At 47.6% G+C, this 115382-nt stretch overlaps 3 protein-coding genes and 1 long non-coding RNA gene across 9 annotated transcripts; 2 read left to right on the top strand and 2 right to left on the bottom strand.

Moving 5' to 3' along the window:
• The first annotated feature begins 261 nt into the window (after positions 1–261).
• On the top strand, positions 262–2760 carry COPS9 (COP9 signalosome subunit 9). The gene is made up of 3 exons (XM_065672703.1): positions 262–406; positions 530–602; positions 2456–2760. The coding sequence occupies exons 1-3, from the start codon at positions 344–346 to the stop codon at positions 2491–2493; spliced, it is 174 nt and encodes a 57-aa protein (XP_065528775.1). The 5' UTR covers positions 262–343; the 3' UTR covers positions 2494–2760.
• A 5206-nt stretch (positions 2761–7966) lies between these two features.
• ADIPOQ (adiponectin, C1Q and collagen domain containing) lies at positions 7967–13754 on the bottom strand. The gene is made up of 3 exons (XM_065672702.1): positions 13632–13754; positions 10352–10562; positions 7967–9950 (listed from the first exon to the last, which is right to left on the bottom strand). Exons 2-3 carry the CDS (start codon positions 10554–10556, stop codon positions 9424–9426), a joined length of 732 nt encoding a protein of 243 aa, XP_065528774.1. The 5' UTR covers positions 10557–10562; positions 13632–13754; the 3' UTR covers positions 7967–9423.
• A 12061-nt stretch (positions 13755–25815) lies between these two features.
• Positions 25816–37424, bottom strand: LOC136012331 (uncharacterized). Of its 2 annotated transcripts, none has more exons than XR_010611677.1 (3): positions 36635–37424; positions 35926–36090; positions 25816–26535 (listed from the first exon to the last, which is right to left on the bottom strand). It is a non-coding gene; the product is annotated as an uncharacterized LOC136012331 (long non-coding RNA). The 2 variants fall into 2 exon arrangements; XR_010611678.1 differs by lacking the exon at positions 25816–26535 and adding an exon at positions 32507–32596.
• Positions 35275–80685, top strand: ST6GAL1 (ST6 beta-galactoside alpha-2,6-sialyltransferase 1). Of its 5 annotated transcripts, none has more exons than XM_065675461.1 (8): positions 35275–35400; positions 48393–48558; positions 65946–66073; positions 67325–67997; positions 72039–72136; positions 75356–75457; positions 76684–76858; positions 79187–80685. In XM_065675461.1, the coding sequence occupies exons 4-8, from the start codon at positions 67376–67378 to the stop codon at positions 79426–79428; spliced, it is 1239 nt and encodes a 412-aa protein (XP_065531533.1). In that variant the 5' UTR covers positions 35275–35400; positions 48393–48558; positions 65946–66073; positions 67325–67375; the 3' UTR covers positions 79429–80685. The 5 variants fall into 5 exon arrangements, with proteins under 5 accessions (XP_065531533.1, XP_065531536.1, XP_065531537.1 ...); XM_065675464.1 differs by having other exon boundaries at positions 35279–35378; XM_065675465.1 differs by lacking the exon at positions 35275–35400 and adding an exon at positions 35803–36034.
• Positions 80686–115382: the final 34697 nt, after the last annotated feature.

Below are 115382 nucleotides of genomic sequence, written 5' to 3'. Positions count from 1 at the left end.
TTCAAGGCCAGGTTGGACACAGGGGCTTGGAGCAACCTGCTCTAGTGGAAGGTGTCCCTGCCCGTGGCAGGGGTTGGAACTGGATGAGCTTTAAGGTCCCTTCCAGCCTGGGATTCTATGATTCTCCTCACCTCACGCGTGGGTGCCTCGACAGGCTCCGCCATTTTTCTCCCCCCCCGCGCCCTCCTCGCCATGGCAACGGCGGGGCCCGCCCCCCGGGTTACCAAAGAGAGGCGAAACCTCCAGCTGCGTAGAGCGGCGCTTCGCTGGCCGCCTTAAAGCGGAAGTGGGGTGCGCGCAGCCGGAAGCGGTAGTGTGGTAGTGAGTGGGTTGAGGTGTTGTCATGAAGCCGGCGGTGGATGAGATGTTCCCTGAGGGGGCCGGTCCTTATGTGGACCTCGATGAGGTGAGGGGACGGGACGGGACGGGAGCTGCGGCGGCGGCGGTTGTTTGCGAGGGGGCGAGTGGCGGGGCCGCCCGTTAGGAGCGGGTGTTGGTGAGGCCCTACTCCTCAGCGCCTGTTTCCCAGGCAGGGGGAAGCACCGGGCTGCTGATGGACCTGGCCGCTAACGAGAAAGCCGTGCACGCCGACTTCTTTAACGGTAAGCGCCGCCGCGCTCCGGCGTGGGGAATAGCGGGGCACCGCGGGGCCTCCCCCGTTGGTAACGCTTTGGGCCTGCCTGGTAGCGGGTGCGGAAAGTAAAGATGATCACAACAAACCTTGCTGGGTGTCTCCCTAATGCTGTGTCATTCGTAGTCGCTGAAGGTCTCTAACCACGCTTCTAGTGAGTGCTATCATCAGTTTCAGTGTTAGATGATGTGGGTGGGGGAGATACAATGTGGGTTTCTCCTCTCCTGCAGGCTTTAGGCGATTTAGCATGTTACTTACTACAAGGAGCAGCGCCTTGTTCTGTTTGCATAGACTGGTTTGGGTTGGAAGGGACCTTAAAGCTCATCCAGTTCCAACCCCTGCCACAGGCAGGGGCACCTTTCTCTAGAGCAGGTTGCTCCAAGCCCTGTCTAACCTGGCCTTGGACACTGCCAGGGATGGGGCAGCCACAGCTTCTCTGGGCACCCTGTGCCAGCTCTTCAGCATCCTCACCGAGAAGAGCTTCTGCCTAATGTCTAATAGTTTCTATTAAACAGTGTAAATGCATGTTAAAATGTGTGCTGAGCTTTGCAAATTGTCTCTGGGTGTTACTACTTTATAGAAAATTCTCAGATTGCTGAAGGTATGCATGCCTATGTATCCAAAGCAGACTAAAACTTTGGGGTTTATGTGGTTTCTGCATTTGTAAATGAACTGTAAGTATATAACCATATACAGCCGCTTTTAGAGAGAAGGGCGATGTATCTGGCCATGTAGGGATAGGATATACAGCATCTTACACTTAGTTACTAAAGTGTTTTCTTAATACATCTGAAGAAGTATGTTTAAGCATTTCAACAGTGTATTTCAGGCATGTTAGAAAATCTGATGGCTGTGATGGTGTTGATGCCAGAAACATATTCTGAAATCAGTTAGGTTCCTCATGTTGCTCAATACTTAGAATACAGGTGAAAAAGGAAGTTCAGCATTAATATACCCTTGAATAGTTTTAAGTGACTTAGCTCTGTGTTGGAGACAGCATATTCAGGAGTAGGTATTTCCATGAAGTTCTGCCATCAAGCTGTGGCATTACATTCTTATGGTAGCTTAGGGCTCTTCTAAATGAGGTTTGATCCTCGGTTTATTGTATGGCATTGTTTGCTGCCTTCTATAAGAAAAAATACTTTATTTCAGTTATGTTGTTAGTTGGTGCTCGATATACAAAGAAGATATAAAGCAGAGTAGTTAATGAGTACTTCCCAAAGATGACTACAACAGTTGTGCCTAGCCGGCCACATGTCACCAGTCTGAGATGAGTTCTGAGAGACAAATGTTATTCAAACCTTCACAGCAATGAGATGCTTCTTAAGGAAAGGACTTTTACAGCAAATCACAAATTGAGTGTTAATCTTAAAACAACTCCTAGGGAGTTGGATATTGTGATCTAAAGCCATAATTCTGCAGGAGTGTTTCATCTCAGACTTGCTGCATGCATGAAGTTCTGGAGTAAGGGAATCATGGGTGATCCACTCTGAATGTGATGAATGCATGATGTGTTTATGAAAGCTCCTCTTTTGAAGCTTTATGTTGCTTCTATGGATTTAATCGTAATGCTTGTATTGTACAAGTGAAGCTATTTAATTTGTGTGTGATAGCATATTTATGTGTATGCCTGTCTTTCTTCTCTGTTTCTTCCCACCCTCATGTTACATTTATAATAACTGATGGTGCAGTAAGTCTCATTTACCTAATTCACCTTTTAAATTTCTCTCTTTAAACCAAATAATGAACTAAACTTGAGTGTGTGTATATGTAACAATTGAGACTTCTAAGGTTAATTTTACCTCATCTTATTTTTCTGACTAGATTTTGAAGATCTCTTTGATGATGATGACATCCAGTGAACTTAGTTGTCCAGCTATGCAATGTTGAGACGTGGATATTTCCCTAGGATCGCCTGTGGTGTCCATTATTTATTAAAATAATCAGAATGGGAAAGTCACAGAGGGGGGGTGAAAATCCTGGCTAAGCTGCTTGAGAAATATGAAAACCAGATGGTTAAAGATAACTAAGGGGGGATTTGTAGGCTGTTATTTCTAGGAAGCTGTGTAGATATTTCTTAACCTTTTACTTGCTGATGTGCTTATTCAATAAAATACTAAAAAACCTCACCCCTCTCTCTGGCCTATACTTTGAAAGTAGTTATTGCTGTGTTCTGAGCTCCCTTCGAGAATGTTTGTTTTGTTTTATTTAATCATTCACTGTTGCTTTTGCAAATTGTTTAAAGGTACACAGCAGGGGATATTGCTGCCTTGAGTTTTGTTTGTCCCATGATATAGGATTATCTAGGGCTAAGACAGTTGCTTGTTCTCAGTAGTCCGATTCCCCTCTTTAAGTCACGTTAAGTGTGCATTGCCTTCTGTTTGGAGGTGGGTGCTCGGCTACCCTTGATACTTAAATTTGGGAAGCACATAAATGAAATTACTGGGTTTTACATTGATATTTTAAGCAGAGAAATATTCTGGCCCTTGGCCGTGAAAATGCTTGGGTTTAAAAATATAATTTAATTCTTGGAATTCTGTTCTATAGAAGGAAAATCATGTCAGGATTCTTGGGCAGCAGGTAATGTATTCATACTTAGAGGTAAAGTGTATATGAGTCAGTCTGTAAGGTACCAGCTCAGATTTTGACACAAGTTTTCAGAGCACTTCTAGAAATGTTTGATTTTGCACCCTGCAGTGACCAAATTGAATCTCGTATAGAAAGGAAGAGGTGAGTTTTTAGTATATTATTTCAGAGTCAAGAGTTTTTAATCCTGTTTAATCTTGAGTGTGGTTTGTGTTCCAGAAGTTGATAACAAAAAGAATACTGAGACTGATCTTTCTTTAAAGACTTAACACTATTTAAATTTCACCTGGAATGAGACCCTTTCCTCTCATATTTGCTCCACATGTTTGGCTGGTTTTTTTTGATGAGTTTACCTTACAAAAAAGAAATCTTAAATGTAGCAGCAAGTGAGCTTAACAGCCAGTATGCCCCTGAGCTTAAAAATGGAAGCACGATAAAAACAGTAGGACTTAGGAACACTTACTGTGTTCCTGTGGTTTCTCAACATCCCATTTCATCATGCAGTGTACATTAAGTCAGCATCCTGACATTTACTCTGCGGAGTGTCTGACATCAAAACCTGTTCCTGCAGGAGCAGTCTTGCTGAGCCTGTCCCGTTTTTCTTTTCAGGCCTTGCTTTGTTTAAAGAAGTTTCAAGCTTTCCTCATTGAGACCAATGTAAACAGTTTGCCTGAGTGGTACCAACTGCCTTTGAACTGTTTGTAACTTTGGTGCTGTGCTTTCTCCAAACTGGATTTTGAGCAATGAGCTGCTGGCTGTAAATGAAGGCTGTATTCTGGGCAGGTGCAAAAGGTGAAATAGATTTAAGAAGCAACTCTTCCCCCTTTACTCTTTTAGCTACTTTTTGTTTGCTGATTCCTCAAGATGGGCATCTTGGTTTTTGAATGCTTCCTGCTCATGTTTTGTACAAACTTCTTTTTCATTTGCCTCCCTTAAGTTGTAAGAAACATGAGCCTTAAGTTTGCTGACAGCAGGAGGTATATTCTGTGATACAAATCCATCTTGAACAAGTTGCTCTTTGGCATGAATGGTGTTCTCTTTTTAGAGATACCCAAAACCTGTGAAGCTTTGGTTTGAAGGTGCTAATGGCGAGTAGTTAGAGTTTTGTAATGTCACCTTGCTTGATCAAAACATGAAACCTATCTTGATGAAACTGGGTACAGAGCAAATAATGTGCATGGTTCAATACAGCCTAAAACTCTTTGAGTTTTCATCCTGACCTACCCATTCAGGGTAGGTACAACTAACACCTTTTTTGTGAAGCTTCCATGTTTCATGTTTAAAAGCAGCACAACTAGTGCTGTTGGCGCCTGAGAAGTATGGTGTGCCTTCCTATAAGGAAGGAATTTCCTCTGTGTGGTATGTGAAAGTGTTTTGCTCTATATGAAGAGGCTGAATTTCATGAACTGCCTTGGTGTGCAGCCAATGCCAATCTGGCTTGTAGCTGCTATGAGTCCTAGGTAGTTCTTTGGTGTTAGTTCCCAGCTGTTAACTTGCTAATTAAGCTTGCACTTGAATCTGATACCTGGTGTAGGTTAGTTTTGTCAGGATGAAGTGAAATGAAAGGAGCATTCTTCAGGGCTGGATGGTACCAAATGCTTGTTGTAGCTGTCTGAAGTATAAAGCTCTATCCTTTGCAATGCAACTAGATGAGGAGTGTGTGTATAACTTCATCTTTGTAAGGAGAGTTATAGATGTCCAGGAACTTCTTCAGGAACTGTAATTTGTTTGGGTCCCTTTTGGGATAGTGCTAATATAGAAATGCTTCTACAAAGAACCAAGTGACCTTCAGCTTCACCTTGCTTGTGTGTTATTTGTCAAGCCTTTCAGTCTAATCAATCTGTGGGCAATCAGCCTGTTGTCAGAAAACAGTCACAAGATGTAAACATCTCTGATAGGAATTGATTTAAAGGACATTTGCCTGCCTTGGCCATTTCATTTATTGAGCTTTGATTCCAGTACCTTCTGTGTAGCTTGAGTCATAATAGGTGTTCCTGAGTGAAAGAAAGAGCCTGTTCTAGTAGCATTTTGCACCCACTTGGACTTGTGTATGTTACTTCATATGCTGCTGGGTACTGTTCACTATTTCAATGTCGAAATAAAGATTCTAGTCTGAATAGGTTATGGAGGTTCTAAGCTTAGTGTCATGAATGTATAAAGCCCACCACCTGCCTGAGTCTTAGCAGGATGAGGGTCCAAGTACTACAGTGCTTCAGAAGGGATGCAGCCAGTTGTGCAGCACAGATGAAAAGGAATAGCTTCAAAACACTAAAAATGTCAGCCTGTTCTCTTCAGTACTCATGAGGCCCATTCTCTGCAGGAAGCTGCTAGCTGTCATGGTATATTCTTAGAAATTAAGAGTGTGCAGGCTATTTTGAGCTGAGAATAATCAAGCCGTTGTGAAGGAGAGAAAGCTGCCATGCTAAAGGAAGCTGGCTGTCATCTGTACAGTATTTCTGCAGTGCCTCTTCTGAGCTGGTTGCTCCACTGCTCTTCATGTGAGCCAGAACAGGCAAGCTCAGGCCTAGTGTGGCAGTAGTGGGGTTTGCTTGCTTGGTTGGGGTTTGGGTTTTTAATTCATTAACTCCCAGGGAATTAAAAGGTTTTTGCTTTTAATATTTAACTTCAATAATTGATGTGGAAGGTCTTTTTCTCAAGAAAGAAGGAATTTATTTTGGTTACTAAATCGAGTTCTTCCTGCTTCCCCAGGGTGTTGGGAAGCTGGCAGGCATCTTCCTGCTCTCAATGTGCAGTTGTTCAGCACATGGAAACACGCTGGGCAGATGACAGTGCAGCCCTGTTCTGTGCAAGTCCCCCTGTCAGTGATGGAATGTGAGCATCACATCAGGGTTCTTGGGAAAGCACTTGCACAATGCAAGTCAGTCCTTAGCAGCAGGGGTGGCTTTGGCACAAGAGTTTGCTTTCATGTTTTTATTTCTAGATTGATTTATTTAGTCTTTTCTAGCTGCTCCAGGTGGTCTTTGCCAAGCAGTGGGGTCAGAATCCTGACCCAAATTATAACCTTTCCCTCAAGCTACTACAGGAGTTCAGAGCAAGAGAGAGGAGCAGTGTCTTATAAAGCTGGTAAATAGGGGCTTCTGGTGAATACTTGTTATTTATGGGAAAATCAATTTGTGTGTAGGAAATCTCCAATCAGCTCTAATTCCTGACCTTCCCTGAAAGGGATTTAGAGGAGGGCTTCAACTGGGTCTCCTGCTTGTGCCTCCCTGATGCCTTTCCATAAAGCTGTCCTGCTTTGTGGGTGGGATCCCACAGATTGTTTTGGGTGGAAATTCTGCCACACAGTAAGAGATAGGTGCTGATGTTTAGTGCTTTCATTTCAGTGGAATAAACCTTTCCTTCCCCTTGGATTGGCTGGAGAGTAACAAACTGCACCTGCATGTAAGGAACACAACTGTCATCAAAGAGCAATGGCGTTACACTGGGCTGGCCTCCTGGCGTGATTAAGGAGGATCTGTGGGTGGGTTTGCTGATCTAAAATCCCATAGCAGACTGAGTGTTTTCATCATGTACCCGTACTTAGTACAAACATCCTAAAAACAAGTGGCAGCCTTGCTCCCATCCTTGCTCAGTGTTAGTTTCCTCCAGAGTATTTCAAAGGGTGAACTTTCAATCTGATTGTGTTTCCACTATGGAAGTACAGTGGCTGATGAGCTACATACAGGACTTTATCCTAACTCTTTTGCCTCCTTCCATGCTGACAAGCCTCTAGTGAGGTTTTTATACTTCACAAATAAGTACAAGTCTTGTGAGCAATTATCTTGTTCTTGTAGTTCTTCATGGTTTAGTGCACTGCTATTAGTGCAGCTGCTATTTGTATTCCAATTAATTACTGGCACAAGTGATTACCTGGTGTTGAGGCATAATTAGGATCAGCCTATCAATTAGGATATGTCCTGTTTGGCCATGTTTTCCCATCCCACACCTTTATGGAGCAGGAAGGGAGGGTAAAAACACAGCCACTTGGTAATGGAAAAAGGCTGGATTCATTAGGAGCTCCCCTGAGCTCATCCTCCAGGACCTCATTACCCTCCCAAACCGTTACTTGCAGCTCCCCCTGAAAGCAGCACAAGGTAAGTGTGGTGCCCTGCAGTTCCCCTGCTCTTGGGGATGTGGAGGTTGGAAACCCATACTACACACAGGTATCTGGGTTATTCCTGGGCTATGAGCACTCCCTGGGGGCTTGCAGCCTCAGTAGGGCCCTGGCTTCAGTGGGGCAGAGGTGTGTGCTGAGACAGGGGGGATGCTTTTCTGCCAGCCCTGCCCTGTGTCTGTGCTTGCTTTGCTAATGGGATGAGCCTCTGCTGGGAGCATTTGCCCTAGGGGAGATCTGGGAGGGGGCTGATGGTAGCTCTTGGGGTGTGCAAAGTGGTTTTCTGGGTGGGTGGTGACTTAAACCAGGATTTTGTGCTGGGGAGGTGACTGCCTCTTTAGCTCTTGGGCCAGTGGAGTCCCCCTCTCTGCCTGGTCAGTCGGGGTAGATTTAGGCGCAGTGGTTCTGGGGAAACAGTCTGGATACAAGAGCTGATGTTATCCAAAAAGGAGGCAATACAGTGTGAGATGTTGAAGCCTCGATGAAAGCTAGAGGGTGGGGGCTTTGGGAAAGCAAAATCATCTGTCCCTCTGTGTGTGCTAACCCAGGCTGACCCCACCTTGCTGCAAAATATGAGGCAAGGAGAACATCCCTTTCTTCAAATCCTTCCCAATAACACACAATAAAACATGGGATTGTTCTCATTGAGTTTTTTATTGTTGTTGTTATGTGTAATGTAGTAATTCACTGAAGTGTGAAGTGCTGCTCTTGGAAGTAATTTCAGTTGAAGCGTTTAATGCTGTTTTGTGCTTGTAATAACACATTAGTGCTGATCTGTGTTAGCTTGTTCTGAAGCTTAATGGGACTCTTCTTTGGATGTATCTGAGAAACTACCAAATCCTTTTTTAGCTAATAGTCAGGCAAGCTCCTTGGAGAGCAGTTTGATGGGATTGCTGCTAGTTCCAGCCTTAATACTCTTCCCCCATTAAGGTAACCTTGCTGAGAGCTGGGGCATGTCCTGGAGGTGTTCATCCCAGGAGCGCACTAGAGCACACCATGCAAAGCTCTCCTCAGCTGGTGTGCAAAACACTGCTTATGCCGCACTTATGCCGTAAGAAGAGTAGAAAACCTGGTTGCTAGATCTCAACTTCTGACTGCATTTCGGAGCTATTCAGAGGGAGATGCACCAGGATCTTGCTGGCTTGCAAATGGAAACTGTGAGATGCTGCTCATGTGCTCCATGCTGGTGGCCTCTGGGATGATCAAGTACTTGTGCTATCACTTACAGCATGTGGTGGGTGATTTGGGAAGGGTCACTTCCACCCTGAGGTTCCCCCTGCCCAAGATCCTTGAGGCACCTTCTGCTCCCCCATCAGACATCAGGGTGTTTGCAGGGGAGCTGCTGGCATTTCTGAGCATCACAACTGTGCAGGCAATGTGTCTGTCGTCACCTCAGGACCCCCAGAGCCATGTGGTCAATGGGCTGCTTTTGTTATGTGGCCCCACCAGCATTCATAAGGCTTTTCAGATAAATCAAAAGAGAAGATCCTGCCCTGAACAAGCTTGCTGTCTACATTAGAGGTAAGAATAGAAGTTAGACATAGAAGGAAAATCAAAGGATTAAAATTAATGCAAGTTAATAACCTGAATATATTCAAGGATCTGGGCTAAAGAAGGGAGACAACAAACCATGGGTGGAAACCACAGGCCCTAACAGGACAGCAAGTTACAATGGTAAAAAAGGAGCCATCTCTTCCAGCTGAAAACAAGACCAGAGATGGCTTTTGTGAATAGTCTTCTACATCTTCTACTCAAATTTACAATGTGTACCATTGGTTTAAGTGGATTTCAAGGGAAATTTAAAATGGGATATCTAAATGTAATTGTTTTATTTTTAAATGCAAAAGAGGTTAGGCCATCTTGAGAGTTACTCTTGGCCCAGCTTTTCACAAGGAGAGCAAGACCCAAGGCAGAAGTAAATCTTGGTCCCACAGAAGTGACTCAGTAACCTCAACTATTGGTCCACCCTTGGCAATTGTTGCCCCCACGAAAGGCGGTTATTGGGTAAATACAGTATAGCTGTAGCACCAGTGCCCCAGGGCACCGTCTGAGGTTAAGCCACCTCTTCCTATCCCAAGCAGGACCACTGCCTTTAGCGGCCATCCATATCTGGGTACAGGAGGAAGCCCATGAAAGTGGAATCGTTGACGTTGTCGGCGTAGATGCCGTTGTTGTCCCCTTCCCCGTACACCTGAAGCCAGACCTCATCCCCAGAGCTGAGGTGAAGCAAGATGGAGCCGCTCGCTTGGTCAACGTTGTTCTTCTGGAACTGGTCGTAGGTGAACATCACCGCCCTGTCCTTCTTGTAGAGGCTGACCTTGACATCCGTCAGGTAGACTGTCAGGTGGTAGGTGAAGTAGTACGTGCCAGGGATGGTGCAGAAGAACTTGCCGGTGGAGGCATCATAGTGCTTCTGCTCATTGTAGTAGATCTTGGTGAAGCGGATGGGGACATTGGGGTGGGGGGCTCGGTCCGTCAGCCCCACGCTGAAGGCAGAGCGGTAGATGAAGGCACCTTCTCCCTTGTCCCCCTTCTGCCCTGGGTACCCAGGGAATCCTCGTGGCCCTTCCTTCCCTGGGATTCCTGCTTCACCTGGGTCACCTTTGGGACCTTGCATACCTGGGAGGCAGAGTGGAAACGGGGAGTTCTGTTAGCACAGTGCCAGCAGCTGCTACCCACCAGCCCAAAACACAGAGGGAGGTGTAGCATGAGGATCGGCACAGCACCAGTGACTTCAACATCTGTGTGAGCTGAGTCAGCAAGTGGAAAGCCCACTCAACACCCCCCCCCCCCCGCCCCAGGCTGTGTGCAGAGCATGTCTGATTTCCAGCGTGTAATGATTTCCATCATTAGCTGGAAAAACAACCACCAGCCAAATTCTTTGTCTTGGGTTGTAGAATCTCCACCCCTGCAGATCTTCAAAAGCCGTCAGAGATCAGGCATGGACCCAGTGTGAGATCTGCCGGAGCTAGGCCTGCCCCCTGGCTCCAGCACGGATGTACCCCATGTTTCTTACCAACCTTCCTCTCCTTTCTCTCCCTTTAACCCGTCTTTTCCGTCTTTCCCGTCCCGGCCGGGGAGCCCGTTGTGGCCAGGGTAGCCAGGTGCTCCTCCCATCCAGTTGGCACATGGAGTTTTGGGTTCTGGCTCACTTTCCTGGGCAGCCACCTCTGTGTAATGTGGGGCCAGCAGCAGCAGTGAGCAAAGGAGGAAGCCCCTCATCATTGGTTCCTGATGTGGACATGCACTGCATTAGCTTTAAAGGTTAACAGGGATAAAAACAGCAAACAAAACCCTACCCTGATAACTGAGAGGCACGAAGACTAAAGTTTAAATCAACATGTCCAAAGGAAAGCAATTCTGCTTGCCCCAGGGACTTCTCTGTGTCCAGCATAGCACTGGGGTGAGCTCACGAGCCAAGCCAGGATGGGGCACCTGAGAGCACATCCAGTGTGGAGAGGAGCATACGCCAGAGTTGCCCTCAGTAACTCGTGGGCTTTTTGCATGGACACAGCTATATCTTGGGATCAAGTACAGCAGATGCCAGAGTACCACAGATTATGTTGTTTAATTATGGGAAGAGGATTACACATCCAGGGATTACACATCTTGGAAGTGTTCAAGTCCAGGTTGGATGGGGCTTTGAGCAACCTGGTTTAGTGGAAGGTGTCCCTGCCCATGGCAGGGGTTGGAATTGGATGAGCTTTAAGATCCCTTCCAAACCTAACCAGTCTGGGATTCTTGAAGACAAGTTGAGCAGTGTCTAAGCACTGTAGGGTCAGGTTTTTCTTTAGTTGAGTTGCTAATCACAGCAATCAGTGCGACTCCCTATAACCGTGTCAGTGGTGGTTCCCTACAGCCAGCCTGGGGCTTTTGCTCCCAGGAATCAATGGGACCTTGGTGGGCTTTGGGTCTGGCTTTTAGGAAACAGATGTTTTAAAACGAGTATTGTGTGATACTGCTCCAGCACAGAGATTATACCCTGGAACTGCCTGTTATGAGGATTTGAAGTGGCATGATAGGCACTGAAATGTGAGTAACAGCATGGCCATTAGAGTCCCTTAGCTCTGTAATTTCCAAGAAAAATAGTATTTCAGAGCAATTCCTTTGCAGAGTTGATTTTCCTGGGTGAGCTATTTAAATGTCATACTTTAAATAATGCCTCATTAGCTCTTGCATGATTTCATCAAAGGAAGCTAAAGAAATGTGCTGGTTTTGGCTGGGATAGAGTTAATTTTCTTCATAGCAGCTGGTATGGGACTATGTTTTGGCTTTGTGCTGGAAACAGTGTTGACCACGCAGGAATGGTTTAGTTACTGCTGAGCAGTGATTACACAGAGCCAAGCCCTTTTCTACTCCTCACCCCATCAGTGAGCAGGCTGGGGGTGCAAAAGGAGCTGGGGGGTACACAGCTGGGACAGCTGGACACTGGACCCAAGGGACATTCCATATGATGTCTCATGCTCAGCATATAAAGCCAGGGGGAGGCTGGCCAGGGGCTGCTGCTGTGCCTCGGTCAGTTGAAGTGAGCAGTTGTTTTAATTTGAATCACCTGTCTTTCTTGGGATTTAAATCTCTCTCTTGGTTATTTTTCCATTCATTACCTCTGCGCTTTGGGAAGTGAAATGCTCCTTTGCAATGAGCGATGTAGCAATTGTCCACGAACCAGGGTGGACAAGTGAAACGGATGTCTACAATCCTGAAAGTGGCTTGGTTTGGCAAGTGAGGGTGTGCATATTTGGGCACACACTGATATGGCCACTTTGCCATGACATGAAGCAGAGGTGTCCCTGTCCCCCCATGTGAGTCCCCTCCTGCTCAGCTACACTCATGCCCTATCCGTAATCAGCAAAGGCTGCCTGGGAATCTCTTAACTGTAAACACATGCTGGTGTTCAATATAAATCTGTGTGTCTTGGTGGCTTTGTTTGTTCTAGTTCCACTTTGTCATACGCTGCCTAGAAAGCAAATATCAAAACCTTAGCAATGTGTGCCCCAGAGCCAGCTCCTTTGCTGGTGCAAATTAAAACCGTTCTTTATGGCCAGATGCAGTGCAGATTTGAGTCAGCCGGAAGCAGGGCTGCGAGGAGTTTTACTGGCAGATGCCTTTCCAGCTTGCTCTGAAGGGCTCAAAGTGATGCCCGTCCCAGAGCATCCCTGGATGACTCTTCCCTGCACCTAGCTTTCTCGTTTCCCGTAAGAAAACTGTATTGAAATGCAAGTAGAAATCTTCTTCTATTTGCTACAGCTTGACTTAAATGCCAGTGGCTTGCTTCTTTGAGAAATGGAGTAATTCTCTGGCATATGGGTGTATTGCAAAGGGGAAGTTTTAACCTGTGACTGTTAGCTCTGAGTTTAATCTCCAGTTGATCTTCCCTTACTTTATCTTTCCCATTTCTTTCTGTCTGATGCTCAGCAGTGTAACATAAAATAATCTACTATATTTGAATGTCAATTATACCTGTCGGACAAGTAAAGTTGAACTAAGTAGTCTTGGTGGCTTTCTGTCATTCCCTTGGCAGACACTATATGAAAAGCTCATATATGTTCATATATATTCATAAAGTTCATATGTATTATATGAAGCTTATTCATATATAAGGAGAGATCAGCGTGTCATCCATAAGAACAATGCAATATAGGGATTTAGACCATAATTCAGAATTTAAATTTCACATAACACTGTATTAATAATTATGCTATTACATATATTAATAATTAGTATTAGTTGTAATTATATATTTAAAAACCCCACAAACTCACACCTCTCTGCACAAAACACAGAACAGAAAATGCACCTGTTTTCTAGCTCCACTATTTTCTTCAACCAGGAGTCTGGCTTATGCTGATCTTTCTTTTGCCTTTGTAATTCCTTGTAGCACAGTTTTTGCTGGCATTCCAGGGGGCTTGCACCTTAAATCTGGGTAGTGCAGGTTTCTGGCAAGGAGCTGATAGGACTCGGGGAGATTTGGGGTAAGCCCAGTCTTCCCAGGAGTCTTTGAGGAAAGAGTGGAATCATAAGGTGCCAGTGCAGTGCTCACATTGCTGTATGGTTTTTCACCGTTGTTCCTGTCTGCTTTTGATTTAGGAGGTTTGATCTCTAAATAGTGTTTCCAAAACCAGGAGTACGAATCTAAGGGAGAAGGGCTATTCTTGGTTTAAAGTACTCTTTAGCTATTCTGGGAATAACTCTAAGAAAGGAAACTTACTGCAACAGAGGTGTGTGTCTGTCTGATTCAATCCCAAAAGAAGAGAAAATCTGAATTTAGTAAGAAGGGGTTAAAAGAAAAGTCATGCTTACCAGCTGCTTTGAGTCCTAGTTGGCTTGTTGCAGTCTCTTTGGAAATGAAGCCTGGCTACTACAACGCTATCCCTAAGGGCACAGGGAGCTGTCAGCTCAGACAGTGCGTTTTCCATTTGCTATTGCGCATGCTGACATAAAAGTTGGGTTTTCCCATTAATTTTTCTTGGCCATCACTTAAGTTTTGGACCATTTATATAATCCAGTCACACTGGGGTAGCTTGCAAAGATAGCCTTAATGGGGAAAAGATGGGTTTGGGAATTTGATGGGACCTGAAGGAGCAATGGTTTGCTGGAGAAGCCCATGTGAAGACTTGCTCATCCCAGGCTGGGCTTCTACAGCACAAGCTGCTGCTTTGTGTGAACTGGGAAATGTTGTTAGCAGCTGACGGAGAAAGTGTCTCTTCAGCCTTGTATTCACACACTCATAGGGGCTTTTTATCAGTGTGTTAGTAGATTAATTACTGTGTGTGAAGCCTCGGCTTCTCCCTTTAATGGCAAGAGCTGTTCCTGCCTGGAGGCTGCTGCTGCACCAAAGAAGGGCAAAGCTGCCTGAGAGAAAGGGCAGTGCTGGGGGAGAGGGTTTTGTCTTAAGCCAGCCAAGCATGTGCCAGCACTATAGTAAATCATTGGAATCATTTCAGCTCTACAGATGCCATCCAACCCACCACATTTTGGCTTTAGATCAGGACAAAGTCTTTCTCAAGGTTAGCTAAGCAGGACCTTGGCAAACCTAGGCTCACAAAAAGGACTAGGAAAATGTAGTGTGGTGCATGTTGTTGCAGCAGCGTATGGGGAGCCGGTGATGGGAAGCTGGTGTCCTTGGGAGAGGGGAAACAGGACTGTATCCTGAATACTGAGTCATTGTTAAGAGCTGGCTATCTGAAAGGACTAAAAGGATGTCTGTATGGACACCTTGAAGTCCTAAGGAGTAGGGTGCAGAAGGGAGGAGACCCAGGATGTCTGCTTGCTACCTGCCTTAGTTTGGTCAAGCAGTCCAGCATTTAATTATTTGCTTTGGATGATGGCTTTTCCATACAATGCTGAGACTTAAAATATGACAGAGATCAAGTTGTACCTGCTGTTTTCTTATAAATATGGTTTGCTAAAGCCAAGTGTGTGCCTATGTGCATGTGATGCCGATGTTTCTATTGAAGCCTTGTCTCCTGAGCAATGAATGGAGGAGCAGGATCTTGGAACTGAGATAGGAACTCTTTTTGCAGTGGAGATGAGATGTTTTCATCTGTCTGTTCCCTGTATCAGCAAGACAAGGCTGCTATCCCTGCCAGCTCTTGGCTTGAACCCCAAAATGCAGGATTGGGGTATTCATGAGGCTGACAGGATTTAGAGCTGGACCTGATGTGTTTAATAGGTAGTGCTGCAATTGCATCATGGCCTTTCAATTCAGTTGTTAGGAAAATACCACGGTTACCAATCTTTCAGTGGTCCATCAAACAGCTGGCCAGATGTTATCCCTGCCTCTCCAAAGAGGGGTGGAAGTTTATATCTAGGGGTACAACCAGCTGATACACCCCCAATGTACTTGCTTGTGGTTACGTTGTCTTACACACTTGGTTTGTATGTTGGTTCTGGCTCCTGTTCCCTCTTGCAGAGGAGGATATTGTACAATCCAGTGAGTTACTTCTGGTGTGTGAGAAGAAACCAGTTAAGATGTCCTTTGCTCTGCCTGGTGACAAGCAAAACCTGCCACTAAATGCGATCTGGACCACCAGTGCCTGGAGGCAGCAGCTCTGATTAGGACTGTGGGGGGTCTTTTTGGCATAGAGAAAGCTGCTGTCCATAGGTCCTGCAGCACCTTCTCCTCTTTGTACTGCAGTGACCATATCCGTGGTGTGGGACATGCTGCCTGTACCTAACTAACTCAGCTACAAACCTTGTGCTGAGCCTGATGCAAGCCTGCAAATATGAAAAACACAAGCCCGACGTGATGGATTGTGGATCAGAGCTTTCACAAAGAATTCAAAATAAGCAGAAAGTTATATTTAGCCATCTATAAACAGGAACAAAACAGAGCAGGAGGCTTGCTATCAGCTGTGCTCCACCAGAAGAGTCACGATCCCTGCTGGTGAGACTTGAGGGGTCAAAAGCTTCTTTGGCCATGGGGAGGTTGGAATGGCTGCCTCAGGAGGTCGGTGGCTGCTCTGGATCCATGCCATAGGGGCCAGGGAAGGAGCACCCCGCTGCCTACCGATGTCCTCCCGCAGCAGGGTCAGCACCACCATGGAGCCCAGCCCATGGGAACCCTTGTCCCCTGGTTGTCCCATCCTTTCCTAAGGCTGCTGTGCCCCCTCCGCCGGGAGCTGCCCCCTGCCCTGCCCTGGCTCACTGTCCCTCTGGGATGCCTGGCCCTTCCCTTGTCTTTCCTCTGGCCGTGGATACTGCACGTCCCAGAAACAACACGCATTCCCTGCTTTGCTAAAAACAGCAAAAACTATGCATGCCATTTAGCGAGCTGGCTGATAGGCTGTTATGTGCTGCTCTGGAGCTGCCCAGGGCTGCGTGCAGTGGAGGAACTGTGGTCACCATGCCAGGGGTGCTGCTGGCTCTATATCTGGGCATTGCCAGCAGCCCCAGTGAAGTCAGCTCACTCCCCAGTGCAGCAGAGCTGAGTCCCCGCTGATAGTCAGACAGAGCCCATGCCTGTCTGTGCTACTTCCACATGGGCACCTGCATGGGAGGGCAAGATAGTGGTGAGTGATGAGGAGCCAACTCTGACGGAAAAGCAGCAAAATGGCCTTTAGCAAGGACCTTATCACAAAGTCATGATAGGTTTGTCAGCATCAGCATCAGGAAGGACCCTAGCCACAAATTGTGATTCTCTGTAGTCCCATGCATTATTGTTCATCTAAACCCTTCCCCGTACAGCATTGTACTTCCCTCTAGTGGCTAATTATTAATGGTGAAGAGGAGCTCTCTTCCTGTGGACAGCATGGAGAGCATCAGCCTGGTCCTGCATGCTCAGCCCCTTCTCTGGTAGGGAGATGCGATGGCAGCACAAGATGAATGGTGGAGGGCATAGGAGCCCCATCAGTACGTGTGACAACGGGGTTACTGGGGCAGCATTTGGGGGGCACCAGAACCCAGCAGCAGGGATGAGGGGACCCATCATCAGCACTGCCTTTGCCTGATGAATCCATCCTGCTTCTCAGCAGCAGGGTTACTGAATTCTTGGCCTGTTTCACACAGACAAATGGGTTCTTTTCTTCCCTGCAATGGGCAGCTTGGGCAGAACAGCTCCTTGCCAGGCTTGAGCAACAGCGTGTGTTTCTTAATGATCACAATCTTCCCCAGCCTCAGGCTTCCAGCAAGGGATCTTGGCGCAGCAGGGTTTCTCATGCTGAAAAGGACATCGAGATGGATTTGTTCAGGAAACAGGGCCCTGTAAATACTACTCAAAAGTCCTTTTATTAGTGTCATAGCTGTTCCCAGGGCGCTCGTTTCTGTGCTGCAAGTTCAGGGTGCTGCTTTGGCCGGGGAAACACAGCCAAGAACCCATCTGTGTAGGGGGTTATGGACACTCCATCCAGCTTCCCTTTGCTCTCACACCAGTTCACAGCTGAGCCTAGGTACTGGTTGCTTTTAGTACAGGCTAAAGGTCTTGTTTTGGGGCTCATTCTGTGCTGGGAAGAGGCTGGGCGGGGAGCAGAACAACAACCTCAGTGATCTGGTATGTGGAGCCTGCAGCATCTCCTGCCAAAACGTCCTGCCCAGATTTCACTCCCAAGCTGTGATCGCATCTTTCCAATGAGGCACCTGAGAGCGTACCTCTGCCCAGCATTCCCCTCCAGCTTTGCTCCATGGGCTGAGCTAGTAATGAGGTGTTTAATGAGGTTTCTACATGCCCATTAAAATGAAGACCTCAGTGCAGGAAGGAGAGCTCGCAGCTAATAAGCACCCAGCACCCTGAAGCCTGCTTGTGTTCGTCGAACACGCATCTTCACGAAGTAGATAAATTATTTATTAGGGGAGCATTTCTGAATAATTCAGGCACAGAGAAGAGCAGTTTCCTTCGCACGCATGAATTTCCTTGTTCCCCGTCAGCCAGTCCCCTTCGCTCTGAGGTTTGGACAATAGATGGTGCTAACTGCCCTCGGGAAACCTGGCTGAGCACCGCTGAGCTGGGGGGATGAGGGGCTGGTTTGCAGCGATCCCCCGAAATCATAGAATCCCAGACTGGTTTGGGGTGGAAAAGACCTTAAAGCGCATCCAGTTCCAGCCCCCTGCCACGGGCAGGGACACCCTCCACTAGAGCAAGCTGCTCCAAGCCCCATCCAAGCTGGCCTTGAACACTGCCAGGGATGGAGCAGCCACAACTCTTTGGATGGCTCTAAAGAGCAGCAGGAGGGTGGTGGTGGTTTCATCCAGGTGTCTTAGACAAGCCATGGCAGCACCTGCCTTTTAAAGGGTGTTTGCCCCCCACATTCCCCTGTTTTCATTTCTGAGGAACAGAAATGGCATAGTTCCCCGTCACTGTCTCTTCTTTCAGGCCCTGCACCCACTGCTCTCAATTTGGGACAATGGTGTTGGGGTGTCTGGAGGAGCTGCACAAACAAGAAGGGGGGATTTGCTCTGGGTTTGATGGGAAAGGACAGGAGGCATGTGGAGCCCTGTAACCCCGAGCCGTTTGGCAGAGGCTGTGTCAGGTAAATGGCTCCATGCTGGGGCACGGTGCAGGCAGCGAGGGGTCTTGCGATGCTGGGACCCCTGACACAGGGATTTCCCCCCCAGTCCCTTCCATCCTTTTATCCCTGTTGCAAACAGGACTATTGCTCTCACTACACACAGGCATGTGGTTACTGGCATACCTGGCTTCTCCAAACACAACCCTGAGCAAGCAGGGTGCGCAAAGGGCTCCTTGTAGCTCTGTAAACCACATCCCTTGTCTGCTGTGTTTGAAAGCACTGCCTGGTGACAGCCCAGTTCCATCCACATCTGAGTTCACCCATGGGGTGAAAGTCAAGAGCTCATGAGTGAGATAATGCCCTCCCATCATGTATTTCTTTGAATTATGCAAGTGCCCAAGAATAATTTTTGTCTATAATGGCTTTTCCATTCACTAAGGTATTGATCTCAAGCCACCGGCGCCCATAATTTCTGCCATGCATTAGCTGACTCCCTGCCTTTTGCAGCATGATGGATATGATAGCAGGGTGGTGGGGCAGGTATGTTCAGCACTGTCCCTCTGATTTTGGAGCTGTTTTCCCAGTGCAGGACCCTCCTGGACTGTCATTTAATGGCCTGTGAGACTGAATCACTGTATTCTCAGGCCACGCAACCAGTCCCTGCCTGTGGAGTGTCTCTGCTCACATTCAGTAATGTTTGCTTCCAAACACCAGTGAGGTGCTAAGGGATAACAGTTCGCTTGTTTCTCCCATTTATTACAAAATCTAATCACTTCAAAGCAAGGATGTGATTAATTTAAGGTGTTACGAATCTTACATTGTCTATAAAATGAAATATCATTGTGAAACTGCATCTGAGTGATGCAGCTTTCACCAAGAAACTAAATCTGATATAAGCATGATTACTATATGTTTTTACTTTGGGCATTTCATTGCATAAATCATCATGAAGTGCTCTTTGGGAAGTCACAGGGAATGATACATCCATGGCGCTTCTGATAGGGCATTTCTCTGTGCTTAGCAGAAGGCGTTTATGGTTGCTGTAGGGTTGATAAAAGGCTTATGATGTCTTCAATTATTCATTTTTACAAGTGCTTGTTCTCCTGATTTGGACAGCCAAATGTGACTGGTTTTAGCAGTAAATTGTGGGTTTTTTTTTTCCTGAAATCAAACGACTTTGCCTCCACTACAGACTCTCTTCCATATGGAAAACAATGCTGGTTCCTTCTCAGCTATCACAACATTCTGTATACTTCTCTCTTTGGGAAGCACCTTTCTGCCTGGCAGCCGGCTCACCCGGCAGCCTCCATTCACACTTGGGCTGCAGTACCTCGCCTCGTGTCTGCCAGGAGGTTTACGTGCGAGCCGGAGAAGTGGCTCTGGTAGCATGCAAGTGGTTTGTGTGGGTGCCCTGAGCTGGTGCTCAGTCGCATCTGGATGCCAGGGACCCTACCCTTCAGGTGCACAGCAGCCATGAAGGCTTTAGTGCTGCTGCTCATCTGGGCTTGAGGCAGCCCAGTACCCCTGCCCACATGGACATCCTGCAGGATTGGGTCCCCAGGCACCAAACCTACAAGCAAAGAGATGTTCTGAGCCCTCCTGCTGTCACACACAGCCTCCTGCTCCCACCATGCCCTGGCAGGATGGAGTGCCCTGGCATGCTGGGCTGGGATCCTGCCTCCTTAGTCTCTAGCAAATGCCACAGTGATAGAGAGGCAGGTGGGGCTGGAGGCACTTCTGTATTGAAGTGCATTTCTGGTGCTGCTTTATAGGTTTTTAATGTGATCCGTATGTCCCCCCTCCCCTGTCGCCCATAGCCAGGCACTCCCCTGCCTCCCGCTCCTTGCTGCAGTGTTTTCTGTGGATTAGGTTCAACTGGATAAATTAATCTCCTTTTGTATTTACAATCCCAATGAGGGCGGCATCTTTAACAGAGGCTATTCCTTCTCATTGCTTTGGCAACGCAAGTAGCAGCTCCCCGCTGTGTCTCTCTCGGATGACACAGAGGTTCTCTGAATAGCAAAGAGAGAAAACAAGAAGGATCTAAGATGGTTCCATTTATTTTTCCTTTTTTATCTTTTTCCAGGCAGCTCATGTATCCACCTCACCAAAAATCCCCCCCAGGACCTCAGCTTTTTGCTTTTCAAGTGCTAGCATCCTTGAGGCTCTGCCTGTGCAACACACTGATGAAGATGGGGACATCAGAGAGAGTCTCTTTGGCATGAGAGGAGGAGCAACAAAGGGATTGTTTTTCCCACTGCCAAAAAGGAACAATTAAGGAAATTCAGAGAAACAAAATGAGGAGATACGGGTTTCCGTTCATCATGGGAAATGCTCCATCTGGGACTGCAATAGGCCCATATTGACCTTACAAGTGGTTGACAGAATCCCAGACCAGTTTGTGTTGGAAGGGACCTTAAAGCTCATCCAGTTCCAACCCCTGCCATGGGCAGGGACACCTGCCACTAGAGCAGGTTGCTCCAAGCCCCTGTGTCCAACCTGGCCTTGAACACTGCCAGGGATGGGGCAGCCACAGCTTCTCTGGGCACCCTGTGCCAGGGCCTCAGCACCCTCACAGGGAAGAACTTCCTAATGCCTAACCTGTATTTCACCTCTGTCCGGTTAAGACCAGTCCCTCTTGTCTGTCACTAGATGCCCTTGCAGCTAAAGCATGTAATCCAATTCCTATCATGGCAAAAGCCATTCCTGTGGCTGATCAAGACTGCTGATGTGAGGCAGGAATGAGTGCTTGTGGCATTGCCTCACTTTCCAAGGCAGGGCAGAGCTTCAGTGCCTGCTGCCTGTGAGCTCTTTCCGCATCCACTAGACCTCACAGCACAGAAACCCTTGAGCAATCTTCCCAACAGTGGCTTCAGAGGGGACCTGCACTGACAAGAACTAAGGCTTCACTTGCCCAAGCAGCACCAGCACAGGCAGATGGTGCTGAAACCCCACCGGGTTTCTGCTGTCACGTGCAGCGGCGCAGGGCAGAATCCATCCCTGAGCCCCACAGCTTGTTTGCTTGTGGTCTCTTGGCTGCTGTCTGCAAATATATTTATCTGGCTCAACAGCAAACAACTGCTTTCAGCTTTGCCCTTTGGGTTTATGACGAGCCTGCAGACACCAGCATGTGTCGTGCTCAGCGGCTTTGTCATCTCTCACTCTCTCACTTCTGTTTCTGGGCTTCATTTGTCTTCCCCATGGAGCCTGTCCTGATACCTTTGAAAATAATTGACTTTGTATCTTGCTCATTTTCTAATGCTTGTTTCTGTAAGGAAGGAAAGTGGCATCTCTGCATGTGTCCCTCTGCTTGCTGCTCGTGCACTGCCTGCCTTTATGACTCAATTACAGTTGTTAGGATGTTTCCTGCACAGACCCTGTCACCATCCTGGCGAAGCATCTGCTACCTTGATAGGATTTTTCAGTTTGCAAAGTATTATAACAGCCTTTCCTTTCAGGGCAGCATGCTCTGGCTGCATTGTAATGACTCCAAAATGCAGACTGTTCCTGACACTCTGGAATGGAAAGAGCAGTCCTGGGGGCATTATCCTGGCTAAGCATTCCTCCAAGACTGACATTACCTGCTTTTTGAAGTGGAATAAATACCATTAACCACAGTGGCTCTCTTCTCTCTTCCCTCAGCAGACTGCTCACACATGGATCTCCCTGGCTGCAGGGGTCCATGGGACTTGGCTCTCTCCTGCTTCCCTTCCTGTCATCTTCAGGGAGGTTTCATGCGTGCTTATCAAAGAGGAGCAGTGACCACATTGCATCACCCAAAAGAAATATTCTTATTTAACTTTCTCCATTATTTCACCCAGCTTCTCTGAATTTGTTCATTGCTCTTCTTGCAGTTTCCTCACTGTCCAGCCAGTGCTTGATTTCCCTCCCCCCCACCTTATGCATATTCAGTTTGTTCTTCAAAGTCAGTTCTGATCGGAACATGAACCTGGCAACATCAGGATCATGTTTTCCACTGCTAGTGGAGGGCAGCACAAATCAGCCCTTCTGGCTAATGACAGGGCGTCTGTATGATGAGATTTTAATAAGAAGTGGGTAAGGAAATGCCGGTGACAAGCGGTGGTAAAGGTGCCTGTGTAGGAATCCATCTCAGTTGCAACTCCTCCATCAGTGCATCCCAAAGCTGCTGCATGGGTACAGAAACCCTCCTGTTTTCTCCCTTTGCAGAGGGGTTCAGCGACTGTCCCAGTAAGCCGGTGAGCGAGCTGCAGAGCAAGAAAACCTTTGGTGTGTTTTGGTTTCAGTATTGCTCAGCTCCATCCTCTCCGCTCAGGCTGTCTGGCCCACAGCCTCTCTTGCTTCTCAATTGGGAACGTGCTTTCCCTGGGAGTGTCCCCTGAAATGTCCCCTCCTCTTTACGCAGGGAAGTCAGTGAGTTAGCGGTTGCAGCAGGGAGACTGGGGATGTTGCACTTCATGGCAAATCTTTCTGTTCCCAGTGAATCTGCTTTTGAAAGTGGAGGCCTGTTCCTCACTCCTTGAAATAGGTGGGAATTCACTTGCAGTCACTGCACAGTTACTCTGCTTTCTAAGAAAGTTAAGATCATAGAATCATAAAATAGTTTGGGTTGGAAGGGACCTTCAAAGCTCCTCTAGTCCAACTGCCTGCAATGAGCAGGGACATCTTCCACTAGATAAGGTTGCTCAGAACCACGTCCAGCCTGGCCTTGGATGTCTCCAGGAATGGCTAGCTCTGAATGTAGGCAAAAGAATCCATCCTTTTATTTTCATAGAAAAGGAACCTACTTGTTGTCTCACTTCTCTTTGAGCTGATGTCTTTATCCATTCCCTCAGGTTATGTCTAGATACCAGAGAGACATTTCTCAGGGACAGGGTGCATCAAGCAGGCTGGTTAGGATCTGACAATCTTAGAATCATAGAATAGTTAGGGTTGGAAAGGACCTCAAGATCATCCAGTTCCAACCCCCCTGCCATGGGCAGGGACACCTCTCACTAAACCATCCCACACAAGGCTTCATCCAACCTGGCCTTGAACACCGCCAGGGATGGAGCATTCACAACCTCCCTGGGCAACCCATTCCAGAGCCTCGCCACCCTAACAGGAAAGAATTTCCTCCTTATATCCAATTTAAACTTCGCCTGTTTAAGTTTTAACCCATTACCCCTTGTCCTGTCACTACAGTCCCTGATGAAGAGTCCCTCCCCAGCATCCCTATAGGCCCCCTTCAGGTACTGGAAGGCTGCTATGAGGTCCCCACGCAGCCTTCTCTTCTCCAGGCTGAACAGCCCCAACTTCCTCAGCCTGTCTTCATACGGGAGGTGCTCCAGTCCCCTGATCATCCTCGTGGCTCTCCTCTGGACTTGTTCCAGCAGTTCCATGTCCTTTTTATGCTGAGGACACCAGAACTGCACACAATACTCCAGGTGAGGTCTCACAAGAGCAGAGTAGAGGGGCAGGATCACCTCCTTCGACCTGCTGGTCACACTCCTTTTGATGCAGCCCAGGATACGGTTGGCTTTCTGGGCTGCGAGCGCACACTGCAGCCGGCTCATGTTCATTTTCTCATCGACCAGCATCCCCAAGTCCTTCTCTGCAGAGCTGCTCTGAATCTCTTCTTTGCCAATCTCTTTCTCTCTGCTTCCCTTGCCATAATCGTGCTGTGCATTGCTCAGAGCACTGACCCACTCAAAGAAGGCAACCATCCCCTGAGCAAATCTCATTAATGAAATCTCCTTTGCTGTTGGTGAAAGACCTCCACTCATCCATCCCTCCCCGTACCAAGGGCTACCAGACTCTTCTTCCCTGTGCTCTACGTACCTGTGATTTATTTCTTATATATGTATTTATTTATATGTATTTATATATTTATGTTTATAATATGTGTATAATGATATATTTTTTTTTATACACAGCAAAACTCTTTACTTAGTCTCATGCTTCTGCAAACCAGCCTTGCTCCCTGCAGCCACAGCAGCTCTGCCCACAGGTAGGCTCTGTCCTGGCCTGTCCTTATTCCCACCATCTGTGTGTCCTTCTGACCGTTCCTTGCCTTTTTTGCTTGGTGAGGATTTTACAAGAAGCATTTCCTCAGGGCCGCTATTTCTGTCCTCTTGGCATGTTCCTGTGGTTTCCATGCTGGTCTGTTGCGATATCACCCTGCTGCCCTACCCAGCCTTGCAGCCCCCCTCATTCCCATGCTCTGTGACCCGTTCCAGCTGTGTTATCTATATTCAAGGAGCCATACTCTGGCTATCTCTTCCTCCCTTTTAAATTTCAGAGCCCATTACAACCCGAATGAAGGCTTCCCCTGTCCTCCAGAAGAGTATGTTAAATTGGGCTGTCTCTGTGCTGCGTATAAAAGCTTCTTCACAGGTTTCCTGTCCCTTCTGTTTCTCTGAAACCCAGCGTTTTTCAAAGTTTAATTTAAGCTGTGAGTGCAATACCTTTAAAATGCATGTGGCACACTGTGAGCACCTGCTTGCCGTTCCCTGCTTAGCTTTTGAACAGACCTACTGCCTCTGATTTAGACGTATTAAATGAAAACCATGGCTTTTATTCATCTCTCCTTTCAGGCTCCATCTGCCTCCTTGAAATGCTGAAGTTTTTGCTTGAATCTTTTCCAGCTGCCACAAGTATTTTGGGGAGGCTGAGGCAGATTAGGATTTATAGCTGCTTTTTTCCACATTCTGCACTTGCCACCTCTGCTTTTCCCACCTCTTTCCATATTCTGTGTTTGGACACTTTGGCACCTTTGGTACCACATCATGGTCACCAAGAAGGACTTTGCAATGGGATTAGCATGAGTTGTTAATATAGCACAGAGAAAGATTTGAATGTTTCTCTCAGGTTGCTGCCACTGAAATAACAGCAGCTGCTTGAAACCCAAACCACCTTTCAGCTGGAGCCTTCTGGTGTTGGCAGTCCAACCCTCTTGCAGATGGGGCTGCAAACAACAGCTCCCTTCTATAAATCCATACATATGGATCTCTGCTAACCCCAGCCCTTTCGCTGGGCTCCTGTGAGTAAATATGCATGTATGAGGGAATAAGGCCAAGTGCACGTCGCCTTTTGCCAACACATCCATAGAAGACTTGAGAAAACTTGAGTGTCCTTTCAAGGAGGGTGCTGTTGAGGCCAGCTCCCTCCTTCAGACAGGCATGGGGAGGGTGTTCAACCCTCTGCTGCATGCTGAAGGCATCTTCCCCTTGGTGACATTTGGCTTCACCAGCGGCTGCAGTAAACCGGGGACTGAATCTCTCCTGCTGGAGGACAGACGGGGGTGCAGCCTGCCACTGTGAAAACAGGAAGTGGTAAAAAGCTAAGCCTGTTTTTAGAGCTCAGTTGGCTATTGAGAAGATGAACAGTTATCTGCTGTTCTTATCTAATGGCGAGTCTTTTGCTTCCTGTGTTATTGTAGGTAATGCAGGGATCGTCTTCCCTTGTGAACCTCATTTCCTTGAGATCTTTTCTCAGTTCAGTTTCCCCTTCTCATACCCTTATGTGAGCAACTCTAGGGTCACATCCTAGTTTTGTCTTTTGGCAAAGAGAAGATGCAGGAGATGAGGGCTGAGGGGTACAAGGGATAACTCCCATTTAGACCTGTGGTGTTTATGGGTTGCAGTTGGTGTCTGTACAACAACAGATGGAAGAACAAAGCTTCAGAAGAGGTGGAGAGGACAGTTACCATGAACAAAGTCTCATCTGCACCAGCTGCTGTGTCAAGGGGCAGAGAGGACCAGCACACCTCAGTGTGCTGGCATCAAGGGATGCGTGTTATGCACTACTCCTGTGGTGGGTCTGCAGGCTTTGCAGGTGGAAGGACACCCTTAAGGATACCCTTACAGGTTGGTGTAGTGAGGCCTGGTCTGAGCTTTTTTCTTGTTAACTGTTCAGAAGCACATATTTTTAATTCTCCTCTGCCCTGGGAGATTTCTAAGCAAATAAAGGTGACGGAGGATGCAGGACAAGAGAGGGTTGTTCCCCATGCTCTGAGCTGGGCAGGCTGCAAGGGCAGGTATTCTGTCTCTCTTTTAATTCAAAAGGTAGTCATGGCAGGACCTTTTGAGGGGAACTCGCTTCCCTGGGCGTCCTGTGCTCATACAGATGTACTGGGAGGATTGGATGTGTCTGCTCAGTACTGGGAGCGCTCCATTGTCTCACATCTCCTGCAGCACTTGGATCCACAGCACTGTTCTCCTCCCTCTTCTTTTTGAACTCCCAAGCCATCTTCCAGCAAGAGATCTTCCTTCTAATGGCAGCCTCCAACTCAGGATGCAGACCTGAAAGGGATCACAAGCATGGGTAATGATGGCTGACATAGGATCAGTGCAATCCCTTCCCTTGCCTTGGTGCTGTTTCCACACAAGTTCTTCAGGAAGGGTGTGCTGCCTCTGTTGCCACCCTGCCTCACAAGCAGAAGGAGAGGACTTGGCCTGAAGCATGTGTACCTGTGCATCAGCTGTACAACTGTGGAAAATGGGAGGAGAGGATGAGACTGGAGGATGCTGAGCTCCTGAACTGGCCATGACATGCTCAGCCTGCAGAGTCACTGCTTCACATTAGAGAGGGATCTGGCCTGTGTCACTGATGGAAATGTTGTGTCAGTGATTATGCTCATACTTAGATGGAAACAGGGCTGTCCTGAGGTTGAAATGGGCCAAGAGCAGCCTTGGGGATGCTACTGCCTTGTCTAAATTCACTGTCATTATTTATCTTGCACCTTAATTGGCACCATACAGGCAGAGAACCTGTCAGAGGCACTGCTGAAGCAGGCACTGTGTAAGCTCTTTTTAGTGCTATTTTGGACATAGATTGAAAAGTCAGCATGCCAGATAGTTGAGTCCTGTTGGATATGTTGCCTTCCTTACCGTACTTTCGCAGCTGATGTGTTATGCATAGCGTGGGTGCAGGATGTTCTATAATCAGCATTTCCAGCATCCTTACAACAACCTCTTCTTCCACTTCTTCAGGAAACCAGCATTGAGACTGAACATGAAAGAATTGTATTTGTTGATCTTAAAAATCCCCTGAATAGCATGCCCCAGAACCAGGATGGAGTAAACTTGAGTTTCTAACCTGAATGACACATGGCTAAATTATCCTGCTGCCTCTCTGCTAGGAGCAGTGGAGGAGCCATACCCTTTCCAGCACAGCATCATGTAGCTGATTACTTCAGAAAGAAATTTTACACTTTCCAAAATTCAAAGCACTGTTCTGTTTTCAAAGACAGAAGAAGTCATAGGGTAACATAGAGTTGGTAGAAGCAGGCAGGAATGGCATACATTTGGATGTTTTAAAGTCAGTTGGCTTGTCATGAGTCCACTGAAAAGTAACATAAGCAATGATTTCTTCTCTTAAAGCTTGTCTAATGCACCCTTTAATTTCAGCCTTGTTGCAGCAGAGCCAAAACCACTGGTCCAACCTGAAGCATTGCCTGCATACGCTGTGATTGCATGGTGAGTACAAAACCATTCTATGGTACAGATGAACCTTTAAAGGTGATTTCTGCTGAGGCCACCTTTCTCTGTTCAGTGTGTGCTCAGTTTTAATGTATCTTCAAAGGTTTCTTGGGCTTTACTGGGTTGAGTACAGCTCATGCATACAGCAGATGATAGAGCATGACGTAGCTACACTGGATCCACTATTAAAGACCAGGTTGGATAGGGCCTTTAGTGGCCTGGTCTAGTGTGAGATGTCCCTGCCCATGGCAAGGGTTTGGAACTGGATGACCCTAAGGTCCTTTCCAACCATAACCATTCTGCGATTCTAATTCTAGGCTGGGCTGGACCATCTTCTCCATAGGAGAAGGTTTGTACAACTTCCTTGCATTTGGAAGGAATGTTATTTGGAGGAGTTTTATGTCCTGATGAGAACTACTTCAAAATGTTTTGGTGAATTAATTTTTTCAGTTAACTGAGTTTTTTGCTGGGTGTTTTGCTTCTATTTTTTTCCTAACAAACCTAGGGAAAGTATTCTTTTTATTTCTATCTAGAAAAACACTTCAAATTGAGCCGTGTCCATGTTGGAGTTCCTGGTTTTCATTGAAATGTGATGCTACCACTAATGGCAGGTGCTGACAGGATGGGCTGAAGTGTCTGATCCTTTTCTCGGGGGTCTGACTCTGGAGTGCCTTGTAATTAAATGGTTTAGTGCACACAGTCTAATTACTATAGACTGACAATCAAACAGGGTGACTCAGCCAGCCCCAGACCAAGCTCATTTGATTTTTGAGCCATGTGGTTTGTTTGCATTTCACAAGGGACAAGAGAACACAGTTAAAAACTGTAAAAGAAGCTTCTGGCTTGGCATGTTCCTCTGGAAAATTAAAAAATGACCCTGCAGAACTCCTGACATGGTCACGGTGCCCTCATGTGGGTTTATCTTTGACCCGAGATAATTTACAGCACAGAGAGGAGGGGCAAAGCATTTGGCATGTTACTACTGCAGGGCTGTGCAGTTCACTTTCGTGGGGAATCCTGTTCTCCCCCTCCAAAGAAACCCAACAAGCAGTAAGAAACCTCACACAGAGGAAGACCAGAGTCTGTGAAAGCTCTTTGCTTAGTCCAATGCATGTCAGCAGATTTGGGCTGATTTTGCACAGAATCAACTAATGGCTGCTCTCCTGGCTGGGGCAGGGAAGCAGGCAGTGGTGGGCACAGGCAGATTGCAGGCAGCTCTTACTGCAGCAGTTGCCCAACAGTGGTCTGCTGGAACAGGGAGCAGCATGAGTGACTGTAAACATAACTGTATTGTTTGGCAAAGCCTGGATTAACGTGATGAAAGCAAAGTTTTGGGGTGAGCTTCAACCAAAGTCTGACTGGGGAAAGCTGATGGCTTTGTCTCAGGTGTGACAGTTGCACTCCCTTATCTGCAGAGTGAAGAGCAGCTCTTCCGCAGGCAGGATATCTTCAGATGGAAGGGATGAATACCTAAAGGAATGAATACTGACCAGTAGCATTTGCAGGCAACTGCACTCTTCCTGCTAGCCTGAAAATGTGAGCATCCATGAGAAATAAAACAGAGCTCTGCAAGGCGGTGTCTTTTGCCTGTAAGGCTGGGAATGCTGCTCTTGTCCAAGGAAACTCCTCTTGCCCATCCTTGACCTCTTAGACTACTGAGGTCTGCAATCCAAGAAAATAAGAGGTGGGGAGAAAAAAATCATTCATATCCTCTGTTTCTTGCTTTAGATTTTTAAGAGATAATTTAAAGATGTTTCTATTAGGATATTTCATTAGGACGCATTTCATTACCAAGAGGGTGATCAAACACTGGAAGAGGCTTCCTAGAGAGGTGGTTGATGCCCCAAGCCTGTCAATATTTAAGATGTATTTGGACAATGCTTTTAATAACATGCTTTAAGTTTTGGTCAGCCCTGGAGGGGTCATGCAGTTGTGCTAAATGATCACTGTAGGTCCTTTCCAACTGAAGCAGTCTATTCTATTTCTGTTGCATTTTGAACCGAACCAGTCTACAAACTGGGTTTTGGGAGACAGCAGGTTCTGTAGCGTTCTGTAGCAGTAGCAGAGACCTCAAGTTGTCCTGATAAAGTTGTGTAAGCTGCATGATACTTTTCTGCACAAAATAAGTTCCTAAAAGGCTAACTTACTTACCTTTCTTTTTGTAACTACAATCAGGAAAGTAAGAAGTAGTGGGGGGAAAGAAGTAATTCAGACAATCTGTTTCTGCTAAGCTTTAAAGTATACAAATTGCTTTCCTACCCAAACAATGCCCAGTGCCATTTTCCCCATTTTATACCTTCAAGGAGGCAAAGCCATTAGCAGCATACATAACTGTGTTAGGATGCTGATCACAGGAATCATTCTAGGCATTAGTTGTTCAGACTTGAACCTTCTCTCCTGTGTGAAGAAAACAAAGGAAATGCTACCTGCAGTCAGACAGTTGCTATTTTTAGCTTGGCTGGAACGTAGCACCAAAGGGAGTGGTATGAATTTTCTCATCTGCATGTTGCTGTGCATCATGATCTGACTTTAGAGCAACCTTCTTCTGTGCCATCTGGGAGGAGGTGGGAAGTGAGCAGGGCTGGGTGACCTGTGTCTGTGCATACTCTGCTCCATCCCACTGCTGTGCCTACAGGATTGCTGGAAAATAATAACCACAGCCCAGTGGTTAAACCAGTATAAACTGGGATGTGCTGTGCTCAGGGCATGGCGATAAGAGCTGATGTGGTCAGCCAGCCTGACCAAAGACACACATGAGAGGAGCTCAGCTCCTGTGACCTGCCACGCTGGGCTTTGCTCATTAGAGGCTGGGTCTGGCACTAAATCCAGCACCCTGCCAGACCCTGGTAAAACTTGGTGTCTGGACAGAGTGAAGGGTGAACGCTGCCTTTAATGCACTCTGTGTATTTAAACTGATACCTTTCCCTTATGCTTTGACTCCTGCAATGCACAGAAGTGAACCTGGACAGTTCCCCACAGCAGGCAGCTAAGCAGAGGTGCATTCCCCATGAGCTACATCCCAGCCCTGGTGCAGCCTGCTCTACAAATGGAAGGAAGATGCAAGTTCACAGGCTGCTGTACTGTCACAGACTGTCCTTATGCAGCTAGAAATTGGAGAAGAAAACCTGGCCCATAGGCTGCTGGGATTCGTACTAACCCATTTGCAGGCAGAATCCTGGCTCTGAGTGAGATTTTGTTTTCTCCTATGTGTGGTAACTCAGTGACACAGAATTTTCCAGCAATAAAAAAAATAGATCCGCCTTTTTCAGCTTGGGTTTTGTGTGGACTTGCATTTGTAACATCATCTGCAACTGCGATCTGAGACAATTGAACCTGCCTAATTGTTGCTGTGTGTGTATACACTGTGTGATGCCAGCAGAGATTATACATCCTCCCTTCTCATTGCTGTTGCTGCCTGGGGTCTGCCATTTCTCTACCAGTTAAATGTGTCATACTTTTATTGAGTAGCAATGTCCCAACACTGAGAAGAGCTAAATACTAATGAATCATGGGCTCTGGTAGACTTGCTCAACCGCAGGAGGCTGTCTGGAGCTGGCCAAGGGATGAAACACCGTGGCTTAACTCTTGTTTTTCTTCACTTTTGCCTGCAGAGTGCACCCACGGGAATTAGGAAAACAAGACTCATCCTGCCTGCATGAGAATCCAGGATCCTAAATGGGCCGGGAGCAGGAACACGCCTGGAAGGGCGAGAGGGGGTGAGTGGCATCGTGCTTTGTTCTGCCCAACATCCCTCTCCAAGGAGGGGGCTGGCTGAGCACTGGTTTTACTGGAAAAGCCTTGGTCAGTGCAGTGAGTAGTGCAGATGAAATGTGAATGAAAAGTGAAATGAATGCCTTGGTCAGTGCAGCCTCCTGTGAAAAGACCAAATGAAATGGAGAATATGGACAGAAGTGTGTGTGTGTGTACCATGCAGCCCTTTCCCTCTGCTAAGGGCAGGGTAGGCTTCAGGACAGGCATCAAAAGATAAAGCCTGACTGGAGAGGAACCAGAGATGGACAGCAAGAGAAGGACCATAGAACTTGGAAATATGATCTACAAGGGCAGACTGTGTGAACTGGCTTTGGTTGATCCAGGGGAAGGAAGACTAGAGAGCCTAGTTAAGCCTGTAAGTATATAAAAGACTACCACAGAGTAAGGCAGTAAATTGGTCTTCCAGTGGGGATAGGGAAAAAACTACACTAATATCTTTGAAAATACATTGAGAGAAACTTTCCAACTGTAGGATAAGCACCCCCTGGGGAACATTCAGATTGGGATATCTCCATCAATAGATGTTTTTCAGGCCAGGTTAGACAAACCTCTGTCAAGACTGCCGGTTTGGGCAGCAAGGATACACAACATGGCTTTTGGGGGTTGTCTTAATTTCAGTCATTTTTCATTAGTTGGTTGCACTGTGCTGAAGCGAGAAGACATTGCACAGGGTGAAGGCATTCATGCATGTGCCTAGTGTGGTGGGACTTTCATGTTACTGGCTGCCCAGCACTGTGGCTTCCCTGTGGTTCAACTACAGTCGTGTTAGACAACAGAGGAGGTGGCAACTGTTGGTCAGAATTAGTATCACAGAGACATGCACCAACAGCCACTGGTGCTGGGTGTGCTACAGAAGTCCCTGAACTGGCTTGGGACATGTCTGGGGCAGGAGAAGAGCGTGCTAGGACAAAAGGCTTCTTTTTAATGCTGCTCCTCTTTTGAAGCTGCCCATCTCTTTGGAGTGACGAATGGAGAGGAGTGACTGTGACTCCCAGTGCTTACCCTGTAACTGCTTGTTCTTCTTCAGCATAGGAAACAATGACTTGGATGAAGATGCTGACGCCGGCTTTTTCCCAGAAAGAAGCACCGCCAGAAGGTAGGAGTCATGAGCCTGAAAAAGCCAGCACAGCTCAGCACATCCCTCTGGAATTTGGATGCTCTCCCTCACTCCGCCTGTGGTCTCCTCTCCTGCTTCCCTGAGGGCATGGCAAGCGAAGTGGGTGAGGTTTACCCCATGGAGGCTCCTGGGCTCCAGCTAAGATTGCTTTTGGTTATCTGCAGATTTTGTAAGTTTCCAAAGTTAGGGGAAGGTTCCCCTCCACCATGGGTGGTCTCTTCAGGCACCGTCATGGTCTGAAGCATCTGTACAGCATGAAGGGAGGGATGAACAGTGTCAGAAGGCGAGGGTGGCTGGGGATTTCTGTATCATCCAGGCAGGTGAACGTTTAAGTTATGCTCCTTCCTGCAAGTGGTTGAGCATAAGGGGAATCTGAGATGGAGCTGAGGACCATGAGCAGGGGACTTCTGCAGGAGGGAAGTGCGTGTGTGAGAGGCAGAAAGCAATCCTATGTGTTAGCAACTTGGAGCCGCCAGCAGGGGGAGGCTTTTGTCCAGCTCCTTGCAGGTACCTACCTCCACGCAGTCTAAGGACTGGGGAGATGCTCAGTGAAGGATCTCAGCCCAGGCTAAGGCCTTCCTGAGCAAATATCCACTTAAACATAACACAATTAGTGGTAAATGTGGGCTGGCCAGCTGCCCATCTCACTCATGTCCCTACTCAGAAAAGCCACGGGAACTTATCTCCCATCAGATTCAGTGTATACATAAGGTGTAAACAGCTTTAAAATGCTGGGAAGTGTACTAAACCATTTTGCCTATGCAGGGAAGTGCCTGCTGTGAAACCCTAGCTCCAGTGCTCATGCTCCAAGAGCATGCTCTCAGCAAAGGGACACAAAAGGGTGTCATACAGAAACCCAGCCAGGACCTGAGCCCTGTGCCCTAGCCATCCTTGGGCAAGCAGGCACTGCCTCCCTGATTCTCCCTGATGGCCAGTGCACCAAGCTGCATGAGAGAAGCACCCCATCCAGCCCCTCTGCAGCCAGGGAAGGGCACCAGCAGCCGGCTGCATTGCACATGAAAGCTGCATTGAAAGCTGAACCCTTTGGTTCTCCCCCAGATGCCTGGCTCAGACTGGTACACGGGGAATGCAGTGTGAACCTGCATTCTGCAACAGCCCTGAGGGTTATTTCTCTTACGGGGGTTTATTTCAAAACACTTTCTATGCCCTTGCAGATGTTTCATCTTCTCTGATGTCAGAAAGCCCTTGGGAAGACCTTATTCTGTTGGGAGTGAAGAGGTCCACATGCAGGGGAGGATCATCTGCTGCCAAGGTGGGAGTAACACACAGTGAGATGCTGAGTCTGGACACAGATTTGTAGGATATGACCTCAGACCAGAGGCTGGCTCCTTTCAAGGTGGAAAAACCTAGATACACTCCAGAAACAGCTTTCTGGCTCTTTCCAGTTGGGCGGTGAAGTGCAGCAGCCAGGGTAGGTATGGCATATCATGTCCTGAACCCCAATAGCCCCCAATGGGGAATGGTGCTGATTTAAGCAGGACCCTTGTTCTGGCTTTTGTGGCCAAGAGTCTCTCCTGTTCCAAGCTTTTATGCTAACAATAACCATGTTAGTTTGCCTGGAGCCTAGTTAGTACACAACTTGGCAAAATGTATTTGCACACACTGATCCCTGCTTGCGCTTGTCTGTTTGACAGAGAAATAGAAGAGGCTCAAAGTGGGTACAGACTGAAACCAGTTTAAGCCAGAAAGCAGCCACAGTCCCTGCTTTCTGTGCAGCGAACAGCCTTCAGGCACACATGGGAGCCCTGGGCCAGTGAGTTCTGCCAGGACTGGCAGTGTAATAATGCGCTGGGATAAGCTGCCTGCATCTCGTAGGAATTGAGACAGAGGGCAGCTTTACTTGGGGGAAGTCTGGTATAGAGGGACTGTAGCTTGTCCCCTTCAGAGGGACCTTGACAAGCTGAAGAGGTGGGACCATGCGAAATTCATGGAGTTCAACAAGGCCAAGTGCAAGGTCCTGCGCATGGGCTGGAGCAATCCCAAGCACAAGCACAGGCTGGGGGAGACTGGATTGAGAGCAGCCTTGATAAGAAGGACGTGGGGGTGTTGGGTGACAAAGAAGCTCCCCATGACCTGGCTTCAATGTGCGCTTGAGCCCAGAGCCCCCCCCCCCCCCCCCCCCCGCCCCATGTGCTGTGCTGCAACCCCAGAGAGCGAGCAGCAGGTCAAGGGAGGGGATTCTCCCCCTGTGCTGTGCCCTGGTGAGACCCCTCCTGCAGTCCTGATCCAGCTCTGGGGCAACAACACAAGAGGGACATGGAGCTGTTGGAGCAAGTCCAGAGGAGGCCACAGAGATGCTGCAAGGGCTGGAGCAGCTGCTCTGGAGCCAGGCTGAGAGAGCTGGGCTGGTTCAGCCTGGAGAAGAGAAGGCTCCTGAAGAGGAGACCTTAGAGCAGCTCCCAGTGCCTAAAGGGGCTACAAGAAACCTGGAGAGGGGCTTTGGACAGGGGCCTGTAGGGACAGGACAAGGCGGAGAAGGAGGATGGATGGGGATGAGGATGCCGCGGCGCCGCTGCCCTGCTCTGGGTGACTCGTCCTTTACCGGTACCGTTTCCCACCTCACCCCTCCCGGTGCCCGTCGTTGGGCGGCCGCGCGGGGTCCGCCCCATACCCGCCGCAGGCAGCCGGCGGCACCTCCCCCAGCGCCGCTGCCCCGGCCCGGCCCCCGCCAGCCGCCCGCACTGCTTCAGCGCAGCGCCGCGCGGGGGAACGGCGCTTAAATGCCTCGGGCGCGGCGGAACAAAGGCAGGCGGCGGTAGGAGCCTGACGGGGCCGCGGTGAGCGAGTGACTGATGGGGCCGGGGTCGCAGGTGCTGCGGGAGGGGAAGCGCCGCGCCCAGGGCAGCCCCGTGGCTCCCGGGGATTTCAGCGTGGCTGGGGTGGGGGGGCGGCCCCGGGCCGGGGTAGACCTGGCAGCCGGTCTGGAGAGAGCGGTGCTCTCTGCCTGACAAACGTTAACTTTCATTAATTCCTACTATTGTTGTTGTTATTATCATCATTACTATTATCATTGTGGTTATTATTAGTTATCGTTATAACCCCATAAATACAAAGTTGTAAGCGGTAGTTGTTATGGCCGTGGCTGCCCACGCTGTTTGCCGTCTACCCCCCGCCCCCTCCCTCCCCGTCAGCCTCGGTTGGCTCCGTTCCCCGGGCAGGGGTGGGAAGCGCCCGGTCCCGGTCCCGGTCCTGGTCCTGGTCCTGGCGCTGGTGCCGCTCGGCGGGGCTTTGCCAACGGAAAAACGAGTCAACGCTGGCCGGGGAGAGGGGGATGAGGCAAATAATGCCGACGAAAAACGTACCCCGAGCTTCCAGCCCCTCCCTCTCCTCGCGTTTGTGCTTATTCTCATCTGAATTCAAGTGATCCTTCGGTCCGCGCGGTGCTACGAGTTGTAGCGAGGGATACGGGCTGTAAGTAATTTTAGAAGTAGCTGGATCCGGTTTTAGTTAGCTCACCGTAGGTCCGGCTGCAGAGGGGAAAAAATGCCATTGAAGGTGTTTTCTGTGGTGCTGTGCACAGTGTTTCCTTTCGGGGCAGATCTTCGTTACTGTGTTTACAAGCCCCCTTCCCTTGCAAATCGGGGAGGTAAGGGCATGGAAACTGCTGCTGCTCCATGCTGTTTGTAACTGCTTGCTGCGACTAGATCTAATCACTGACAGTGTCGAAACAAAAATATCCAAGAGGGGAAAAGGTGCCATCGCTGGCAGCTGGATGTAGCAGGAGATTTTCTTGGCTGTGAGGGAGTGAGAAACCAGAGCTGCCTATTAATGTGTGAGGAATGAATTGCTATGTGTGACTCTTTCCTTAGTGGCACACTCACCAGATTGCTTAAAAGGTTGGTAGCTAACCTAGCCGGATTTTGTAACAATCCTTACATGAAGGATTGTGGAATAATTCTTCTGAGCTGGGCTAACCTTAAATATCCCTTCTAACCCTAACTGTTCTATGATTCTGCATGGGAGCACAGAGAGGCAGTGGAAGGAGACCCCAGCAACGTGGGGCAGACTTACCTGATGTGGGGTACCAAGGGGAAAGGAGGCAGCTTTCTGTCCTCAGCTTTTGCCAAAAAGCCTGGCTATTGGCCTTGGTCTTGCATCTTGGATTGTTGTCCTCATCTGCTAGGGTCCAGGACAACTTAAGGTAACAAGCACGCATCCCTTGTACTTCCTAAGCATTGCCTTTGCCTGGGTCATTGTGTCATGGGAGGTTTAAGTGGAGCTTTGAGTAACTGAGGAGTTCTTACAGGCATGAGTGATGCTGAATATTTCCTGTGAGGAAGAATATTCCTGGGAAAAACCTTCCCCAGAAAGCCCCTGGGACAGAGGCCAAGAGTGTCTAATGAGGCAACCTTTTCCTATGAGCTGCAGCTCTTGCTGTTGAAGGGTGAGGGTTTGGGGGGCAGCAGCCATGTGGAGCTCCAGGGGCAGGAAGCCCCTCTAGGTCTCCTCTCTTCTGGGCAGCTGATCTCCTCATTTCTGCATACGCTGCTGCTTTGGAAGTGATGCAGGTGCTGAGTCTAGGCACATTCTCTTCTGGGTTAGCTGATACGTCAGTTTGCTGCTGGAGGTGATAGCGCGGCTCCATGGTGCTAGGAACAGGACAGCCATGCAGGGCTGCAGCTCTAGATAAACCTATCCACTGGCTTGCTTGCTTTCATTTTGCGGTCGCTTCCCTTAGGTAGGAAAAATACTGTGGAAGGAGCTCTCTTCCTGGCTGTGATCATAATGCATTAGCGGCAGCTTTGTAGGTATATATCGTGGGGTCCTCTGCCTAAAGGTGTGCTTCTGGCAAAAACAGTGGCTGTCCTGCAATCAGAGGTTAGACACCTCATGCAGTGAGCTGGTGCATTATCAGTAGTGCTGGGGGTGTATGCATCGCTTCCTGACAGCAGACGTGAGGTTAAATTCCAGAAAACAGGAGGAACACATGATCATGACTACCTAATTCCTGGACAAACAAATATTTGTTGAGGAAGCTTTGGTAAGCAGGGTGATTGCTCTGGTGGCTACTGTTCACTTGCACACACACTGTAACTGGGTTAAACACAAACTCTGGAAGTGGAGGTGCATCATCATTCACTGAGACCTCGTTTTCTGCGACAAAATAGACAAGTATAATCAGAATTTGAAGCGATTGCTGGCAGAGTCTTCTGCTGCAGGAGCTGGAAATGCATGGGGGGAATTAGGGGTAATAGTATGAGGCAGCCAGGGATGGCCTAATGAATGGCAAAGCAGATGAAGCCAAGAATGTTTCACAGCTTTAACTCTGTCCTTGAGACTGGTGCAAAAGCAACTTGGCTACAGAAGCAGATTACTGTATTCTCAGAGGCTTATTTCCCTGCCTGCCTCTGCCAGGGGGTAGCCAGCTCACTGAGGGGCAGCCCTCTGCCAAAGGTAGTGCAGACATGACACCACCTCCATGGGCATCTTAACCCCAGGTGCTTGGGGAGCACGTTTCTCCCTGCTTCTGTGTTGCTCCAGGCTGGAAGGAGCGGAGGATGATAACGGGTGCTGTCTGAGATCCATGTCAGGTTGTCCTGCTCTTTGCTCAGGCTGGCTGGTGCAGAGGAGATGTTCAGACTTAAACTCTTCCAGCTCCTGTTCTTCTCCTCACGCACTCAATCTGTTGCATAGGCAGTTTTTGAAAGGGCAGCAATGATGCAGTGGGGTCATGGTCCTGCTCCCTTTCCACAGGAGTCTCAGTGGTGTGCACAGCCCTCAGTGAAAATGTCATTTTCTTGATCTCAACTCAACATCCATAAAGAGCACAATAACAGATCTGACAGAATTGCTTTGATGATCTCTTACAAAAGGCGCGGACTTTTTCCATAGCCCGTGGATTTTGCTAGGGTGATGTAAAGCACAATTCTGCACAGGATTAGCAATCAAAGAGCATTATGAATCAATCTGATACTGTGTCTTAACCATAGCCCTTCTTAGATTGCTGACCTACATATTATAGCTCTCCCTATAAATGCTTTGCTGAGGACAGGTTTTGTTTCTGAGCGTAAGGTGGCCCAACTGCTTGAGATCTTCATATTTAGGGAACATTTTCATTGAGATTATGTAGAGATGACCAAAATTCCTGGTGGCTTCAGGTGTATTTGAAGTCTGTGCTGCTTGACTGGTAACTTGCCTAGGAAGTGTGAGATGTAAGTGGCTACTTTGAGTGTTCTTTTAATTGTAATTGTGCTGATTAAGAACCTAGAAGATGAAATGATGGGCTTTCAGGATAAAATGCTCTTAGGTGTCTAGCCAGCAGGAATCATTGTTATCAGATGCTCTAATCACTTGTGAGTAAAAACCTTGGAAAAAATATATTTGAGCCACTTGCTTATAGGTAAAAATTAAGGCTCGTTGCCTTCGTAAAACACATGCTGCAGCTCAGCCTTTAATGAGATGTGAACCCAAAGCTTCCTCTGTAAAATCCCTTCCTGAGGTTCGCTGGTGGTACCAATGCGAGTGCAGGTCTCCATGTTCCACTTGTTTTCTTTCTGGTTTCTGGAGTAACAAGGTGAACGATGGGTCCAGAGCTGGGTCTGTGAAGCAGTGACTTAGCTGTTTTAAAAGCAGCACTTAAGCCCATTCCTACCTGTTGTTGTGATACCAGCTCTGAAAGATAGATCCCTTAGTTTGAAGGGTGTTGGGAAGCAACAAGAACTGCATGTGTGCTTCCCAGCATGTACCAGTAGACTGCACACATGCTTCTTGGTGTGTTCACTGGTGTTGGGGCTGGTAAAGGACCTCTCAGGTCGAGTGTGAGTATGGCAGCATGTTCACCTGCCAGTCTAGGGTATGAAGGCTAATGTAATCCTAGGAGTTACTAGGACCTTGTTTGTGAAACTAGTAATACAGCTGTGTGATTGAGCACCTCTTTTGCAAGGTAGGAGGTCTGTCCTCTAGTTGTATGTCTCAGTGGGTCCCAAGTGGTGCATTTGCCTATCTTGGGTTTACCAGTCCCTCAGCAGTATTTGGAAGCTGTCAGTTGAGTTTCTGCCTTGAGTGCTTGGCTTGGGGTGTCTCTGAATCTAGAGCTCTGCCAGAAAGCTGTTGGGTGATCTTTAATATTTGCTCGTGATCTGTTGCTCACAAATCACCACAACCTCTGTTCTCAAACAAAGGTTGCACAGAAAGCTGCAACACAGCATCTGGCTTATTCTTCTAATAGCTCCAGAAAGGTCTGTTTGTGAGATCTTGGTTTAAAATAGAAACACTGCACAGAATATCCCCCCTTCTCCCAGCAGGATGCTGAAGGGCAGGGAGGCCTCTGCTTTTCCACATTTACTCCTGTGACCCAGATGCCTTTGAATGGGAACACCAGCGCTGTACAGGCAGAAGAAGAGAGCTCTTTTCCAGACTGTGCTAACATTTCTCTGTGTTCCTGATGTGTATTTCCTCTGGGAACTGGCAGCTACTGAAAATCAACCGAGCAAAGCAGCTTGCTGGTATATACCTCCACGCTGCTGGGTGGAGAACATAAACGTGTCCAGCACAGATGCCAATCTGTCTGTACACTGCATACTGATGTCCATTCAGCAGCTATCATGGTACTGGCAGGGGTGTTTGTAATGGAGCCCAGGCTTGTGCTTGGGATTCCTGGGGGTGAGAGAAACTGGAAGCAAGCTAGCACTCCTTTCATTAATATTGCACTCATTCCCATTTACAATGGGTGAAGCAGTTTGCATTTTCAGCTGTAAAATTTTGTAGAGAAATGGAAGTTGTTGACAGCGGTGATTAATTTACTTCAGTATGCATCATGGCTTGCCCTCTGTGTCTTTGTAATACAGCATTCGCTGATTAGAAAATCAGAGGGCTTCAAATCAGCCTGTGTTCCCTGGGTTCTCTGCAAATACCCTGTGTGTGTGCCAGCGGAATCCCTGGTCTGTGGGGAGAGTGTGCTGGCACTCAATGGGGTGGGATGACAATAGAAATTGTCACAGCAATCTTGTAGCAATGATAGCTACTTTCTTAAATGGATCTCCTGGGGACTGAGAGAGATTCACGGTCACGGTTTCCCCCTGCAGATGACTAATCTCGAGGAGCTGTTTTTTAGCTTGGAATAGCATTTAACTCGCAATACTGGAGTAATGAGTTTTGGGGAGTTTTCTAGATTTGGAAGACAGAATGCTCAGGAAGTGCTGTGAGCACAGGGATGGTGTACAGCTCCCTGTGCCTTCTGAACAGGGCAGCTCAGGCACAGGGCATCTTACAAGTAGTTTGTATTTTAAGACAATAAAAAGTCTTCATGCTCTGAGTGGCATAGCAGCAAGACTGAGAATTTGAGCGTGATCCTTTGTTAGCTAGATTGGGAGGTTGTGTTTATTTGCTTGGGGTTTTTTCTTTCCTCTTTCCCTCAAGGTATAGTTCTGCATAACAAAGATTTTACTTTGCTCCAGGGATAGATAATCACTGTGCTATTTCTTGATTGTGCCTATGACCCAACTGTAATCCTGCCATTCTTTGTGCTTGCAAGAGGCCTTAAGGAAATTAGAGATTTTGATGTGCAACATTATAATTGTTGGGCTCAAACAATACAGGTTTTGTTCTGTTTACATTTTAATAGACATTTCTACCAATTCTCCACCCAGCTCTTATTCCTTCAGCAGAGATTCTGTGTAAAGAATTGCTGGGCAGTTGGGCACTTTGTAAGTGAGGTCCATTTGCAGGAATAGAGCAGAGATGGAAAAGTTTACTGGCTCTCCTGCGCTGATGTTTCACAGGCGAGTCTGACTGAAGTATGGTTCATGTTTTATAAAAGTCTGGAAGGTGTTGGGTGGAATTTGCTCTCATCCAGGTGACTGTGTCTGGGAATTTGAAGTTTGTTTCCTGTTAACCGCTGTCCTTGCCGTCTTGAAATTCACTGTTCACAAGTGCTTATGTCTATGAGGGAGCGGAGCTTTCCTGGGAAGATCATAAAAGAACAGCTGGCTGTGCCCTAACAGATTCCTTCCGGAGCTGGATAGCATATATTTCATGGACTTTGTAACTCTGCTGTGGAAGCTGCCATGCTTGTCTCTGAATGCAACACACTGTAGAGGGGAACCTCCTCTCCAGTGACATCCTCTCCAACAAAAGCTGCAGGGGCAGGCCTTAGTGGCACAGATGGGATTCAAGCAGAAGAAGTCGGGCAGAGATGAAGGCAATAATCCCAAGGATGTGTTTTAGTATTGGAGACAGGGGGATTCTCAAGGGCAAAAATGGGATTGATTGAAATAAATGTTGCTTGTGGCTGTAACATGAAAGCATATTTTGAGAGATGTGAGAGTGTCCATCTGGAAAAGGGGGGAGAGCAAAGCCGGACGGATGCTTTAGTTCAATAGTGACTTGTGTGATGGGTGAGGCTTTCTGCTCATGATACAAACAGGGCAATGAGGGTTCATTGGCATTTTCAGGCTCTTCAACTTTAATTAATAGGTGTTTAGAGAACAGCCGTCTTGAATCTGGCAACAGGAGCAGGCCACATACGGATGGAGGAGCCTGAAAAGGTGATGGAGATTTGGCATTGGGCAGTGCATGGACTGCTGCTGTGCTGACTCTGCTGAGCTGGCAGCAAGGCTGCCTGCTTTTTAGAGGGTCTAAGAAGTGCAGAGATGGGAGAACTGCATGGAAGGAAACTCATGTACTTCAGAGCAACAACTGCTTGCTGTCTGCTATTTTATTCATTTGTAATGTAGTGTGCGTGGGGATTGGGAATAGTTTAAGTCCTGTGGATGCATCTCAGCAGTTTCAAATTGGTAAAATCTGAGGAGAACTCCTTTGAGCTGTACCTGGGGTTAATTTTCAAGTGTGCTGTAGCTCCCTTCTGCCTTTCCGCTCTCAGTTTTGGAAGCTTATCACTTTGTAAAGCACATCACATCACTGATGCATTTCAATGAACTGTGTGTTCTCAGGTTGACAAGTTTTCCTGGTTGTTAGGGGAGAGCAATCAGATAAATATGTTATTAGATATTCATGGTTTGTTTGATTAGATGTTCATAAACTGCAATCCAAGGGGAAAAATTCAGAAAGGTTAATTAAGGATTAGTCGTAAAATTTGATGTCAGAAATGGTGTAAATTTTCTGTGTAGACACTCAAACTTAGTTTAGTTCATGCTGGAAGTGAATGGAAATGAAAGAAATGTAAGCTTTCCATAGCTACAGATGTGAGGGTGTACCAAGGTCATTAGTACATATTAACTCATACTTTCAGCATTCATGGCTTCCGTTAATTTGGCATGATTTTTCCCACCTGTCTCCATGCGGACAACACTCAGGAAGCCCGACTGTTTCTTGGGGGGGTATTGAAGAAATGCCTCTTTCCCCACTGCTATTACTTTGAGCTGAGATTTTTTACGCTGGTTGAGGACACCAAGTAAGCCCCTGCAAGAGCCTATTTTTGTGCCTAAACGCAGTCTTGCCAGTGCCAGTGTTTCACTTCTGTCAAGTGTTCGCAGGCGTGAACATCATGTCCTGCCAAGCGTGCACTGAAGCTGCAAGGACAGGAAGGTGGCTCTGTCACAGCCAGTTCTGCTCATGGCTCAGCTCTACCCTTGGACGATTCGGAACTGAGTCTTAGACCACCCATTACAGCATTCAGCCTCCTCAGCACCTCGGTAGTGGCCTGATGGACAACTGAGCTGATAAAACCCATTGCTGCTGTCAGGAGGCTTCAGATCGTTCTTACAGAATCATAGACTCACAGAATGGTTTAGGTTGGAAGGGACCTTAAAGTTCATCCAGTTCCACCCCCCTGCCACAGGCAGGGACACCTTCCACTAGAGCAGGTTGCTCCAAGCCCCTGTGTCCAACCTGGCCTTGAACACTGCCAGGGATGGGGCAGCCACAGCTTCTCTGGGCACCCTGTGCCAGGGCCTCAGCACCCTCACAGGGAAGAGCTTCTGCCTAATGTCTGATCTGAATCTCCCCTCTGTCAGTTTGAACCCATTACCCTTTGTCCTGTTTTTACAGTCCCCGATAAAGAGTCCCTCTCCGGCATCCTTGCAGGTCCCCTTCAGATACTGGAAGGCTGCTATGAGATCTCCACGCAGCCTTCTCTTCTCCAGGCTGAACAGCCCCAACCTTATTGCCCTGTCTTTATATGGGATGTGCTTCTTAAGTTGGAGTCAAAACCAAGCAAAGGTATATCCCATGAAAATGAATGCAACTCATGGAATTCCTGTAGCTCAAACAAGGTTTGTGTCTTTGATTTTTTTTTTATTATAGTTTATTTATGAGAAGGTTTAATTCTGTAGCAGAGGTGATATTCTAATAGCATCAGTCATGTAAAAAAATTGTGTATAAATGCAATAATTTACTTTATAGTAATGACAGGTTTATTAAGCAACTGCCCCATCTCTGGCAGTGTTCAAGACCAGGTTGGACGGGGCTTGGAGCAACCTGCTCTAGTGGAAGGTGTCCCTGCCCATGGCAGGGGGCTGGAACTGGGTGAGCTTTAAGGTCCCTTCCAGCCCAAACCATTCTGTGATTCCACGATTCTATTACTGTGTCCTTGTAGAGTTGTTAAGCTGTCACCCTAGGCCTCAGTAGCAGCATTAAAGGGTTGCAAAGCCAGGCTCTCAGAAGTCAGGTCAGCATCTAAGTTGCTCATACAGCTCGAATTTGACTTGTGTGTGCACTGTAGGTTCTGATTGCATGGTTTCACAGCTGCTGCTTCCCTTGATGCTGCCTTGCTCATGCAAAACGGATGTGTATTTGTGGCTGGCTTTTTTTTTTTTTACCCCTTTTTGCTGCTCTGAGACTGTGCTTTAGTTGTTGTGCACTTAAACCCTGCCCCAAGGACCAAAACATGATGTTCTCCAGTAAGCTTCTCAGCAGTGCTCCTCATAAATCTCTGAGCATCTGCAGTTTGCAACGCATTTGTTAGAAAGCATCTCTACAGCTGGAGACCCGAGGCACACACAGGGTACCCAGCCAGTTCTGGGTGCTCTTCTGGGAGACTGCCAGGACTTCACTCCTCTTGATGATTTCTGACATCTATGAAGTGCATTTCCAGTGCTGAGAGCTCAGCCCATGTGCAGACACAGTCACGGGTCTGACCTTGTGGAAGGAACTGGCAATAAAGGATATGAAAAGGTTATTTTGAGATGTTTGGTTTCATTGCAGCTCTAACAGAAGCAAGGCAGGAATCACTTTGATTTGCCTCTCTCATGGCACTTTGTCTGGTCTTTGTGCCTTATTTACTACACCAAAAAAGGTATAACCTGGCTTCAGTGCTTTCATTCAGTGAGCACAGCTGCTCACTGTATGCTGTGACAAAATGAGGTGCAGGACTGTAATGTCTTTTTGTGCGTGCTTTGTGATGTGTGGGGAGAGGAGAGGGCTGTTCTGCCAGGGGCTGGGCTCTAGGTCCACCGCACAGACTTCTGTTGCATGAGGGACCAGCAGTCAGTGGTAATGAAACATTGCTCTCCCTATGGACCATTGCTGGGGAGGATGGGTTGTGTGGAGAGGATGTGTTGGCTGGTTGGCACTAGTGGCCTGGGGAACCACAGGCTCTGTTGGTGACCCAAGAAGCAGATGACTGCTCCAGCCATTGCCTCTTCTCCAGCTTGTTCACAGCCCACCTCCAGGTCTTTGCCTTAGTTGTCTGCATAAATCACAGAATCAATGAGGTTGGGAAAGACTGTCGAGATCATCAAGTCCAACCATTCCCCAGCACTGCCAAGGCCACCATTAAACCATATCACTGAGGGCCTCGTCCACACAGTTTTGGGGCTCTTTCAGGAATGGTGACTGCAGCACTGCCCTGGGCAGCCTGTTCCAATGCCTGAGCACCCTTTTGGAGGAAGGAATTGTTCCTAATATCCAGTCTAAACCTCCCCTGGTGCAGCTTGAGGCCGTTTCCTCTTGTCCTGTCCCTTGTTCCTTGGGAGCAGAGCCCAGCCCCCTCCTGGCTCCATCCTCCTGTCAGGCAGTTGTAGGGAGCGATAAGGTCCCCCCTGAGCCTTCTCCAGACTGAACCCCCCCAGGTCCCTCAGCCGATCCCCACCACACTTGTGCCCCAGGCCCTGCACCAGCTCCATTGCTCTTCTCCAGCCCTGCTCCAGCTCCTCAATGTCTCTCTTGTAGTGAGGGGCCCAGAGCTGAGCACAGGGTTCGAGGTGCGGCCTCTCCAGTGCCCAGCACAGGGGCTGATCACTGCCCTGGCCCTGCTGCCGCACCGGTGCTGATACAGGCCAGGATGCTGGTGGCTGCCCTGGCACAAGCTGCTCATGTTCAGCTCCATCAATCAGCACCCTCAGGTCCTTTTCCATGAGCAGTTTCCAGCCGCTCTTCCCCCGGCCTGGAGCGCTGCAGGGGGGTGCTGTGGCCCAAGCACAGTTCCAGTCTGGCTGTCCTCAGCGCCTCGTTCCAGCTCCTGGCTGAAGCCTTGTCCCAGTTCACTCCAGGCAGACCAGGCCCACATGCCCTCACCCGGCTGGCACCACCGGCGGGTGCGGCAGTCTGCAGTGGCGGTGGTGTGTGTTTGTGTCCCTGCTCCTCGGTGGGACACCATGGCGGCGAGCAGGAGTGCCCCCTCGCCATGCTGGCAGCCAGGCCAGCCCTGCTGCGCTGCATGGCCTGCGGGCACGCCAGGGTGGTGCTGCTCTGCAGTGGTGTAATGATTTCCTATTTAACTGTAATTAGCCCAACAGGCAGGGTTTAGATGATTACGTTGCACTAGAGTTGCGGTGGCAGGGTTTCTAATTTTGGAGTGAATTGGCGTTAACAATTAAGCAATAAGCAAATAACATTTCTGTTTAGACTGCGGGATGCTTTCCTCTGCCAAAGCAGCCATCAGGCAGTTGGTTGTGCTGCCGCTGGGTGAAGCGGGAAAGAGAAGTAATTTCTCACCTCTGGAAAGAAAATAGACCATAAGTGTTTGCCGGCTGCCAGCAGGAGGGATGCTGAATGATGGTGGAGGCCTCCTTCCTCCTCTTGCCTCCTGGTCCTCACCTAGGGGGTCCTAGACCTTCAGCATCCTCCAGCGTCTTTCCATATACACCCTCTGTCTGAGGAGGGAAGAAGAATCAATGATTGTTTTTACCACATTGTTGCGAGTGAGGGGGTAATTTGGGGTCCGTATTTAACCTTGACATCTTCTCTACCAGTAACTCTCTGATAGTATTCCTGGTGATGCAAATACTTGCCCTGTAGAAATGCCGTGTTGGTGAATTTGTCAAACTCAGGCTTGACTAGAAGGTAAGCAGGGCTGATCGCTCTTGTGCACATGGCTTGCTTGACTCCCTGTGTTCCTCTGCATCCCTTCTCTCTCCTGTTTGTATGTTTGTCTCTCCTAAACATGCTCTTTCTACAGGCCACAAAGCTTGGTGTGAGCGCAGCCTGCAGCAAGGAGACCCTGCTGCTCTGCTGGCCAGGGGTTTCCTAGCCCGGCATGTGAAGTGCTGGGGCTCAGGCTCACCACTGCTCGTCCAGCTTTTCTGCACTGCATTACAGCTGTCCTGTGGTCTGCCTGCTCATCTTTCTTCACCCAAGGGTGGCTCGCTCTAATTGCTTGCTGTGATGGCTGACCCCTTGCTGGATGAGGTGGCTTTCAAAGGTGGAGCTACACCGATGTATTGCTGCTGGCCAGGATAAGTGAAGAGCGTTCTTTTTCAGTCTAGCAGACAGCTCTTTGTGTTTTCTTCCTCCTTGACCTAACCCTCAAGTGTCGTTTTAGTTTGAGTAGTTCTTGCCCACTGAGAACCTGCACCAGCTAGCACTGGTGGGACCTCAGCGCTCATGCAAAGACATTGCATGCTGTTGTCTCTTTGCACCAAGCAGCACCCCTCTTCTCTTTTCTGTCTTCTTTCTTGCTATTTGCTTCTCTTTTTTCTATTCACCACACAAACTTTGCAAAGCCTTTTTCCCACTGCTTCCCTTCCCCTGCCACAGTGTGCTGCAGTGGGTTAGAGGCCTTGGATGGGTCAAACTGGCAGTGACTTGGCATATCGGCATATTAGGAGCTCTCCTGAAGCTGCGAGTGCTTGGGTTCCCTGCTGAGAGCAGAGAGCTGGGCTGTTGGACTCAGGAGTGAAACATATGCCAGGGCATGCACATACACTGGAAACTTGCCCAGGGCAGGATAATTACAGGAGGCAGCGTTTTTCGAGTGGACCATGTGCTCTCACTTGCTAAACAGTCTTGTGATTAATATCTTATTTAAGAGGATTTTAGGACATGTGCTGCAGTTACACTGAGTTTCTTTTAGAAGCAGGGGAGAGTTTAGAAAAATAAACTCGGTAAAGGCTCCTTTGTGTTTCCAGCAAGGGTCATCGGATAAGTGCAGTGCATCGCTGCTCCGTTGCATCTGTACAGGCGGTGGGTTTTGCTGTTAAGGGTTCAGTGGGAGAAGGATCTGCAAGAGGGGATTTGCACATGTGGTTATGCAGGCTGCATTGCTGAGATCTCCTTAGGGACCCAGAACTCTGGTGCTGAGGGTGCGCTCTTCTGCCCTGATTTCAGCATTACCAGCTCTCCCTGGCTCCTGGTGTTAGACTCTGGCGAGTTCTACAGCCAGCAGGTCTTCACCAGCAGATTTTGCCTTCAAAATAAGGCTCTGTGTGCTGTTTCAGTTGAGCATAGGTTATGTTTAAAGGTGTTGGTGACTCAGTTGTTAGTCTTACCCAGGACACCATTGCCTGTGGTGTGGGCACAGCAGCATCTGGGCATTTCTACGTCACCACTGACGTGGTGTGTGGTTCTGGCTGGTGGTTGTGGTTCCCGGCTCAGTGGTTTTGGATCAGACTGTTGTGGCTGTCTAACATGTTCCCCTTAATTTCTTTCCTAGGCTAGAAACTTACTTAAAAAGAAGATGGGAGCATGAAAGTTTGCATGTAGAGCATGGATATACTCCCCATGGTGGTACCTACTACAGATTTTACCTGACAATCTGCTTCTGCCTGGAAGGGTTTGACAGGAACCACTGTGGACAGCAAAGGAACCTGGAGATGAAGGTGATGACCTCTTCTTTACCCTCCTCTTTTTTCCTTTCACATGCCTGCAGCAAGAGCACAGCTGCTGTTGGCATGATGGGGCCATGTACATTCAGAGGCTCTGCTCTTAGCACTGGGACTGTGTTGTGTTGCTTGCAGAGTTGGGAGGATGGCAGAGAAAGTGGAAAGGGTTCTTTGCTGCTCCCATTGCAACTATCCTGTATTTCTTTTTTAAAGCAAATTAAAACATTTATTCTGCTTCTTGTGGGAGCCCTTGTAGGTGTTGCTACTTATTGGTCATGCTCCAGAGATGCATGTCCAAGATCCAGTGACTATTCTGACTTTCAAAAAAAAAATCAATGGAAGATGGGTGCTGGGGCTTGTTTTGGTTAAGGCCTTCCCCAGTAACCATACTGCTGGTGGTGCTAGGTTAGAGTGGTGATGCCACTGGTTTTCCTTTCTTGCTCCCCCGATGGCATCCTGCCTCTTGTTGCAGCACTGCAAGCCTTTAGCAGCTGCCTCTTGGAATGATAAGCTAGTCCAAAGGATCCATATCACATCTTAAGTATTCCTAGAGCTCTGTGCTTCAGCTTTGGGCCTGATTAGTCCAGTAGGTGTGTGAATGCTGCTACCTTTTGGCATACAATTAGTGTACAGTGTAAAGTTTTGATTATGCAAATCTTGGGCAGCCTGAGCCATTGCAGAGACTGGAGAATGCAGTGATACTGGACACCCCCCCCCCCCCCCCCCTTTAATCTTGTGCATGGAAAGCTAACTTGGTAGGGGGCCTTTTTAGAGGTGACCTCAAACATAAGTATTGGGGTTTTGCCTGTTTTCATGTGTGAAGGAAGTTTAGGAGGGCCTCATTTTTATAGCTGCTTCTTTAAATCCTTAACTTGCTGACGCCAAGAGTGCCAGATGCTGCTCCCCACTTCCTCCTCTGCTGGGAACATGCTAATCTCTTCTCTGCTTAAACCCTGCATCTTTAATATGGAAAATGCACCACCGTTTCTTCCTTTCTGGCCAGGAACATTTCTCCCTCCCGGTGTTGTATTACCTTTTAGCATTGCAAACTGAAACACTTGGGCTAGGGTGGTGGAGCTCCAGCAGCCTGCCTACCTGGGGCTGCTGGATTTCCATCCCCAGAGAGGGCAAAGAGCAGCCAAAACTTCCACGGATGTCAAGACAGAGCAGTATGGAGCTTGGGGAGTGTTGGCAGGAGGCACAATGCACTGCTGGGGGCATGTGAGTGGAGAACAAGGAACATGGCATGCTGTCTTCGGTGTCTTTGGCAGCTGCTCTTTTCATGGAGAAAGAATGAAACTAAACTGGTGGTGGCTTGACTTGTGGTTAGGTGGGATTTGGGTATGGAGCAAAGGATCACGAAGGCAGGTCAGCCGTGGTCTCTGCCTTGTAAAGCTTTTTTTGTGTGTGATTTTTGATTTTTAAAGCAAAGGAGGCTTTGTGAGGTTTGTTGGGTTGTTTGGGGGTGGTTTTTTAGTTTGGTTTTTCTTCCTTATTCCTCTGTGTAAATCTTCTGCTTGCTGGACAAAGACATGTCTTGAGGTATGACCTGAAGCGGGACAGTGGGATCTTGTGTAGGCATGGGAGTCAGCCTCTCTCAAGAGGTGTGGGAGCACGGGGCAGCTCTGTGTGCATGTGTGAAGTACAGATATGCAGCACTGACTGATGACTATTATTTTGCCCTTAGCTGGATACCAGTCACTGGGACAGCTGACATCTAAGGCCAAGCCAGGTTCACTTTTAGTGCAGGTATTCCTTCTGTTAATGTGCTTTGATAATGCTCAAATGAAGAATTATCTGCCATTTGGGCAAGGACAAAATGTCAAGGCGCCTTTGAAATGCTCAGAAGTCTTCTTGTTGAACAGCCAAACCTAATCCCCTGTTAACTAAATATGTTTTCAGACTAGGCAGCCTGGTTAGACCCAGCTTGTAATATGCAAAGGCTGCTGGAGGGAGTTAAGTATTTGAGAACCAGCAAAGCTTGGGCTGTAATATCTGTGTTTGTCTGCAATATCTGTACCTCTCAGTCTGCTCAGGCCTCTTGTTAGCAGTTATGCTGTTAATATCTGAAATGGAAAAGGGCCTTTTCTCTTTCCGCCTTTGGGGACATCCAAAATAAGGAAGTAAGTCCAAAAATAGGCACAAACCCTCCCTTCACCCCCCCAGTGCTCTGTGTGGCTCAGTGGGAGCCTTCTACCCCTGCTGCTTTAGAAAGTGACTTGTGGCGGAGCAGAGCCTGCCCATTGGAGAAGAGGCACTGCTGATGTTTTGGGTCTACGTGGTGAAAGGCAGAGAGAAGGACAAGGATGTGCTTCAGTGTGTGGCATCCAGGTTTAGCAATGGTTCTCCAAGGTGGGAGTCCAGACCAGTGAGCACGCTCAGCAAAACCTTGGCCATGAACTACAATACAGCTCCCTTCAATGATAATAGGATGAAGCATATATAATCATATTGTGTAAGATTAACAGACTACTTAATTCTGCATACTTGATGCTGGAGCGTGGCACCAGCCCATCTGTTTGTTAACACTGCAGTTTTACACATTTTGCTCATAGTAAATGATTTCTTCCTCATGTCTCATCTCAGTCTCCCCTCTGCCGGGTTACAGCCATTCACCCTTGTCCTGTCCCTACAGGCCCTTGTCAGAAGCCCCTCTCCAGATTGCTTGTCTCCCCTTTAGGCACTGGGAGCTGCTCGAAGGTCTCTCTGGAGCCTTCTCTTCTCCCGGCTGAACCAGCCCAGCTCTCTCAGCCTGTGCTACCTCAAACATTGCTTCACACTGAAGCACCCTGTGGGACTTGTGCATCAGCTCTGAAACGTCTTGGTGGGCAGGGGACATGAGCCCAGAGCAGGCTCTGCACACAGATCTGGGAAGGGTGGGAGAAAAGCTGACCAAAACTACAGATAAGGAAAGGACTTCCAACAAGGCAGGTCTGTGGAGGGTGGGAGGAGGGCTGGAGGTGGGTATACAGATCTCACCAAGGCAGCTGCCTGCCACTGCACTGTGTGGAGAGGCCATGGAGATTAGGCCATTGCCTTGAGCAGCGCTGATGCTGGATGGGGTGAGAAGGACATTAGGAGGATTTCCCAGGAGGAAGAGGAGAGTCCTGGAGGAGCAGACACAGTAAGAAGGCAACTGCTTCCCCACCTCTAGCCCCCCTCCCACACAGCGCCGTGCATCCTCTGTCACTTAAAATAGCTCTGAAGTGCTGTGGCCCAGAGGAGCGGTTTTGCCGAGCGCTAACCACCAGCGCTGCGGTGTGGGTGCTTGATCAGAGCACTCGCCGTCAGCTCCCTGGCAGCAGCGGCACCGGGTGAAGTCAGAGGGTTGAGGGGAGCCGGTGCCTCCAGACCAGCGAGTGGGAAACTTCCGCTGTGCTTTCCTGCTCGCTCACAAACGGGTTCTCACCTCTCCGGGCTGTAATCTGCCTCCGTCTCTGAAAGTGCTCTGATGTTGGGTCAGCTATTAAGACCTCCTGAAAAGGGCATGGAAAGTTAGCTGCAAGTGAGCTCATTTCTGAAGCACCCATGCTCCATCCTGTCCAAGCTGGTTACAGAGAAAGCCTTCTGAAGATCCGGGCAAGGCAAGGTTTTATACGCAACCCAAAGTGAGAGTCAAACTGGGGTAGGCTCATAATTTTTAGCCCTGTATTTTAGGCAAAAATAATTGAAAGTTGTCATTCCTAGCAGATGCCAACAACGTCCTGGCCTGCATCCCCAGCAGCTTGAGCAGCAGGTCGAGGGAGGGAATTCTCCCCCTCTACTGTGCTCTGGTGAGACCCCCCCTGCAGTCCTGATCCAGCTCTGGGGCAACAACACAACAGGGATATGGGGCTGTTGGAGCCAGAGTTGGCTGTTGGAGTCCAGAGGAGGCCATGGAGATGCTGTGAGGGCTGGAGCAGCTCTGCTCTGGAGCCAGGCTGAGAGAGCTGGGCAGGGTCAGCCTGGAGAAGAGAAGGCTCCTGAAGGGGAGACCTTAGAGCAGCTCCAGTGCCTAAAGGGGCTACAAGAAACCTGGAGAGGGGCTTTGGACAAGGGCCTGTAGGGACAGGACAAGGGGGAATGGCTTTAACCTGCCAGAGGGGAGACTGAGATGCGACATTAGGAAGAAGTTCTTCCCTGTGAGGGTGCTGAGGCGCTGGCACAGGGTGCCCAGAGAAGCTGTGGCTGCCCCATCCCTGGCAGTGTTCAAGGCCAGGTTGGACACAGGGGCTTGGAGCAACCTGCTCTAGTGGAAGGTGTCCCTGCCCACGACAGGGGTTTGGAACTGGGTGAGCTTTAAGGTCCCTTCCACCCCACACCACTCTGTGGTTCTATGATTCTGTTGATTTTTTTAACTAGTGATTTCTGCATCTAATACTTCAGAAAAAGGAAGAAAAAATCTGAGCAGATGACTTGTATGTTGTCAAGGGAAATTACTTTTACAACGCTGGCTTCTGTGTGTGTGACAGCTTATGAAAAACCTTTGATTTCAGTAATATCAATTTCATACTGTATTGTGAATGTGTTATCTCCTGATTCAAAAATAGGTGGGAACAGGTATGTAAGTAGCTAAATATATGTATTTGTTATATATCCAACAGATAGGGACACACATTTCAGAGGAAGCAGAAGGACTTTAGCTGATTTGCCCTGATTTTTGTGTGCCTGGAAATAAGAAAACAAACAAAACCCCAGTGAAATGCAAATGAATAATCCCATACTAGTGTGAGAGGGTTTTGCTAGGCTTCTCTGTAGTTTTTCCTTGCTTTGATACTGGAGTATCATGGCTGCTTCTACATGCAGGGAGATACTCTAACCAGCATACCCAGGGCTTGAGGATTCCCAGCCAGTTTAGCCTCAGAGGCTACTGATATGATGGCCTGAGGGTGGAAATATAATGGTGTGCCTCCTCTCAGAAGAGGGTCAGGACTGTGTACCTTCAGATGCTTGTGCAAGCCTAAAATATGGTGTGGTAGAAGCTCAGCTTCCATCCTGAGGAGCTACAGTGGGAGACTCTGGAAAGCAGTGAGGTACACTGGTGGTAAGGATCCCTTTGGTGAGAGGAGAGGGGAAAGGGGATGTGAAGGGTCACCGAGGATCATCTCGATGAGGCTATGGTGGCGTTCTTTAAAAAAGAACACCTGTAAGACTTGCCCCTTAAATGCATACTGGAGTGAAAGTAGGCAGGTTCGTTTAAACAAAATGAATGATTAAAGCTGAAGTTTGATCTGAGCCAGATCAAAAGTCACTCATGTTTAAAGTTCAGTGAACTTTAAACCCAATGCTTTTCCACTTTAAGCTTGGGTCCAATGCTTAGCAGCAAGAGGAAACAGGCTTGTGCTAGACAGGGCATGAGATCACCCTCGCGCTGTCTAGCACCGTGCGGGATGTTAGGGTGTGTGAGATTTATGGTGTGTGAGATCACTGCCGTATGGAAACACCCCATTCTTCATCTAAAGCAGCTGAGCGTGGTGTCCTCGTCCTGTGAGTCACTCCCAGCAGCTGGCAGCCACCACCGTGCATGTGGAACATCTTGCCTGGATTTGCCAGGTTCCATGTCTGCACAGAAGTCTGGGATGCTGATAGTTCTGGCACTTGTACCTAGCCATGCGGTCCATCGAGGTGTGTAACTGCAAGAGATGACTGTAAGCAGTGTTTGCTGCACAGTCTCATCTCAGAGACAAGTTTTGCCGTGTTCTGTACCTTGTCCCTGGTTTCTAAAGGTTTCTTCCAACAAGACATCAAGTGTTTGCTGCTGCAGTGCAGTCTCCTCTGGGCATGGAAGAAGCCCCAGTGAAACACTTTGGCCTTCTGGTTTTGGGTTGTTGAGATGTTACGTGAAAGAATTGGGTGGATTTGGGGATCAGGCTTTCTGAGTGAGAGTGGTGCAGTGCAGATTTGATTAACTGAAACTGAGAGCATGTACTTTGGGTCAGGATTGCGCCATCGAAGCTGAGCTGCTGGTTGCCCCCACACGTACTGTGTTTCCATCCATGCTGGGAAGCAGTTTCTGACCAAAGAGGGTTTGAGTCAAGTAAAACCCAACAAAAAGAAGCTTTCCAAGCATGGAATGACATCTATTGGTTGCATCAGCTGCTTGGGTTACTGCATTTCCCAGCAGCAGGACACCAACAGGAATAAGGAATGCCCCCTCAATCCTCCTGATGAGGAACATGTTGTTTTTTGAACTTTCCTTTAGGATTTTCTTGGTGAAGAAGATGAAGCTGGTATTGGCAGGGCTATGAAATAGCTGAACTGGGGATGGTGCTGAAAATGCTGGCAGGACTCGAGTATTTAAACAGAAGCAATTGAAGATGTTATAAAAAGAAGAATTGTTTTGTAGATAAAGTTGGGTTTCTCTTGGGGCATGAACTCTGTGAAATAATACTTCTACATGTATGATCATCTTTGGGCCATCCACCTCTTAGGTGCTAGGAAATGGCTCCTTTTTTAGCAGTTATAGGTAGAAAACTGGGGGTGGGGGTGGTGGTGGTGTTGTGAGGTGTGGAGTCTCATAACTAGTAATGGAGATCATTGGTGGTTGAGAATGACCTCTTCTGAAGCCATCTGTTCTAGGCATTACAGATGCCCAACTTCTGTGTTTGGGGTGAGTTTCCTTCACCAAAGAAGGCATCTGGCGTCTTTGTGTCCAAGTGGCAGTGAGTGGATAAGAAGAGAGCTTTGTGCTTGTGTGCGTCAGTTAACAATGGCAATAACATCCTCCTCCCATATCTCATCCCTCCTCCAATATCTCATCCTTTCTTCCCCTGAAGTGCTGGCTGGTCCCGGGGGAAAACAGGCATCTTTCATTGCTCTGGAAGGCTCAGAGAGCTCTTTTAGGTCATGCAAGAGCTCTTTCAGGCTGCTGAAATATATCATGCTAAAAGCAGTACGAGAGACAACATTGATTGGAGGAGATACAAAAATGTCTGGGGCCCCCTTTGCTGCTTTAGGGAGTAACTTATGTTTTTGTTGGAATTATCTGTCTGGATCTCTTCCTTTGTGCTGAGCTGCTACCTGGCTTTGATGAAAACCACATCTGGGTTGAGATTCACTGATTGTCTTGCTTGTTATTAACTCCTGAGCCCTGCACGCTCAGCTGTGCCAGTGGGGCAGTGCCATGGGGTTGGTAGGGTGGGTTGGCATCCTTCATAGTGGAGGCACAAACTCTGCGTGCATGAAGTCTCTGTGGCCTTAAAAACTAGAGGGGAGAAAGCAGCCTGCTTCAAGGGGAGGTGTGTGGTTTGGATCCAGGGTGGATACATCTAACTGCCATCTGCAAGCTCTGCTGCCAGGCTTACTTCTGAAGTGGCAGTCATAGGAACTGAGTGATGTGTTTGGGGCCAGGAGCTGGATAGTGCTTCCAGGCTTTATGCCTGGTTATCAGATAGAGGAAAAAGCAGACTAAAACTACTTGGAATAGAAGATATTAAATAGAGTGGAGAGTCACTAAGATGTCCTTCATTGCTGTCAGGACGTGTAAGTGGGGAAGAAAAAGGGAATTATTTGCATAGGTTTTGCCTAGGTTTGCATGGTGGAGCTGCCAGGTGTCCTGCATGCTCTGCTTGAGGCCTGTGAGCTGGAGCTGGTGCTAGTCTGTGATACGTCCTTCACCCCACCAAAGAATGGGTATTGAGCACTGGTTTTAGAGGCATCTCTTTGCTCCTGCAAAGCACTCTCCATGCTGGGTCCTTAAAGTAGAAGACATAGTCTTGGGTACAGGTAGGAGGTACCATTGAACATGTTTTCCTTTCCTAAATGCCTGGGGGTATGCTGAGGGAAGAAAATAGCGAGGTTTTGAATGAAGGCTTTATCAGGCAAGTTTCATTAATGTTTTCTGTTTATATAAATACACATGTGAAACTTTGAGGGAGGAGGTGTCTTAAGCTCTTTAAATGTCTTCAAATGCATCTAGTCCCTCAGATTTCGTGCTATTCATTTATATTGCTTATGATTTATAAAATTGAATTTTATTTGGACAAGGTCACTCTCGTAGTGATGTTCTTCTGGTTTATTGACAGTAGATACATTTGAAATGATTCTACAAGGGGGTAGTGTTAATAGATGGATAAATCAGACTTGTGCTTAAAAAAGCAAAGCAGCACTTGCTGTTACGAACACCTGAAGTCCAGCCACACCATGAGCTCCCTGTGCATGGATGTGACTTGCTGATGTGCCTTGGCAAAATGTGTATTTGACATCTGCTACTGTAAATATTTTGTCTTCTGATAACTCGGCTGTTGTTTCAACATTGAGTGGTATGCAGGGCTTTGGGGTATATGGATTCCTGGCTATCTGCTACCTCAGCTGCTCAGCCTGACACTGAATTTGGACCAGGGCTTCTTTCGGTTATACCCACCTTTCGTCTGGTCATTGCAGTCTTCATTTAATTAGTGGAACTGATGATGCGTGGTAGAAGCAATACCAATTTAGCTTACCTAAGACTGGCTATGGAGCGTGAAAGGAAGCATATAACCGTAAAATCATAGATTGGTATGCATTTGAAGGGACCTTAAAGCTCATCCAGTTCCAACCCCTGCCACAGGCAGGGACACCTTCCACTAGAGCAGGTTGCTCCAAGCCCCTGTGTCCAACCTGGCCTTGAACACTGCCAGGGATGGGGCAGCCACAGCTTCTCTGGGCACCCTGTGCCAGCGCCTCAGCACCCTCACAGGGAAAGGTTTCATTCTTCAGTTTCATCATCTGAATCTCCTGTGTTTAAGTCTGAACCATTTTTGGGTTGTGGAAAAACACCTGGTTATTGTAACATGGGTGGTTTAGTTTTGGAGTTTTGTTTTTACCTCCTTTACTATCAGGGACAAATTAGTTAACTGTAATTTTGATGTTTCCATTTGTCTTCCATGCCTCCAGTTCCCTGCATTGGAAGGAACTCTTTTGATTTTTTAACAGATAAGCAGTTTAAGTGCTTGATAAATTATTTTTCTCTTCTCTTTGATGGGCTCTAACGTGTGTCCTTTCTTATATTCTCTTCATTGCCATCGGGACATGACTTTTTTCTCAGCACCTGACGCTTTTTGGTGACCACTCTTCATATCTCTGTATCCCTCTTACATTATTAAGTATGGCTTTTTAAATGAAAACCAATTCATTTCAAACGTAGTGCAGAAAGTGTTTTGCTTAACATAGAGGGATTTTAATAATGCTTCCTGAAGTCAGTGGCCAGAATTCCCGTTTTACTTCTGTTCTCCTGGGAAGTTGGCATGCTGGCATCTGCTGCTGAGTGCCAGCTCTGCTATCCCTGACAGGGGTGAGCTCTGGGTGTGAAGAAGAAAACGAAATCCCAGTACTGCTGCTGGACTGAAAACTAGCCATGGCAGATGCACAGCTCTGCAAGTGCATTTCACTGTCTGTGGTGTCAGGGAAATATTATCCTGAAGGGAAGTGTAGCTGCAGCTGGCACAAGGTGTATTTGTTGTCTGGGAGCCATAGAATACCAGTTACATGTCTGGGCACGGAGAGATATTTGTGGAGGCATTAAGTGTTGACCTGCCACATGCTGCTAATTTGAAATAAGGAACCACTCTCATCTCATTTCAAAAGATAAATGTCATAGAGAAACACGTTTGGACGGGAACAAGGAGGTGATTCGGTTTGATTTGAAGGTGTAATGTTCCCTGTAAAGTAAATAGTCTTAAATGAGTGATCACATCCTGGTCTTTAAAGCCAGGGGCAGGGAGAACTTTTGTTGTTGGTTTCAGTGTGGGAATGGTTATGCTAAGGCTGAGTGGTTATAAAAACCTTCCTTGAGAGGTCTATTATGCTGGGGGGGGGGTGGCGGTCAGGTATGGGTCAAGAAGCAGTGCCTTTGGGAATTGGTGCTGTGCATGGTACAATGCACTTTCTTCAGTCTGAACATGAAACTGGCAATTTTAGAAATGGAAAAGCTTTGTTACCAGCAGTGGTCTCCAAATATCTCACTGAGTGAGGCTCCCACGGGCAGGAGCCCATCAGGAAATGGTTTCTATGCTGAGCTGCCCACTGAATGCTCCTGTGGTGGCTGGCTGACCACAATCCAGGCTGCCAGAGCCTGGATCTTGCCTGGGGCAGGCTGGGAATCCACACAGATGGAGTCTCTTTCCTAATTGTTATTGTTAACAAGGAATATTCAGCAAGCATCTGTCTGTGGGGTCAGAAGCTGGGTTTTGTGGTGAATTGCTGGTCCCACCAGCCAAGAGATTGGTTGTGTTCCAGTGCTCGTGAACTCGCTGTCCTTCTGGGTGAGTAACCCACCAGGCAAGAAATATGTGTATGGTGTTCTCCACCATGGCATGCCTTGATAGTTGTTTTTTCTTGTCCCAGGAGTTAAACTGTCCTTTCATCTTCATGCACCTGCAAAGGATGCCTGAGTAGACCATTTCCCCCTTAGGCAGCAGGGTCAGGGACTGTAACTGCTCATCCAGGACAATGGTTGGAGCATATGGCTTTGCAGAAGGAGAAGATACACTCTTTGGTGTTAACCGCTTTCCTGACGGTGTTGCAATGAAGGGTGGCAATGTGATGTATGTGTTGCAGCTGAAGGTCATCCCTTTGTGGATGCCAGTCTAAACAGTTGGTGAAGGGACAGGAGGGCTGTCCCTTTTACAGTAGTGAGCTATTAGAGCAGCATGGCTGGGCTGTAACACTGTTAGTTGAATCCCTCCCTTCCTCCCTCAATAGGTTGGTGTTGAAGTGAAGACAGTCCTCATGCGTGCATGTTTGTGTCTGCTCCTGGTTTGCAGCACAACGGCAGACAGAGGCTCACTTCCAATCCAAACCATTCTGTGATACTTTTGAAAGCTGCTTCTCAGCCCTGTGGGTGCTGCTGGGCATCCTCCTTCTTGCTGCATAGAATCATAGTCACAGAATGGTTTGTTTTGGAAGGAACCTTAGAGCTCACCCAGTTCCAAACCCCTGTCGTGGGCAGGGACACCTTCCACTAGAGCAGGTTGCTCCAAGCCCCTGTGTCCAACCTGGCCTTGAGCACTGCCAGGGATGGGGCAGCCACAGCTTCTCTGGGCACCCTGTGCCAGCCCCTCAGCACCCTCACAGGGAAGAACTTCTTAATGTCTACTCTAAATGTCCCCTGTTAAACTGCTGGCCTGTCCTTGACCGCATGGGTTACCTGGTCCAGATGCTCAGGTGCAGATTTCTCATTGTATATGTCATACTTGATAACATAAAGTGGTTTATTACAGCTGAGCTCAAACAGCTCCAAACATGCACTTAAGACCATGCTGTGGTAGGCACTGGCCCTGGGCCCAAGCTGTGCAGGCATCTGGCAGGATGGCGGGAGCTGGAGATGGGAAGCCTCTTGCGTTGGGTCTCTGTGGCCAATGGTGACCATGAGGTTGCTTCTGCAGGTGCCTGGTGGAGCATCTGCAGTGCCCAAAAGCAAAACAGCTGCTTTTTAACTGGAGCAGAAGGGGACGCAATGTGCTGCTATGCAGAGTCATCCTCCAAAACCAATATGGGACCAAAAAGGGGGGATAAAGGGCTGACAGCCAGAAGTTAAGGTTTCTGCCTTTATTAAATCCCAGTGTTTGTTGACATGTCAAACCAAAATGAAACACATGCTTAAACTTTCCCCTGTGCCTCCCCCCCAGATCTGCCTCTCCTGTTCTCCTAGAGGATTCCTTTTGCCAGCTGTGGTAGCAGCATATTTTTTCTGGCACATGCAGAGATTTTTAATGCAGGCAGGACTAATGGAATGATTTATTTTGTTAGCAAGTGACTTGGTTAGGGTCTCGATGCATCATCTGAAATGTAACTGTGTTCCTCACTTCTTCATGCTCCACATAAAAATTCCTCATTCTGCACTCCCCCCCGCCTTTTTTTGTTCTGTTTGATGGCATTGGAAACACTTACTGAAATGTATGACTCAACAGATGTTTTATTTTCACAGCACAGTTGTGTTTGGGGGGAAAAAAAGCACAAGCCAGTCTTCCCTGTTTGTATATTTACAAAACTGAATTAACAGGCCAGGCTAAATAAAGTCCCAGATGGATCTTCTGAAACGCAGCTCCGGAGAAACAGATCTTTAGCTCGATCAAATGTATTGTCACCTTTCATCTGATGTAGCAAGTACAAGAGAAGTTTAGCTTCTTCATTTGCAAGATGGCATGTGATCATAGTTTGTTTAACACTATAAAGGCTCTTCATATTTATTTCTCCTCAGGATAGGAATAGGGAATTTAAAGGGCAGATGTGGATTTAAGGTTGCTGCTTGAATCCCAGTTTTTTTCCCTCTTCGCTTTCTCTGGGTATGTTATTTGATTTGAATGGAGGAATTCCATCCCTGGCAGTGTTCAAGGCCAGGCTGGACAGAGTCTTGGGTGATGTGGGCTAGTGTGAGGTGTCCCTGCCCATGGCAAGAGGTTGGAACCAGGTCCTTTCCAATCCTAGCTATTCTATGAGTCCTGCCCTGCACCTCCATGTCTTTCCCCTTTAGGTATCCTCTTTCTCACACACCTTCATGTGAACTCATTCTGCCTCTGCTACCAGCCATTACTCTCTTCACAGGCACTGGCTGTATTAAAGGGTTAGTAAGGAGAATGGACAAAGAAGAGAATAAAAAGGTCACTAAAGCATAAAGTGTTTCTAGAGAGGAGCATAAAACCAGTTAAAAACACTGCAGTAAAAGCTGGAAACAAAAGTGGCACAGATGTGGGTACAGATGGAAATGCATGGATGAAGGAAACCTGGAAAGAACTGTAAATGCTCTAAGTTTAAATATGAAGTCATTATCACATTACTCCCAAAACAGGCTGAGGAACAACTTGATAAAGTAAAAAGCTTTTGTGCATACATCAGAGGCAAGAAAATCACAGGTGAATGATGCTGATGTATGAATGGAGGGAGCAGGAGAGGCGTAGTAGAGCAGGTGGATATGATCCCTGCATGTGCCTGTCCCCAAGGACTGCATCTCTTAAATTGCCATTTAGTTGAAATTAAAGGTGTTATTTGACATGATTGGATCCCATCAGCGTTCCTCTGAAATGCATTGCTTCAGAGCTGTAAACATAATAAAAATAACCAACAGCAGTAGAATATATAAGAATTAATGAAGAAATCTCATCATCTGTTCAAATCAATCTGCCTGTTCCCTCTTTTCTTCTTTTCAGAAGTTAGTGAGCCTGGAGAGAGGAAAACAGCGTGCTTGAATTTTCCAGGTTTTGGTGAGATTGCTCATGGAGATCCTCAGGGAAAAAAACCCAAAACATAATACCCTAAACTGTTGTGGGGTGAGAAAGCTCCTGTCTGGATTCGTGACTGCCTTGTGGGTAGGAAACCAAGGGGTCAGGTTTCACAATATCACAGAAGTCCCACAGGGATTTGCTCTGAGATCTCTGCCGTTGAGCAGTGATAACAGGATCTGCAAAGGAGAGGAGGAAGGGCTGGGTTAAGGGCTTGGCTGGCTTTGTCTTCTGCAGGTTGCTGAGACGACAGTAAGGCACTGAGCAGAGCTGCAGAGGGATCCAGTGATCCTGGGTGGCTGAGCATCAAAGGAAGCTTGCGCTGGTAGGGGAAAGACAATGCTCTTCAGTAGTGTTTTATTCCTGCCCTCCGCCCTGTGCTGCTATTGAGGGACAACTCTCAGTGAGTCAGTGCTGCTTGCAAAATACCCTGAAGTCACCACTGACAGCCTAGAGCTGAGGGCTTTAGAAACAGCCAGGAAGGGAAATAGAAGTGGAGGAAGTTTTGGAGGGAGAACAAAGCAGCCCCATGGTTATGTTGCTGCCAGAGCACGTGGCCTGAGCGTGTGTGGTTGGGGTGTCCCGGTGTGCCTGCCTGGAGGGATGTTCGCGCGCTGCTAATGGTGCTGGAGAAGCTGGCAAAGACAGTTGGAGGTATGGAAAAGCTTCTGTGCAAGGAGGGTTTGGAACTCACGGGATTCAGGCTGGAAGAGCAGCCAGTGTGGATAGGAGGGTGTTGGGATAGGTGGTGTGACCGTGAAGGATGTGCAGAAATGCAGGCAGATGGGCTTTGCTGGTGTGAAGCGGCTCGAGGAGGGTTTGACCCCGCACAGTATGCAGTTGCAGGATTCATGGCCTCAGGCTGTCTGGGAAATGCAGGTGGTTTCAAGAAGCAATTAAACAAATGTGCAGAGGATGGGCATTGGTACAGCTGATGACACAGCTTTTTGGAAGCTGTGTGCATTTACTGGAAGAGAAATACATTCATATGTTGGTCTGTGCTTACGGGGTTTCTCTGTGCATCTGCTGTCTGTCACTTACTATCGGAGACAGGTAAGGGCTTGTGTCATGGTTTAAACCGATCCACACAGCTCGTTCATTCACCCACCCCCCACCCCCACCCCCTTTTTCTCCCTCTTTTTGTTTAACAAGGTGGAGACACTGTTGTTAGCAGTTTTAGGGTTAATCTGCTGTGGGGAAATCAGGATTGTGTGTTCTTCTCTGCCAGGCCACTGCTGGCCACAGCTCCCTGGGTGCACAGCAGCATCTGAACCATCCCTGCTTGGATGGTTCCAAGTTCAGTGAGATATTGGACAATAAAGGTTAAGTATAAGAGTGTGGGGGCAGGATATAGTTCCGTGACTGCCATGAAGATACTGCATTACTCACTTGTTCTCTGCACAGGATTAATTTACCCCCAGAGGACTTGTTGTGTGGGCTTAGCCTGCCTGCTGGCCAGCCAGCATTACACCCCATGGCCACGTCAGGCTCTAGGTGTCAGGAAGGCAGCAGCTATTTGTTTAAGTATTTTTATAGGTTTGGGAGTGTTGGGGTTTGTTGTCCTTTCTCAGTACTACTCATAGCTGACACTCTCAGCTTTGTTTGATGGTAAGTTTCCATCACCTTTAAAAGAGCACCTTTGTACTAACTGCTGTGATGCAGAAGCTCACCCAAGTGACTTAGCTAGAGGTGTGGAAAGAGAACACTGCTTGTGAGCCATCTCATTTGGCCTGGAAGAGCAGATGCCTTCCTGCTCCACAGGAAAAGTTTGGTGGCAGAATGCCTGAGAGGGACCTCATGTTAGGACACTGGTTGTACATATAAAATAAAATCATACCGTATGAAGTAGTAGTAACAATTAAACTGATCCGCAGCAAATCCAGGGTGGAGGACAGGAGGTACCTAGAAATGTCATGTCTCTGCTAAAATGTTCTTGCTTGCAGAACCTACTTTGCCAGCCTACAAATCAAAGCAAAATAACTGTTCATGTTGCAACAGCATGCACAGCTGTCGAAGGCAAGGATTGTGTTATGCTGGGTGCTGAAGGTGAGTTCTACAGGTTCCCTTGCATGGCCTGGAGAGGAGAAGATGTGGTGTGACTTGTTTGGCATCTTCTGCTGTGTGGCACCAGGAGGAGTGTTCCAGCAGGAACTTGCAATGACCTGTAAGATTGTTCCACTGTGGTGAACCTGCCACTCCTAGATTATCCTAGCCTTGGGAAACAAAAGCTCGGGGTACTGAGATACGCCTGTTATCAGTTCCCCATGGAAAACCCTCAGGAGAAGCTTCTGAAGTCAAAAGCATGGCAGAGCCCCACAGGGCCTTGATTCTGCAGGGTGGGGGGGCAACCAGGGCATCTCCTGTGGTGTGGAGCATCTCTCCTGCATGTGCAGATGATCTTGCTTGAGTTTCCCAGAAGCCAATCACTTATCCTGTGTTAAGAAGTATAGTGTGAATAAAGTCAGGTTGGGGGCTGCATGAAGCATGGTTGGAGGGAGATGTTTTAGGAGGGCTTTGTCCTAAGCTGATGCCTGATAACTCTATTTTGGAGTATCTTGATTTGGAAAGCATTGCTGTCTAAGTGTGGTTTGCCTGCAGAGCCTCTGACAGCTTGGAAGCCGAAGCAGTGGTGCTTTCCCCTTTAGGAGGTAGCTTTTGCAGTCTCCTGCCTTGATGTGGCTCTGTTCCCGAGGGCAGCAGGCAGACATCGAGCAGACTGGCCCAGCAGGGTTTCCATCTGCAAAGGAGACAGGGGAGAGGCAGGGGTGAGAGTGTCTTACAGAGACCACAGCAGAATAGGAACTGTGGAGAAGGACTTGGGGGTGTTGGGTGATGAGAAGCTCCCCATGCCCGGCTTCAGTGTGTGCTTGAGTCCAGAAACCACCCGTGTGCTGGGCTGCATCCCCAGAGTGCAACCAGCAGGTCAAGGGAGGGGATTCTCCCCCTCTGCTGTGCTCTGGGAAGACCCCACTTGAAGTACTGATGTAGTTCTGGTGTCCTTAACATAAGAAGGACCAGGTTGGACAGGGTCTTGAGCAACCTGCTCTAGTGGAAGGTGTCCCTGCCCATGGCAAGGGGGTTGGTACTGGATGAGCTTAAGGTCCTTTCCAACCCAAACCATTCTGTGATTCTATGGTTCTAACAGCTCTCTGAAGAGAGCACAGCAATGTCCTGCCTCCTCTCCTGGCTGCTCCAGACTGCTGTACCTCTGCATCTGAAGCCATACTGGCCAAAAAGACTCAGCATGCTTTTCTAGTGCTGGCTTCTCAAGCAAATGGAAAGCAAGATGGCCTATCAAGGCAGGGGAAATTACTTCAAGAAAGACTAGAATTACTTGTGCTTCTCTAATCTTTTTGTTGTTATTTAAGAACTGGAGGTAGAACAATGTTTGTTTTAAACTTTTAGGGTGCTCTGTAAGAAATCAAGTTATGTTCCTTAATAGAGTTAAAAGAAAATAGAAATAGCCAGCATTAGGGTGCTTTAATAATTTTGTATTTAATCCTGTGAAGGGTAGCATTTCTGTTCTAGCTTATGTGGCATTGTACTGACTCAGAGTTCCTGCAAAAGCAAGCTACTTCTTGAATTGTATAATGCTGTGAAATCTCCCTTTCTCTTGCTGTATTTCCTTGGTAGAGTGAAGTTGTAAAGTCTAAACCACGTTTGTCTATTTTTTGACGACCTGTGTGTTGAGGTACATGTTGTAAAACAGCTTTTCGTACTCATTTGCTCTAAGAAAGCCCTTGCATTTGAGGAGGAGTGCACGAATTGCCCAAGAATGGGCAGGAAGATATTTCCCTCAGAAAAGTTAGCTTTTTCTTTCCTTTCGTGTCCTCTGGTCATCGTGTTATAAGCATCAGTGATGGGATTTTCCAGTCACTGCATTACAGGTGTATCCACTGCTCAGAGCCTTCTCCGTAGAGAAGGCTGTGGGTCTGGTGGAGGCATAGAGCAGCCAGCCTGCGAAACAGTTCCTGCTTTAGCTGAGAGCAGGTTTCAGGCTAACAAGGAAGATGCCCATTCTGAGTGGGCATTTAAGTGTTGAAAAGGCTTATGTGGTGCTAATGTGTTTGCTGCTGGCCCTTCCATGCCTGAGTAACAGCTTCTTGGGGAATGCAGGACTCACCTGAAGAAATACTTGCTCAGTCCCAGAATTACAAAGCTCTTCCACAATAGTGATTTGGTTTCTTTTTTGTCTCCTTATTTTTGCAGGTGTTTCTTGAACTCCCCAGTGCATCACAGAGCTGCTGTGTTTTGGAGCGTCCTGCTTAAATGCTCAGAAGAAAATCTGCCAACAGCCAAAAATGACTTGAGGTGCAGAGCTGCTGCCTTATCCACAGGTAGTGTGTTGGTAGCTCGGTAACTTCTCAGTACCAGAGCTTAGCACTGCTTGCTTTCAGGAAGTTGCTGGAGGAGGGAGTTGTTACTAGTGTCTCTCTTAGACGGGTAGTGATTTGCATGTGTTTGTCTCTTGAAGACACCCATGTCTCTGTACTGCTCCCATGGTTTTTGGGCGCACCGCAGAGCAGCCGTGTAGGAAAATGAGCATCTGCCCTCCTATGTTCTGTGGTTTCATGCTCTGCTCACAAGGTGTTTACGCCTCAGCAGATGTTTCCCACACCAGTCCCTTGTGCTGCCCAGGCTGAGCTGCCATTTGGGCACTCCTATTGAATTTCCCCCTTGTATAGCATGATGGGAGTTGGAGGTGTCCACTAGTGTGAGGAAGCACGAAAGAGGACAGGCAGCACTGTACACGACAGGGCTTGGCTTTGCTTTCTCCAGGGGTGACGTACCTTGAGTAATGTTTTTCAAAGTGCATTTATGAACCAAACATGCCTCAAACCCTGCTGTGGATTCATGGGCTCCCAGCTGTTTAGAGAGGTTGCATGTTGGGAATGCACTCAGACCACTGCAGGCTTGAAGGAGTTTCCTGGGAAGTCACCGAGTATAGCAGTACCAGGCTGGTGAAGCTCCTGGTGTTCATGACATCACAGCTTTTGGGTTTTCTTCCCCATAGTTATATGCCCCATTATATGCTTCATTAGTGTTCATGCTTATGGTCCAAGTAGGAGCTCAGTTCTTGAAATGCTAGTGATGGGATTTGGATATTGGCTGACTGGGATGGGAGATAAGGGAAGTGAAATGGAGACTTACCCTGCTGCTGGTATGATACTGGCAAGGTTAAACTTAACTGTCACTTGTGGCAGGGAACAGGAAAAAGGTCTGAGTGGCAGTGGCCTCAGACCGCTGTTAGCATCTGAGGCTAATAGGCAGCTCAAGTCTTTCTGCATAGTATTTGAGGTGGTGGACTTTGAAATGAGATCTTTAAACAGCCTGAAATTGTAAAATTGCCCCGATGTTCTCTTTTCCCCCTTCCATGGCCCACGCACTGATGTTTATAACTTTTATATATCTATATTCAAGTCTAGGTTGGATGGGGCTTTGAGCAACCTGGTCTAGTGGAAGGTGTCCCTGCCTGTGGCAGGGGGGCTGGAACTGGATGGTCTTCGAGGTCCTTCCAGCCCAAGCATTCTATGGTATACTCATGCCTGTGCACACAGCCCTGACTAAGATGTTTTCCTCTCTTCCAGGACCAGCTTCCTGCCCCATGTTCATTGTCCCATTTGGATGCACCATACACTATGGTTCACGTCAATGTGTTGAAAAAATTAATGTGTGTTCTTGTGGTGATACTGGTAGCGCTGACAATTTGCCTGTGGAGAGAGACGAGAAGAAGCTACTATGTTCCTTTCAAGACTGAGACTGATGATTTACAGACTTCAGAAAAGTGGAACCCACTTAAATCACAGGGCCTTTTCCGTGAAGCAGCCAGTGAACTGGGGGTGATACCCAGAACATGGTTTGGTAACCACAACCAAGTGAAAGACAGCATCTCTGGAATAGCTGAGAAGTCCAAGAAAGTAACAGACTCTATGAAGGTATGGGATAAGGACAGTTCATCGAGAAATCTCATACCTAGGCTGCAGAAGGTCAGAAAAAATTACCTGTCCATGAACAAGTACAATGTGACTTACAAGGGGAAGAGGAATGCTGCTAAACTCAGCCCAGAGAAGCTGCTCTGCCAGCTACGGGACAGGGTGAACGTCACCATGATACAGGGATCGGATGGTCCTTTTGATACCTCTGAATGGCAGCAATACCTACCAGGGAAAAGCCTCAATGAAACAGTGGGCCACCTGGGGCGCTGTGCTGTCGTGTCCTCAGCAGGGTCTCTGCGATCATCTCATCTGGGACAAGAGATAGGTTGGTATCTTCCTATTAGCATAAAGTCAAATTACATTGTTTTATAACTAACGCTGAATCGAAGCAGCCTACTGTCATGCTCTTCCCAATAAGTCTGGTGTGGTGTGTTTAAAATAAGTTGAAATATTATCCTTAAACTTCTTCTAAAGTTAGTGAATGCTACAGCCTAGGACGAGGTAAGAATAATGATCAGATTTTCCCTTCCTCTCTGGGTGTACAGGCTGCACAGGGTAGGCTGCATTTTGATGCCCTGACTCACGATGCTTGGGAGCCTTAGACCTTGGGCAGACCAAAATAGGCAAGCCCCAAGAGAGCGTAAGTGTTGGGTTCAGCTAAGAGGACATGACACATGTGCAGGTAATTCTATTCCAGCTAGTCCTTTCAACGTTCATGATCACATTGGCATCACTAAAGGGTAGCACTGACACTGGATACCAGGGAGGGGCTCCTTGAGTGTTTGTTTCTTGAGAGCGTTTGGGTGGGTTAAGTAATGCAAATGCCCTCATTGCATAGTCAACAGTCAGAAATCTTTTTATTCAGAAAGACTTCTTCAGAGAGGAAGTGAAAGAAAACACTAAATTAGGGTAAAAAAACCCTGAACACAGCCCTTAGCAATGTGCCGTAGTTAACCCAGCATTGAGCAGGGGTCGGGCGCAGGCAGTCGTCAGAGATCCCTTTCAGTCTCAGTGATGCTGTGGTTCTTGTGGCTTTCATTCTGAATCATAAGGCAGTATCTTGAGTTTGGCCCAGAAGACCATGGCAAAACTTTTACAGGGCTTTATTTTATCTCTCCTTTAGACCAAGTTTGATGGTGCTTTGCAAAGTCTTACTTGACCATATTTATCTGACATTAATGCATTAATTAATAAATGCTGAAGCACTGGTCTCGTACTGAATGTTTTGATACCAAAGAAGTAAGAAGCATGCAGGGGAAACCAGCGCTGCAGCCTTCACCTCAGGATTTTGTGCCTGGCAGAAAATTCTCCTGTGCCTGCAGTTCCCTCAGCTTTCTTCACTAGTTCTTGTTTGAGGCTCACACTTTGCTAAACTGCAGCTTCACTGAAGAAGTTTTAAAGCCTAGAGGAGTTTTCTCTCCAGTGGAAATTGTTTGCGGACATCAGTGTGTTCATAAATTGTCTGTTGGATCAGGTCCCTTTGGCCCGGACTAATCTGCAAGGAACCTCATCCTCTGAAACAAGTAGATGGATAGCTTTTAATCCATTATTCACAGACAGCTTGGGTAAAGCCTCCAGCCGTAGTCCTTCATAGTTCCTTCATAGTCCCAGGGTCCTTATGGGAGGGTCAGCGTTTTGTTCTGATACTTTCTCAGAAGTTCTCTTCCAATTTCCTCTGTGCTTAGAATGAGGCTGAACAGCCTGAAGTGTGTAGAAATGCTACGAAAGGCGTGATGAAAACGGTTGTGGTGGTATGAACCAGGATAGCATTGCCTCCTGGTAAAAACTGCATCTGGGATGTGATTGTTTCCACCTCTTGGGAGTGTTTGAGGTTAGGTGGGTCAAGGCTTGGGAAGCCAGTTCTGGCTTTTCCTCTGAGTACCTTTGGCTTGTTTAGGTGCCCCTTGAAGTTCAGTAGCTAAAGGTTTCTGTGGCAGTGACCTTCTGTTGAACGTGTTCCCCTGATACAGCTGGCTTGTGTGCAAGGGTGTCTCTGTTAGACCCCTTCACACTGATAAAACTGTTCGCTCCTCGGTAAAGAGACCCTCTCAAGAGCTGAGGGTTTATGGACTGTGGTAATGCAGCCCACAAAAGAACTGGATTCAGAACTGGAGCAGCCAGGAAATGCAGCGGGCTGTGCTCTGGCTGTGACACAGCTGGAAGGATGTCAGGCATGGAAAGCCACTCCATTGTTCCTACAGCCTGTCTCTGAACCTGTCCCTGAAACTGAAACACCAGTTTGTTCCAGATCACAAGGGATGGATGTTGTGAAGGTCACTATTGTAATGTGCCCGAGGCAAATGCCGTTAACCCCTGCGGGTGTCCGTGGCTTGTGTTCCTCACACCTTGGTCGCAGACTTTAACCTTTCTGCTCAAGCAGTCATCTCTGCTAGTGCAGAGTTTTGGGCACTTGCAACCTTGAGTTGAATATTGAACACTTCAGGAGAATTCAGTGTATTTATATACTTCTTTCCCTAGTTTTCACGTGGTGTATTTCCACATAGGAAAAGAAGCGGTTTTGTTGGAGGAAGGAGCCAAAAAGGTGCTAGATCTGACAAGCCTGCAATGAAGCACTTGTGCAGATGAGCGCAGCAGATTGCTGAATTGTTGTTCCAGGAAATACTTGTTCTGTGTAATCACATGAAATGAGCAATTAGGCACTGTAAGGGAGGCTGGCAGAGCAGAACAGGGAGAAGCTTGCAAACAGCAGCTCATATCTTACTGGGCTCTCGGTGTTACTGGAGTTTATGAATTACTAGTGAAAAATGTGATGGGAGAAACAGCAAGTGCAGCACAACCACGTGGAAACAGAGTGCTTCGAAGAGCCGGGAACTCTGCCTGAGCAGTCACTGAACACCCTTTAAAAATGCAGATTTAGGGCATAATAACACTTGGTGTCCGGCAGAAGTTAAATGGGAAAATTATAACCCTTTACTCTGTGGGTGCAAGGTAGAATGTGGAGGTAAGGGTCTGTAATGGTTAACTACAGAGCTGCTTCTCAGCGTGGACAAGTTCTTTTCAGGAACTTCACCTTTCTAGGTTTTGTGTGTTGTTTTGGAAGGCTTCCAAACAAGATTCACTTGTCTGTAAGAATAAAGTAGATGAGAAACTAGTCTTTGCCGCCAGTGATTATCGATCCTCCAGCATTGCTCCTGAGGATGGCCATGTTTTCAAGACAATGATCTTGGAAAGACCCAGTTACAACGGCCTGCAGTGACAGGACAAGGGGGAATGGCTTTAACTTGACAGAGGGGAGACTGAGATTAGCCATTAGGCAGAAGCTCCTCCCTGTGAGGATGCTGAGGCACTGGCACAGGGTGCCCAGAGAAGCTGTGGCTGCCCCATCCCTGGCAGTGTTCAAGGCCAGGTTGGACACAGGGACTTGGAGCAACCTGCTCTAGTGGAAGGTGTCCCTGCCTGTGGCAGGGGGGTGGAACCGGGTGAGCTTTAAGGTCCCTTCCAACCAAAACCAGTCTGGGATTCTCTGGTTCTGGACCAGGTGAGCCCTTCTGCCCTGCCTGGGGAAGGACCCCAGGGCAGCTGCCATGAGTTGTGGTTGTGTGGCCCCAGTGCAAAGGCAGGAAATTTGGTCCAGATCCACTAAACCAAGGCTTCTGACCACGTGAAATGTTTTCTATATCTGAATCTAGCCAGTAGGTATGGAGAAACCAGGGTGACAGGCATGAACGCCCTCTGTCCTGCAGCAGCAACAGCCTGGCTCTGTGGCATTACAACAGCCTGGCTGGCTGTGCCAAGGCAGAGGAGGGTGCTGGAGGAATGCTGTGCTATCTTAAGAGATGATGCCAGCAGAGGAAAATGCAGTGAATCCCGAGGCATGTAACAAGCTGTGCCTGTTGAATGCACAGCAGTGGTTTTATTTCTGTAACGTGGGAGGCTGAAGTCAGCTGTACTTTCCACTGTGGTTATTATACATGTGTCTCAGGCTGGTCAACCTCCAGGCTATAAGAGAGGACGCTGGCTCACTGTTATTTCCTAGTTCCTTAGTCTGCAGCCAACGACGTGGCAAATTAATTATACATCGGTCTATCTGCCGGTAAAGTGTTTGGAAAGAAGAAGAGGGAGGGAGATGCTGTGCTCCTCTGTGCAAAGTGAATGTTAGGGCTGCTCTCTCAGCCTGCCAGGGGACTGTGGTTTAAGGAAGTGGGGTTTTAAAAGTATACTGATCATGAAGTCAGACTAACAACTTCTTCCACAGAATCTGACTTGGTACTTACAGTTGTCACATGGAAAGCCAGGGACTGGCCAGATTGCATTAGAAATGCAGGTGAATGAACTATTGCACATCCCTTGTACCACTCAAAAGCCAGTTGTCAGCTCACAGGTTTTCACTGTGGTTTGCTTTCAGACAGCCATGATGCCGTCTTGCGATTCAATGGGGCTCCTATCAAGGGGTTTCAAGAAGATGTGGGGCAAAAGACAACCATTCGTCTTGTGAATTCCCAGGTAGGTCTGATGGACGCATGCCGACGTGGCAGAGCTGTGCACCTCCCCTGTGCTGCCTGGGAGCTGAGCAGCAGGCTGATACAACCATGTCCTTGGGGCTGCTGTGTTCATCTGCTGCTAGGAGGTCTTTTAAATGAAGCTGGACAGAACAGGGCTTTCCACATGTGCCTTTGGATGTCCTTGCTTCTTGCGCAAATGCCGTTGCTATCTCTTCCTGCCCTTACGTCTCACTTTCTCCCCTTGCTGCCGTGCTCTGTTCTGCTGCTTGCTGCATGCAGCTCCCCTGTGTTAAACCACCAGTCTGACGAGTGTTCCTGTCTGAACCAAATTGGTTTTAGGAAACATGTCTGGCTGCTGACATCCTTCTTCCTCTGCCCTGTTTGACTTCTCACTTTTTTTATCTTTCACTTCTGTGTGTGTTTTTGTGATGTCAGATGGGTGTTATCACTAAAGAAAACCTTCTCTGGAGGATGTGCTCATGGCCAAACTTACTGCTTTATAAAGTCATTTATCAGCAAAAACATGAACCTGACCTGTGTGTTATATACCAGGGTTATCTGCACAGGGAGGAGGGGAAGCGTGTGATTGTACAGCTGTAATATAGCAGCCATAGCTCTCCATGTGGATGCTCATATTTTGGACCAAGTAGAGTTACAGCCATATCATATAGTGCTTCGGCTCTCCATGCTGCTCAACCTGCAGACATGGGGGATGTTTTTCATCTGCCACCATCTCCTCTGAATGGAGACGCTAGCTTAGAAAACCTCAGGTATGAGGCGAGCAAAACTGTTGTAGTTTTTACAGGCTAAAGTTAACTTAACAAATGCAGTGTTGATCTAGCTGCTGAACAGGGCAGAAGATGCTCTCCATGTGACTGGTTGCAGGAGTCCCTCTTCTGGAGTTTCAAAGCTGAACGGCTCTGCTTGCAGTCCCTGTTATCTCCAGGGATCACTGCTCTGGGAGCCTGGTTTTCCTCTGTGTTTTATTTGCACTTTTAATAGCTCGGTGCTGTTCTAGTCATGGTGACATGATGTTAACCTTCTTGTTAGTGGGGTTGCCTGATTGCATTTTGTATTCAGCTTGCTGCAGGAGCTCTGCCTTGCCTTGCTGATTGCTCTTGCAGGCATCAGGTCCTAGCTGGACAAGCTCTAATTTGTAATTTGTCCTGCCTGCTCTTATAAGTAGTCACTGTGAACAGGGATGGGGCTGTGGCTTGGCTCCTCTTACTGACCAATCCTTAGTCCATTCCCAAAGTGAAGGAGATGGCAGGACAGGGAGGGAATTAGGGATCCTCAGATTAGAGAACAGGTTCATAGGTCCCCAAGCTTGGTAGCTTGGTGTTTATTTCTTACTAAACAAATTATTTCACATCATCTTGCTTATTTTCTTAGGCCTTCGCTGGTTCATCAGTAACGCTCCCTTTAATGACATGTTTTCCTGCAATCTTACACAAGGCATCGATTTGCCCTGGGAAAGCAGTCACGTCTTACAAAACTAAGGGCTGAAGAGTGTGTGTGGGGAATGCTAATGTTGTTCTAATGTAGGCCACAACTCCTTTCTGCAGAGCTGACCAAGAACCGGAGTACCTCCTTCCTTCCAGCCCTTGTTTACAGTTCTCCTCAGCTGGCTTCTCGCTGTCATGGAGAACACTCTCTGCTTTGGCTGCGTTTGCTGTTATTGGCACTAATGAGTCTGCAGGGAGGAAGAGAAAGGAGATAGCACGTTGGTGGAATGGAGTAAGATTGTGATGGGAAAGGGGAGCATGTTTAGATTACAGGGCATTGACTGCGGTAGCCAGAGGAGCTCATTTTGATACAGTCAATAAACACACCAGAAGGGTAGGGCTGTACTAGCGAGATACTTGCTAAACAGTGATTTGGCCAAACAACAAAATAACTAGGAAATCAGTAGATCAGATAACTAAGATCAAAAAGCCAGGTAAGACAAATAAATCATGTAGCAATTGAATGTAACCACTTAGAAAGAATCAGTTGCTATTAAACAGAACAAATAGGTACTAAAGGTATCTGGGGAGCCCAATTCCTCCAGCAGATGGGTTAAGTGACTGATAGGTAACTAGTAGTGCCAAGAGCCAGCTCTGTGGTGTGGGGAGGGAAACAGCAAAGACTTGGGGCTGTGGAGCTGCTCCCCACCTAGTTTCTTACCCATTTAGCTTTTGTGCCTGTCACAGCTCTCTGGGGTTTGTGTGCCTCCGCCAACTTGCATGGCTTTGCTTGGCTGACCTTTGCTTTCCCTGCTGCTCAGCCTCTCTCGAATCCTCCTTGTCTGTATTTCACACCAGGGAAGTTACTGAAAGATTTCTAGACTTTCAAGAAACAGTGAAATGAAAATAAAGCTCCATCCCACTCATTCCTGGGTAAGGGGTGGCTAGTGCCAGCTCCTATGCCCTCTCCTTGCCTCTGCCTCTGGTGTCCATGGAGCAGAGGCAAAAGTTCACATCTGCAGTGTTGCACACTCCAGATAGATATTCTAGATACTGTAAGGAAATGGAACCAGGCATTACATGTGGTCAAGGCCAAAGCCTAATCCTGCAGAGTTATGAACAGATGTGAGGAAACCCTTTTCACTTCTGGAATAGTTTAATGGAATCATAGAATCCCAGACTGGTTTGGGTTGGAAGGGACCTTAAAGCTCATCCAGTTCCAACCCCTGCCACAGGCAGGGACACCTCCCACTAGAGCAGGTTGCTCCAAGCCCCTGTGCCCAACCTGGCCTTGCACACTGCCAGGGATGGGGCAGCCACCCACCCATGTGGAGACTTCTTTCGGTTCAAATGAAGGTTCTTGGTAAAGCCAACAGCATGTTTGCATTAGGCGCTTCCTGGACTGTCCTGCTGACTGGTGGCAGCAACTGATGTTCCCCCCTGCCTCTGGTAGCTCTAGAGATGGTACCCATCATACAGGCTGGGCACTCTGTGGGTCCTGTCCTTATTTTATTATTGAAGATGGATAGAGAAAACCTTGTAAAGCATAATGGCAGTTTTTCTTGTGGCCCTCCACTAAATCCTGTGCTGTTAGCAGGACTGGAGTGGGCACTGGAAGGGCATCACTGGGGTTTTTGTCCTTGCCTGCATGCAGTGGGGCATGCCCAGTAACCAGCAGGGGGGTGGTTGTGGCTATATTCAGCTGTGTTTTACTTCTTGACTGCTTGCTGATTCTGACAGCATAGTGTATATCACTGTATTTGTTGTTCTTCAAGCTCGTAACTGTTGAGAAGCAGCAGTTCCTGGGAGAAGCACTATATAACACTGGAATCTTAATTGTCTGGGATCCAGCACCATATCATGCAGAAATTCATGAGGTAAGGCTGAGTTTTCTATAAATAAAATCAGATTGATATGCTTTGAAGTGCATCTGTTAACCCACTTCCTCCTAATGTGGGCAATCGCTCATTTTAAGGCCCTTCTTTCTTACCTTTTCCTTGGCATGTGTATGTTTGTATGTAATTCTGAGAGTATCCCATCATGGGTGCTCCTAAGGAAACACTTGCTTGTCCCTAGTATCAGTGAAGGGCCTCAAGCCAGGTGCAATGGGTCCCATTACCTTTACTTTCCCTTGGGCTGCAGCAGTTGTCACCTCATTAGAGGATGATCTCTTCCTGACAGTTGGCATGAGATTTGCTGACAGTTGATGCTTGGGTATTTCAAGCACCAGTCAGACATGAGACATACTTGATTCATTATAAATGGACTGGGAAACCCTCTGAAGATCTTGGCAAATGCCTCCTGTCTGTGTCAGCTAGACTTTCGCTTGTGTTGCAATCCCTGTAGCATTCACTTTTCATTTTGGGTACAAAAGGGTGTTATTTGATAAGTGATGAGATTTGGAGGCCCAGGGTGAAAGCAGGTAGGAGTGAATAGCCCATTCTTTTATTTTAAGCTCTGTCTGTAACTGAGAGGTCTTTGCGTTCCTCTCTCTGAACTGTATTTCCTATTTTCTCGCTGATGCTTATTCTTGTGCCTAGTCCCACACCTCCAGGAGACATGAGGGTGTATGTGCAGCATGTTTAAGAGTCAGTAAAACCAGGAGGGGATATTTTTAGCATAGGGAAAAGGCTCTCAAAATGGCTTTAAGAAAACATAAACCACTCCTAAGTGTTTTTACTGAAAGGGGAAGTTTTACGATGCAAATCAGCTCAGTCTGGGTTAGGAGGCTGTGATGGGGACACTTGCTGGCAAAATGCTTTGTACTCCAGCGTGGAGAGGGGTTAGGGTCTATAACATTTAGGCCATAGTTCTCAACACCATCTGCTATTGGGGCTGCAGAATGGAAGTATGCAAGTTGCTGATCTCATTTAATGGTCCTTCACTGAGATTTGGCACCTTTCCCTGCTCGGTTCACTGAGTTAAGTCACTGTGGTGAGTCGAGGAGCAAATGAGGTGGTGGGGGATAGTGAGTGAGTGTGTGTGCCTACAGCACGAAATTTGCCCCCTGACAATAACAGGTTCTCTCTTCCTTGTTTCCCGATAGCTATGGAAATGAGTGGTCTAGAAATAAATAGTCTGACTTCCGGTGTCTGTTTTACAGTGGTACAAGAAACCAGACTACAACTTTTTTGAAAGCTACAAGTCGTATCGCAGCACACATCCAGAGCAGCCCTTCTACATCCTGAATCCAAAAATGCAGTGGCAGCTCTGGGATATTCTGCAGGAGAATTCCCTGGAGCAAATTCAGCCTAATCCACCGTCATCAGGAATGCTTGGTAAGATAATTTTCCCCTAAACTTCTGGTGCAGTTTGCAGGCAGGAACTCTCTGGGATGCTTTTATTTAAAGCCAACTACAAATTCATGGTAGTTCGGTATCAGAGTTGCCTTTGCAGTGTTTGTCTTATACCGAAACTGAAGCTGCCTGTCTTTAAAGCAGCAGCTCAGTTGTGTTCAAGTAAGCAGTTTGCAGCACTCCTCTGAAACAGCAGTTACAAACATGGCTTGGTTCCATGTGGAAACAGGAGAGCAGGTTGCAGCATCAAGGTGGTCTCTAGGATTTCTGTCTTCTTCTCTAGGATTTCTGTCTTCTAGTGCCAGAGCAATTCCTGCAATTCCCACAGGGTGAAAGAGGAAGAATACAGCTTCTGCTTTTGTCAGGCAACTAAATCTGGTTACTGCAGATGAAATCTGAGTGCTTGTCTGATTACGCTTTCCATATATAAATATGGAACTATATATATGTGGAAAAGTATATATAGCTAAAGACTTGCTGGGGTACTGCGGATGGTCAGCCTGAATAGCTGCCCTGAAAGGTTTAGAGGTATTTCTCCTTATTCAACATGCCAACATTTTGCTTGTCAGCATCCTAAATGCAGCCTCTCAGCAAAGGGGCTCATTTTACATTCTGCTGTTGCAGAGCTTTTCCTTCTTGCTGCAGAGCAAATGTTGTGCCAGCTGAATAAAAAGGAGTGAACTTCTCAGGAAGATCGCATATATTTGAAATCACAGAATTGTAGAATCCCAGACTGGTTTGGGGTGGAAGGGACCTTAAAGCTCATCCAGTTCCAGCCCTCTGCCACAGGCAGGGACACCTTCCACTAGAGCAGGTTGCTCCAAGCCCCTGTGTCCAACCTGGCCTTGAGCACTGCCAGGGATGGGGCAGCCACAGCTTCTCTGGGCACCCTGTGCCAGCACCTCAGCACCCTCACAGGGAAGAGCTTCTGCCTAAGAGCTCATCTCAGTCTCCCCTCTGTCAGGTTAAAGCCATCCCCCTTGTCCTGTCCCTACAGGCCCTTGTCAAAAGCCTCCCTCCAGATTATTTTGTTGCCCCTTTAGAAAAAGAAGACTTTTGGAAGGTTTCCCCAGGGTCTTCTCTTCTCCAGGCTGAACAAGACCAGCTCTCTCAGCCAGTCTAGATAGATGTATGGTCTTGTATGCCACATGGATGTCCAGCTGCTGTGCTTCAGCCCCTCCTCTGCTCCCAGCTCTGCTCCCATCACTGCTGGTGCAAAGGCACCATTTCTACCTCCGAGTTAACAGAATCACTTCTTACTTTAAGCCAGTCACCTCTCTAGTTTCCTCTCACAGCCTTGCTCTTGCCCAGCACCTACTGCATCATTGCTGGGATACGTGCAGGCCAACTGCATAACAGCGAGTCATTGACTTCAGCAGCAAAATTGTTGTTAGCTGGAATTAGGGGCTTGAAGGCAGGCACCCTGCCATGCCAGACAGCAAATCCCTCTGTGACTTAAGTTTGGGCCAAGCTATCTCCTTCGTAAAACAAGTCACCTCTCCAGACTCAAGGGCACAGACAAGTTCCAGTTTGCAGCCCTGGGTTTCCTGGAAGGCCTAAGTGTGAATGAAAACTATCATTTCAAAAGGTGGATGACAGCATGTTTAAAATGCACCTTACCCAAACAAGTGTTTTCACGGATGGGTTCAAACAGTGTCATGTAAACTGTGTGCCTTGGAAGAACAGTAAGTCAATAAATACGGCTTACTTCTAATCTGGCCAGAAAGTCATCAGAGCCGTGCCCAAACCGGTGTGAATGTCCTTAAGTGGTTCACACACCTGTCAGAAGACAGGGGAGGGCAGCACTGCTCTGCTGCTGCGGGGGAGCTGGGGGCCCTGAAGCACAGAGGCTGCTCAGTCTCCAATGAGCCATTTCCAAACGCATCTCCCCTTTCATATCCCCTGCATTCACAAGAGGCAGGTGGGGAAAGGTGAAGGTCTCACCACTGCTTGTCCAAGCAGGTTTGAGATGGGCTGTTTGGATCAGCTAATTGGAACACGCAGTTGGCACATGCTCAAGTTTCCAGGAAGGTCGTGGAGAATGGCAGCACTGTTAAAAAGTGGACTTTTGGCATGGCTGTGGCTGTAAACAGCCTGCTGTAAGCAAGTCACTCATCTGCTTTGCAAGAGAGGGCTTCACAAAACAGCCCTGGCTGGCTGGCCGGGCTTGTTTTCTCCTCTTCTCTGAACTGTCAGAAAGGAAACCCTTCCCGTTGGAGATCGATGCTCCTTGCTGACCGCCTGTTTGCTGCAACATGTAATCAGTTCCCTGGCTTGATGTGGGGTTGTCTGCTTTCTTTCCCTCCCTAGGCATTGTGATCATGATGACGCTCTGTGACGAAGTGGACGTGTACGAGTTCCTCCCTTCCAAACGGCAGACTGACATTTGCCACTATTACCAGAGGTTTCACGACCGTGCCTGTACCATGGGAGCTTACCACCCCCTCCTGTTTGAGAAAAACCTGGTGAAGCATATAAACCAGGGCACCGATGAGGACATCTATATCCATGGGAAAGCTACTTTGCCCGGCTTCCAAAATGTGCATTGCTAGGAAATCAGTTTTTAGTGTGTTTAGGAGTATTTTACTTGACTGTCAAAGCACTTTTGAAATCAGGGTTGTCAGATTCATTAGGTCTAAGCACTGGTGTGTTTTGACAGCTCTTCCACATTGTAACACTTGCTCTTAGGACTGCTTTGCCTAACTTCTCCCAGCTGTAAAGCAGCGTTAATACATTGAGGTACATCCACGTGGTGTCTGCACGAGCCACTGCAATAAGTTTACTCCCAGTGGAGCCAGGCTCATGCAGCAGGTGGATATCTGTGTCTTCATGTCAACCCATGGCATATGGGTGGCTCAGGAGATGCTTTCTAAGCAGAGATTGCACAAGCCAGGATCAAATGTTGACGATAGTCTGGTTTACTTCAAAGGGGTTATGACAGCCAAAAACCTGGTCTATTGAGAAACAAGAGAAATAATGTAAACCTTGTTCCCATAGTCCTAGGAGTTCTTTGGAGCGGAACTGATAGATGGAAACAAAGCTGTGTGTGGCAGGCTGAACTCCTAGTACAAAATACTGGATTTTACAAACAGGTTGTAGAATAACTTCCTTTCAAATTGTAGGCCTTCTGAGAGCAGGAGGAATATTTGGCGAAGGCAGAGGGAGGCAATTCACAGTTTGGTGATTCTTGCAAGACTTTTAAATCTTTTTCCTTTTTTTCTTTTTTAATTGCTTAAAATAAATGTGAGTTAACATAACTCCTCCAGTGCAGTGTTGTGCTTGGTACAGAAGAAGCCTTACTTCCGAAACCTTTTGGGCAAGAGGCACCAATGGGAGAACTCACTGAAGTCAGCACCTCTTTTCAGCTGTCTGCTGGTCTACCTTTGCAGCTGTTGGCAAATTACTTGCTGGCTTGTCTCCAGTAACAGAAATACCACATAGCTGCATGAGAGCCAGTGCTCTGCAAGCTGACCAAGGCGATGCCTGGGCTGCCGTGTGCTTTTCCTGAATAGGTGGGGAGCAGATGCATTGCTTCCATGCTTCATGAGTGGTGAAGAAGGAGAGCATGCTCTGCTCCTCATGCGATGCACAGACAGAGTCGAGGAGGGCACCTTCTTTCTGATTGAAGGGATTCTCCCGTGGCAGCATGATGGAAGAAGTAGTTCTGAAATCTCTGTATGGTGGGGCGGACACCTTGCTGTCCTCTTGCATACTGTTCTCTTCCATACTGATGTCCTCTTGCATACCCTCCTGATGTCTGTAAAGAAGGCTTTTTCTTGTGTTTTGAATAAATCCTGTGAAGACACTGACCCATTCTTGCCTTGGTGAAACCAGTGTAAGTGGTGTTGCTCTATGGCCCTGGGGACTTGTACCAGCCTTGCACCAGCGCAGGCAGAGCTGAGAGAGCTGCTCACCTGCTTGTTTCAGTAAGCCCATGGCTCTTGCCCTGTCTTGGGGAGAGGGCCACTGCAGAGCTGTTCCTCCAGCTCTGAGGCTGGCTTTCCGCACACCCTTCTGTTGGGATGGATTGGATCTGTCAGTGTTTACAAACTATATGTATGTGGAAACAAATTCAGGTCCTTACACTACTGCTCATGAGCACCAGGAGAAGAATGTGACGAAGTGCGAGAGCAGTTGTGTCTTCCTAAGCATTCTTTTCACTGCTGGGGAAGGAGGGAGCGTACAGAGGATGCAGTGGCTGGATGGTACGTTGCTGCACAGGAGCAAGCGCAGTCTTGCTCCTGTGTTCACCCGGGGATTCCGCAAACCACCTCTGCAGTGCTCCTGCAAAGCCTCCAGCAGGCTCCCCAGGGTCTTTCAGAGCCATCAGATACTTGCAGGCAATAGTGTTGCACCGGGCATGAAGTTTCAAACATTATACCTACAGTTTCAGCTACATCCAACATGTGATTTGTTTACAAGCTAAACAGCTCTATAGGAATTACGACAGAGCTTAGAATAGGTCAGTGTTAACCCTCCTTATTTTTGTTTTCTCTTTTTGGCTGCATAGATCCAAATCTAATATAAATTCCAAGTGGTGACATGTCTGGTATTCAGAAGAGCCAAGTTGAAGTTAGAGGGCAGTAATAGCTAAACTATAACAAAAGCCTTATCCCTCCTGCAGTCTCTTAACTGTTTCCAGGGTTTGAACAGCTTTCTATCCATGTAGAAAATGGAAGAGAATCATAGCATATACGCGGTGAGGAGAGACCTCAGGGATCATTTGGTTCAACCTTTCTTGGCAAAATCACAGTCTAGACTAGCTGTCCCAGCACCCTATCCAGCTGAATCATAAAGGTGTCCAACGCTGGGGAATCCACCACTTCCAATTGTTATTCTAATGGCTGGTTGTTCTCATTGTGAAAAATTTTCCTCTTGTATCCAACTGGAATCTCCCCAAGAGTAACTTGTGCCCATTATCCCTTGTCTTTTCTATGTGACTCCTTGTGAAAAGGGAGTCCATCATCTTTGTAGCCACCCTTCAAATACTGGAACATGATGATAAGGTCTCCCCTGAGCCTTCTTTTCTCTAGGCTGAATAAACACAGCTCTGTCAGCCTTTCCTCATGTGGCTTCCCAATCTTTAGTCATCTGCATAGTGCATCTCTGGATCTTCTCGTGCCTATCCACATCATTTTTGTGTAGTGGTGGCCAAAACCGAGTTACAGTGTTCCAAGATGTGAATAAAGGGCAATGGTGACTCCTTAACTCTGCTGGTGTCTTTGTTGGTGCAACCCAGCACCCTCTTTGGCTTTCTTTGCTGCAGCTGCACACTGTTCACTCATATTGAGCTTGTGCCCACCCGGACCCGCAGGTCCCCTCCCATGGGGCTGCTCCCCAGCCAGATAGATCCCAGTGGTGCTGCACTCTTGGGTTGTATTTACCAAGAGGGCAACACTGCCCTTTCCAGTTAGGCACTGAAGGGCTACCTACTGAGAAAGATGTTCCATAATGATATGGGAAGGGTGTGCGGGAAGGTCAGCAAGTCTGGGGAGGAGAATGAAGGGGGTAATTTAAGGTTTTGTTGTAGGAAAGGTGTCTGCTCTTGATTGTGGTGATATTTCTGTTTCTGCATATTGCTTACAAATGCTCTCCCTTAACTGTAACTTCCTCACTCCCCCCTGCAGTATAAACTTATCTGTAGCACTTGCAGAAACTAGTCTTTGAAGTACTGAAGGGGAAGAGGAGCGGAAAAGGGAATGAAAGGCAAATACTGGCAGGTGTTGGGAACTGTAGCTTAATATCAGAGAGAGAGACATCACCCCTGAATTGTCCCGAGTTCAAGTTTAAACTTTCATTGTTCAGTATTCCTGCTGTTCCTGCAGCTGGGCTGATTAGTTGCAAAAGGTGTATTGTAGTATGACAGTGGATTGACAAGAGATCTCATTTCTAAGCATGGGTTCTTGGGAGCACATATCGGCCCTTGCTTGCCAGTTTGAAAACCTAGCTGCTCCAGATCTTAAAAATAGCTTTGAAGACCTAGAATTCCAAAACTGGAGACAGTTTCTAGAGGAAATAGCAACCTTTGTTAAGACTTGCGATGATGAAATGTTATCATTTATTTAGACAAGGCAGTAGAAACTGATTCATGTTGAAGTATTAGGAAGTGAAAGGCTTTTTTTCTCCACACTGTAGATATAGCCATCTTACGGAAGAGCCTAGTCTTTAATATATTAACATGCAATATGGAGCAAAGACTGCTCTTGATCTGACACCAGCTGGAAACTCTTCCTTCCTCTTTGCCTTTAGGTGTACTACAGAGCCAGAGGCATGGGTGTGGAGAGGTTACCTGGTGAGACTAGAGCCCAGAGGAGGTTAAGTGCAGCGGTCAGGGTCTCATGGTTGGATGGGGAAGTGTTTGAATAATACAGAAGCAATGACGGTTTGTTACTGGCAGAGGAACATTGGACTTCATTGTCTTTGAAGGAGAGCTCTCATTGTCTGGGCTGACAAAACTCCCTGTGGTTTTTTTGATTGAGGAAAGTCCATTGTGTGCACCTGAGTCAGCTCACTCTTCCGCACCTCCCCAAGAATGGAGTGGTTCAGGGGCAACTAGATTTGACAGAACACTAGTACATGAACAGTGATGGCTAAAATAACACATGCTGGCACTCCCTGGCGAGGAACACGAGCTCCCCCCTAGTCACATACTCCTTTTGTCTTCTGTGTATGCACTCAACTAAAAGTTGAGTACAAGCAAGGTGGTTAATTCTTCTCTGTTGTGGACAAGTACAGCGCTGTGGATCTTTGTTTCTACTCACGAATTGTACCAGCCTGGCAGGGAAGCGTGTTCACCTGGTCCAGGTGATGATACAGGGCACACTGCAGAAGCATCAGGCTTCAGTTTGGAGCAGATAATTTGTGTGCATGGCCATAGATATCTCAGATCCTAGCAAATGCTTCTGAAACAATATTGCCCCAGGAATGGAAATGCCCTCATGCAATTAGAGGCGGAACTGGGAAAGAGCTTGTGAAGGTGTGAACGTATCACCTGGTGTCCTGAGGAGGGAGCTACCTGCAGTATATTCAGCATGGCATCACCTGGGCCTAATGAGCTTAAATGATGGGAGGAAGCTGGGTTTTGGTTTACTTTGTGCTTCAGTCCAGGTGAGAAGGAGCCACAGGTCATGCCCATGAAGGAGAACAGGTAAGTGTTCCTCTCTGCTCTGTAAGCAAGTATCTTCTCTTTCTGACCTGAACTCAGTGAGCTGCTCAGCAGCCTTGTCTTGTGAAAAGCATGGAAAATGGGTTCAATGCACAAGATTGACCAGTCATCCTGTAATACAGTGCAGGAGAACTGGTGTCTGCTGGGGTTGGTAACGCACAGCTCATGTCATGCATAACCTGTCTATGGTGCTACAGCGTTGCAAATGCAGCACCCTCTTACACAGAAAAAGAAAGGAGCCCTTGCAGGGGCCAGCTTTCACACCATCTTTCATTCAAGTCCTGTGAAATGCCTCCCCTCTGTAGATAAATGGCCATGCTGCTACTTACCCTCTAGGATGTCATCTCTTACCTTGCAGCTTCATGTGTGATAGAAGGAGAATTTCATATCAATTGCATCTTCTGGCAGCGGTGAGGCTTAAAGCTTGGCACTCTGCCATTAACTTGTGCTCGGTGTACAATGCACAAAACTAACCTGGAGAGAAATCTGGGAAAGCAAACCAACAACGGTTCAAGGTGTGCTTTGGGAAGGTAACATGGGTATTTGCAAAGGTGGGATGGAAGGTGAGCAGGGAAAACTGCCCTCAGCAATGGTTCAGAGAAGTGTGTCTCCAGTGCAATCTGTACCTAGTAACTCTGAAAGCCAGAGAAGGGGAGGAGCAGAGAGAGTGGACTGAAAGTGCTTTGGAGTGAGTAGCTTCTGGCAGCAAGCAGATCTCTTTAAACAGAAACAGATATTTCCAAGCCTGGTGAACTTGGCTTGCTGTCCCCATGCTAGTGCTGAGCATGCTGTTGGTTTGGAAGGTCAGTGTGCATTGGAAGCTGTGCTTCTGGGAACAGAATGTCTTTATTTCTATTCAAGCAAGTATCTCGCAGTGTTTCTCCTGCCTGGCTCTGGTGTCCTTTACAAAACAGCAGGGAGGCACTCCCATGAGCCAGCACCATTTCAAACCTGTGACAAACCCCTTTGCAGGGGATGCTGGTGGCTGTTCCGTATGTCAGAAGAAGTTAATCATTTTAGCATGGGGGGGGGGGTGTACTTTATAGTTTCAAGGAGTTCTAACACCTCCTGGGGGTTTGTGAAGCCCCCAGCATGGAAAGAGGTTTGTTGTAATAAATGAATGGGAGCTTTCGAAACCTCTGTCTTGGTTGGTCGCTCTATAGACACAGCAGAAGTTACCTCTGTATGCTCTCTGAGAAAACGGTTTTGGGAGGATTCATGGGGTCACAGCTATTGGCACAGGGAAGAGAAGATGACACTTCTCAATGGTGTGAATAGGTGTATTGAAGGAGGATGGACGGCGTGTTGGTTCTGCTGTACCAGCAGTACTCCTCTGCCTGTGCCCTCCAGGTGACCACCGTGGCTTTGCCTGACATGTCGCACTGGGCTGAACGGAGGGATGAGCTTCTACCCTCTTTAGCACAGGGGAGACAGAAGTGGTTGATGGTGGTACTAATTCTTCTATGTGTCTCATTGTATCAGTGCAAGTGAACCTCAGAAGGAGGGTCCTTGTAGCAAAGTGATTAAATCATCATAGAGTCATAGAATGGTTTGGGTTGGAAGGGACCTCAAAGCTCATTCAGTTCCAACCCCTGCCACAGGCAGGGACACCTTCCACTAGAGCAGGTTGCTCCAAGCCCCTGTGTCCAACCTGGCCTTGAACACTGCCAGGGATGGGGCAGCCACAGCTTCTCTGGGCACCCTGTGCCAGCGCCTCAGCACCCTCACAGGGAAGAGCTTCTGCCTAATGTCTGATCTCAGCCTCCCCTCTGTCAGGTTAAAGCCATTCCCCCTTGTCCTGTACCTACAGGCCCTTGTCAAAATCCCCTCTGTCAAAATTTCCTGCAGCCCCTTGAGGCACTCAAAGCTGCTCTACGATATCCCCAGAGACTTCTTTTCTCCAGGCAGAACAAGCCCAGCTCTCTCAGCCTGTCTGCATAGGGGAAAATGGCATTTGCTTTGTCATGAGACAGGGGAATCTTGTGAGTCAGTAAGTCAGTATCTGAAGGGCATTGGAGCACGAACCTGCTGTGCTGCCACGGTTATCGATGAAAAGACGTAAGCTAAAATCCCTTTGGGGGATGCTCCCATATTGTTGTTGTGCATCAACCAAAGGCAACACTGAAGTAAGACCGAGGGAACTGTTCATTAAATGCCAGTTGTTTAGGGTGCTGGAGTGTCATTTGCCTGGATCTCACAGTTACTGCATAAAGAGACCGTCTGCCCTAGCAGACGGGTCAGGCCTGAACTCCTAATTGGGAGGTTTGAGTCCCTTCATTAGGTTGCACCTATTTAAGAGAAGCCAGCCTTGCAGAGCGCATTAGTTCCTGTAACCACTTCACTCCTCTGCTCTGTTCCAGCAGGTCTAGACGTATTTCCTCTATCCCCCATGTCTTAATTACTTAATTCTTATCTGGAAGCTAATTTGGAGAAGTACAACTAAAATAAACATCCCCTCTCTTTTCTTGGAAACACAGATCCCTGTTTGTCAGGCATGGCTATGACCTCCTAGGTTAATGAGCAACTTTGATGCAGCACAGGGGTAAATCTTTCCTCCAGCTTGATATCAGATGGAGAGTTCAGTAGATGAAGGCATTTCCCATTGAGAGGGGCTTGGAAATTCATCATACAGTGATGAATAGTCTTGATACAGATGTGTGCATCAGGCAGCTGTGTCTTGCATAGTACCACAGCATGGGGGCTTGGCGTAAGGGGCAAGCGCCTGTCTCACAAATCTTATTAATTTAGTAGCATATATTTTCCTGTTTTTTTAATGGAAAGTCTTTTAAAAAAGCAACCAAACAAACTAAACAAAATTCCTCTATTTAGGCAAATCATAATGAAAAAATCAATATATAGAAATAAGATTGAATTGAGTTCTTGCTGTTGCTCTGATTAATCAGTCTTCCTTTGTTCCATAAATACATTTTTATTCTATCATCCTCTGTGCTTCTTTGCAAAGTGAATTTATTTTATGATGAATTGCTGTGATATATTAGGTAATGCCGATAACAAAAAGATCTTGGATGTTAGTCCTCCTAATTGCATGCTTTCAAATGATATGTTTTCCCAAGACCTATCTTACAACACTCTTTTGAGCTGTATCTTGCATATGTTCAGTAGAATAACCATCTAATTGTAAAAGATGAGGGGTTTGTACTATGCTTGTATAGATCCAGCTAGCACATGCAATGATAAGGCTAACAGGGGCATGATTGTCCTCCTTTTTCATGTTTTTCTGTAAAAAGAAGCATGACTTTCCTTTAGTAAAGTGAGAGATGACAGGCTTTTCCACTAAAATGAGCTGCACTGAAAAAGGGGTGGGAAACCACATGGATTACAAGAATATATTAAGACTCGAATAATTTTATTCCAGACCTTTTTATTCCCTATGCTTCAGGACGAACAGCAATGCCTGATAAACAGGGATTAAGAACAAACTTCCTACTGCTTTCGGTAGTGTCGATCAGATGAGGCCACATTCACCAACATTTCAGTTATTCCTGAATCGTTGTTAACATTCGGTTATTAGTTGTTAGTATTAGTATTAGGTTAGTTGTTGTTAGTATTCCATTGTTAACAAAGGCAGAGAAAAGGGAATCCTTCAGCAGGGATCCCGGTATTGTCAGCAAGCTCTAAATAAGCACTAATGAAATCTAACTTGTCTGGCGGTGTTTTTTCAGTGCCTTTGTTGGTAGTCCATAGATGATCACCTACAGCCACCGTTGATCTATCCCCAAGCACAACTTAATCAGGAGGTGTTGCAAACGGTCAAGCCCTTGTTCTCAAAGACCACGTAAAGAGAAATGGTTTAGGATTTATGTCTTTTATCCTTTTCCTGCCTACTTGGAGGCCAGGATATGTTTTCATGGGTGACTCAAATCCTGCTCTAAGAGTTTGCAGCAGCTTAAAGTCTAATAAAATGGTTTCCTAACTGCCTCCTGGGGTGTTTGGACACAGCTTTAGCAGCAGCCCAAAAGAGTTAAATAGTACTTGGGATGATTTCACCAGCTCAGGAGCAAATGGGCTTAGATAATAAGTCATAAAAAGCCTCTTATAAGACATTATCATCCTACTGGGAGCTACAACTCAAAGCTGTTTCAAAGCAACCTAAAACTCTCATCTTTATTTATACTAAAAATAAACCCACTGTTTTACAACAGGTAATTTTACAACAAAATACATTTTTTACTTTCGAATCAAAACCATTGTTGTTATTTATCAAAGTTAAAAGTGAGTTTTATCTTGGCTTTCTTTCCCACACTTTCCTCTCCCTTGTTTGTATTTCAGTTCTAAGATAGCCCTTTCAAGATTAAAACCACAACTCATGTTGGGGGTTTTTGCAATGTGACTGTAAAGTACCCGCTATTCCCTGTATCATGCAAAAAGAAGTCACTTGGATCTTGACATCTCATGTCTGCAACTGAGTTGGGCATCTTGTTTTAGCCCAAGCATAGGGCTGTTGGTGTCTGCGCTGTGACAAGGGTGCTGCCAGGAGTGGAGGCCCTCAGCTGACCAAGGGCTCTGTGGGGAATGGCTGTGGGGAGGTTATTACAGGTCTCACCACAGAAGATGTTTGTGAAACCTGCAGAGACGTCTGAGATCTCAGCGACTTTCCTGCTGATTTTAACCTTTAGGATCTTTCTCAGGGACTGTTTGTAGAGCAGCTGGCTCTTCACAGGCCCAGAGGGACTTCATCTGCAGAGCAGGCCTGAGAACTTCACCCAGGAAGGCTGGCCAGGAACCCGAGTCTTTCATCTTTTTATACTTGGAATGTGCAGTGATCTAAACAGGCTGGGTCCTGCACAGACCTAGTGCAGCTTAACTAACCATACTGATGGTGAGGGTACTACACAATAGCCTCAAGTGAAGCTGTGTATGTGTGTAGGGTTCAGAGATACCAGGAAACTCCAGGACCCAGAATCTGTACTTTGTGAAAACTATAGGATTCTGTGTGATTTTCTGAGTGAAGATTTCCATGTGACATGCTTCTAAAAGGTTAGGAGGAGGCCACATACACCCTCACAGACCAAGAGCAACCTATTTGAGGGAAGTCAGTTTTCATTCCTGACTTATTGGGTGCACAACTGTTCCCTCCCTAGCTTCTGTTATGCTGAAACATTAGAGACATGGCTGGGTCTGAGGGTTTGGAGCTAAAAGGTGAGAGATAAATCCCTCTTCTGCTTGGTAGTGCACATGCAGAGGTTTCATACTGGAGTCGAACACCTCTGTGTGGTGAGGGTTAACATCAGTGGGCAGAGCAGATGTAAAGAAACAGGCAGTCCCCTCTGTAAGGTCATTATAGAAGGCCTTATGCAAGAACGCCTCAAGCTGCCAACTGTATTTGGGTTATATAGATGTGCAAGATAGGTTCTTTTTCTTCTGTGTAGGAGCTGCTCCACTTGGATGTGAGCAAAGTACCAAACCAGAGCAGCTCCCCAAAGCAAAGGCAGGTAATTGGTGACACAATGCTTGGGTAAATCTATTTCCAGTTCTTATGATGAAATGGGATTATGTGCACTTTGACTTTAATCCTCTTCTATCTTTTATTTTACATCTTCCTTTACAATAGACACTGAAATTCTTGCTCCATTGTTCATCCAGTTTTGGCTGTGTAACTGCGTCAGCTAATCATTTAGAGCAAAATAGGATCCTCTGTGTTCGTTCTTCCCCTGTCTCCTTCGACTGTATGGTTTTTTTCTTCTTGGATCACAGCAACTGCTGCTAGAACTGCTTGTGGCTGGCACTTAGTGCATTTTTACTAGATTTAGATTTTAAGTGTGACACTTGAATGAACCCTCATTAGCGGAGCTTTTCTCAACGTCTTTGCCTTCAAAAGCACTCCAGGCTTTTAAATCTCATATGTTGGAGGTATTTTGCAAGGATTCATTAGGTGTGAGCAGTAGGCTTTGATTTATTTGGTGAAAACATGGTTATCATGTGTAACACTGGCTGCTGTGGGACTGAAAGAAAAGAGAAGTCTCATCTTTTAGGAGCATCAAATGTGATGTGGCAAATGTGCTGTCATTAGGATGTAGCAACAGGCATCCTTTGAGCTTGTTAAGCTTCACTTTTGTCTTTGATTATAGCCGTGGCTTAGTGCACTGTAGGTGTACAGCTGGGTCATGCTGTCTGCTGCAGAAGCCTTCAGCAAATTTGTGATGGTGCCTTATAGGGGCTTTTGAGGTCTGGAGCATCTCCAGTGCCCTGGGGCACCATCCCTGCTGCTGGGGCGCTCTTCCCACCATGTGGACTTGGATATCAAACAGTCTCATTTTACTGTAATTTATTTCAGCTTGATGATATGTCAAAGTGAAGTAAAGACCGTTTACTCAGAATTAAAGCAGCTTAATGTGTATCAGCCAATTCACTTTAAATCTGCACCCCTTAGTTAACTCAGGCCAATTTCCCTCTCTGTGTCTGAGCAGGCAGGTCCAGGGCTTCAGCATCCTGTCACATGGCAGAAACAGTTTTTAAATAAAGCACTTTGATGTCATAAACCCGCTTCATCTTTACTTTTTCCACAGCTGGAAATAACCTTCCTCCCTGCTGAGGAACATACATCGTAAATTACAATTGAAACCACCGTTGTAACTAAAAACTATCTGCAAGACATGCTCTGTTCCACTTATAATTGGAAAGTCCTTTGTAAAGACCTGGAGAAGCTCTCAGCCTCTGTCATCTCAGTGACAAATTTCACTGACAGTTTCAGTGCTGCTGCCAACGTGTTCCTTTTATCCGCATTGGTAACTTACACTTTACACAAGAGATGGGTTCATGCACAGCTGTGCGTTGCCGTGTGGCCTTCTGACTAAGTGCATTAAAGTAGTAATGCATTTTAGAATCACAGTATCACAGAATCACGCTATCACAGAACCACAGACTGATTTGTGTTGAAAGGGAACTTAAAGCTCATCCAGTTCCAACCATCTGCTGCTCTCCATCCATTCTCTGCCCAGCCTGTGTTTGTGCTTGGGATTTCCCAGAGCCAATCTTTTAGTAAATAGATTGGTCTTTTAGTAAAAAGATTAATTGAGAAAGCATCTGTAGAAAGCACACCTCCTCCGCAGTCTGTGTTGCTTCAGAGTCATCCTTCCAGCCTATGAACATGTTAAGATTAGCTCGTGATTTTTAACATGCCTGTCTCGGTTTAACCAGGGTTGCACATGTTTGGTGTGATGCAGTTATCTTTGCAGGGGGGAGGCTCTGGCCGTTGGAACAGACTTCTTCGTGTCCCTGGAATGGGATTTGGGCTGAGCTGGCAGTTATCAGCTACTGTAATTAGCACGGTGCTTCTGTCTTTTTCCTGGGTACCAGCATCAACAGGTCATGCTGCTGGAGTTTTTAACCTTGCCTCTGGCTGGTGCAGCTCCTAGGTGAGGAATCAAGGCTTAGCATGGTCAGAAGCATACTGAAGCACTACTTGGTCTGTTTGTGTGCTTTTCTCCTGGTAAAGGGGGGTAATATCCCTTCGATGTTCCAGCCAGTTTCATGACAGGATTTATCTAAACAATGATAATACTGAAGGGGAAGGGAAACAGTTATTCATGTCACAGGGAAAAACTTTATGCAGAGCAGGTGGCAGAAAGCAGATAGATGGCCTCATAAAGCTTCTTTATTCCCTTATTTTGTCTAATGAACAATTTTCTTCTACAGAGATTAGCCCCTGACAGCCTGACTGTACAAGTCAGAATCCAGTTGAGTGGATTAGCTTACCAAATGTGAGCTTATGTTGTGTGTGTTTCAGGGGATGCAAACTTGGCTCAGAAATGGGGTTTCATAGCAGTCGAATGGACACAAGGTATCACAATAGGGTCTGTCTTTCCTCCCATGCTACTGTGCAAAGGCTCTGGCATCCTCCTGAGCAGGCAGCGGCAGAAGTGGGTGCTCTTGGGGAATACTGCAGGATGTATTTGTGTGCTGGAATTCACCTGGAGATTAATTAACGAAACAACCTCAAACTGTTCAAAAAGCAGAATGTGTCTGCAATTGCCTGCTGAGAGAACTCCAACACCAAGCACTTTATAAATATCCTGCTAATGTGCAAATAGAATCTTCCATGACGCTTGTCTGTGAGTTAAAAGAAAGTGGTATTTGCACATAATATGTGCATAAAAGGCAAAGAAAGTCATCAGTCAAACTATTTCCAGTGGTGAGAGGTGAATACTTCACTCGGATTCACCCACAGGCGTGAGATTTATTTACAGACATCTCAGACAGAAAGCTCACGTTTATCTTCTTCTATTGCATTGCGTGGAGCTGATGTGAATTCTCTGTGACATCTTCCCCGTGTTCAGGCTTTCTGAAAGTCTCACACAACTTGGTATCAGACTTTACAAGATGCTCAGGCTGAGAGGAGAAGTAGAAAGAAGCAGACTGGAGCACATGTGTACAGGGATGGAAATGAAAGAGGAGCTGTATTTTGCATTGTGTGCGCTTGGTTTTTAGGCTCCCAAGAAGAGGCACTGAAGGGCATTGGAAGCCATCTACCAGGGTCGTTTATCCCCACACTAAACCCCAGTTTCTTTGTGCCTTCTTCCACAACCCCTATGCCAGGAGACACCCAGGGTGGGTGGTGGGTGATGGCTTGCAACTGGTGCACCTTGAGGAGAACCAAACCTCCTATTTTTGTTATTGATTTCTAGTGATACTATCAAAGGCAGCCCACCAACCCTTTGCTGTTCCTTCAGATAAGGTCTGAGAAGACAGAAGTTTTCCAGATGTTTTTCAGAGCAAAATTAGGCTGGTCTTAGGCTGGGCATGAAAGGAGGGCTCTGAAGGTATTTCCCATTTAGGAACCTCTATCAGAGCTCGGGTCACTGGTGTGATGCTTGGTCCCCACATCTCTTTGTGAAGATCCTGATGCAGCATGACACACAGTTAATGGGGAGAAACAGCTATTTGTCACTGGGTTAACAGTGGCATAAAGCTGAAGGGGTGCTTCTGATGGTGCATTTTCTACCAGCGCAAAGCACCTTTTGCAGGCAAATAGCATCATGTATTACTTTAGTTTGTAAGGATTTTACCCTTTCCTACCCCAAGAAAAGCTTGCAGGTTTCAGCCTGTGCTGCCAGGGAATGGCTTCACGGGTAAGCCAGGAAAGGTTTTAATTTCCTTGCCCAGCAGGAGGAAATTATTATTTTCATCCTATAAGGCTAGAAAATCTGAATATCTTCCCACTTCTGTAATTCTCCTTGAAGCATTTTTGCTTTCATTTATGAGGCTCCCCCAGTCAGTCAGGGAAACAAGAGACATTGACATTAATATTCAAGGCATGTGCAGAAAACCTTGGCAAAACTAACTCAGTAACCTTAAAATGTTGCTGGCACATCATCATCAGACTTGGATATATCACACAGCTCCAGGGCTGTGCCCAGGCTTGCTGTCAGATCAGCCACTGTAGATGGGCAAAAGCAAAGAGAGTGTGATCCTCAGGAGTGCTTCTGTGGGCTTTTAGTTTGACTTTGTCTTGATGCCTTCCAGGAAAAGTAAGAGCACAGGTTTGGCCCAGGTCACTTGTCTGGAGTTGCTGGTCTGTAGAGGTTGCAAAGCCAGCCCCGGTGGTTTCTGGCTTAGGGCTAACAGCAGAGATGCTGTTGCAGGGATTTAGTGCAGGGTTACCCTGGCACTGCACTGAGCTGCTGTAAAGTGGCCTTCACTTCTGGTTTGGTCAAAAATCTAAACCTCAATCTGCTGTCCTGGAAATAATAATAATAACAGAAATATCATTATTTCTGTAAGGTTTGGTGCAGAAAACAGCTCTAGAAATGTGCTTTTAGAGCTTTATGTTTTCTTCACTGGAAATTGAGTTTCTTTCTCCTAAAAACAATTCTTGCAGTTTGCTAAAATTGATGATGCCTCTGTATCACTCACTCCATATGTTGCATGTATGGTCCAGTGTACCAAGTTCACAGGACTGGGGGGTTCATCTCCAGGGTAGTTGCTGACCCTGGTCAGATCTTGCTTTTATAGTGATGTCTTCACATGCTCCCCACACATGTTAATTCTTACATGGAAAACTAACAAAAAGGTCAGGAATAGCTGGGAATCTCTGGCAATATCTGCCATACCCAGTTAAGGTCCTGACACCTTTCTATTGGGCTTTATCCTGCATTCAGTCCCTGACATGAGCAGACAGTACAGGCTGATGTGGGGAACCACTGCCATGAAGTGAAAAGATGATGAATCAGCCTGAAGAAGTTATCCTTTTGCTTCTTTTTCATTGACCATAATTAGGAACTTACTTACACATTCATCCTCCTGGTGCAGGAGCAGAAATGCTGACAAATACTGTATGTAGTGTGGCACTGGGTATCACTGACAGGAGAAGGACATGGAAGCTGTGGCTGCCCCATCATACGTGATTCTATGCATGATTCTATGACGTGCAGGGCCCATCAGGAAGTCTCACGTCCACTTTAGAAGAAATGGGATTGACCTTTAATGTAAAGGCAGTGCAATTTAGCTGCAACTTTATTAGGTTATAACCTGGCTCTCCAGTGTGTGTTCAAGTAACTGCAGCTGTGAATTCGCCAGGGCAGAGTCTAACCGGCTATGTGTGAGCTCTCAGCCCAGAGGCACTATTACTTCTTGGTGAACAAGCAGTGGTGTCTGAAGGTGGGTCGGCTGCTGCCATGGCTCAGGGCTGTCCGTGCTGCCCATTTCAGAGCAGCTTTGCTCACAGAAGGCCTGGGCTGGTGTGCTCAGGCCATCACATACCCAGTTTGGTTGAGTGGTTTCTTGTCTCTACCTCCCTTTATTCCAGTTTTATCTGGGATCATCCTCCTCATCCCGTGAGTGTCCTTGTCACCTCTCCAAACAATCGATACTGTGGTGGCTCCACAGAACAAGCCCAGGAGGAAGCAGGCACTCAGCTGAGATTCCCAAATCATCCTGGGGATTCAGGAATTGACCCCAGTGAGAGCTTCGTGCCCAAACCTCCCAGGCAGCCGCAGGTACCCTCAGCTGTGCTCACGGGTCCTGGATGCTGCTGAACAGTTTCCATTTCCATTGCTGAAGGTGCCTGTCTTACCTTCCCAGCAGCACGATGACCCTGTTATTCCTGCACAGCCTGTGTCAGCAATAGCAACCAGGGATTTGCTGCGTCCACACTGACCTCTGCTTAAACCTGTGCTTATTGTCTGCTGCACTGGTCTCTGCCATTGATAAATGCAGGTAATGGGTTTGCAGTGTCCTTCAGGGGAAGCTCTTAACCCTTCCAAGTGTTGCTGTGCTCTCTGCCCTTAGCTGATGTCCAAAACTCAGGTCAGGACATCTCTGGGCACACACGATTCACCTGGGAAAGGTGCTTAAATTGACCTCAGGTGGATCCTGTGCACAGGGCAGGTTGCCAGGGGAGCCTGGTGGGTGGGGATAGGAGCTTCAGAGCCCATAAGACCTTGTGGCACAAGAATATCCCCTCTCTGCAAGCATGGGCTCGCTTGGCAAAGGCTGGACAAAGAGAAGTGGAAAGCTTGGAACAGTAAGTCAAGGGGGTGCTTACAGCGAGGAGCTGGCCTTGGGAGATGTTGCTGGGGCTTAATGAGAATTCCCTTGAAGCTCTGGAACAGTGGGCAGCGATGCAGTGGCTGGGTAACAGTAGCTCGTGGTCTCTCCTAATAATAGAAAAGTTGGGATAGGAGAGGAAATACTGATGTTGATCAAGGAACATACACGGCTGATGCTCCCATCCAGAAATGCTGCAAGATCAAGTGAGATTTTAAGGCAGTGTTTTGTATCCCTCCTAAAATGACTGTTAAGAGTTAGGCTTAAAAGCTTCTCACTGCAATCATAAAACCCAGGAACATGTTCTCTGTATTCAGAACAGAAATGTTTTCATCAATCTTGGATTCAGAGCTTAGGCTTCCTTAAAACGCCATGCATTCCGTGCCTTGTCATGGAAACAAGAGTGAGAAAAGCAAGTTGCCAGCTCTGTGATCCATTTCGGTTTAATGCTCGTCCAGGAGAGCAGCGCAGCTTTCTCCTGGCAGATCTGGTGCTTTTATTCCACAGATCAGGTTCTTTACCCCTGTGTAACAGTCTTGAGCCCAGGAGGTCAGACTGCAGCACAGGGAGAGGTGGGAAGAGCAGAGCTGGAGAGAGGGCTTAAAATTACTTGAGGCAGAAAAGCACCAATGATGTTGGTTTGTCACATACAAACTTCTGCCTCGTGGGTTTCCTCGTGTGCTGCTGACTTGGTCTAGACCTAGTAAATTAGGGTATGCTGAGGCTTAGAAGTATCACTGGCCGGGTGGCAAACCCCAAATTCCTTCACCTGAGTCCAAGACAAACCTTGTCTAGTGCCCTTGTGCAATGCTAATTAAGCAAGGTTCCTGTTGGCTGGGCTTGTTAGGGTCCAAGTCTTCCCTATGTGCAAGAGGGCAATTGCTAAGCCCTTCTCAGATTTCTATATCTGAATAACTTTATATCTGTATCCCAAATCTGCCTTTGGTGAAACTGGGAGGCTCCTCTGTCTCTTGCTGCAGATCAAGCAGTGCTGAACCAGCAGTGGGGAGCAGAGACAGGAACTGATTTCCAATAACTGGTGTTAGTTTCAGGAGCGCAAATGTAATTATTGCTGAGGCTGGGAAACCTTCCTCAGGATTTTCAGGGAGGAAGCAAGCGTGTCTGCAGGTGGTGCATGGAGGGCTGTGGAGCCTTACAGTAGCAACTGCGCACTTCTGTGACCACAGCATTCTTGGCACCTGGTTTCTTGCCTGGGACTAAGTGTAATTTTATGGGTAATGGAACACCTTACACACAGGGAGGAATAAAACATCTGTAAGGAATTGCTTTTGCCTCCAACCGCTAATTATCTGCAACCTGAATTCCATCCTTCTTTTTCAACAGAGAGGGAGCAGGAGGGAGCTGAGCCTCATGTTTGTATTCGCTTAGGAGGTGCTCTGCTTTCCCTGCTCAAGGTTTTGGGTCCAACCCATACTGCTCCTCTGCCTACTTCTTGTCCAAGCAGAGATTAAAATGCAAATGTCTGTGAGTTATGCAGCAAAGAGATGGAACTCTTTCTTCTAAGGGTACATGAAAATGCAAAGAAGACTTCAATGACGCCAATCCTTTAGTGTTATTGAAGCTTGAAAACAGTCCACAGAAGTGATGTATTTTCCTAGCCAAGTATTTCCCTTTCCCCAGCCTTTTCTCCCTGTGCTGTTTTACCTTTCACTCCCTGAGTTACTGAGGCACAGTTTGGGCTGACCTGGAGTGCTGTTGAGTCTTCCAACAGCTCACTTGGCTGTGCTACAGGAGAAGGGAACCAGATGACAGACGTTATAACCATTCACAATGTGCAGAACGTCTTGTGCTCCCGAATTCCACTAATGCTTATGCATGGAGTTGTATTCAAAACCACACCGCCACAACCCTAAACAAAGGGTATGATCTTAATGAGTTAGGTTTACAGGAGCATTATCCCAGGTTCATGCGTCTTCATACAGAGAGGACACCAACAGCTCCCTTTTGGTGGGTTCAAACAAAACTTTGGACCCTCAGGCTGTGCTCTTGGTTCTGCCCAGCCCTAAGTTGGGAGATTTGCCTCTGCAGATCATCTCTTTTTCCCAATAAATGAAGGCTGTGGAAAATCACAGAATCCCAGACTGGTTTGGGTTGGAAGGTAGCTTAAAGCGCATCCAGTTCCAACCCCCTCCCACAGGCAGGGACACCTTCCGATAGACCAGATTGCTCCAAGCCCCATCCAACCTGGCCTTGAACACTGCCAGGGATGGGGTAGCCACAGCTTCTCTGGACACCTTGTGCCAGAGCCTCAGCACCTTTATAGTAAAGAGCTTCTTCCTTAATGTCTAATCTAGATCTCCCCTTTGTCATCTTAAAGCGATTAAAACTATCTCCCATAGTAAGTGTATTAGCAAGAATGATACTGTGGAAATGTGACCAAAAGCACTTAAAGGCTGCTGTAACCAGATGAAGGTGGTCTTGGGCTGTGTCCCCTTGGAAGGGGATTGCATAGCCCCTGCAGGGACCTTCATTGCAGGGGCAGAGGGCCCAGGCCTCACTGTTACTGATTGCTTTCTGGAGGCTGTGGTTTCCAATATTAACCCCGACCTCTACCAAAGAGTATAGGGAGGCAAGAGGGGAGAGAAGAAGAAATCCATTTCCCTCTGCTGTGTTGATGTCTTTCTCCCCTGCTGTAATAATTGTTCTCATCTCTGAGAGGGCTTAGAAGGTGCCAGATGATAATAGCAAGGGCCTTGTGCTGTGCAAGGGAGAGAGCTCTGTGGCTTGGATGTGCCCCTCAAGTTCTCACAGCATCCTCTCACTCGCCTCGTCCTCACAAGGGGGGACCACATGATTTAAGATCAATATTTAAATCTTAATTCAGTTCCTCACTTGCCTTTATAAACAGAGGGCTCTGTAGCTGAAAGGAGAGGTCTTGTGATCACTAAATTTTAAATATTAGGATAATAAAATAATTTATCTTGGTTGTTATTTGCAAAAGCTCAAGTACCAAGTGCCGGCATGGTGCAGCGCTGCTGGGAGGTTTCTGGATTCTGAGCATTGCCTTGTCCTTGTACGGAGTCTTCTGCAACACAGTGGGTGTGCTTTGAGGCACTTAGCTGCCTAAAGCAGAAAATGTTTACGGTTTGAAGGAAGCATGTTCTTTGGAGTTATTAATCTGCAGGGAGAATCAATGTTAAAATACCTCAGCACTACTTATGTTCACAGGGGTTTGGTTTCCCTCATTGTTTATCTTTCTTTGCTGCTTTAGTCGGTAATGACTGTGATGATAGTGTGTTCTTCCCATTGAGAGTGGAGGCTTCTCAAACATTATGTGACTTCTACATACAAAATCAACCATTGGCAGAATAGGAGTCTCAGGATACGTTCACCCAAGACTGTTCAGAGTGCCCTCGGGGTCTCCAGGTGGGCAGGGTCCACAGCAAAGCCCAGATCTGGTGGCTGCTGCTAGCCAAGAGAAAGGGTGTCCTGGTGCCTCCCCTTCCAGGGGAGCTGGACACCCTGCACTGATCTCCCAAAGAGCACAGGCAATCGCTGTGCTCCAAGATGGGTATGATTTAAAAGGAAATTAATTGGATTAGTGCTAGTGTATCTGGTAGCACTCAGAGTATATCTGTAGAGCAGCTCTGTGCTGATGTGCACGTTTAAGCAGGACCTTTGCAATTGCAGGATGGCTCAGAGAAATCCCTTGGGCTCCACTCTGTGGACTGTTTGCAGAACTAAACGTCTTTTAATAGGGCAGATGGAGCCCTCTCTCCAGATTGCTGGTGATGTGGTGATGTCTGTTGTGTCTTCCAGGACACTTGGGTATAGTATTTGGTCGCTTGGGGTGAAACTTGGTTGCTATTGTGGAAAAACCATGGTGTATAGGATAAGGCTGCATTAGGCTTGAAACGGCTGCATAGTCCAGCTTAGTGGTTTGTTTGTTCTCCTTTCAGTCCCCTGTGGATCTACCCATAATTGTCTGAGCACAAAGAGCAAGTGGGAGCCCCTTTGGATGCAGGCTTACTGTTGGAGTAGGGGAGTTTGCTCAGTCTTCCTGTAAGGGTGAAGCAGTGAGTCTTGCTACCCAACTTGAATTCTTGTGTTTTTCTCTGCCAAGCCTAGAAGGCCAGCCATTAGGCTGAGGATTGATGTGTGAGAGGGTGCTCTCTGCCAATGAGAGGCAGTTTGCACTTGTCCTGCTGACATGGGGATTTAACCAGTGCTTGAAGGACCTTTGCAAGGGGAGCCTCTGTAGGAAGAGACAGGTGGGGTTTGCTTGTTGCTGAGCCCCCTTCTCAATTCTGACTTGGTTCCGGGGCAGATTTGTCCCTTTTCTTTCCCACAGCACACTGTCCATGCAGGTGAAGCCAAGGGCAGTGATGGGGCAGAGAATAGGACTGACAGAAATGCTGCCTGGTGGGCAGCACAGCAAGGGATGTGAGCTGCAGCCCTGTGGTACACAAAACACTATCATGAAGAGCCAGTGAAAGAGGAAAATGTGTTTGCTGGTGACTGCAGTAGGAAGAAGGATGGATGGTGCAGCTCCCTGCTGTCCTGCAGGCTAAAAGTGCTGCAGAAACTTGGCTTTCCTAACTGCAAAGGCTTGAACACTTCACTGCTGAGTTTGAGGTACCTGCTGAATAGTATCGAGCATTGCTGCACTTGAGGTAGTTTTACACTGATGTAATTCAACCCAGGGCAGGAGCCTGCATAGAGAGGCATTGAGCCCATGCACTAATCTACTAGGGTGAACGCTGCTCAGTAATTCAGAGGCAGGACTTCAGATTAATTTTTCAAGTTGATGACAGAATTGGGACGAAAAAATCACACTGCTTTACTAGTAAGGTGATGTCTCCTTACGTTTGCAACTAAAAGGGAAATTGTCTAATTTCCTACAGCTTGGTTGCTATGAGGGATTAGTACTTTTTTCTCTTTCATGGGCTGTTTATTATGGGGAGGAGGTAGCTCCAAGTATCTCTGCTTGTAATTACCTTTCAAGTCATTTGTTTAAGAAAGTAAAACTCTGGGCTTGGGGAAATCTGGCAGCTTCTTCCCTTCCCTCTGCAATGCCAAGGGTAAGTTGGGTTAAGGATAGACAGAGGATCCAGCTGAGTGCTGTTGTCTTCTCGTCAGCATTTCTGAAGGCCAAGAATGTAACTGGGCAGGTAGGAGAAGCGGAAGATGGCAGAATTCACTTGTGGCTGGCTATTGAATGCTACAGAACACTGGTTAACATGCACGGCCTGCAGGGAAACTGCAGTATAGTTATGAATATGATAGAAGTAAAATAACTGCTAACACAAGTGACATTCAGGACCCGTGTGTTTCTTAGAGGGAACTTTGATTGGAGATGAAAAGAGGCTGCAGCCTCAAGTGGTAACAAAGCCAAAAGGTTGTTTCCACTGGCTTGAGACCTTTCAGACCATTTAGTGAAAATGTAGCAAACAATCATTTTGATAGTATAAAATTGCTTTCAACTGCCCATTTCATTTTAAGTGGAATTTTCCTCTCTACTTAAACAAAACCCAACAAGAGAATATATAAATCAGATGTGAAATACATTGGATGTGAAACTGTATTCTGAAAAGTGAGTCCATTAAAAACATCTGAGATCTCTCATTTGTTTCTAGGAAATCACAACCCGTTGTTTAGAGGAGAAACCAGCAATAGCTGTGCCATTGCAGCCAAGTTCCCGGGTGACCAAATCCACAAACGTGCTGCTGCAAAATGGGATGCCAAGTCCCTTTGCTGCATTAAATAGAAAGGAAAGCAAGGGAACAGGATATATAGGCAAGGTAGAAAGGTAACAAAATATTTGCACTTAGCAGAGGTGGAAAACTAGGCTGCCTGCATAGGACCTGTGGCTGAGCAGCCTTTGTTGCTGTAGTTTTGAGGATTCAGTCTGCATCCCTGGCTATTGCAATCCCCTGATCACACCCCACAGGGATTGACTTTCCTAAGTTCCCATCTTGACTTGGGAAGTTAATGGCACAGAAGTCTATTTACGTGTGCTCCCTAACAGCCTGCAGCTTACTGGTTTTTCAGCTGGCTGGACATGGCCAGGAGCTGAAGTTCCTTTGAGGATCAGGCCTTGGATTTTGAAGGCAGAAGAAAGGCATTAACAATGTTAAATGCATTGATTTTGATGTCAGTTCTTTGGGGACGCTTCAGGAAGGGTAAATTCTAGTTGAAGTAATTACAGTAGCAACAGTCCAGACAGAAATGACTTTTGTTCACAAAACAACAGCCCAGCTCTGTAGAGACAGTGAAATATAGAATTTTTACAATGCAGATTTATGTTGTAGAAGGCTTCAGAGCTGGGCTAGAGGTGGTACCTGGTGAGGAGCAGGGTGCCATTCGGGTACTGGGGGAGCTGCAGAAGTGTCCACTGAAAGCATCAAAAACGTTTCCCACCAGTTTTTGCTGGCAGGAAAAGAAAGTAGATCCACAGTCCTGCTGGTTTATCTCTCTGCTTCATTACTTATAGAATCACAGAATGGTTTGAGTTGGAAGGGACCTAAAAGCTCCTCTAGTTCCAGCCCCCTGCCACAGGCAGGGGCGCCTTCTACTAGGTTAGGTTGCTCCAAGCCCTGTCCAGCTTGGCCTTGAACACTTAAAGGCCAGTAATCACAGAATCTTCGATTCTCTTTTCCATTCTATTAATTACAAAAAAGCCTTTTCTGCTCCTGCAGCTGTTGTGTATTTGGAGGTGGGTGCCAGGGGCAGCTTTATTCTTAAATTAGGTGACGCTTGTCTCTATTTTAACGATGGACACTAGATGGCACCGGTCCTCTCCTAGTGCGATGTGAATGGAAACACTGGAGAAATGGTACTTTTTAGGCTGCCTGAATCCAGGCTGAGCAAAGGCTGCTTGAAAATAAAATCTGGGCATATGATGCCCGTGAGAACTGAGCTTCAAGCTACTTCTGGGATATGCCAGCCAGGCAGGGGGTAGCTTGCATCCCATCTTGCTTTGGCATGTACAAAGCAGTCCTGTGATGGACGGTTGCAAAGGTGGATTGACAGTACAAGAGGAAAAGGCCTCAAGCTGCATCAGGGGAGGTTTAGACTGGATATTAGAAACAATTTCTTCCCCGAAAGGGTGCTCAGGCATTGGAACAGGCTGCCCAGGGCAGTGATGCAGTGCTGCAGTCACCATCCCTGGAAGTGTTCAAGACTTGTGTAGGTAAGGCCCTCAGTGCCATGAGTTAGTGGTGGCCTTGGCAGTGCTGGGGAATGGTTGGACTTGATGATCTTAAAGGTCTTTTCTAGCCTTATTGACTCTATGATTTCATGATGCTGAGGGACCAGCAGGAGCTGGAAGAAGGTGCCTTTCAGGTCAAATTCTTGTTCAACTAGTACCAAAATCTGCATTTCCTACAGCAATCCTTTGATAATGCCTGGAAAGCAACAGGAAAGCAACCCAGCCAATTCCTACTGGATTTCCCTACTCTACAGTTTGTGGTTCCTACCCATGTGTGTCCTCTAAGTACCTTGTCCTGCTGTGGAAATACAGCCTGTGCTGTGTGGGCCCTTGGCTGGTGGTATTTGTGGGCCATGAAATAGGCAGTGGAGATGTTGAAAGGGCAGTTGTGAGGGTGCTGAGCTGGTAGCAGAAGCCATTAGTGGCAATGTGGCAAATGAGTTTCTGTCTGTTGTTAATAAGAGAGGTAATAATCCTCCTACTGGACTAATTACAGCCAGTGAAAATATAGTAATGAAAATAAGCCCCATTGCCAGCACTTGAAGAGCTACAATCTGCATTTAGAAAGAGGTTTATGTGAATAGCAATTATTATATTGCACATGGCTCTCTTTTGTCCCATCTGTTCTGATCTCAGCAAATGATGGTGCAATTAATCCCAGAGGATTAAATGCTGCAGGGAAAGGACAGGGAAATTACACAGAAGTAAAACTCTGGTTGGTTTTGACTTAAAGTAAACTCAGGTTCTGTGTCACAATAACATGCTGCCTGCTCCACTGCCTACTTGCCTGCTCAGTATTCATAATGCCCACCAGCATTTGCCTTCCCAGAGCTGCGCACGGTTGTCTGCCTGTAATGCACACAATGAGCTCTCGCCATTAGTTTAGCTTGTCCTGGATGCCTGGACTGTATAATTCCAATTACTGCAAGGATTTATGCCCTTTCCCCTTTGGGTCTGGCCAATGATGGTAATGAAGATGTGGTTTTGGCGCCAGATCTGCCTAAATTCCTGCAGAAGCCACTGCTCTGACTGTTCGCCGCTGAACATTTGATATGTGTTTTGTATCATCTCTTTGCTGCCGCAGTCCCTGATGATCTCTCATCTTTATTCCCTGAAATAAAGCCTGTTTTGGGGTTGTTTTAAATTCTTTCTGAATCGCCATCTCCTTGCAGGGCTGTTTGTTAGAACAAAAGTATCGAATGGGACTGGGCAAGTTTGAACTGTTGTTATGCCTGCACTGACTTGCAGCACCTCTTTCTTTCGATGTAGGCAGTGACTGATATGATTAGGGGGCAACTGTTAGTATTGCAGTTTGGTGCTGAGTGCACAGAGTGACCCCGTTATATAAGCACCCGAATGCTTCCCGTGGGACCCCTTAGGGTTGCCCCATCAAATGTGTTTTGTGGTCCTCTCCAGAGAACTTTGTCTCCAAGCTTGTTGCTGCTGTGAGTGCAGCAGCTTTGGTCTGTTTGCCCTTTCCTAGCCAGCAACAAGTATTTCTCAAACTAGAGTGGCTGTAACTAAAACTCAACAGTAGCCATGGACAGGAATGAAGCCTCCAGCAGCCCCATTCATTCGCAGGCGTTTCCCCTCAAGTTATCAGGAAGGGCTTGCAGTGTGTGAGCAAACCGTGCCGTGGTGGGGAGAGCGATGGATGCTGAGCTGCTCTTTTTCAAGGAGGCAAAGGACAAGAACCAACATTTTACTGGTTTATAACAAGGCCAGGTCGGACGGGGCTCAGAGCAACCTGCTCTAGGAGAAGGTGTCCCTTCCCGTGGCAGGGTTTGGAACTGCATGAGCTTTAAGGTCCCTTCCAACCTCAACTGTTCTATTGATTCTATGACAACAGGTATAGCAGGAAACATTTAGGACATTTGTTTGCTGTTGCTGGTTGTGTGGTTTTTCTCTAGACAGCCCCCGATATCACATGAAATGATTGCGGCTTCCAGTAACATCTCTGTTCTGAGCACTGTCATGAAGAGGAATGAAGATGTAACGCACTCCAGCAAGGAAACACGTTGAGGTCTGCTTGGTTATACTGAGTTTAGGGGAACCAAGAGTACTTTAGCCCCAAGTGCAGGGTTGACTCTCACAACAAGCTGTGAGGAGCCAATATCCCTCTGCTTCCCAGGCTGGAGTGTTTCGGGCATCCCTGCAAAATGATGCTCTTGGTGGTGTTCCTTAGTGCTATCTGAGGTCTGAAGCTTTCAGACCCCGTCACAAGGAGATGGGCATTGTGGAAGGGGTGAGAGCACAAGGCTATCAAGCAATCACCCTTACGGAGCCAGGAGAGCTGGGACAGTGATCTCAGAGGTCTGGGGAGGAAGGTGTCACTCAGAGAGCCTGAGAATTAGAAGTGATTGATGGGTATGAAACTGGAAAGGACAGGTTAATTTGGCACTGAGGGCGAGCAGGCACCAAAATGACACAGAAAAAGCAAAATGGATCCTCTGTTGCTCGAGACCTTAAAGCGAGTATCCTGAAAGAAGACCTGGTGCAGAAAGAGGGTGTTCCCCCTGCGGTAACCTCAATGGGAACCAGGGAAGGGCTTTGGCTGGTTGGAGTCACTGACCTCCTTCCTTGCCCTGCAGCCCAAGCAGGTGGGTGTCCGGCCCAAAGGCTAAGGCAGGGCTGTGACATGCAGGGATCCCTAGGATGCAGTGCTGTAAAAGATGCCTGTATTGTTGTCCTAAATGTTAAAAGGGTGAGATCTTCCTTTCTGCTGGTTCTGCAGGTTGGACTTCTAATGTGCCTGGGTTTTTTTCTGTACAGGAGAAGAAAAATCACAGCCTCAAAGGAATTTCAGGCCCACCACAAGGTTTCAGAGGAAAGCGTCTCCAAGGAACCTGCCTGGTCAGTCCTCTCTCCAAGTGCCCCAGCAGGACTTCACATCACGAGCTATTTGCCTGCTGGTTTATAATACATAATATGGTATATATTATATATACACTATATATTATATGGTATATATTATATACAATATCTATTATTATATAAAATACATATTATACTAAATATAATATTCTGTGATGCATTATAGATACTTATGTTATATAAGTAAAAATTGAAGATTATATAGATTATATTATATATCATATATTATTATAGTATCTATCATATATAATCTAAAATATCAAATTTATAAAGATTATAATATTATATATTATCCTATTATACATAGCAGAAATAATGAAATTATATATAACTATACGATAATTATAGTTATATAATTGTATGATAATATCATATATGATATAATACATAGTATTAATATAATATATGTATTATATTATCTAATGTATATTTAATTATAATAAAGATAATGTATAAAGACTTAAAGATCATAATATATTCAATATTTAGACACATACAAGATATAGCATATTATACTATGATATGCATGTTATATTTATAACAATATATAATTATATTCTTAATAATTATAATTCTGTAGCATATGATTATATTCTAATAGAAATTAATTTTAATAAAATTATATTATAATATTAAAATATAATAAAAGAAAAAGTAAGCAATACAAGATAATGATATAATTTTAATAAAGATATAATTATATCTTAGAAATATAACTAGATTTTATAATATAAATATATAATTATAGTTTTCCTAATATAATTATAAAAATATGTATTACAAGACTATACATTATATAGAAATACATTGTATAGTATATATTAGCATATGAAATATAAATATATAACAAATGAGGGAAATAATTACATAATATAGAATGATCTATTATAGCTATTAGTAGATTATATGATATATTAGCATACATGTACCATATAGTATAAGGTATATAAGCCACCAATAACACCGTTGCAATGTGGTTTGGGGATGCAGGAGGACAAGGCAGACCAGTAAGGTCATGAACCAACCTTCCTTCCTTCCTTCCTTCCTTCCTTCCTTCCTTCCTTCCTTCCTTCCTTCCTTCCTTCCTTCCTTCCTTCCTTCCTTCCTTCCTTCCTTCCTTCCTTCCTTCCTTCCTTCCTTCCTTCCTTCCTTCCTTCCTTCCTTCCTTCCTTCCTTCCTTCCTTCCTTCCTTCCTTCCTTCCTTCCTTCCTTCCTTCCTTCCTTCCTTCCTTCCTTCCTTCCTTCCTTCCTTCCTTCCTTCCTTCCTTCCTTCCTTCCTTCCTTCCTTCCTTCCTTCCTTCCTTCCTTCCTTCCTTCCTTCCTTCCTTCCTTCCTTCCTTCCTTCCTTCCTTCCTTCCTTCCTTCCTTCCTTCCTTCCTTCCTTCCTTCCTTCCTTCCTTCCTTCCTTCCTTCCTTCCTTCCTTCCTTCCTTCCTTCCTTCCTTCCTTCCTTCCTTCCTTCCTTCCTTCCTTCCTTCCTTCCTTCCTTCCTTCCTTCCTTCCTTCCTTCCTTCCTTCCTTCCTTCCTTCCTTCCTTCCTTCCTTCCTTCCTTCCTTCCTTCCTTCCTTCCTTCCTTCCTTCCTTCCTTCCTTCCTTCCTTCCTTCCTTCCTTCCTTCCTTCCTTCCTTCCTTCCTTCCTTCCTTCCTTCCTTCCTTCCTTCCTTCCTTCCTTCCTTCCTTCCTTCCTTCCTTCCTTCCTTCCTTCCTTCCTTCCTTCCTTCCTTCCTTCCTTCCTTCCTTCCTTCCTTCCTTCCTTCCTTCCTTCCTTCCTTCCTTCCTTCCTTCCTTCCTTCCTTCCTTCCTTCCTTCCTTCCTTCCTTCCTTCCTTCCTTCCTTCCTTCCTTCCTTCCTTCCTTCCTTCCTTCCTTCCTTCCTTCCTTCCTTCCTTCCTTCCTTCCTTCCTTCCTTCCTTCCTTCCTTCCTTCCTTCCTTCCTTCCTTCCTTCCTTCCTTCCTTCCTTCCTTCCTTCCTTCCTTCCTTCCTTCCTTCCTTCCTTCCTTCCTTCCTTCCTTCCTTCCTTCCTTCCTTCCTTCCTTCCTTCCTTCCTTCCTTCCTTCCTTCCTTCCTTCCTGCCTGCCTTCCTTCCTGCCTGCCTTCCTTCCTGCCTTCCTTCCTGCCTTCCTGCCTTCCTGCCTTCCTGCCTTCCTGCCTTCCTGCCTTCCTGCCTTCCTTCCTGCCTTCCTGCCTTCCTTCCTTCCTTCCTGCCTTCCTTCCTGCCTTCCTGCCTTCCTGCCTTCCTGCCTTCCTGCCTTCCTGCCTTCCTGCCTTCCTGCCTGCCTTCCTGCCTTCCTGCCTTCCTGCCTTCCTGCCTTCCTGCCTTCCTGCCTTCCTGCCTGCCTTCCTGCCTTCCTTCCTGCCTTCCTGCCTTCCTGCCTTCCTGCCTTCCTGCCTTCCTGCCTTCCTGCCTTCCTGCCTTCCTGCCTTCCTGCCTTCCTGCCTGCCTTCCTTCCTGCCTTCCTTCCTTCCTGCCTTCCTGCCTGCCTTCCTGCCTGCCTTCCTGCCTGCCTTCCTGCCTTCCTTCCTGCCTTCCTTCCTGCCTTCCTGCCTGCCTGCCTGCCTGCCTGCCTGCCTGCCTGCCTGCCTGCCTGCCTGCCTGCCTGCCTGCCTTCCTGCCTTCCTGCCTTCCTGCCTGCCTTCCTGCCTGCCTTCCTGCCTGCCTTCCTGCCTGCCTTCCTGCCTGCCTTCCTGCCTGCCTTCCTGCCTGCCTTCCTGCCTTCCTTCCTGCCTGCCTTCCTGCCTGCCTCCCTTCCTGCCTGCCTGCCTTCCTGCCTGCCTGCCTGCCTTCCTGCCTGCCTGCCTGCCTTCCTGCCTGCCTTCCTGCCTGCCTTCCTTCCTGCCTGCCTTCCTGCCTGCCTTCCTGCCTGCCTGCCTGCCTGCCTGCCTGCCTGCCTGCCTGCCTGCCTGCCTGCCTGCCTGCCTGCCTGCCTGCCTTCCTGCCTGCCTTCCTGCCTGCCTGCCTGCCTGCCTTCCTGCCTGCCTGCCTGCCTGCCTTCCTGCCTGCCTGCCTTCCTGCCTGCCTGCCTTCCTTCCTTCCTGCCTGCCTTCCTTCCTGCCTGCCTTCCTTCCTGCCTGCCTTCCTTCCTGCCTGCCTGCCTTCCTGCCTGCCTTCCTGCCTTCCTTCCTGCCTTCCTGCCTTCCTGCCTTCCTTCCTGCCTTCCTGCCTTCCTTCCTGCCTTCCTGCCTTCCTGCCTTCCTGCCTTCCTGCCTGCCTTCCTGCCTTCCTGCCTTCCTGCCTTCCTGCCTTCCTGCCTGCCTTCCTGCCTTCCTGCCTTCCTTCCTGCCTTCCTTCCTGCCTTCCTGCCTTCCTGCCTTCCTGCCTGCCTGCCTTCCTGCCTGCCTTCCTGCCTTCCTGCCTTCCTGCCTGCCTTCCTGCCTTCCTGCCTTCCTGCCTTCCTGCCTGCCTTCCTTCCTGCCTGCCTTCCTGCCTTCCTGCCTTCCTGCCTGCCTGCCTGCCTGCCTTCCTGCCTTCCTGCCTTCCTGCCTTCCTTCCTGCCTTCCTTCCTGCCTTCCTTCCTGCCTTCCTGCCTTCCTGCCTTCCTGCCTTCCTGCCTGCCTTCCTGCCTTCCTGCCTTCCTGCCTGCCTTCCTGCCTTCCTGCCTGCCTTCCTGCCTTCCTTCCTGCCTTCCTTCCTGCCTTCCTTCCTGCCTTCCTGCCTTCCTTCCTGCCTTCCTGCCTTCCTTCCTGCCTTCCTGCCTGCCTTCCTGCCTTCCTGCCTTCCTGCCTTCCTTCCTTCCTGCCTGCCTTCCTGCCTGCCTTCCTGCCTTCCTGCCTGCCTTCCTGCCTTCCTGCCTTCCTGCCTTCCTGCCTTCCTGCCTTCCTGCCTGCCTGCCTTCCTGCCTGCCTTCCTGCCTGCCTTCCTGCCTTCCTGCCTGCCTGCCTGCCTTCCTTCCTGCCTTCCTGCCTGCCTTCCTGCCTGCCTTCCTTCCTGCCTGCCTGCCTTCCTTCCTGCCTGCCTTCCTGCCTGCCTTCCTGCCTGCCTTCCTGCCTGCCTGCCTTCCTGCCTGCCTTCCTGCCTGCCTTCCTGCCTGCCTGCCTGCCTTCCTGCCTGCCTTCCCGCCTTCCTGCCTTCCTGCCTTCCTTCCTTCCTGCCTGCCTTCCTTCCTTCCTGCCTGCCTTCCTGCCTGCCTTCCTGCCTGCCTTCCTTCCTTCCTTCCTGCCTTCCTTCCTTCCTGCCTGCCTGCCTTCCTGCCTGCCTTCCTGCCTGCCTTCCTTCCTTCCTTCCTGCCTGCCTTCCTGCCTGCCTTCCTGCCTTCCTTCCTGCCTTCCTTCCTGCCTTCCTGCCTTCCTGCCTTCCTTCCTTCCTGCCTGCCTTCCTGCCTGCCTTCCTTCCTGCCTGCCTTCCTTCCTGCCTGCCTTCCTTCCTGCCTGCCTTCCTGCCTGCCTTCCTTCCTGCCTGCCTTCCTGCCTTCCTGCCTGCCTGCCTTCCTGCCTGCCTGCCTTCCTGCCTGCCTTCCTGCCTTCCTGCCTGCCTTCCTGCCTTCCTGCCTGCCTGCCTGCCTGCCTTCCTGCCTGCCTTCCTTCCTGCCTTCCTTCCTTCCTGCCTGCCTTCCTTCCTTCCTGCCTGCCTTCCTTCCTTCCTTCCTGCCTGCCTTCCTGCCTGCCTTCCTTCCTGCCTGCCTGCCTTCCTGCCTTCCTTCCTGCCTGCCTTCCTGCCTGCCTTCCTTCCTGCCTTCCTGCCTGCCTTCCTGCCTTCCTGCCTGCCTTCCTGCCTGCCTGCCTTCCTGCCTTCCTGCCTTCCTTCCTTCCTTCCTGCCTTCCTTCCTGCCTGCCTTCTTGCCTGCCTGCCTTCCTGCCTGCCTTCCTTCCTGCCTTCCTGCCTTCCTTCCTGCCTGCCTTCCTGCCTGCCTGCCTGCCTGCCTTCCTGCCTTCCTGCCTGCCTTCCTTCCTGCCTGCCTTCCTGCCTGCCTTCCTGCCTGCCTTCCTTCCTGCCTGCCTTCCTGCCTGCCTTCCTGCCTTCCTGCCTTCCTTCCTGCCTGCCTGCCTTCCTGCCTGCCTTCCTGCCTGCCTTCCTGCCTGCCTTCCTTCCTCCTTCCTGCCTTCCTTCCTGCCTGCCTGCCTTCCTTCCTGCCTTCCTCCTTCCTGCCTGCCTTCCTGCCTGCCTGCCTTCCTGCCTTCCTTCCTTCCTGCCTTCCTTCCTGCCTGCCTTCCTGCCTTCCTTCCTGCCTGCCTGCCTTCCTTCCTGCCTGCCTGCCTTCCTGCCTTCCTTCCTGCCTTCCTCCCTCCCTCCCTCCCTTCCTCCCTCCCTCAACAGGTGTAATCAGCTGTGTTCTCTTCCCTTGTTATTTCCCTTATTATTGTTACTATTGGTGGTAGTAGTAGTGGCTTGGGTTATACCTTAGTTACTGGACTTGGGGGTTACATTCTTTTGACTCTCCTCCCCATCCCTCTGGGAGTGGGGGGAGGAAGGTGGGGAGTGAGAGAGCAAGCTGCATGGCTGACTGAGTTTAAACCACAATAGTTCTTTTCAGTGCCCAACATCGGGCACTAAGGGTTGAGCTAATGACAGATCTGACCACAGTGTGTCTAATCATATGTGTGATAAGCATTCATTCTTTTGGTTTAATAGTCACTTGTCACAACACTGATTTATTGGCTCTCAAAGTTGTAGCTCTTGATCTCACAGTTTCAGCATGTCGTACCTTACAGCTGGTATTTGCTGGGTTGGTGTTCATCGGCTGGGGGCCTTGGGCTAAGGCTCTTGTTTCATTCTACTTTATGGTAATGAGTTGTAATACAATAGAATCATTGATCATGAAATTTATCTGGCTTGCATTCCCAGCATGGTCACCACCTCTGTAGTTTGGCGGGTATACAACAGAAGTGTTTAGCAGTAACACATCTTTTTTCCCCTCCTCTGGTGGTCAACCCGTGAAGGAGACAGACATTCGCTTACCTTCCCAGCTCACTCATCAGACTCTTTACAGCATCATTTGAGAGTTCTGAAGCTTTTGACTAGCCCTTGAGACCTGCCTGCTGATTGTGATGGGGATCACCATGCTGGCACACATATAGAGTGTGTTTTACTCACGACCATTTCATCTGGTCCCGAGAGTTAAGCAGAGTAAGGTCTGGGTCTTGTCTAGGGTTAGACAACAATATAGGAGGACCAAGAGATTTTCCCTGAGGCTGGACAGTCATGAGTGGCAGGGTGTGAGGGATAGTATGGGCAAGTATGTAGGCCAGCAGGCCCCTCCAGTGCTTTGGAACTTCACCACTGAACAAGTGCAAAATCCAGAGAAATTAGTAAAACACTTAAATGAGGTGTGTTGTCATCCCAGTCATACCAGAGAGGGACAAATCATGGCAACATGCTGGGGCTTGGCCTATGCTTACAGAGCCCTGTTCAACACCGTCCAGCACCTTCAAACAATAAAAAATGTCTCTGGATCTGATGGCAAAGCAACAGACAACACAGCTACTCGAGCTCCAAGCACAGCAGCTACTCAAACTCTGACAGCAACAGACAGTGCAGCTATTCCAACTCCAATTACAGCAGCTACACCAGCCCCAACAAGTACAGAAGCTACTTGCACCCCGACCGCAACAAACAGTTCAGCAACTCCAGCTCCAAGCACAGCAGCTTCAAGCAAATCAATTGCTGTTTAGGCAAAAAGCAATGCAATGATCCCAAATAAGGAAAGCAAATCAAGCTGAGATTTCCTGTGAAAATATTTCCAATTAAATGAATGTAATAAACTGGAAGGGAGAAAACTTTTTGAATTGAGCATATAAACAAGTTGAACAAAGTAATTTCTTCCTTGTTCAAGCAGAGGACATGGCTTTGCTCTGATTTACTGTCCCAAGGTATTTCTATATGAGAATCTAGATCTGTCCAGCTGTTAAAGTGTCACTCTGCATTTATGCCAATGTAAAAGGAAACAAATCCTGCGTCCTGATCTTGGGCCCCAACTCAAGAGGGATGTGGAGCTGCTCGAGTGAGCCAGAGGAAATCATGGAGATGCTCCGAGGGCTGGAGCACCCGCTGCCGTGGAAAAGGTCGTACCTTCAAAGGTCACCGAGGCTGTCTCATGAAATACTGCAGCATCCCACATAGGCGTTCTCCGTTTCCCACCACAACCAAAACAACATCATCCTGTCCTGCGTAGTGTACTGTATTTTAGAAAAACCCAAACACGTGTAATCTCTGCAAGTTTAGCATCCTCCAGACGCCAGGACAGATCCTACTGACAAGGGCATGTAGGAATAGGACAAGGACAACCTTAAAGAGGAGAGACTGAGATCAGACATTAGGCAGAAGTTCTTCCCTGTGAGAGTGCTGAGGCCCTGGCACAGGGTGCCCAGAGAAGCTGTGGCTGCCCCATCCCTGGCAGTGTTCAAGGCCAGGTTGGACACAGGGGCTTGGAGCAACCTGCTCTACTGGAAGGTGTCCTTGCCTATGGCAGGGGTTGGAGCTGGATGAGCTTTAAGGTCCCTTCCAACCCAAACCATTCTGTGATTCTATGTTGGCATTAGAGACAAACTTGACAGTCTTGAGACAGAAGTGTCCTTACACAAAGGTATTTGTATCTATTTAAGTGATAAGTAGAATTGCACAGCAAGATGAGCTGTGAGGAAGAGGAGGAGAAAGGATGAGATGAGAAACATTGGGCTATAGCACTGCACATGTATGCCATGCACAAACTGGATTTGAAACACCTTCGCAACTGCTCAGCATGTTCCACATAGGAGCTCTGCCTCAACATGGCAAAAGCCACACTCAGCCCCTGCCACTACTCCGTGAGTGTGGAACTCTATTCTTGTGAGAGCACTACATCTGTATGTATCCTCCTGCCACACACCTGGCCCAGCCCTACAGCAGCACCTGATTCTGCACCTTTTCCCACCCTAGTACCCAATGCGGCACAACTCTCCCTGCAACAGGGTATGCAGCAGCCTCTCCACAGGGTCTCGACAGGCTCTCACCCCATCTATGCCCTAGCAACTGCTCACCTGCCTCTCTCCATAGTGCCTGGTCCAGCAGCAGCAGGCTCTCAGGAAGGCACAGGCTGGCTCCGGGGGCTGACAGCGGAGTGTCTGCAGAGCTGACACTCGTGTGACTCATCTCAGTCCTGTCTCATGCACTGCAGATACAACCACACTGATCACCACATCTGCCCTGGAAGGGAAAGCACAGTGCTTTGATGATTTCATTGCATCTTTTCCATTGTGCCACACCATCAGACACTGAAGCACACCGCTGCCCAAAAGCATGACTCCTCCCCGCCTCCCCCCACCAAAGCCCCAGGGAGGTATTTGCTCCCTTCCCCACTGGCCTGTGGCTTTTGTTCTCCACTTGCCATGAAAGAGTTCAAAACCTTGCCTACCCATCTGCAAGATGCGCATCCCTGCCCTTCTGCTTCCCCTCTGTCAGTGCAACCACTCTGCAGCTTCAAGGGGCTGCAGCAAGCACACTCAGTGCATTCCTATTTGAAACTGCTCCCATCCCAGGCAATGTACCAGATTTCTGGACATATAGGTGGAGCTGACATCTCCCATAGGAAAGCCTCATTTTACTTTCCTTGCCCAAAGTAATTTTCTACTGCTGCTCATCTCCTTTCCTTTTACAGCCAGATCTGCAAGTGAGCTGGCACTCATGGTGTGCTCTTCCCTTTAACACTGTTGACTTACCCAGTTGTCACCTCTATCTTCAGGAAAGGCAAGAAAGAGTCAGGCAACTGCAGGACAGTCAGTCTCACCTCGATCCCTGGGAAGGAGATGGGAGCTATTGTTAACAGTGACAGCGAGAGGCAACGGGCACAAAATGAAACACAGGACAGGAAAATCCATTTAAACATTAAGAGAAAATATTTGCTCTCAGGGTGATCACTGGAACAGGTTGCCCAAAGAACTTGTAGAGATGTCCTTGGAGAGGTTCAAAACCAGAGTGGACAAGGGACAGGAGTCTGAGCAAGCGGTTGGAGTAAACATCAAGCAGTCCCTTCCAACCTCCACCACTCTGTGAACAAGGCAAGATGATGGGCTAGGGCTGTCAGTCAAAAATAACTCACAGCATCAGCCTCTGTTTGGGATACACAGTCGCATCTACCACAGGCAAACGGCTCCCACAGCTTTTCGTTGGGGCATTCCTCACACGTCACTTGTGGCCTTAAACACCTACAGTGACCCCCCCCTCCCTCTTCCATGCTGCAACCCAAACAGCTACTGCAGTGTTTCACATAAACACACTTCCCTGCCCTCCTTCACCACAGCACCTCACAAATGCCAGATGGTATCTGAGGGGCTTACCAGCGTGTGGTGCAGAGACATTTGATGTAGCTCCCACCTTACTCACTGATTACACTGATAACAATGGTTAGAGCATGGCTGGGTAAGGAAAGAGCAACTGATGTCATCCACCCACACTTGTCCCACACCTATGGTACCTCACACTGTCCGACATGACATCTAGACTGGAGAGGCATGGATGGACCACTCACTGGATAAGGAATTGGATGGTTGGTCGCACTCGGGTCCTCTCCTCTGCATGGCCTTCCTGGCTAGCTGTGTTGCAGCACTTCCTCTGCCTGATGCCACTGGGTACCTGAACCCTGGGACCTGTCTGCATCTTGCTATCCTTCACTCACCACACCAGTGCCTGCATGCTCTCACCGTCAAGCTCTAGCCAGCAGCTTCTCTCCTCTCACAGCTCACATAGCCAGGAGAACAGCCTTCGTCTTATTTTATGAGCAGCCAACTGCCAATAGCAACACTGCAATGAAGTGTTTCACCTGGTCAGGTACTAAGAGTAAATAAGCAGCAAGACAGGTCCCCACCAGCTGTGTTGCACATTG

Source organism: Lathamus discolor, chromosome 3 (genome assembly GCF_037157495.1).
Source record: "Lathamus discolor isolate bLatDis1 chromosome 3, bLatDis1.hap1, whole genome shotgun sequence".
Taxonomy (NCBI): Eukaryota; Metazoa; Chordata; class Aves; order Psittaciformes; family Psittacidae; genus Lathamus; species Lathamus discolor.
Note: the sequence above shows the minus strand (reverse complement) of the source record. Positions and strands in the feature narration are given on the sequence as shown.

Excerpts from the sequence above, each read along its gene's own strand:
- COPS9 (XM_065672703.1), top strand. The coding sequence starts at position 344 with ATGAAGCCGGCGGTGGATGAGATGTTCCCTGAGGGGGCCGGTCCTTAT. Across the intron at positions 407-529 it reads CTTATGTGGACCTCGATGAG|GCAGGGGGAAGCACCGGGCT; the intron begins GTGAGGGGACGG and ends CCTGTTTCCCAG. Across the intron at positions 603-2,455 it reads GCACGCCGACTTCTTTAACG|ATTTTGAAGATCTCTTTGAT; the intron begins GTAAGCGCCGCC and ends TTTTCTGACTAG.
- ADIPOQ (XM_065672702.1), bottom strand. The coding sequence starts at position 10,556 with ATGATGAGGGGCTTCCTCCTTTGCTCACTGCTGCTGCTGGCCCCACAT. Across the intron at positions 9,951-10,351 it reads GGGAGAGAAAGGAGAGGAAG|GTATGCAAGGTCCCAAAGGT; the intron begins GTTGGTAAGAAA and ends TCTGCCTCCCAG.
- ST6GAL1 (XM_065675461.1), top strand. The coding sequence starts at position 67,376 with ATGGTTCACGTCAATGTGTTGAAAAAATTAATGTGTGTTCTTGTGGTG. Across the intron at positions 67,998-72,038 it reads TCATCTGGGACAAGAGATAG|ACAGCCATGATGCCGTCTTG; the intron begins GTTGGTATCTTC and ends GTTTGCTTTCAG. Across the intron at positions 75,458-76,683 it reads ATCATGCAGAAATTCATGAG|TGGTACAAGAAACCAGACTA; the intron begins GTAAGGCTGAGT and ends TCTGTTTTACAG.